We start from the raw sequence: 144,179 nt of genomic DNA on the forward strand, positions 1-144,179 counted from the left end.
AATTGGACGACACACAACTTGTACACGATTATCAGGTTCTTCACAACAATAGTGGAGATTTCAATTGCACAAGCACGACTCCAGCTCAAAAACATTTCAAGGTCGTTATCTGTATCCAATTCCTTATGCCTATATGCTTGCTTGGCGCAACACATAAATGCTATGAGGTAGGGAACAACTTTCGTTTCTTATAACTTTTGGAGAGACCACAGTGCCAACTCTCTGTCATACTTTTGTAGGCACTTTTGCATGATGCGCACTGTATATTTAGCGTTTTCACTTTGTGCCTAACTGCAAAAAAAAAATTCTAACTATTCACATTGCTTTTATGTATCTTGATTCATACATTGTCCTCTGGCTTGCACAATTCCGCGAAACCCATACACAATTACCAAATCAGTAGTGGATTTCAATTTCTAGTCTTTTGATGCTTTCTATAATTTTGAGTTTATCAATGCTTTCTTAAGTTTAGTTTAGCCACATGTTTACTTGGTGAAAAGCAATGCAATACACAACTATAAAAAAATAATTCAGAGGTATGATTTTATGTATGTATGGTATAAATTCAAGGGCAAGGGTGTCTTGTGGTGATGAAGAGGATGATCAGGGATAGAAAATCATGTAGGGGTAGTGACATTTACCTGGGCAGTAGGACTTAAATCTCTACATCAATCTCATGATTGAAGAGGGGGTGTAGGCCATCTCAATGCGAGTGTTGCTTTCGAGAGCGATCGATGCAAGTCATCCTAGCAGCATTTAGACTAGTGGTGGAGAAGGGCATGGAGCCATGACATTTAAATGTGGAAGTAGTATAGGATCAAGTGGTATTGGAGGCCACCCAAGCTCTAATCATATGTCATCTTGTACTAGCGAAGGCGGTCATCCAGGTCCATCCACTCGTACTGGTGTTGGAGATCAGTGCCATAATTTTCTGGCACTATGGATGGTGTCCCTTACTATACCGACAGTAATGGACACATTATTTTTGGGGGCAATACTGACGGCCATGAACACGATCCATCATCATCAAGTTCATCACCCACACCAACTCAGCCCCATACTAGTCCTACTCATAGTCATCTTGCTGGAGGATTTCACAAGACGTAAATGTAAAGAGCTTTTCAAGATAAGCACACAAATCTCTCTCTCTCTCTCTCTCTCTCTCTCTCTCTCTCTCTCTCTCTCTCTCTCTCTCATGTCACACTAGGACTATATTTTAGCCCAATTGAACTTTGGGTGCTCCCGTCTTCTCCAATTGAGCATGACCACCATGTGGCCGTTTGTGTGCTCAAGAAGCCAAAAAAAGGATATTGGGCTCAAGAAAAAAACAGCATCGAGCACAAGTCAAAATCACAGGGCGTATTAATAGTGTGAAACGACGCTATGAAAAAAATATTCTACAGCTTGATCCTTCACAAGTTGAGCAGAGTAGAGCCCAAAGGAAGGCAGACCTAGCTTTGGCACCCATGTGCACAAGAACAAGATTTCCACCACCTTGTGGGAACCGGGCCTTATACACAATCTCCATCAACCAATCTTTTAATTTTTCTGTTTTAAAATTTAAAAAGTCTGTGTGGCTCACAAGTCTCCTTTCAACCAATCAAAAATTGTGAGTATCTTCTATCTCTTCCCACCAATAAAAAGTTGTGTATTTTAAAAAAAAGTTCCCTTTTTCTTTAACAAAAAGGGGAGGCATCAGTAAGGCCTTTCTAAGCCAAAAAATAGATAGTAATATGGTAGGAGGAGTTTGGGAAGATTATGCATCTTTGTAGTGAATTTCTTCTATCTCTTCCAACAATAAAAAATTGTGTATTTTAAAAAAAAAATCATTAACAAAATGGGGAGGCATTAGTAAGGCCTCGCCAAGCCAAAAAACAGATAGTAATATGGTAGGAGGAGTCAGAGAGAGAGAGAGAGAGAGAGAGAGAGAGAGAGAGAGAGAGAGAGAGTTATTGATTAACTCTTAGTAGGCCTACATGGTAAATTATTTCTTGCTAGCCTAGCCTTACCTATATCCACACGAGCATGGGAGGAGATGGGATATATGGGGGGATGTTTGAGTAACGTAGATCTTGGGTAAACTAGGGAAAAGTAAACTCGAGAAAAATGTAAATTGGGGTACCCAAGTTTTCTTCCACACCCCTAACCCCCTGCCCCTCCCACCTCAGAGGATTGGACCCACAATCCGAGGGATGAGAGCCATGCATCTTAACCACATCATCCATGCACACACTAGTGGAATGTAAATGTCTTCCTTAAGTTTTGACATGCAAATGTATGGGGGTGGGGAAAAGTAAACTCGGGTACCCAAGTTTGTACCTTAATTTACTTTTGCGGCAAGATCTACAATGCTTGATTTATATCGGGTCCTTAAATTGAGTGGGTCCTTTGATCCGATCTCCCTTGCCCGTCCTCATCTCTATATGACACTCCACTAATATTGAGTGGATCAAGGGTGGGGGTGCATTTGACGGGCGTGGCAAAATTGAACCCATGGATCTTGAGACCCGTATTTACAAATGTTGTGCATGAGCCCCCGAGTTTACCAAATTTCTTGATTTTTTTTTTTGAGATAAACTCGAATGAATTAAAAAGAAGAAAGATACAAGGCCTCAAAGGTGGGGAAAGAGGCATCCCTTAAATTACAAAATTTAAGGGCAAAACACTCAAAAGACATGGCTAGTCTTTCTTTAGAGTAGAATTGCAGCATGAAAGACCTCCACTTCCGCCATCTATTCTCTCTTTGAATCTTGTACAAAGGGGCAACAGGGGTGTCCTTCATAAGCTAAAGGGAGCAAGTAGTAGCCTTCTTGAGATCAAAGAGCATTTGAAAACCTTGTTTATCATCTTTGCCCGAGAAGATAGCCCCATTTCTTTGATTTCAACAATGCCACAAAAAAATAGCCCTTCAAGTATTCCATAATGGGATATCCATATGCTTGTATTCTCCCAACAACACTTCCTTGAATGTAAGTTCTTGAGGGTGACAAGAGAAGATACATCTATGAAGTATGTTCACCTATGCTTGCAAAAAGGACATCTCAAAAAGAATGTGATAAATATCTTTAGAATGTTTACATCTGCTGACAAAAAGTCCATCCCCTATTTTTGCCTTGACAGCTTTAGTAGCGGTCGATATACCTGATGTAAGATCAAACACATCAAGAAGCTATGTTTTATTGGGATTGTAAAGCTCTAGATGCACTTAAATGTGTGAATTCATTGATTGTAGCTCCACTGAAGTTTCCACGTGAGGTTGAGCTTGTTTATCAGCTCCTCCTTGAATGGTCTTATCCTGGAGAAGGAAGAGTAGAGTGCCTTAGCAACAATACATAAGGTGATTTCCTTACTGTGAGTCATGAAGGCTTGTCCAAGATTATCCTGTATGAACAAAATCCTATCTTTTATTTCCTACAAAGCAACCAACAAATAGGTTAAAATTAATGGCTATGTCATGCAAACTAAGCCAATGTCCATTGTTGGTAAAGTCATCCCATCTCTTGAGCCACCTTTTAAACATTTATGTCCCTTGATTGATGGTTTTCTCCTTTGGAGCATAACCATATACCTAGTCCAAATAGAGTCTTGAAGCATAAATTGAAAATTAGTGTGGAGAGTGATGGTGGGGATTCCCCATGTACCCTTCACTTTTTCCCAAGAGGTCCAAACTTGCTTAGTCAATGTTGAACCAGTTGCTTTGATTTCAAGTGGAGAGATTACAATGTGATTTCAAGTGGAGAGGTTACAATGTCCCATAATGACAAGTCCTTCCAGCACTTATAATCTTGCAAGACAAAAAAAGTGATAGTATCTTTTGAGCAGGTAAGACCATTAATGATCACTGGTTAGAGACCTACAAACCCATTTTGTTGACATCTTGACAGCCAAGTAGGAAAATTCTAGAATGCCCAATCCACCTCTGCTTTTATGTTGGCAACATATGCCCCATGCCACTTTAGGCATTTTTTTATTTCATCATAACCTCCCCACAGAAATCTTCTTGCGAGTGCTATGATCCGGTTCATTTGCATAATGTTAGGTCTCCAACAAGAGAAAAAGTATATGAGAGATGGATGAAGATAATGGTCAAGTTCAAAAACCCTAGAAGACAAGGTAGACTGATAGGATTTCCACATAAAAGACTTTTTTCTAAACTTGTCCAGAACCCACTGCCATCTTTAAGCCATTGTAACTTTAAAACCCACTGGTATACCAAGCAATCTAAATATTTTTCCATCTTCTATTACTTGACACCTTGCTGCCTCAATGGTTGAAGGAATAGAATTAGAAGAAGACTTGAACCCTGTTTTTGAGTGATTTATCTATGAGCCACAAGCCAAGCAAACCAAGTTAAGGCACTCCATAAAACTGTTGACTCACTTTGTCCCCCCTCCCAAAAGTGCATTTGTATCATCAACAAACATCTGAAGACAAAGCTCTTGTACCTTACCAATCACCTTGATCCCTTGCAATTTTTCCTTGCTGCATTTCATCTTGTATTAGCCAGCCATGAGCATCTGAAGCAATATCATAAAGTAAAGGGGCCAAAGGACAACCCTGTCTGATGGATCTCATAAGAGCTTTAGACATCTCCCCATTTATAGCTACTTTTTCAAAAACATTACAAAAAATAACATGAACATATTTAGTGAATCTTTGACAATGCCCATATCTTGCAAAGATTGAAGAATAAACTCCCACTCTATCCTATCATAGGCCTTGTCAAAATCTATTTTGAAGAAGAAGAATTCTTGCCCTATTTCAATTGCATGCTCTATCCCTTCCCACAGAGATATGATGGCATCAAGTATGAATCTTACTTTAATAAAACCCTTCTGCTGTGGCAGAATGAAAATGTGCATATGAGGACTGAGTCTCCTAGCCAGAGAAAGAGCAAACACTTTGTATACAAAATTCAAGACATGTTATAGATCTCCACTTGCTTAGATCCTCTTTTGTGCCTCTTTTGTGAATCAATTTGATTACACATGTGGTTATACTAGCAGGAAGAGCCCCTCTACTAATAGCTTCTGTCGAGACCCTAAGGAGATAAGGAGCTAAAAATTCTTTGTATAAGATAAAATATTCATTAGGGATTCCATCAATCCTTAGATTTACCTGGCTTCAGTTTACTCATGGTTTCTTTGAGCTCTCCCACAAAGAAAGGTTGATCCAAAAGGTGGGCTATATGAGGAGCAACTATCTTCCTTTTGATCTGAGAAATTTTCTCTCTTGCTTGCATAATTTTTTTGTCTCTTTTGGGGGGCTAGAGAAAACATCAATAAAGAAGTCATATGCAACACACATTTTTTTTTGTGTGAGAGGCAACCAAGTTTCCATTATTTTTCTTAAGCAAGAGGATAAAGTCCTTTGCTTTTTATTTTTGAGAAGATCAAACATCTATTTGGTAGGTCTATCTATCTTACCAGCCCAAAACTTCCTGGTGTAAACAAGGGAATTATTAGCTAAAAGGAGCTCTTCTTGCCTAAGAAATTCGCTCAGCTCTAAAAGCTGAGCGAATGAGCTTGTTAAGGGGGGGAAAAGGGTTTAGCGCTTGAGAGTAGGAGAGAGGAGTCACCCTTGCAAGCCACTTGCCACATGTCTTGCAACAGATCTATTGATAGTAAACTCTGTCTAATCTTATAGCCCTGTAGTTCTCTCTTAGTTGTCTATTACTCCATGTATTACCTACATCTTTAAAAACATCCAGTAGATTAAGATCATCTATGAGAGAGTCCCAATGCCTTCTTTCTGTAGCTGTTATAACCTGTCCTTTACAATTGAGTCTATCAAATAATCTGTCTACCATGTTGAAGTCACCAACTAGTAGAATAGAACTTGCAATGTTATATATTTCTTGCTAGCTCTAAGTTCTATTTGAGATAGAAGTAGAAGCATACACATTTATCGCTGAGTAGTTGAATGGACTGCTATCCAAGGTGAAAGAAATCCAGCCGCCTCTATCAAATTTTTGCACATTTGTAACCAAATTACTCCAGCAGTTCTTGATACCCCTGACACATCCCCCCTTTCCAACATGATGATCATTACAATACCAAGTGTAATTACTACCAATGCTCCTAAGATTATTCAACAGAGTTGAACTTGCAATTTTGAGTTCATGCAAACAGATAAAATATGGTTGCTAACTCAGATTAATTAACCATTTTTTGATTACCTAGCAAGGTTTGTCAAACCTCTATAGTTCAAAGTAAAATACATGTATGTCTGGTCCTTTCATTTCTTACTATTTTTAAGGGGTTTGGCTAAAGAAACTAAGGCTCTTGTTAGGAAATGTAGATTTCTCTTGGTTTTGGGTATTGATTGATTAGGTAGACTCTCCTCTTCTGCTTAGGTCATGTTAGGAAATAAGACGTAGCTAAATAGATAATTGAGTAGATTACTTAATGGAGAGAGACAGATTTATATACACGAGATTATAGAGTAGAGAGAGAGAGAGAGAGAGAGTACACACGATATACGTGGTTCACCCAATGTGGGCTACGTCCACGGGAAAGCAGCCACTCAATGGCTTTAGTACTTCAAAACAAGAAGTAGTTTACAAAGGGATTATACCCTTAATGGAGCTCCCGCCTTGCTTCACTCTCACCACCTCACACTCACCTTGTTGCATCAACTTCACACTATGAAATGTGTGTAGAAATGGCCTCCTTTTATAGGCCAAAAGGGCTGCCCTCTCTTATGAGAGACAGCCATGTGTAGCCACCCTTGTGCGAATAAGTCCAAATCGGACCCTCCAATCCGCCCATGTGTGGCCGCCCTTGAGAAGACAAGTCCGCTTTTGAATTCGGCCACCGGCCACTGGCCATTGACTTCCGACCACCGGCCACTGGCCATTGACTTCCGACCACCGGCCATCGGCCATTGACTACCCGCCAACCGACCGGTTGTTTTCCGACCACTTTTCGGCCGCCGTCCGGCCATAATATTCCGACGAAAAAAAATTTCTCGGGGGCCTCCGCCCCCAAGGCCTTTAAAGTTGCCCCTGATTCTTGTCCGTGAAAATTTTGGTTTCCGGTGAGTGATTTTCCTTCACGCACAATGGCTTCTCCTCATAATGGGGGCCTTACAAATGTGCGCTTTTACCACAGAAAATTACAAGGGTAAATCAGGCTCCATACTTAACAATCTCCCACTTGGAGACTGATCTCCAAACCAAACCTGTGACTGCTTTCCATTCTGGCTTCTTATCCTTGAATGCCGATTGAAGATGAGCAAAAGCTCAACTTCTCCTTGTTGACCACCTTTGTAAACATGTCTGCAGGATTTTCACTTGTATGCACCTTTCCTAGCTTTAGTTGTCCCTCTTCCAAAAGAGTGCGTATGAAGTGATATCTCACCTCAATGTGCTTTGTCCTTGAATGAAAGGCTGAGTTCTTCGCAAGATGGATAGAGCTTTGGCTATCACTGTACAAGACACAATTGTCTTGTTTGAATCCAAGCTCTTCTAAGAATCTGTGAAGCCACAAAATTTCTTTGCTTGCCTCCGTCATTGCTACATACTCTGCTTCCGTGGTAGAAAGTGAAACCACTTTCTGCAGCTTTGAAGCCCAGCTTACTGCTGTGCCTCCAACCGTGAACACATAGCCTTCGAGTATCTTTGTCACCTGCCATATCTGCATCAGCATACCCTTCTAGAAAAATATAAGTTCCTCCAAAATACAAAGCATTTGTTGTTGTCCCTTTTAGATACCTAAGTATCCACTTCACAGCTTGCCAATGCTCTTTACCTGGGTTGTCCATGAACCTACTCACAACTCCCACTGCATGTGCAATGTCTGGCCTTGTCTAGACCATAGCATACATTAGAGAACCTACCGCTGCAGCATATGGAACTTTAGACATATAGGCTATCTCCTCTTGTGTCTTTGGACACATATCCTTCATTAGTTTAAAATGACCAGCCAAAGGTGTAGAAACTGGTTTTGCATTTTGCATTGCAAACCTTTCTAGTACCTTCTTGATGTAATCTTCTTGAGATAGCTTTATTGTCTTCTTCGTCCTGTCCCTTGATATTTTCATACCAAGTATCCTCTTTGCAGCACCTAAATCTTTCATTGAAAAAGATTTGGACAGCTCCTCTTTTAGGTCTTTGATGTCCTGCATGTTAGCACTTGCAATCAACATGTCATCAACATACAACATTAGGATGATGAATTTCCCATCTCCCAAATTCTCCGTGTAGAGGCAGTGATCCGAGTTGCATCTTGTGAATCCATGATCCAACATCCATCGATCAAACTTCAAGTACCATTGTCTTGATGCTTGCTTTAAACCATACAAGCTCTTCTTTAATCTGCAAACCATTTTCTCCTTACCTTTTACTTCATACCCCTTTGGTTGAAGCATGTAGATTTCCTCCTCTAAGTCACCGTGAGGGAATGCCGTATTTACATCCATTTGCTCGAGATTTAGATCATGAGCAGCCACAAGGCTTAAGACAAGCCTAATTGAGTTCATTTTTACAACAGGAGAAAATATTTCATTGAAATCAATACCTTTCTTTTGAGAAAAACCTTTTACCACAAGCCTAGACTTGTACCTTTTCTTCCCACCTTCTTCTTCCTTTAGCTTGTACACCCATTTGTTTTGAAGTGCCTGCTTACCTTTAGGCAACTCAACCAACTCCCATGTTTGGTTGCGATGTAGTGAGTCCATCTCCACTTGCATGCTCTTCGTCCATTCTTCTTTGGATTCTTGTTGCATAGCTTCTTCATATGATTCCGGCTCTCCAGAATCTGAGATCAAGAGATGGTTGAAGGAAGGAACAAACCTTTCTGGAGGTCTACTTGCTCTTGTAGATCTTCGGGGAATAGGTTGAGGCTCCTCATTTGGTTGACGTTGTTGCACATTGTCACCGTTTGCAGTCCTTGAGTCTTCACCGTCCTCAAGCTCCATGTACTCATCACCTGTTTCTTTTGTTTGTTTTCTTTCCAAGTAATCTTTGTACATATTTTGTTCGTTAAAAATTACATCCCTACTCCTTAAGATTTTACCATCTTCAGGATTCCATAGGCGATACCCAAAGTCTCCTTCTCCATAGCCAATGAAGAAACACTTTTTGGACTTTGCATCTAACTTTGATCTTAGGCTTCTATCTATGTGCATGAAAGCCTCACACCCAAACACTTTGAGAAATGCATAATTCACCGGTTTACCTGTCCATGCCTCTTCTGGAACTCCCCCATCCAATGCTGTTGAGGGTGACCGATTGATTAAGTACACAGACGTACTTACAACTTCCGCCCAAAGCTCAAGCGGTAGGCCTGCATGTAGCCGCATGCTTCGTGCTCGTTCCATGATTGTCCTGTTCATCCTTTCCGAAATCCCATTTTGTTGAGGTGTCCTTGGGGTTGTCCTTTGCCTCCGAATGCCATTGCTAGCACAAAAGCTTTCAAAAGCTTGGCTGCAATATTCGCCTCCATTGTCGGATCTGAGGCATTTAACCTTGGTACCTGTTTCATTCTCCACAAAGGCTTTCCACCTTTGAAATATGGAAAATACATCGGATTTATTCTTCATGACATAAACCCATGTTTTTCTAGTCGCATCGTCTATGAATGTTACATAGTACAATGAGCCACCAAGTGATGGTGTACTTGCAGGACCCCAAACATCAGAATGAACCAACTCAAGTTTTTTATTTTTTCTTTCATGTCCTGATTTTTGAAATTTTACCCTCTTTTGTTTACCATAAACACAATCTTCACAGAACTCTAAGTCCACTTCTTTCAAACCTGGTAGAAGCTTCTTTGTTTGAAGGATTTGCATTCCTTTGGCACTCATATGCCCAAGTCGGTAGTGCCACACCGCACTGTCAACTTCTGTAGTTGCTGCACAAGCTGAAGGTTGCGTGCTAACAGTACACAAGTAAAGTGTACCGACTTTTTCACCCTTGGCAACCACCAAAGATCCCTTTGAGATCTTCCACCGTTTGTTTCTGAATGCAATGTTGTGACCTTCATCGTCCAATTGTCCTGTAGAGATCAAATTTTTGCGAAGAGAAGGAACATGCCTAACATCTTTAAGCTTCCATTCATTTCCATTAGCAGTTTTGACAGAAACTGTACCTTTGCCGACAATCTCACAAGCTTCATCATCTCCCAAGTATACATACCCAAAATTACCTTTGGTGTAGTCTTGGAAATGTTGCTTGTGTGGTGTCGCATGGAATGAAGCCCCGGAATCTACTATCCGGGAATTAGACACATTGTCTAATGAGAGAATTAGAGCATCTTGCTCTACTTTACCTGCCACATTGGCCTCCGATGTTGGCTTGTTGTCTTGAGACTCTGTCTCCTTCTTCTTCTTGGACCAGCAATCCTTCTTGACGTGGCCCTTCTTGCCGCAGTTCCAACATTCAAGAACTGACTTTGTGCGTGACTTGCTCCGCCTTGAGCGATCACGACCCTTTTGGTTTTTGAACCTCTCCTTAAGCCTTCCTCTTGTTTCCACTGATAGTGCAGCACTTGATGATTCTCCTGTGCTTCTCCTTCGTATTTCCTCGCTTAGGAGAACACCCACAACATCATCAAACTTAAGAGTACTTGTGCCAGAAATAGAATTACTTACAGCCATCACAAGGCTGTCCCAACTATCCGGTAGAGATGATAGTATAAGGAGAGCTCGCACTTCGTCATCGAACTTGATTTTCACCGATCGAAGTTGACTTATGTTTGTGTTAAAGTCATTTAGGTGTTCTGCAACTGAACCATTCTCTGCCATCTTTAGATTGAACAAGCGCTTCATAAGAAATACCTTATTGGATGCCGATGGTTTCTCGTAGAAGTCGTCAAGTGACTTCATTAAGTCCTCTGTGGTCTTCATCTCCGAAACATTGAAGGCCACCGTTGACGCTAAGCTTAACCGGATTGTTCCCAGTGCCTTTCAATCAAGGACAATCCATGCTTCATCTGCCATTGTTGCGGGCTTCTTCGCAAGACCGCCTAGTGGCAAATAGAGGTCCTTCTGGTAGATAGTCTTCAATCTGCATCTTCCAATGTTGGTAGTTTTTGCCGTTGAACTTCTCAATCTTGAGCTTCCCTTCCTCCGCCATAACTCCCACTCAATTCAAGGAATCCTTTCCTTGAGATAATTTAGCTACGAGCAAACCTTGCTCTGATACCAGTTGTTAGGAAATAAGACGTAGCTAAATAGATAATTTAGCAGATTACTTAATGGAGAGAGATAGATTTCACACACAAGAGAGTATAGAGTAGAGAGAGAGAGAGAGTACACATGATATACGTGGTTCACCCAATGTGGGCTACGTCCACAGGAAAGCAGCCACTCAACGGCTTTAGCACTTCAAAAGAAGAAGTAGTTTACAAAGGGATTAAACCCTTAATAGAGCTCCCGCCTTGCTTCACTCTCACTACCTCACACTCACCTTGTTGCATCAACTTCACACTATGAAATGTGTGTAGAAATGGCCTCCTTTTATAGGCCAAAAGGGCTGCCCTCTCTTATGAGAGACAGCCATGTGTAGCCGCCCTTGTGCGAATAAGTCCAAATCGGACCCTCCAATCCGCCCATGTGTGGCCACCCTCGAAAAGACAAGTCCGCTTTTGAATTTGGCCACCGGCCATTGACTTCCGACCACCGGCCATCGGCCATTGACTACCGGCCACCGGCCAACTGACCGGTTGTTTTCCGACCAGTTTTCGGTCGCCGTCCGGCCATAATATTCCGGCGAAAAAGAATATTCCGGCGAAAAAAAGTCTCGGGGGCCTACGCCCCCGAGGCCTTTAAAGTTGCCCTTGATTCTTGTCCGTGAAAATTTTGGTTTCCGGTGAGTGATTTTCCTTCACGCACGATGGCTTCTCCTCATAATGGGGGCCTTACAAATGTGCGCTTTTACCACAGAAAATTACAAGGGTAAATCAGGCTCCATACTTAACAAGTCATTAGCATGTCAACTAACGGTTTAGGGGATTAAGCTAACTTAAATAAGGTGACATGGTCTTGCGGGCCTAGTTCTAAAGCAAAGACCTATACTTCCTCACTTGCCCCTAAGCTAAGTACTTTGAATACATTCTTCATCACTTTCAGATTCTAACATCCCCCTAGCTTTGTCATTAGAACTGACTGGTGGTTTTCTAGGTGGCTTCTTTTTTTTGAGGAGGTGCACTTGAGGGAGTAGGGGAAGAAGGTCCTTCAGGTTGTGACTGAGTTGGTCCTGCAATGGAATTGATATTTTAATTTTTATTGCAGCTGACAGGTGGAAAAAGAATTAGTAGCTAATGGACTATGTGAAAGGATATGACATTTTATTATTCAAGTGCTCTTTATGAGCTTTGGCCATTTATTACCGACCGGCCAGTTTGTACTCATTTTGAGCATTCAAGAAATCTATAAGTAAATACGTGCAAGAGGGAAATGCTCACTCTCTTGCACGGGGGGAGATTGCATCCAGTTCTTGTGTCTTTCTTCTCTCCTCTCCTCTCTTGTCTCTCGCCGTGCCGGCGTAGCACTCCGCTCTAGGAGGTGCGCCTGCACGTGCTCTCTCACTCTATTTTTCTCTCTGTCTCTCTTTGTTCGTTTTGAGCTTAATTATGGATTTGTGTGAGTTGTCAAGTATGCAGATTTGTTCATTTATGGCTTGAAATGTGCTATTTTGGGTATTTTGTTGGGCTCTCCGTGCCTCCGTTTGTAGCAGTGGTATCAAAGCTATGACTACGCTCCTCGACGTAGAACAATCATAGCTATAAAAACTTTTATGTATAGCGGTGGGAGATACGAAGAAGAAGAGACAAATCATTTTGCAACATAAATGCAACTTAGGGTAGCTATCTAGGTAAGTTAAGTACTTTATTTTATTTCTTTTGCATTTTTTAATTGAATAAAATATGTTTGCAAAATTGCTTTCAAGAAGAGAGATAATCATGATTTGATAGCACGACTAGGGACGATGTAGTAATTAAATACAAGTTGATGATGGAGAAGGGATAGGATATATTTCCCTTTTTTCTTTCAACCCTATTAGGAAGGGAAGAAGAATAATAAATACAGTAGTCAATTAAATAATTAGAGAAATTTTTAATGTCATAGAAGGTGAGTTTGAAAGGACTTAGAAGCTGCTAGAAAGATGTAGACTTCATATATACATTCATTGAGTCTTAAATGCAAAAAAAAAAACCCTTATTCAAAGGGGATTCCGAGATTGCTTTAATGCCTTGTGTGAAACAACCCTGAGAGGTTTAAAAGAAAAAAGGAAAAGAAAAAAAACAATGCAAAACTTGAGGCATCTCCAAGCAAAACATCACGTTGTAAAGTGCATGCATTGTGAAGGACCGCTTGAGGACATCAAGGAGCTGCAACAACTGAAAGATCACAAGGCATAGAGAGGGCGGCAAGCTCTGCTGATTGCAGCCGTTGTCCACAACGGCTCATTCTGCACCAAGGAGTAAATCCATAACCACGCAAGGTCAAACGTCCTCTGCAGTGTTATAACACTAGCGTCAGTGGATGATGACAACTAATTATGACGATCGTTAAAACTAATGACGGCAGCCCTGCATGGAGAGAACTCGGTGAACACGACTCAAAGGACTTCCTAACAGTCTGCACCTAGTTCAGTCGCCATGCATCCAACTAGGCATACACAAAAATTTTCTCGTAAATTTTAATTTATTTTTTTAATTCCTGCCAGTATGCACCATTCATCACGTCGTTAATCTTAGAGGAGGTTGATCACTGGTTGGGTGATGACTAACCAGCTCTTGGTGGCACACAACGCAATCGCCCAACCGTCCTCAAAACTCTCTCTCTCTCCCTCTCTCTCTCTCTCTCATGAAGCCATCCATCTCTCTCCCTCTCGTCTTCAACCACCCCACCCCACTTCTCACCCGGTGGACAACCCCCCATATCATTCTCTCTCATCCAACAACTTATAGGACTCACTAGGACCCCAACCACTTCATGGCAACCTCACTTGACTGTTGGTTTGTTCCGGCTCCAACTACTGCAAGTCACCCAGCCATAATATACACACAACCCAACAAACTCACTCTCTCCCACTCTCCCCCTCGACTCTCACTTAACAAACGACCCCAGCTCATGTGGTCTGCCAACCCACCACATGCAGGCCAAGCAACTCCAATTCCCTCACAATCGTCCTTTCACTAGGGTAGAGCCTTCCATTCTTTTTCTCTCCCTCTCATCCACCGACTATCACACATGCAGTCTCTCTCTCTCTCTCTCTATTCTCTATGACGAACCACAACAACCTTTCTTTCTATCTCTTAGAGCTGCTATCCGCCGAAACTCTCTCTCTCCGCTTACTACACTCACACACTTAGTCTCTCTCTCAATTCTCTATCACCAACCAAAAAAGCTTATCACTCTCTCTCTCCCTCTCTTCCATGGAAGTGCGCAGTACCATGCAGCAAAACCTACACTGCAGACCCTGCTCTTCAACGTCTCTCTCTCTCTCTCTCTCTCTCTCTCTCTCTCTCTCTCTCTCTCTCTCTCTCTCTCTCTCTCTCTCTCTCTCTCTCTCTCTCTCTCTCTCTCTTTCTCTGTCTCTCTCCCCCATTACGAGTGCGTACAGAAGTGGCAGCTGATGAACCTCTTCAACGGCAACCATTGACAAAGCTCTGCAGTTGCACCGACTGCTGCAATACTTTCTCACACGACGCCTTGACGATGAGGATGATGATTTCACTTTACCTCGTTTTATTTTGTATCCAGACATTGTATTATATCCACCAAGATCGTACTATTTTGGTCTCATAGGTAATTTTGGCTTTTGAAGACTGTACCATTTCATTTTATTTCTCTCTCTCTCCTCGTTGGCGGATAAATCTTTAAGGTCTCTTGGGATAGTCTCCTACGGTGTTAAAATACTCTTCTTCTTCTTCTTCTATACCAAACACTGGCGTGCCCACCATGCAACCCACATCGCTTTTTTTTTGGAGATAAGCAGTTGAACCTTCTGGGAGTCGAATCCACAGCTAGTTCCACATCATTCGGATGTTGGGTTTTTGCAACGGGCTATCTCACGTAAGCTGTCATACTCTTTCGGACTTCAACACCCTGCTTCTTTCTTTTTTTTTAAAACCAATGAGCATTACAATCACATGATATTGTTGCCTTGTAGCCCAATTGGCCAGAGCCCTTTATGTGTCTTTTTATTTAGGAGCCTTCAATAGCTTTGCAATATATATATCGACCATACCACCGCCAAGCATGTAGCTAAACATTGTGTGGACACAAAACTTGTGTGTCGAGTGTCACATGCATATTGATAGTGGCATTGTCCAAAACATACTATGAGGGACAGATAGAGAGCTAAATTCCTTAAGTTTCTATCTTATTTTATGTTTTTTTTAAAAAAAAACCCGTAGTGGCTACATACTGGTACTAGTTCGCTATTTGTGGCTTACGACTTTTGAATCACAATTGATATTATTGGTCGATAATCCCTTCATGATTTTTTTAAATAAAAAAAAGGGTCCTTACTAAGTGCCAGCCTCGTAGTTTTATAACCCAATGAACAACACATTTTAGACTTGAAGGTTTGTCTATTCAATTATTGAGGCCTCTTTAGATTGTTAAGGCGTGTACGCGTCCATCCAAACCAAATAGAGTGATCATGGTGACTTGCATAGTTAATCATTGAGCGTAGCCAAAACATCCCCAAAAAGGTGCTTCTGCTTCAGTCTACATTGAAAGCAGAGAAATAATACCACATATACACTAGTGATGGTAGACACGATAAAACAAGTGTGTGTGACAATCATCACGATGCCAGAAACTGCACAAGAGATGATAACAAAGATCTAGGTAGTCACAATCCACATCAGATAACTTATAAAATAGATAGTAAAAACTAAATTTGGTGGCATCTTGAGCCAAAACTCAAGGCATATTCAAGTCCCCCTCCTATCCCTTGTGAATCAACATAGCCAAGCTCTCGATCCTCTCTATTTAGAATGGAGAGTTTTCTTAGCATCCTTGCAATTATGGATGCTGCTGACTACACCCTTCGAATGGGTTCTTTTGCTTTATTATATCATTCACAACTCAATCTTCTACACAATTTTGTTAACCACTAAACTCACCAAAGAATGATAATCTACTTCTATCTCTACCAAAATTATGTGAACTTGCATCTTCCACTAGTAGATTTTCGCTCAAAGAATTAAGGCATGCTACCTGAATAGTGTGCCAAGCTAGAAATTTTTCTAATAATCATGGAAAACTCAAATGCTTCTTGTCTTAGAAGCATAAACTAGGTCAAGTTTGTATTTGTATAGAAAGAACAAAGACTCATGGACTTAGGAGGTACTATCTGACACTAATTATAATATAATTTACAGTAGCCACCTTGTATAACTTAGAAGGACCTTCTAGCAAGCATCTTACCTTCATTAACTCCAATCAATCTTTAACTGAGTTTTTTCTATGTACAATTATACCTTTCTAGACGTTAAGTCACATTGCTATTCTTTTCTTTTTAACATAGTTTAATTGTGATGTATTGTTTTACCTTAAACAGGATGGCACATTGTTTTATTTCAAGGTCAATTGTTGATACAAAATCAACACTTTTTGAAATTGTTACCTATACTTTAGTACAAGTTTGACATGGTACATGCTTTTTAAATGCACTATAACCTTCAATCATCTCTTGCATTGTGTCTTACACTTGTACTACATGGACTTTTTATTGACATCATTGATATTGAGCTATAGCATGAGTTCATTTGATTTGGGACGATCGTCAACATTTGGTATACACTTCATTATTCCAACCTATTATAATTTTTTTGTAATTTTTATGCCTTGTCTAATCCATTGGTCACGTACACACAAATTCGCCGATTTAGGCAATGTGTAAATATTTATTTGGTGTAGATTCGTTGATTTAGGCAATACCAATTGTACGTGCAGATCCTTGATTTAGGCAACACACTGATAAATAAGACATTTACTGTTTCCAACAATATTAAGTGCAGATCCGTCAGTTTAAGCAGCACAAGTGAAGATTCGCCGATTTAGGCAACACCGATCACAAAATCATACTGCAGTGGTTGACCACCACTGTCCTTAATATGATTTTGTTACACGGGTATATATGTTGATAGATATTTGGATTTGGAATTGGTATACGATGACTTCCTGTTGTGACAATATTTATGGAATTGAACTTGAGATGATTTCCTGTTGCAACAGTATTTATGGAATTAAACTTGAGATTGATGAGAATTGATTTATTGAATGATGAGTGTGATCGATGATATCCTGAATCATGAGGGTATGACATAAACTGCTTATTCTAGTGGTATGGGACACTAGAATAGGTAGTATATGGATGACGGCAGGCATAAGCAATGTTTTTTACTTTCATAAAATTTCTTTTACTACGTGATATTTTTGACACAGAATACTCATTACTATTTTTGACAAGTATGCTTTGCAGATTCTTATCTTTGCAACTGAGGACAATTGCTTTCTAATAGAGAGGTATGTAATGGACTATTTATTGCAGCTGACAGGTGGAAAAAGAATTAGCAGCTAATGGACTATGTGAAAAGATACGACTTTTTATGCTTATTTTATTATTCAAGTGCTCTTTATAAGCTTTAGCCAGTTTGTACTCACTTTGAGCATTCAAGAAATCTATAAGTAAATACGTGCAAGAGGGAAATGTTCACTCTCTTGCACAGGGGGGAGATGGCACCCAATGCTTGTGTCTTTCTTCTCTTCTCTCCTCTCTTCTCTCTCACAGTGCCCGCATCACTCCACTCTAGGAGCTGCACCTGCACGTGCTCTCTCACTTTATTTCGCTCTTTGTCTCTCTCTGTTCGTGTTGAGTTGGTTTTGGATTTGTGTGAGCCGTCAAGTATATAGATTTGTTCATTTATGGCTTGCAGTGTGCTATTTTGGGTATTTTTTAGGGCTCTTCGTGCCTCCGTTTGTAGCAGGTCCTGCTTGCTCAATCACAAAGGGATCAAAAAGATCCTCCAAAAGAACTTCAAATAGGTTTTTTTGCTTAGCAAGCTCTTTGACGGGTTGCTGCTTTTTTTTTTGTTGAAACTTGACATCAATTTTTTGTTTTGAACTTGTTGAAATTGGGCTTGAGGAACATTGCTTGATTCTTTAGATTTACTGGCTTTAATGGTAGGACAATCTTTGATCAAATGTCCTTGCTGATAGCAATGAAAACATGAGTTGCGTAAGTTCTTATAAAGCACTTTATGGTCATGAAGCAGTAGTCCATGGTTGTCCTTAATGGGGATTGACTGTTTGAGTGGAAGAGTCAAATCTACTTCAATCAGCAATTGAGGATCCCATTTGGGTCGTATTCTCCTCTTACTTTTTCCCCTTATACCTTATCAACAACAGCTCCTATATCCCTTGACCAAGGGAAGTAGTCTACTTGGAGGTCAAGAAAATACACCTAGATGGGGATTTTATGTTACCATATACATGTGGTAGTGATGTGTGTGAACACACTAGGATCGCCATGGCATTTTTTCCCTCTTTAGGAGGGTTTTTCCCCCGAGCATTGTATATACGCCCATCACTCTAGGGCTATCCATCTTTCCATTGCACACTAAGTTATACACTCTCTATTGTGTGCCTTGAGCTTCCTTCGTCTTCTCCAAGCTGTGTGTGTTTCTCTGCAACCCTAATTCCAACAATTGGTATCAGAGCAGGTTGCGTCCTCCTGGGCTTAGTCGCCAGCTGCTCCAGTACACACCTGCTCACTTTCTCTGATTTTAGTGAGCTTTGGCAAGCGTTCGCAGGTTGACAAATACTTTGGGTAAGCTCGTAGAGCTTGGTCTGCTCAGATTTTTGATTTCGGCTCATTTCGGGCTCCGTTTCCACTACAGGCAGGTTTGCACAGGCAATTTCGTCATTTTGTGCAAAATTTCTGTTAGTGCCGTTTTCTGCATAATAGGTGCCTTATAGTCTTCTACGGTTTGTGCTATATAGCACGTGTTGTTCCTGCTTCGTTTCTCCTATTTTCGGGCAGTTTTCACATCAGGTGCATCATTTACCATGGCTGACAACAACAACACAGATGTGTTCAAGATGTTTGCTGCTGAGGACAGGTTGGATGGGGACAACTACCCTATGTGGGCTTATACGGTGCAACATGTTCTTGTGTCAAAGGGCGTTTGGAACATTGTGCAGGGCATTGATGTACGTCCTAGTTCTGAGGATGTAGGCGATGTTGAGGATGTTGCAGGTCTTGTTGCAAGGATTGCTGCTGTTAGAGTTGTTTTGCCTACGGCATAACAAGTTCGTTGGGATGTAAAGGATGCGCAGGCTCATGCATTGATTGCGTAGTCTGTGAAGCGCACCATTGTTCCTCACATACGTTCAACAAAATCTACAAAACAGGCTTGAGATATATTGGCTGGTCTTTATGCAAGTCGCAATGAGGCTAAAATTGCTTTGCTGTGTAAAGAGCTGGAGTCGAAGATTATGCATGAGGAAGATGATATGGACACTTTCCTTGCTAGTGTCAAGGATATCAATGAGCAACTCATTTCTGCAGGTGAAGTCATTTCAGATAGTTCCCTAGTGCAGACTGTTCTTGATGCCTTACCAGATTCCTACCAGACTTTTGCTAGTACTTGGAGACTGATGACCCAAGGAAATCCTGAAGTTGTCAAGTTTGATGCATTATGCACATTGATGTTGCAAGAGTCACTTTCTAGAAAAAACAGTACTAGGCAGCGTGCAATTGAACAGGCTTTTATTGCTTCTCAAAGAAAGGGTGGTAACAGTAATGCAGCCACTTCTTATGGTTCTGCTCCGAGTGGCAAAAATTCTGTTCCTAATGCTTCTGTTGGCAGCAATTCGTCTTGAAATTCTGGTGATAAGGGCAAAAAGAAGATGCGTTGCCATTATTGTAAAGCTAATGATCACTTGATCAAGTCGTGTCCTAAGTTGAAGGCCAAAGAGGCTAAGAAGAAAGAGGGTGGTTCCACTGCAAATGCTGGTTCCACTACAAATGCAGCCATTGTCGAGTCTTCTGTGAAAGGAGATTGTGATGCTGATGTTGATGCAGAATGGGCTTTTAGCGCAGAGTGCACTTACAATCCTGTTGTCCATGATGCATGCTTGTCAATTGCTGCAGATTCACATGTGTGGTATTTTGACAGTGGTGCTGAATTATTTACCTCTCTCAAGTCTGTCCCTCATGGGAATTCAGTCACTTGTGCCAACAATGCCTCTTATCCAGTTCAGAGAGTTGGAAAGATTGTACTTACTGCTGCAAATGGCAGTTCCTTCACACTTGTTGATGCACTTTATGTACATGGGATCAAGAAGAATCTCTTGTCTGTATCCGCACTTGCTAGACTTGGACTTGTAGTCAAATTTGTGGATGACAGATGTACAATTCATGATCTTAGTTTTGGTTGCTTTGGTGCCACAACTGTAGCGCAGAAAATTGGATGATAAGGCTGTCAAATGTATTTTTTTTGGTTATAGTGCTGAAAGCAAAGGTTACAGATTGTATCATCCGCAAACAAAACGTATTCTGGTTTCTCGGGATGTAGTGTTTGTGAAAGATTCTGTTCAGCCCTTGCTATCATGTACTAGAGACATTAATGTAAGCTCACATGACATTTATGACACTTTGTTGCCTCTTTTCAGTGGTGGAAATACGAATGTAAGTTCCAATGAGGCAAATGTACAGCCTATGGGGGTTTTTGAAAATGTTCTAGATCAGCCTATTACTGATGCAGATGTACATGATGTACTTGATGAGGAAAGGGCTGATGAGCAGGCTAGAGGTATGCCAATATGGCTGGTGCACACTTTGCGTGACAGTAAATTGGATGCACCTTTGTCTAGTCGTACTTGTTCAGGATCTCGCCATGCATCTTATGCATCAGATTGTTATGCTTTGGCTGTGTCTAGCTTACATGATGTTGAGGAGCCTCTGTCTTTTGATGAAGCACAAAATTCAAAAAATTGGATGGCTGCCATGCAATCAGAATATGATGCACTTATAGAAAATGACACATGGACTTTATGTGATTTGCCTCCTGGCAAAAAGGCCATTGGTACGAAGTGGGTTTACAAGTTGAAACGCAAGCCGGATGGTGAGATCGACCGCCATAAGGCTCGACTTGTTGCAAAGGGTTATGCACAATAAAAAGGCATAGATTATGAAGAAACCTTTGCTCCCACTTGTTGTATGACTACTGTGCGTTTTCTATGTGCATTGGCAGCTCATTTTGGTTGGGATGTACATCAATCAGACATTGTTATTGCTTTCTTGAATGGTGACATATTTGAGGAAGTTTATGTAACGCAGCCTTGCGGTTTTGTCATAAAAGGACAAGAGGACAAAGTGTGCAAATGTAAGAAGGCTTTGTATGGGTTGAAGCAATCTCCTCGTGCTTGGTATGAGAAAGCTGACACTCATTTGGTCAAACAAGGCTTTCGTAACAGTCCAACAGAAAGCACATTGTATGTAAAGCGTGAGGGTGATGTACTTCTCATTGTGGTTCTTTATGTTGATGATTTGCTAATCACTGAACCAAATGAGAGACATTGCTGAATTTAAGGCTGATTTGAATGCTACTTTCAAGATGAAAGATTTGGGGTTGTTGCATCATTACTTGGGTATACAGTTTAAGCAGTGTGATGGTGGTATTGCCTTGTGTCAGAAAAGTTCCATAGAGACATTGCTATGTAAGTTTGGACTTGAGGATTGCAAAGCTATTGCCACTCCCATGGAAACAGGTTTGAAATTGAGTCTACATGATGTTGGCGATTCTGCTGATGTCACTCTTTACCAAACTGCTGTTGGCTACCTCATTTATGTATGCAACATGAGGCCAGATATTCAGTTTGCAGTCTCCCAGGTCAGCAGATTCATGCATAGAAGCATTGGCAGGCTGTCAAGAGGATTTTTCGCTACCTTAGTGGCACTTTACATCTTGGCTTGTTTTATCCCAAGGGGGGATCATTGCCGCCAGACTTACATGCTTTTTCGGACTCAGATTGGGCTGGTTGTTTTGACACGTGAGTGTCCACAAGTGGTTTTTGTTTCATGCTTGGCAGTTCATGTATATCATGGTTGAGCAAGAAGCAACCTACTGTGGCCACTTTGAGTTGTGAGGCTGAGTACAGGGCAGTCTTCACAACTATGGTTGAGTGTGTATGGCTCAGACGCCTTATGGCTGATTTGGGTGTTGGACAGGACACTGCCAACACTATCTACACTGACAGTCAGAGCGCATTGGAAACCCAGTTTTTCATGCTCGCACAAAGCACATTGAGGTGCATTAACACTATGTCAGGGAGAGGCTCTCAGCAAGAGAGATCAGCTTGGCTTATGTGCCAACACAGGACAACCTTGCAGATCTTTTCACAAAGGCATTGTCTCGTGAGAAGCTTGAAGCTTTCCGCAAAGCTTTGGGCTTACTCCCCTTTGTGGACTGATCATGTCCTTAGGGCATGGCACTTCCCTTTACTCATGTGCCAGCTCTCGTTCACCGCATCACTCCAGGGGGGATTTGTTACCATATACATGCGGTAGTGATGTGTGTGAACACACTAGGACCGTCGGGGCATTTTTTTCCTTTTTAGGAGGTTTTTCCCCCCGAGCATTGTATATACGCCCATCACTCTAGGGCTATCCATCTTTCCATTGCACACTAAGTTATACACTCTCTATTGTGTGCCTTGAGCTTCCTTCATCTTCTCCAAGCTGTGTGTGTTTCTCTGCAACCCTAATTCCAACATTTTAGTGGGTTTATCCCCTCTTGGGTTAAAACCCTTATACCACTTGAAAAGTGAGATGGGAGTGTTTTTTATCGGCCACTGACCCTCATAACCATAAGAAGAAAAAGTTATTTGATAAAAATTGCACATGCCAGGGGAAAATGTTCCTGCTTTCCCAGTTTTGTGCAAACCACATTTTCAGAGCTTCAAGGGATGGTCGCGGTCCATGACATAACACAATAACAACTCTGTTTTGTTATTGAGTAAACCAAGAATCTAATTCAGTGCAATTTATGATCAAACACTCAGTCTCATTAGCCTCGGCTTGATCATCATGTTTAAGTTGACTACCCTCAGGTCCTTCAACGTCATGAGCTGCTTGGCTAGTGCTAGGTCTTTCATCCTCTTGTAAAACAAGAGTTTTATCCTTAACATTGTCATAGCTCTCTACATGACCTTACCGATGAGAATGAACATGCAGCATTTGTGAATTGACAATGTTCTGCTCTTGATCAGACCAATTGGATGAGGGAGTTGAATAGGCATACCTGGCTGTATATGTGTAGATTAAAAAAGAGGATTAAAAAACCTGTTCATGAGGGGCAGTTGTTGCCTCTGCGTAGGTGAAGGAACCATGCATGTGCATCATGAGAGGTAAAGACACCTGTTGAAAACTTGAAGGCACACTGTGTGGCTCAAAAAGACATCTGCTGTGTGAAGGCTGGTCGAACCTGTTCATCCATTATTGGTCGAGCTAGGAGAGGAGTACGACATGCAGGTTTGACGAAGACATTTGGGCCTTGGGGGAATCACGAATTTACATTTTGCCTTCATTTACAAAACCGTGTGGACTTCCATTATTTTCAAGAAGCACAAATGGGTGGGGTGGTTAGGGCATTGGGTTGCTGAGCGAGGTGGGAGGCTTGGGCCCGGATTTTCATTTTGCTTGCCCTTGACAAATTCCCGAATTTATATTTTGCCTGCCTTCGAATTCACATTTTGCCTGCTTTGAATTTACCAAATTTACATTGTCAGCATTTGGTCTTAGTCCTACACTGTTGAACTGCACAGCCTTCTCTCTCTCTTTCTCTCTCACACACACACACACACACACTCGCACGCGCGAGCGCGCGCACCCATACACACATAACGAGCGAGCGCTGTCATGTAGTTTCTCTTGATTGATCTAGCGAGCTGCAACGCGTGTGCATGCAGATGGAGACGGTTGATTTTCACGACTTTCTGGATCGCATGCGAAATCCAGCTGCAGCAGACCTTGTGCGCTCTATTAAAAGGTGCGTCGTCGTGCTTCAATAGGTTCAGCTGTTAGTTCTTATGCGCTAATCTCGGGGGCAGGCAGAGAGAGAGAGAGAGAGAGAGAGAGAGAGAGAGAGAGAGAGAGAGAGAGAGAGAGAGAGAGAGAGAGAATTGCTTGTAGCTGCTTGCCAAAACTTGGGGCTTTAAAGACAAGGAATTTCTGATTAAATTTGAGTAGTTTAGTATTCTAGCTGACCTTCAACCTAATTCAAATTTCTGAAATGTACTTCTACATTGATACCGGTTCTCCCAAGGCTGTGTGTGGGGGACTACCTCGAGTTCAAGGGTTTGGTCAAAATGCCTTGTGGTGTAGATGTAGTTATTAAGGGCAGCTCTTAATCTTTCTTTGCATAACTTGTTGCTCTAGAATAATATTTATTATATTCAAGTAGGTTTAAATCTCTTGGGTTCATGTCTTACAATGAGCAATAGCATGGTGAAAACCTTTCTGCTTTGCATCCTCTAACACACAGATTTGAGTCACACACGTCTCTGCATCCATTAGCATACCCCCATTCTCAAGCATCGTCCAAATGTTTTGTGGCTTAGACGCTTTTGTAGGCACCTGGGGAGAGAAGGTGCGAGTTCAGTAGGTTGCATGGTTTCATGGTAAGATGTCCAAGTCGGAGGAGAGATTCTTTCACATCTCTTGTATCCATGCCATAAAGACGTAAGGGAACAAAATAAAAATACAATGCTGTGTTTTTAAAAACCTCTTAGGAATCCTAGGAGGTATGGCTACAATGGGGTTTCAATACAAAAGACGAGAAGTAGCTAATCTAGATAGGAAATGTGTTCACTCCTTGGGGTGTGGGGTACAAAATTCTTCAATAATTGCTTTGCCTCCTCTGCGCTTGCCATTCTTCCTTGTCTCTTTTACTTTAGCCAATTCTGAAGCTATAGTGGCGTCAGCTCATCTGCTATCTATACCTTTGTTCCTTGGAGTGATTTTGTTTGCATTATTATTGCTACTTTGTAAAATCTATCCATGTATGAGACCTTTGTGTGTGTATCGTTTACTATGATGGAGAAGGGGTCTCCTAGGTCTACAAACGGGACTGCGTTGCTGAGTTGTGCTTTGAGAACATCTATGTCCAATAGATAGCCATTTTGATTCCTTTATTTTCTCTACAATACGTTCTCTATCCCAGCCCAAAGGGAGCCTTCCAATCCTTTCTTCAGTCTCGATACCCTCCTTTCTTTCCTTCTCTTTAACCACTAGTATGACTTCATTCCCAAAATGCTATGAGCTAGATGAATTTACCTCTTAACACTTGGTGAGTCAATGCTTGTTGTAAATTTGTCTTCTCTAGCAATTTGCTGTTTGGTGTTGATAAGTTGCTCCTGTGCTTGTTAATTGTAGCATCAACTCGTCTCTCTTGATGTAAGGTGCAGCGGAATGAATGTTTGAACTTTGCTCAAGATGAGTGCTCCGAACTGTGCTCAAGGTTCCTTTTACTTACGGAAGGGAGAGCCTTCCGTTCCTTTAGTGAGAGAGTGCAATGGACACAAACAGAGTGAATGGACACTGTGAATGGAAGTGCATGAGACTGAGAGATAGAGAAGAGAATACGACACCAGAGACATTGTAAAACCCTCCTCCGAAGGCCCCACTCTCTATGGCGAGAGCGGTCTACTTATGATTGCACAAATCTCTACAATGCTTGGACTTGCCGACGATGAGGAGGACGACGAGACTGGCCGAAATTTGAAAATGCTAATGGTTGAAATCTGCAAATCTTTATCTGCTGAATTCTGACTCTATGTCGGTGACGATGTCAATGGCGACGATGCGACGACGACGCGTTGAAAACGCAAGTGCTGAAATTTGCATTTTCCGGGCTGAAACTGTAAACCTTGCGAAATTTGACCGTGCGGCGAGGATCTGTTGCGGGAAGGTGAGATCTGCGAGGTTTGGGGGTTCTTCCGCGAGTGCTAAAGGCTGAAACTAAAAACGCTGGTCTTATGGCTGATTCTGTCGCGATGATCTGCAAAAACGTTGAGGTTGTTCTACAAACCAAAAATGCTAGGGCTGAAAATTGTCCGGCTGCTGAAATTTGCTAACGCTAGGGCTGATCTGCTTCTTGCTATCGTCAGGAATCTGCAAGATCCAAAAACACTGGTTGATCTGGTCCAAAATGCTAGGTTGATGTTGTGGAGCAAAAACACTAGGGCTCTTGGGGTTTCTGCTGAGAAGTTGCCTGTTGAGCATGTGCTCCTGCTGCCTCTTCTGCCAGAAAGTGCTAACTCTGGTTTGCTTATATATTAACTTAGCAAAATTGCCCTACCTACTTTCCAACAAAAGTCACATAAAAATAATAATTGAAAAATGTCAAAAAGAGGAAAAATAGGCTAAATGCACTGGAAAATTCCCTTGAAGGATTCTGATGGGAATGCTTATGATCACGTTGTGTGCAACCAGAGGATATGCATCTACACTAAGTGTCTGGTCATGCACGGTCTGCGAATAGACTCACAAAAGTGCCAGATCACTTTCTATTCTAGACTGACTAGACTGAACTGAACCCTGATCATGCTGTAGCTTGTCCACGGACACATAAGGTTGGATGTGTCACGTGACATCCCCTCCTTTTCAAAGTGAGGTACTGGTACCGAACTGTATGGCGTCGAGGGAGATCGCCAATAGCATCCGGAATCCTGTGAAGGACTCTTCGCCGGCCCACTCTGATGCGTGGGTCATGCGATACTTCAACTTTATAAAGGTCTACAACGCTTGCTTCTTTGGGCCGCACCGAAAGCGACAGTCTACTGTGGCTCCTTCAATGCTTCGACTTCGTTTAGAGTCATGCACCTTTCTTCTTCAAGAATCTCCATGGCTGAAAATTCCTGAAACCATTTCCAACACAAAACCATGAACATACCTATTCCATGTAAAGTGAGTGGCAAAAATCTTGTCTTCCTAAAAGACTGTGCATGCAATGTAGATGAACAAAGAGACGGAGTGCGAACCCGTTCACCACACACTCGCAAACAATGAGATCGAATCTTGTCATTCTGATCCAAATCAATCAACGCTGGCAATTCACAACGGAAATGCCCATGCTTGGTGCTCATACTTTCTTGTGCTCGTTCTACGAATGTGTCATGCCAAGGAAGAGACATGGAATGTGACTTCCTTACATACTTACTTTTTAGCTTTTCATGAACAATCCGCATACATTCGTGCTCATTCATGAATGAAACGTGCTCAACGTACAATATGTCATGCCAAGCAAAAGGGATCACATAAGGACGCTGACTAAAATACAGGAAACGATCACGAATGAAACACTCGTGCAATGCGTGCGTACTAATCATGGGAACACATAATACTTCTTGTGAGGGTTCTTGAGACCTAGGCTCGAGAGCCAAGATCGGTTCTTCCTGAGGGGGTTATGTGGACCTAGGCTTGAGAGCCAAGATCGGTTCTTCGTGACTGATTGAATATGCAATGAGGTTAGCTTCACTAGAGAAAGTATCAACTAACACATCATCCTTGTGAACAATCACATTATCTTCATGCAAATCATCATGCTCGTGAGAAATCACATCTTGATCATCATGAAAATCATCATGCTTGTGAGAGATCACATCTTGATTATGCAAATCATCATGCTTATCATTGTCATTCAAATCATCATCATGCAAATCATGTGTGTCATGCTTGGGAGAAGAAGAGACTGAGAGAGTCTCTTTTTCCCAAATCTCTTGCATCTGTGCCTGAACTTGAGAAAAGAGTCGCAACATCTCTTTCATGTGTCGGTCGTTCATTGCTTGTCTTGCTTTGTTCTCGTTTGGAAGCTACAAACAATTTTGATGAAGCTACGGTGCTTGGACTCGGAGGGTTTGGCAAGGTTTACAAAGGCTTTCTGGCTTTTGACTTGGAGCATTGGAAGACTTAGGAATCCAAACCTCTTGATGACCTTTGTAACTCCTTTGTGGAATTTGTTGAGCTTTAGGTCCTACTGAGATGTTGAGATCTTCATGCAGGTCTGGTGTAGTTGTAGTTGGCTTGTGGTTGACTGGTAGCCAAATCTTTGTATACCTTGTGATCTGCGGGTGAATCTACCGTTCACATTGGCCATACAATGTCCGACCGTTTGCTACTTCAAGAAGAGGGTCTTAAACAAATAAAATAAACCCCATTGGAAAGAAACCAACAACCAAGGTTAGCAGTTGCCACATCTCTGTGACATGGTTAATAATTGCCATGTCCTCGTGACATACCCCCCTCTTGAAATCGCAAACGTCCTCGATTGCATACCATAAATACACGCCACTGATGATCTTGTGCTATTAACACTCTTTTATCATCGCATGTATCCGCAAGAAAGGTCGTAACATACATAGATACAAATGACTTAATGAGGCCTTCATACTTTTGCCATTTCCATCTATGGCACTGAATTCATATGTACATTTGATGTACTAGCTCTATCATTACCCCTCCTTTGCACACGTTGGGTTGGGGCATAAGTAGGCTGTAACCCAAAGGCTTCAAGGTAAAGCTGTAATACATTTGGTGACTCTGACAGTTCATGCTCTTCCATCCACTTTGCATCCATAGGCGGATAGTTCTTGAACTTCACCAAATAGCGTCTTGCAACTTGTCCTTTAACTTTTCTGTCCTTATGTGCCAAAACTTGCTTAGATACCAGGATCTCATCAAGTTCCTCAACTTCTGGCTGATCCTCAACTGGCATATCTTTTGGCACATCACCCACGAAGGGTCTTAGAAGACTCACGTGAAACGCATTATGAATCTTCCACGCATCAGGCAATTTCAGCCTGTAAGCCACATCGCTGATCTTGTCAAGCACTTGAAAAGGCCCATAGTAACGCATGCTGAGCTTAGGAAACAGCCGTTCCTTACCCTTCATCTTCTTTAACCTTACCTTTTCGAACCTTAAAAGAACCCAATCACCAGGTGATAGTAGCAATTCACGACGGTGACGATCAGCAGCCTTTTTCTGTTTTGCCTGAGTCTTCTCCAAGGCAACTTTAATCTTCTTATACATCTCATCCAAGTTCTCAACATATCGATCTGCCTCAAAGATCTTGTCCTTTGTATGCAAAATGGGAGGAACCTTTTTGCCGCCTTCAACAATTTCAAAAGGTGCTTTGCCAGTAGACGAATGCACTGTATTATTGTACGCATACTCAAGCGTAGGCAAATACTGTTCCCGCTTGCCCTTATTATCTGACACACAGCATTTCAGCAGATCTAAGACAGTAGAATTGGCCTCTTCTGACTGTCCATCAGTTTGTGGATGAAACGAAGACGAGAACTTGAGCGTAGTACCCATGTTCTCAAACAATCCTCTCCAGAACAAACTGGTCATGCGAGGATCACGATCACTGATAATCGATTGTGGCATACCATGGTACTTAAACACATTGTACATGAACAAGCGTGCCATCTGATCAGATTTTATCTTCTTCCTGACAGGGATAAAATGGGCCTGCTTGCTGAACCTGCAGATAATGGTCCATATACCATCATTCCCTGTTGGTGTCCTTGGAAGATCAAAGATAAAGTCCATAGCAATGCTTTCCCATGGCTTATCCGGAATCGGCAGTGGTTGTAACAACCCTGGTGCCTTTTGCCTGTCAAACTTGACCTTTTGGCAAACTATGCATGCTCGCACAAAGGCATCCACATCTCTCCTCAAGGTAGGCCAATAGAAGAACGTCTCTACCGCTTTAACTGTTGCATCAATGCCACGATGCCCTGCATACGGTGGGACATGACTCTCTTCCATGACCTTATGTCGCAGTGGCCTAGTGACACAAAGTCTGCCATGCATCATCATAAAACCATCTCTGAGGAGGTAGTGCTCGTGATGTTGCCCCTCTTGTAACTGTTCAAAGATCCTTGCAAAATCTTCATCAGCAATATACTGTTCCTTCATGTCATCTAACTCATGATGATAAGGAATTGACACAGCTGAAATTTGTGGCTTTCTTGATAACGTATCAGCCACAACATTCTTCTTGCCTTCCACATGCATAATCTGGAAGTGGAACATGGAAAGAATGTTTGCCCATCGCATATGCTTTTCGGATAACTTTGACTGTGTCAAGAAGTATCGCAAGGTCTGATGATCTGTTTGGACAACAAAATCAGCACCTAAGAGGTAGTGCTTCCAGCTAGAAAGCGCATGAATCACGGCCAAGAGCTCTTTCTCATAGACTTGCATAGTCCTCTCTGGCCCTTGCAAAATTCGGCTTTCATAGGCTACTACCCGTCCATCTTGCATTAGCACTGCTCCGATGCTACTGCCACACGCGTCACATTGGACCACAAATGACTTTCTGAGATCTGGCAAAACAATAACTGGATCTGAAGTCAACTTTTCCTTTAAGAGACTAAAAGCTGAAATCTCCTTTTGGGTCCATCTGAAAGTGACCTCTTTCTTTTGCAATGCGTGAAGAGGCGATGCTATCTTTGCAAAATTTCTGATAAACCTTCTATAGTAGGAACACAATCCCAAGAAGCTTCTAACATCGTGCACAGTCTTCAAGTCTGGCCATGTCTTGATAGCTTCGACCTTTGCGGGATCCATTCTTACACCATCCTTTGAGACTATGTGGCCCAGAAAGTGGATCTCTTCGAGGAAGAATTCACTTTTCTTAGGATTGACAAGTAACCTGTGACTGCGCAGCTCTTCGAACACAATGGTCAAGTGACGCCTATGCTCCTCTTCATTCTTCGAATACACTATCATGTCATCGAAGAACGTTCCAACAAACTGTTGATGCGAGCGGAAAATCCGGTCCATCATTCTGTTGAACGTGGCAGGAGCATTTGTTAGCCCAAACGGCATCACTAGAAACTCATAAAGACCAAATGTCGTTCTAAACGCAGTCTTGTGCACATCCTCTGGGCTTATACGAATCTGATGGTACCCACTCTTAAGGTCTATCCTGCTGAAAATTGCAGCACCCTCTAAACGATCGAGAATATCATCAATGCGAGGAATAGGAAATCTATTCTTGATGGTATTCTTATTCAACGCACGGTAATCAATTCACATGCGCCATGAGCCATCCTTCTTCTGCACTAGGAGCACTGGGGAGCAAAAAGGTGAAGAACTAGGCTGGATAAGCCCCTTCTCTAATAACTCCTCAATTTGGCCCATAATCTCTTTCTGCTGCGCCGCACTAACCCTGTAGGGAGGTTTATTTGGTGGGCTACACCCTGGCACCAAATCTATCCGATGGTCCTCAGGTCTCTCTGGCGGCAATTGCGACGGTAATGAATCAGAAAAACAGTCACTAAACTTTTGCAAAAATGCTGACCTTTCTTTATCTAACACAGATAAATTTGACTGATCCCTATCTGAGACATCACGTGCAAAAATCAAGTACACAGAAAGATGATTCTTTATTACAGAAGTGATAGCAGAAGCAGATACAATAGGGACTGTCTCTCCTTTAAGCTTTACATCCAAGATGTGAGTTTTGCCCCTATGCTGTACAGTGATCTTTTTGTTGTAGGCATCCAAGACTCCATGCACTCGGAACATCCACGGGATCCCCAACAAGGCGTCACAACCTTCCAGCGGCATGATGTAAAACTCTTTAGTGTCCACATACGACTGAATATGCAGACGCAGTTTTCCAATGATGGGAGTAACACACTCTGAGTGGCCAGGACATGCCAACCCTGCCTCTGCTGTGTACCCCATCTCTTCAGCTTTGATGCCGAGCTTCATAGCTAACTCTGGTGAGATAAAGTTGGCTTTGGCACCTGGATCAAAGAAGATGAGTGCCGTCTGATCCCTAACTTTACCCCATGCCCTGCATAACTCACTGGCATCTGTGCTGGGTCTGTCACCCACCATGTCTGGCACTAAACCTGCCGTGGGTTTTGGCTTCTTGCCTTTCTGGTCTTCTTTATCCTCTGAGTCAGCTGGCCTTTTCCTTTGTGGACAATTGATAGAAATATGACCAGGCTGCTCGCATATAAAGCATTTGTTCTCAGCCATTAGGACCTTCTTTTCCTCGAGCGACTTGCGCACAAAAGGCTTCCTTTTCTGTTTCTTTGCCTGCGCTCCAGAAGTCCCAGCTGAATCCTTGTCCTTGGTGGCCTTTTCTGACCCCTGTGACGCATCAGGAGCCGTCTTCACAAAGGGCTTCTTCGCTGAATTTTTCTTTTGCTGCCCTCCTTTATCACTGCTCGGAAATCCACTGTCCTCTCCTTTCAACAGGGCAAGACCAGTGTTCGCAACTTCCATAAGCTGAGTAAGGGTAGCCACTCTGTTCTTTGTACAGTAATCGCGAAGCCCTTTAGGCAGCCCACAACAATACTTCTCTATCTGCTCTGTCAATGGCACAAATCTGTAGGAGGTCACTGAGAGTAATACTTTACAAAACCTCCTATTGTACTCCAGCAAGCTCTTGCACGAAGCTGCCGTAAGCTGGTGCCAATCTGTCAAGACATCGGCTTCAAATTCATTTGATAGCCAAGCAGATGCAAACATTTGCTTGAAGGAAACCCAAGTGGCGGGTGCCTGTCCTTGCATTAACAATGTCGTCCACCATGTAAGCGCATTGTCCTTTAAGAAAGTGGCAGCTTTCCTGACCTTCGAGGCCTCTGTAAAATTCCCTCCCGCATAAGCTGTATCAAACTGCTGGAGGAAAGTGAGTGCCTTTGTCTTATCCTCGAAACCACTGAAGGTACTGAACTTTACCGCTGCACCACCTTCTTTGTAAGCCTTCGGCTTCTCTAGTGCCCCCAAGTTGTCATACGGGATGGTCTGCAACATGGGCACTGTAGTAGGCATGATCGGCACGTGTTGGCCATTCACATTTTGCGTCAGAGGTGCGATATCTGGCTGCTGTCCAGAAAAACCAGCCATGCCAAAATGACCCTGTGGCACCCCAAACTGGCCCTGGTTGCCGTGGAAACCTTGCTGTATGCCGATAGTACCATACATGGGGTTTGGCATGATGCCTTGCATACCCCCGAACACTGTTCCTGGCAGGTACGGCTGACTTCCAGACGCATAACCAGCCATACTTTGGAACACTGATCCACCCCCGAAATACCCAGGATGTACCGTGGGTGGTGGAAAAACTGAGTGCATAGCCTGGTATCCAGCTCCCTGTCCATTCAAGACAGCATGCTGGCTCTGAAAGGTGGCGGGCTGAACTGGCATAACCTGTGGAATAGGCGTTCTAGCCACCTGTTCAAGCACGGGAGGAACCTGCTTTGGAGCCCCCGACTCCGCAACATGCGAGTGTTCCCTTTCCTCCTGCGCCTCATGAAGTACCTGGGCTTGAGCTTCAACAAGCTCCGTACGCGGCGTAGGTTGCCTATTTTGATGTTGCACTGGTGGCGCTTGCAAGAATTCCATAAACCTCGGATTCTGCACCAGCTGCGAAAAGACATTCACTGCGGCAACTAACTGAGTTTTAAACGCATCATCCTCGAGTTGCCCTGTCATAAAGCCCTGTACTACTGGAGGGACATTCACGTTGACAGGAGGTACAGACTGACGTGGCTGTGAGCTCTCGCCAATCTCAAAAACCATAGGAATCTCCTGCCTGTCCTTTGGAGAGGAACCCTCTTCCATAATTCCCTTCCCCTTGTCGGCCATAGTGTAATCCCCGCGTTCTTGCAATGTGTGTCTTTACCCTGAACAATCCAGGCTCACTCTTTGAGGAAAAAGTGATTGATATCCCGGCAATGGAACCATGTAACCGGCCCGTAGGGCGGTAGGTGTTGGCTTTCACCCGAAATTCTTTACTTTATACACACACACAGAGCACTTTGCAAAGAGAACCTGCGACGGGAGTTAACACTTGAATACACACACGGCTCGGAAGCTAGAATGCTCCGAGCAGACGCCGACAACCTGTAGGCCCCAAAATTGGCGCCCCTTTCGGTATTTCTTTATTCTTTAGGAGGGTAAATTACAAGGTAAGGTCCTGGGAATCCTTCACGTGTATCCACCTAGATACCATTTGATTTGGCCAAATTTCGGCAGCATAACAGCCCCAAAACTTGCGCGAAACCGATTCCCCTGCTGGAACTCGCTTGCACTGTCGTATACCCTCTGATTCCTGTCCAAAAACAGTAAATTCAGCACGCTGTATTTACTGGTTTTTGCCCTGTTTTCAGCCCCAAACAGTCCCCTAACTGTCCTTTGCCAGTGGGGCACGATTCCCAATGATCCTGGTGTCCGTATGGCTGAAAAACAGTCAAATTACAGCGCATACACAGCGCTGATTTTGCACCTGTACGGTGAGGTTATGACCCTCACCAGTGCCTGCTTTGGAGCAGCAGTTAGCTACCCCTGTTCCTGCTCAAGGAGGCTCTTGCCTCAGCACAAAAGCATGAACCCACACAACTGTACATCAGTCAAATGAGTAGCCCTCTTGTGGGGCATCACATAACTGCACGTAGGGGAGAAAGAGAGCAGTATGTAGCGTGCGGGGCATCACTCCCGTCACCATACTGTGCATAGAGGGCAAGGTAAGCATTCCATAGCTTCTGTACCTGTTACAATCCGCCTGTGGCTGAAAATGGCGCCCCCTTTGATGATATGCAGCTCGTTTTTGCCTCCCAGAGTGGCAGAATCGCTCACAAGCTGACACGTCGCCCAGTTTCCGAGTTTGGGCTTTCCCTGCTAAAAATATCTCAACTGGTGCGTCAGTTGACTTCGCGGCAGAGTTGTAAAGTGTTCCCCTAGTCATACCGAAGGTAATGACGCGAACACATTTCGTGGCCCAAAATAGAAGTTCCCTAAATTTTAGGAGATGCTTCCGTTGGGCTTCCACTGGTCTTCTGACCATCTATCCTCATTGGGACCGTATCCAAAAATGCAATGTGGCCCAACTGTCGGATACTTTTTGTTGGAAGTCCCACCTTGACTTTACGCCTTAATTGAGTTCACTTCCTAGTATCCACCAACTTGCTAAGTGCGACGGGGGGACCTATATGATCTTGCTTTGAGCCTAGACATCTTCTTACCATACGAATTCCAGTGCCGACCACTTCCCGTCTGCGGGTGAATCTACCGTTCACATTGGCCATACAATGTCCGACCGTTTGCTACTTCAAGAAGAGGGTCTTAAACAAATAAAATAAACCCCATTGGAAAGAAACCAACAACCAAGGTTAGCAGTTGCCACATCTCTGTGACATGGTTAATAACTGCCACGTCCTCGTGACACCTTCACTCTCTGTAGCGCCTCGTCGCCACCGGAATGCGAATGTTACTCAGAAAGGGAGCAAGGTCAACCTCTGTAGGGACGGCAACTCTCCATTACGAGTTTAACATACCACCCGTACCTGCCTTTTGTGGAGGACAACGAGCAAGGGCTTTTGACAAGTACCGCTCGGTTTCATCTTGGTAAACAAGAAGCCTAAGAACCAACCGTTCAAGAAGTGGACTTGGACGATAAGAACCCAGAACTGGATGAATAAGTATATCCCAATGGCTGACTTTAGCTTCGCTACCACGCATGGGACAAGTGGGACGAGAGGCATTCGTGCCTGGCGTGGAGTCCTATAAGGAGGTCGGCTTTGAACAAACACGTGGATACCTGCTGCAGCTCAATAGGAGCACTATAGTGAATAGGAAGGAGGAGAGAATGCTGGCTCTCGCGAGAGTAGGTGGGCTCAAACTGGCTGATAGTTACATGCGTGGACACAGCATTTGCACGCTGTGCTCCGCTCCCAGTTAGAGGGTCGTTCGCTTTCGCATTTGCTGATGAACTGTTCGACGGTTGATGAAGCCAGGGGACGTTGGCTAAACCGATTCAGCTCCACCTTCAACGTAATCGACCCTTCGTTGGACCCTGAAGAAAGGACCGTTATCCTCCTTGGTGGGGAGGCTCGCGGGAAGCGGATGCCCTTCTAGGTACGCCGTGATCCGCACTCGAGGGACGGAACCGCAGGGCACGTGCCTGTGGCGAAGTTCCTCGGTGAAGTTGTACCCCGGTATTTGGGTGCTCTGCATAGGTGGATGGGGAGATAATGCTCCCCTTCCTACGCTGTTACTTTGAATCCGATCCCTTTCAGGGGAAATGACGTAATTCTCCCCGAGCGAAGCCAGATGAGCTACAAGAGCGCCCAAGTGCCATTCCCCCCCGGGGGGGTCAACTTCACCTAAAAGGGGTTGGGAGGTGCAAACGGGAGACACCACCAACCTTAGCGGACGCCACCAATGAGCCGACGCCCTTCTAAGTGGGTATGGCATTTCCTAGGGGAAAACCGTCGGGTTTCAAAGGCAGTTTAGTGAGGTGAGTGATAAGTTACCTGGAGGAGGCAACTCCAAAGGGAAGACCGAAGCAAGTCCCGCAGTACCTGGGCCTCTGAACAGAGGTACTTGGTCGCTGTCACGCCCAAATCAAGTTGGCGAAATGGGTCTCTCAAGGGATTAGTCATGGCCCTAAGAGTGTAGATAATTCTGGACTCTCGTAGTCCAGAGGAAACTAGTGACAAAAGCGTCTGCCTTCGGTTTGTGGGTGCATAGTCCTGGTCGTTCTTCTTGTATACTTTTTTGGTGTATGAGGGGAGCGGCCGGGCGTGCCCTACCCGACTCCGAAAACAAAACAAAAACACAAAAGTGCCAGATCACTTCCTATTCTAGATTGACTAGACTGAACTGAACCCTGATCATGCTGTAGTTTGTCCACGGACACATAAGGCTGGATGTGTCACGTGACACTTGACCATTTCTTGCTTTATTTTTTTCATTTATGCTTTAAGTTTCTTCATGTGTGCGCGTGTGGTGTGTGTGGGAGCATACGTTAATACCTAGTTCTACACCCACTATTGGGCACTCACGAGGTTAGTAGGGATGTCGTGGTATTTAGTCAATACCATGCATGATGGAGCTATGTAACAAACTTGGACACCCCAAGTTAAGATTCTACCGCGACACAGCAGAGATTCACTTTAAAACAGTTCACAAAAGACGACACGGCCCGACTTAGTTCCGTGCCAAGAGGTATTAGCCCCAAAGATTGGTGCCTCTTTCGGAATTTGTTTTTATACTAATCTGTGTGCAAAGTACAAGAGCCCGCGGGAACTCACACTCAAACTCTGCGTCCAGATGCCCCGAGTAATGAGGCCCTTGGACTTATTTATTCTTATTAGGGATGCCCCAAAAGCAAAGCCCCGAAAGCTTTTAAAAATTAAAAGCAATCTGTCCCAAAAGCTTTCAATGCTAATTCAGCCAGCCCAAAAGCAGCAGCGTAATTTCCGAAAATCCGTACACTGCCACGTAAGCATATCAACGGAAATTGCGGAGGTCCGTACGGCCTGCTACGTCAGCTTGTCGGTGCGTTTTTCGGGGACTTGTTGCCACGTCAGCTTGTTGCCGCATTTCCCGTTGGCTTGCCACGTCAGTAGTGTGTGTTCGGGGGCCTGCCACGTCACCAGTTTGTAACATACCCTGCTCTTGAAAGAATTGTAATCGCCCTCGATTACGCTTGCAAAATAGATAGAGGCCATAAACTGTCTTAGTAGACACTGACTGTTAGTACCGACGCACTAGACACAACACATCTAGCACTTGTACAAAACGACAGTCATATCACCGGACATCACAGGATATCACTTGACATCACAGGACATCACATGACAAATCACATTCACATTCATTCCAAATCTCAAACCATGATTAATCGGCAACGTATTTAGTAATCGCATCTAGATTCATTCCGGACCTCACAGATGCCCGATTAACTAATCCTTATTGCAATCATGTCTATAGAGATTTATGAGACCGAAATGCTGTAGTCATTTCGTCTTGCGATACTCTGGTTCCAGTGGGAGCAGTTGTTTGTGCGTACATGCATATGTTGACACTTTTGATAGTGTTTGAGCTCTTTTGAGAGCGGTTTGACTCCCCGCACGGATTTTTCTTTGCATGCACATGCTTTTGACCCCTATTTGAGCGTCGTGACAGACTTATATGTTTTTGTGGATACTGCTATTGCACGCTTTTGTGGAGCCTTCTTTTGGCTAGTACGGCAGTCCCGACCATTTTTTGAGACTTTGTCCGGAAGATAGCCATTCTGAGACTTTGGCTATGCGTTTTGTTGCATAACCTACATTGTTGAGGGTTGATAGCGTGAGGTTTTCATTGAGCTGGGGTATTCTCAAATGTGGAGATATCTTCGGTGATACAGGTAGTTGGAGCATCCCTTACGAGGCCTCGCCATAGGACATGTATAGAGTGGTATAAGTGCTTTTGATGTCGAGTTGGCGGTCTATGGTCAGTTTGACAGTTTATGTACCTCAGTTAGTCTTTATACAGTGTGCTTTGGAGAGGCATTGCCCTCTTTTATGCTTTGTGAGTGACATACTTGGTCATTTTGTCTCGTATTTTGGTTGACATAGTCCCAAATACAAAGGAGACTTTGTCGAAATTTTTTCACAATCTTTTGGTAGTTTTGTCACCATGTCTACTAGCAAAGACCGTGACATTTATGACATAAAGAAGTTTGATGGCACTAATTTTCAGCTTTGGAAGAACCAAATGCATGATGTGCTTGTCCAAAAGAAGCAAAAGTTGCCTATTGCCTATGCGGCTAGAACTGAAGAAATGCACATGACTGAGGTTCAGTGGGAGGAGCTTGATGATGCAGGTCTACGATAAGACTGCACTTTGGTGAGTTGGTGTACTTTTCAGTGTTAGAATGCGAGACTGCTCATGCTTTATGATAGAAATTATGCGACACTTACGAAAAGGTTATGACTAGCAATAAGGTTTTCTTGATGCAAAAACTTTTCAACCTTCGTATGAAGGAGTCAGCTAGCGTTGTCAGTCATATCAATGATTTTGATTCTCTTTTTACCTAGATTCGTACACAGCGCATGGCCATTGATGATGAGATGAAAGCAATCTTTTTGCTTTGTTCGTTACTTCTCTCTTGGGATATCTTTTGCATAGCTGTTAGTAACTTTGCTCCTAATGGTACGCTAAAATATTGCGAATACACTTTTTCAGAGAAGATGCGTCGGAAGACCATGACTAGATCGCATTATGGCGAAGCTCATTATGTGCAAAGGGATGATAAGCAACGTAAGGGCCGTTCTTCGCAACGTGAGTCCAAGAAAGAGGGCAATAGAGATGCATCAAAGGGTAGATCAAAGTCTCGTGGTCGGCGCAATGTTCAATGCCATTATTGTGATAAGTTTGGTCACATAAAAAAAGATTGTTATGCTTGGAAGTGTAACAAAGAGAAGGGCAAAGGTAAAGGCAAAGATTATGGAGAAACCAAAGAGTTCGGTTAAGATTAAAGAACTGAACTTAGTTCAGGATGACAATGATGCGCAAGACATTCATATGTTGACTGAAAATAATGATGTCTTTTATGATGCACAGGAAACTCTATCTTTGCAGAGTTCTATGCGAACTGAACTCCTTGTTAGTGGTGAAGTATCCCATACATGGATTCTTGATTTGGGTGCTTCGTTGCATGTCACACCTCATAGGCATTGGTTTACTACATACGAGGAAACCATTGGCTCTGTTACACTTGGTGACAATTACTCTTGTGACATTGTTGGTGTAAGTGATATTGCCATAGTTATGGCAAATGGGGTGAAGTTTATCATCCATAATGTGCGTCATGTTCTAGCCTTGACACGCAATCTGATTTCGATTGGACGTCTTGATGACTTGGGTTACAAAGTCACTTTTCATCAGCAGTCTTGGCGTGTTGCAAAGGGTCATCTTATTATAGCCCATGGTTCTAAAGTTGGTTCACTTTATCCTCTTTATGTATCTGATAACGTTCTTTCTGTAACCAAGCTGCCAACCGTTGCTTTGTGGCATAGCCGGTTAGGACATATGTCAAAGAAGGGAATGGAGACACTCTCTCGTTTGGGTTACTTACCGTCTTTGTGAGCACTGTCAATATGGAAAGCAAACACGGACACATTGTACATATTCTTTTGACAAAGAAAGAAAACCCTTAGAGCTTGTGCATAGTTATTTATGTGGGCCTATGCCCTCTAAATCCCATGGTGATACGTCCTATTATGTTGCATTTATTGACGATGCAACACGGCATGTTTGGGTGTACGCCATGAAGTCTAAAGATGAGACTTTTTCTTGCTTCAAGAAGTTCTTATCTAGTGCTGAAACTCAGTCTGAACATAAGTTGAAAGCTTTGCGCTCAGACAATGGTGGAGAATATGTCTCCAAAGAGTTTATAGACTTCTGTTCAAGTAGGGGAATTAAGCGTGAGTTTACATCTCCTTATACCCCTGCACAAAATGGTGTTGCGGAATGAATGAATAGGACTATCCAAGAGCGGATTATAACTATGCTATCACATGCTACTTTATCGCAAGCGTTTTGGGCTGAAGCATTATACACAGCCGTGTACTTGATCAATAGATCACCACATGCTTCATTACAGTTTCGTATACCTTTGGAGTCATGGTCAGGACATAAATTGTCTTATGAAAAACTCCGCACATTTGGCTATGAAGCTTATGCACATGTACCCAAGGAGTTGCGTGCTAAGCTAGATCTTAAGTCCAGGAAATGCATCTTCATTGGCTATGGTATAGATGGTCGATTTGGCTATCGTTTATGGGACCCGGAAAGTCGATCAATAATCTGTAGCAATGATGTTGTCTTTAATGAAACTAAGATGCATAGACAGCCAGTGAAAGAGGTTGAATTCCGGAAAGTGATGTTTTCCGATGTATCACCTCCTGTCCAGACAACTCCCAAGCCACATACTACACAGGCTAGTACGAGTTTTGATCAATCGCGGAGATCTCAAAGAGTTTCACATCCGCCAGAACGTTTTGTTCCAGGTGTGGATTTTGTTTTGCTGACAGATAGTGGTGAGTCTTCTTCTTACAAAGAGGCTATGCTAGCCAATGATAAGGCTCAATGGAAACATGCTATGAAGAGGGCTTGTTTAGTGGCCAAAGGTTTCAAGCAAGAATATGGTGTCGATTTTCAGGAAATCTTTTCTCCAGTGGTCAAGATGACCATATAGAGAATGTTGCTTGCTTTGGTTGCCATTGAAGATATGGAGCTTGATTAAATGGATGTCATTATAGCTTTCTTACACGGTGATCTCGAGGAAGAGATTTATATGCAGCAACCTGAAGGGTTTGTGCTAAAGGGCAAGGAACATTTGGTCTGTAAGCTTCTGAAAAGTCTTTATGGCTTGAAGCAATCATCTAGACAATGATATCAAAAGTTTGATGCATTTATGCATTCTCTAGGTTATAAGCGCAATAATGAGGATCCATGTCTTTACGTGAAAAGATAACCCAATGGACAGCTTATTATGCTTATCCTTTATGTAGATGATATGCTTATTGTTGGTCATTCCAAGAAGGACATTGCTGACTTGAAAACCAAGCTGAAAAGTCAGTTTGACATGAAAGATTGGGGTGAAGCCAATCACATTTTGGGTATGCGCATTACTCGTGACCGTATGAAGAGGTTGTTGTACCTTTCTTCTTGATCGTTTCAACATGCAGAAGAAAGGCTTGAGTACTCCATTGCGTGCATATTTGAAACTTAGCAAGAAAGACTGTCCCAAATTTGCTGAGGAAAAAGCTGCGATGGCTAAGGTTCCTCATGCTTCAGCTTGTGGTAGTCTCATGTATGCCATGGTGGCTACAAGACCTGACATTGCACATGCAGTGGGAGTTGTCAGCAGATTTATGTCTAACCTTGGTAAAAAGCATTGGGATGTTGTCAAGTCGATTCTCACATACTTGAGTGGCATTGCAGATAGACAATTATGCTATGGTTGTGGAGAGTCATCCATTTAGGGATTTGTAGACAGTGATTATGCAGGTTGTGTTGACAGTTGTAAATCAACAACAGGTTGGTTTTACACATTTGCTAGTTCTGCTATTTCTTAAAGATCCGTTCTTCAAGACTGTACATCCATTTCTACCACAAAGGCAGAGTATGTTGCATTGAGTGAGGATGCAAAGAAGTTATTTGGCTTGCTCATCTAGTGAAAGATCTTGGATTGGAGCAGTGTACACCAGATCTTCATTGTGACAGTCAGAATGCTATTGCCTTGGCTAACAATCCAGTGTTTCATTCCAGAACGAAACACATTGATGTGGGTTATCACTTCAGTCGAGAATGCGCGGCAAACAAGAGCCTTGATTTAGTGAAGATTCCTACGTCAGAGAACATAGCGGATGCACTCACTAAAAGTCTCTCCAGTCATCAGTTTCAGCACTGTCGTGAGTCGATGGGCATTGGGTAAAGAGTGGTTCTCTTCCATTCTTGTGGTCTCCCACATTGGCCATCAAGTGGGAGAATGTTAGGTTTAATGGCCATGTGGCCGACCGCCCATCACTAACTGCTACTAACCCTAAGTGTACAGCTATACACTTGTGTGAGCCACTAACACTAAGTACAATGTGTATTGTGCCTTAGTGTATAAGATAGAGAAGATAAATAGGGAGCACACTACGTGTTGGCTCTCCCTCTTCAACTTGTGTGTGTGTGGCTATGGTGGTGTGTGTGTGTGTGAGTGTGAGCGTATTTCTCTCTCTCTTCCGATGTGCTCCCAGCTCCTCTCCTTCAAAACCGAATGCTTCAAGGTAAAGTTCCAAAATTTGAGTAGTATCTGCTAGGTCCTCCTCCTCCATCCACTTTGCATCCAATTGTCACGTGACATATCCAACCCTATGTGTCCGTGGACAAGCTACAGCATGATCAGGGTTTAGTCAGTCCAGTAAGTCTAGATTAGAAGTGATCTGACACTTTTGTGAGTCTATTCGTAGACCGTGCATGCCCAGTCACTCAGTGTAGATGCATATCCTTTGGTTGCACACAGCATGATCATCAGTATTCCCATCAGAATCCATTAGAATCAATTAGGGGATTTTTCCAGTGCATTTAGCCTATTTTTCCTATTTTTGACATTTTTCACTTATTATTTTTAAGTGAATTTCCAACAAAAGTAGGTAGGGAAATTTTGCTAAGTTTGTAAATAAGCAAACCCAAGTTAGCACTAAATGTCAGAAGAGGCAGCAGGAGCTCCCCGCTCAGCAGGCACCTTCTCAGTAAGAACCTCTCAAGCACCATCAACCTTGGCGTTTTCCCTCTCTCATCAGCCTAGCGTTTTTGGTCTTCATCAGCATGTCACAAAGTGATGACGTGGCGGACAACAGAAACCCTAATTTCTGTCAGAAACCCTAATTTCTGTCAGAAACCCTAATTTCTGTCAGAAACCCTAAAATTCATGCAAACCCTAATTTTTGCTAGAAACCCTAATTTCCGGAAATCGTGGAGGCGGAATATTATTATTATTATTTTTTTTTTTTGGGGAAATTTTGAGCGACGCAAATCTCAGCTGTTCGCTTTGATTTGGGAGAAAGAAAGAGAAAAAGAGAACTTGCTTTTTACTGACTCTCATTGAGAGAGAGAGAGAATCTGCTTTTGCTTTCAAGCTTTTGGGGCTCTGCTTTTGGGCATCCCTTGTAACCTTTAAATTAGTGGTGAGGGTCTCACTTCTCAGAGCATCTTGACGCAGAGTCTGAGAGTGAAACCCTAACCGCTCTCTTGTACTTTGATGATTGATTAATACAAAAAGAAATACCGAAAGGGGCGCCAGTCTTTGGGGCCAATATCTCTAGGCACGGAACTCCGCCGGGCCAGTGTACATCTATTGTGATCTGTGACTTGTTTTGAAGTGGTTATTTGGTGCTGTCGCGGTTGATTCTTGACTTGGAGTGTCCAAGTCTGTTACAGTGGTATCAGAGCACGGCCGTTTTCTCTTCTATGGGAAATCCGATCCCCGATTTTTTTTTTCCGCGGCACCTATGGCTTCAGGCAATGATCAGTCGACTCCCTCTGCATCTGGAGATGCGGGTTGGGATCACAACGAAGATTAAGACAGAGAGTATGGCCCGCCTAGGCCTACTCAGGCGGAGCAGCAAGAGATGGAGCGTCGTCAATTGATAGGCGATGCAACAAAGATGATGCTCAATTTTGCCAAGGACCCGAAGATGGCAAAATATATGAACCAGACCTCTTTGGAAGAGGTACAGATGGAGTGGCAGAGAACCACAACACCACTCCCGAAACCCGCTCTCAAGAAACCTTCTGCCTCCAAGAAAATATACGGAGAAGGAACTGGAGAACGTGGTTGATGCATGGATTGCTCAGCTTTTCGACGTGCAAAAGAAAGGCAAAAAGCACGGCAAAAAGTAGAAGAAAGGCACTGACTTCCCGGGATATTTGGGTCGTCGGTCGACATTTGACAAGGCAAAGAAATAGAAGAAGCGTGTTCGATTTGAAGGAGTACCCAGTTTTTCTTCTTCTTCTTCTTCTGACAGTTCTTCTAGCTCTTCAGATTCGAGCGAAGAAGACAGAAAAGGTAAAAAGCGAAGCAAGAAACAAAGCTTCGGAAAGGGCAAGAAGAAGGCTACATCTCGCCCAGAGACTGACAGTTCTACTGAGGACTCGTCTACAGACAGCTCAGATTCCGATCACGGACAGTGTTATGCGAACAAGAAGAATTTTTACAAAGCTAACCAGTATGACTTTCTCGAAGATAAAAGCAAGAAAGTCCGAGAGTTTAAGGAAGGTGGCCACTCGATCAAGTTTGATACTTTTTCAGGATACTCAGATGCTACGAAGGCTTTGTCTTTTATACAGCAGTTTGACATCGCTTCGCGAGAGGACGCTATTCAGAGCACTCCAAGATTCGGAGAGCTACCTCTTACCTTAAGGGGAATGCTCGTACTTGGTGGTCCACGCTTCTTTTAAACAAGAGTGCGCCAGATAAATGGCTGAAATTTGAAAAGCTTTTTATTTCTTCTTGGTTGACGCAAGAATATGAACGAGATATACGAGCTGCTTGGAACCATCTGCGGATGACCAAGAAAGATACAATCAATGCTTATTGTGAAAGATTCTGGAGCTCTTTTCTACCCGTCTCTTCATTCAAGAAGATCTCGTTCAGAGAACGGATTGAGCGGTTTACCTTGGGTCTACCTACAGAGATCCGAGATCACTGCTTGGAACAGATGTCAGCTTCTATTCAGGAGTTGATGAGTCATGCGAAGCGGGGCTTTGCCATTCACTCTTGCAGTCTGACCTACCCCACAGATGAGGCCATGACACACCGAGCCGAACAGACTTCTGGGAATGAAAGTAGATAGAAAAAGAGCAACCTGGAGAAAAATGATGCACGACCCAACCTTACTCCTGAGGAGAGAGCTCGCTTCATCAGAGAGGGGAAGTGCTTTGGATGCGGGGAACATGGACATATCTCCGCGAAGTGCCCTAATAAGGCACAGAAAGAACAGAATGATAAAGACGACGACAGGCCTGAGAGTTCGAGAGCAGCTGAGGAATGTGGTAGAAAAGGCAGATAGAAAAGCAGAACTGGTACCACAAGGCGTGGGACCTGTACCAACTCTAATGAATGAAAGTACAAACTTTGCTGCTTTTGGGGCAAAGTGAAGGATCAAGAAGCTCTTTTGAAGGAGCAAAGGTCAACTTCTTTTCAATTGGAATTGGCGGCTCGATTTGGAATTACGCCCGACAGACTGATGCCACAGGCGGAGGTAGTTCGACTGGCACCCGGATGGGATGTTGCCATTACACCGAGCATTGGCAAACTTCACTTGCAATGACAAGGGTGTTCAGGGCACGCGAGTGACGTTCAACTTGGAATCCCTTGGCACCACCAGAACTACGCCGTGGTTGACTACCGGGCCGAGAAAGCGACTTTGACAAATGAAGGGCTCAGAGATTGTACTTGATGAACTTCAGTTTCTTTACTCATTCTTTTGGGAGAGAACTGAACGATGGATAAAGGTTGAATATGTTTTGACCTGATCAAAAGAACGCCAAGATTTTTCTCCACACTCGGGCCGATTGCTTTTCAGAGGGCCTGAAGATCAAACCATTGATCTGATACCTGGAAGCACGCCACCGAATCGGCCACCTTACCGTGTGAGCCGAGTACAGAATGAAAAGATTATGAACCTAGTGAAAGACCTCTTGGAAAAGGGTCTTGTCCAGCCTAGTACTTCACCGTATTGCTCTCCAGTGTTGTTGGTTTTGAAGAAAGATGGATCTTGGAGAATGTGCATCGATTATAGCACTCTCAACGAAATCACCATCAAGAACAGATTTCCGACTCCTAGGATCGATGATATACTCGACAGGTTACAGGGATCCTCGTGCTTTAGCAGGATTGACTTGAAGAGTGGATATCATCAGATCAGGATAATGCTAGGAGATGTCTACAAGACAGCTTTTCGGACGACTTTTGGGTTATTTGAGTTTCTGGTGATGCCTTTTGGCTTAACCAATGCTTCTACGACATTTAACCGGATGATGGACAGGATTTTTGAGAGTACAGGCTATTTGTTGGCACTTTCTTTGACGACATCATTGTTTTCTCCAAGAATGAGGCAGAACACAGCGATCATCTGCTTCAAGTCTTTCAGGCATTACGAGATCACACGTTAGTGATTAATGCAAAGAAAAGTGAATTTTTTCTATCAGAGATACACTTTTTAGGACACATTGTGTCAGCAGCAGCAGGAGTGCAAATGCACCCGGCCAAGATAGAGACTATCCGTGATTGGCCCGATTTGCGGAATGTCCATGAAGTTAGAAGCTTCTTGGGACTGTGTTCGTACTTCAGGCGGTTCATACGAAAGTTTGCAGAGGTTGCTTTCCCTTTGCATACCTTGACATAGAAAGGAGTACCTTTTTCGTTGGGATCCACAGAGGTGACTGCCTTTCGGACATTGAAAGAGAAAGACTTTGCCGGACTTGCAGAAGTCATTTGAAGTATTTTGTGATGCTTGTGGTCGTAGTCTGGGTGCGGTCTTGATGCAAGAAGGCCATGTGATAGCTTACGAGAGCCGTTTGTTCTCTAGGCCGGAGATGGCAGCACAGATCTATGAGAAAGAGCTTTTGGCGGTTATCCATGCTCTTACTCAGTGGCGGCATTACTTACTCGGAGCGGATTTTACTGTCTTTACAGACCATCAGAGTTTGCGCTACTTCTTGTCACAGAAGCAGCTTTCGGAAAAGCAGATGCGGTGGACGAACATCTTGTCACAGTTCCACTTCCAGATTGTCCATGCAGGGACAGAAGAATCTGGTGGTAGATGCTTTGTCTCGGAAACCGTTGGTTCTGGCTATTTCCGCGATACATCATAGGAGCTTCGAGGATATGGTCGATCAATATGCCACAGATATAGATTTTGCAGATATTTTCACATGGATACGGGATGGGGAGACAATAGGTGGATACTCCCTTCGGGAAGGCTACTTGATGAAAAAGACTATGTTGTGCGTTACACAGCCGTTGAGGGATAAGGTTACGATTGAATGCCACTGTCCACCTTTTACGGGTCACCGCGGCAATGCTACCACCATGAAAGGGGTAGAGAGATATTTCTTTTGGCGGAGACTCATGAAGGATGTGGAAGAGTTTGTGCAAACCTTCCAAGGGCATTATGTAAAAGTCCTCGTGCCCTAAATATCGCTGACAATGCAACCGAAGTTTGCCAATGACAGGTGTAATGGCTATGTCCCGTCCGGGTGCCGCTAGAACTGCCTCTGCTGGTGGTCCCATCCTGTCAGGTGCAATCTCGAGCCGCGCCGCCAATTCAGGTGAAATGAAGTTGGCCTTGGCTCCTCCATCGAAGAAAATTAGGGATTCTTGATCTTTCACTTCGCCCAAGCTTTTGTACTTTCATCAATCAGGCTTGGGTCAGTACCCATGCAATCTGGTACCTGTCCTGCTTTCATCTTGCCTTTTCTGCCACGTTCCTTTGTTGCTCTTGAACTCTTTGGCCTGTCTTTAGTTTGTTCTTGCTGTGCCTTTTTGGGGCACTTTGCGGAGATGTGCCCATGTTCCATGCAACCAAAACACTTCCCTTCTTTGATGTAATTGGCCCTCTCTCGAAGAGTGAGCCGGGTCGTGTATCCTTATCGTTCTTTTTTTGGGAACTCTTTTTCTTTCTACTCTCATTGTTAGAGGTCTGTCGGGTTCTCTGAGTCAAGATCTCATCAATGGGGTAAGTCAAATTTTTCGAATGTATCGAGAAACCCTGTTTCGCATGACCCATTAATTCTTGAATAGAATTTGACTTTTGTTCAAGGCAGTAATCTCGGATCTCTGTAGGGAGTCCGTGGCAAAACCGCTCAATCTGTTCTTCAAAAGAGACCTTCTTAAATGAAGGTTGGTAGAAAAGAGTCCCAAAATCTCTCGCAACAAGCGTCCAAAGTATCTGACTTGGTCATCCTAAGATGGTGTCAAGCGGTTCGTATATCCCGTTCGTACTCCCGAGTCAGCCAAGAAGATATAAAGAGCCTTTTGAATTTCAACCACTTGACTCAAGCTTCCTTCTTCAGAAGAAGAGTGGAACACCATGTTCCAGCATTGCCTTTAAGAAAAGATGCAACTCTCCGAATCTTGGAGTGCTCTGAGTAGTGCCCTCCAGAGAAGGCTATGTCAAATTGCTGAATGAAGGCCAAAGCCCTCGGAGCATGATGCATCTCGGAACTCAGAAAAGGATTCAAATTTTATCGACTGTCCACCTTCTTTGAATTCTTTTGCTTTCTTGCTTTTGTCTTCGAGGAAGTCATATTGGTTGGCTTTGTAAAAATGCTTCTTCTGTGCATAAAACATATGGTCATTGGAGTCCGAACTGTTAGAGGATGACTCCTTTGTAGCATTGTCGGAAACTGTGCGAAATCTTGGTTTCTTTGCTTTTTCTTGCGCTTTCCGAAGCTTTGATTTTTGCTTCGCTTTTTTCTTTTTTTGTCCTCCTCGCTCGAGTTAGAAGAGCTAGAAGAACTGTCAAAACAAGAGGAAGAAGAAGGACTGGGTAGTCCTTCAAAAGTACTCGCTTCTTCTGCTTTCTTGCAGATGCAAAAGAAGATTAACGTTCCAAATGACTAGGGTAGTCAGCCCCCTTCTTGTGCTTTTTCACTTGCTTTTTGGATTTCTTGTTCGTGTCCAAAAGCTGACTGATCTGCGTGTGAACCACCTCCTGTAATTCTTGTTCTGTAAACATCCTCGAAGAAGGAGGTTTCTTGATTGCCATTTGATGGGTGGTTCTGTGGCTTTTTGCCACTTGGTGTGCACTTCTGGATAGATTGCTGAGACGAAAATTTTGCAAACTGAGGATCCTTCGCAAATTTAATCGTCTGCTTTGTGCACTCGTCAACTTGCTGTGGGTGTTCCATCTCTTGAAGTTCGTATTGAGTAGGCCGAGGTGGCCTGTACTCTTTTTTTGTTAATTTGGTTGAATCTTGTGCTTGATCTCCTTCCGCATCAGCAGATGCAAAAGAAGTCGACTAATTCTTCTTGGAATCCGTAAGTGTCGCGAGAAAAATATCGGATTTCCCGGTAGAAGAGAAATCGGCCGTGCTCTGATACCATTGTAACAAACTTGGACACCCCAAGTCAAGCTTCTATCACGACACAACAGAGATTCACTCTAAAACAGTTCACAAAAGACGACACGGCCCTGCATTGGCCCCAAAGACTGGCGCCCCTTTCGGTATTTCTTTTTATATTAATCTGTGTGCAAAGTACAAGAGCCCACGAGAACTCACACTCAGACTGTGCGTCCAGATGCCCTGAGTAATGAGGCCCTTGGACTCATTTATTCCTACAAGGGTTGCCCCAAAAGCAGAGCCCCAAAAGCTTTTAAAAATTAAAATCGATCTGTCCCAAAAGCTTTCAGCGCTAATTCAGCCAGCCCAAAAGCAGCATCGTAATTTTCGGAAATCCGTACAATGTCACGTCAGCATGTCAACGGAAATTGCAGAGGTCTGTACAGCCTGTCACGTCAGCCTGTCGCCGCGTTTTTCGGGACTTGTTGCCACGTCAGCCTGTCGGCGCATTTCTGGCTGGCCTGCTACGTCATCAGTTTTTGACAAGCTGATGGTTATATTGTCTTGTGGGTGACTACCATGGGTCTATACCTTACACTTTCCTTTAAGGGTGAATTTGGGCTTAACCTGGATTCATCTAGGTATATTTTTTAGTTGTATAGCGGACATGTAGACTTCCATTGTAAAGTTTTTGTCCGAGTTATGACTAGTTGATATTGTGCTAATTCTTTCTATCTTTTGTGGTGCGTATGCCCTATCAACTACCTCATTTTTGTGCTAATTGTTTTGATTTATTGCTTCTTGTAGTGCTAGGCTTCATTATGGCCGAGTCTGTCCTTGATCTCCGGAGTCATGACAGAAACTCAGTACGCTGAACTTTGTGTTGATGTATGCTCATGTGTGTGTGTTGTGTGTGGGAGCATATGTTAGTACCTATTTTTACACCCACTATTGGGCACTGACGACATTAGTGGGGATGTAGTGGTACTTTGTCAATACTATGCATGATGGAGCTGATGGTTATATTGTCTTGTGGGTGACTACCATGGGTCTATACCCTACACTTTCCTTTAAGGGCGAATCTGGGCTCATCTTGAATTCATCTAGGTATATATAAGACTCCCATGGAGATTGCTTTTTGATGGGAGAGGGGACCGGTGGAGTATGGGAGGTGAGTGGATGAAATAGTCTTTCTGCTCTCCATGCTATTGCTAGAAGATGGAGTCTCCAAGGGAGGTCCCCTTCTCCTTCCTTAGGTTAAGCATACCCAATGTCCACAAAATGGAGAGAAAGGAAGCAAAACTCTCAGCAAAACTCCTCTTGCTATGAAGATTACAGAGAATGCAAAACGTGTGTAGTGCCTATGCTTGTGGTAATAAGCTCTCTCTTGCTTGTTAGTAGGCTGCCCCTGCTTGTTGGTAAGCTGCCTCCCCCACTTGTAAAAAAGTAGGCACCTTGCTTAAGCAAGGGGTTTGCTTCAGAGTTATCCGGAACGGGAACGGGGGCCTCTGGAAGGTTTTCGGAACGGGTCCCCCCCAGAAAAGAGGAATGGGAACGGGGCCCCGAATGGTAAGCTTAAAATATGCTTATATTAGGTTGGATTTAACCTATATGTTAGTAGAGATGCATACACATCCATTAGTGCAAGTAGAATCCTATTTAGGCCAAAGTCACTTGGAATGGGAACGAGGGGCTTCGGAACAGTACCGGAACAGGGAGGGGAGACCGGAACAGGTACGTCGGAACGATCCACTAAAAAACGTTGAAATCATCCTATAATTTAGTAAACAACTATAAGCCATGCTTCTAATATCTAGTTGCACAATTAGAATCATGTTTAGGCATGTTTCAACATGTCGCTTGTGCGCGTTAGTGGTTGCGGATGTAAATTGTAATGAGATACCTCATAACATACTAAACGCATCACAAATGGCTCTATCTGAGAAGTGCAAATATTGAAGAGTTCAATAGACAAAAAGATGGAGCAAAAAGACCATGACTATACATTCAGGGGTGGCTTATAAGGCCAGCCAAGGCGCTACAAAAATGTGAGCACTGAGAACTCAAAGAAAAGATAAGAGTCGAGGCTCAAGAGTCAAGACTAGCCACTAGGGATTCATAGATGCCAAAATGCCAAAATGGAAACATGTCAAGGCTCAAGGACCACAAGGACCACAAGAGCCACAAGCCCGCCAGTCTGTAGTGCTGGCGTGGAGATGATGGATGTCATCCCAATCCTCATCCGCAACAGGCTCGTTCGCATCATCCACCTCATGCACAACTCTTGTAGATCCACTTGCCTCCCCAAGTACCTTAACCTCGGCCTCCTCTCCCATTGTAGAAAGGGATTTGATACTTTGGATGCCAACTTGCAAAGCATACGCAAGTTTGCACTCACAAATACAAGATCATTTTCTTTTAGTGCTAGGCTTCATTATGGCTGAGTCTGCCTTGATCTCCGGAGTCATGACAGAAACTCAGTACGCTGAACTTTGTGTTGATGTATGCTCATGTGTGTGTGCGTGTGGTGTGTGTTGTGTTTGGGAGCATATGTTAGTACCTAGTTCTACACCCACTATTGGGCACTGACGACGTTAGTGGGGATGTCGTGGTATTTAGTCAATACTATGCATGATGGAGCTGATGGTTATATTGTCTTGTGGGTGACTACCATGGGTCTATACCTTGCACTTCCCTTTAAGGGTGAATCTGGGCTTACCCTGGATTCATCTAGGTATATGCTTTCTCCACGGCAAGTCGGTTTCTCTTCTTGGATGCAATGTGGCTGTAAACAATCCACAATTGCTCCAAGCAAGAGGAGCTAACCGCTTGGCTGAGGATGCGGATAGGGAGTCGCTGAAGCTCTTGGCCATCTGAGCCATAGTCCTGCCACCACAAAAGTGAGGAGATCTTGGTGCGATCAACTTTGGCATCGGCTAGCCCAAATGATCCTCGCATATCCCTATACATAGCAAGCTGATCCTTTATTATGCGGCGTTCTTCTCGGTCAGAGTGAAACATGCTCAAGATTTCGTTCCATTGCTTGTTCTCCTCCCCATCATGCTCCTGTCTTGCACCTTGAAACTCTGGATCCAGCACAAAAGCCGCACCATGGAGAGGGGAAGCATAGGAGTCCCATTTGCTCCGACAAAGCTGGCTAATCTCCTCAAACCTGTCTGCATTTGGCTCAAGTGTTTGGAGAGCCTCCATCATGCGATCCATGGCCTCATAAACCTTGCCAAGGCAAAGTTGCATGCCATCAACTACTTGAAGCAAGTGGAGTACAGGCTGCACCATTTTGCCTATAGTCTTCAATTACTCCCAAAACCATGCAATCCATGGCCTCATAAACCTTGCCAATGCAAAGCTGCATGCCATCAACTACTCGAAGCAAGTGGAGTACAAGCTGCACCATTTTGTCTATAGTCTTCAATGACTCCCAAAACCGGAGATCCTCTGAATTGCCTGCACATAAGAATCCTGCGACTGAATCTGCGCAGGATGAGGAAGTGTACTCCTCTATACTGACGAGGGTCTACCGCACTTCACTTTGACATTTGCATAGGCGATGAACCATAAGGTAGTTGTAGGCAAAGCGGGTCTCACAATACTTCAAGAATCTGGGGGGCTCTCTCGGCCAAGGAAAATGTGACGTGTACCTAATAGCTGCAGGAAAAGAATGTCGACACACAGTGAACAACTAGATCTCCACAGACCAACTGCAAAGAACTGAGGTGGCAAGATCTCAGAGAGCAGGACATCTGCTGGAGATGCGAAGCTTGCCAAATAGTCAAAATCCTGTGCAAACTGTGAAGATTCACTCTTCTGCTCCCCCTGAACAAAGCCTACTATGAGAGGCACCGTGACTGCATCTCCAAGAGATCCAAAGCTTGTTGAACAGGTCTATCTTGGGGAAGCTCATGCTACTCCTAAACTGCCGTTGACCACACTAAGAGGAGGTCCATTCATGGCTTGTGGCTAATTGCAAGGGAGAGATGTACTTTGCCCACTCACATGATGCCACAGAAACAGGGAAATCCGCCGAAGCGCTTGCAAGAGCGTGGGCGTCCTCCGTAGAGATCATTGGCCTAGAGGTGGTGTTGCAGCTTGTCACGGATGGGGAACCATCAAACAGGGCAGCCAGGCCATTTTGGAGGGCATGTATCCCCGCATCGAAGTGTCATTTTGTATGGCACATTGTCTTAACAACCTTTTGAAGGACATAGGGCGCCTACCTTTAATTGAGTCACTCATTACACATGCGTTCAAGCTAGTGTCCTTCATCAACAATCACAATCTCCTTCGTGCCGCGTTCTTGAAGCCGTCAGGGGACAAGGTTCCAAATTTAGAGTACCGGTTTTACATGTTGACTCCTTGTGGACGAGGGAGGCTGTCTATGATATCTTACAGGAGTAGACAATGGTTGAGGCCAATTACTTAATGGATATCAAGCTGTTTGCAGATTTGTTTGAGAGCTAGTTCGGATAGGCCTTAGGGAAGTTGGTTTGGTCAGAGAGATGTGCATCTTGGTACCTTACCTTGGCTTTTGAGGTGGACAGCAAGTCGGACCCCCTTGCCTCTCTTACAGTTTGGCTGTGCCGCAGATCTGCATCCTTTTTTGGAATTCATCATCAAGAAATGTTAGAATGGATGCGGATGATTTTGGAGGCACGGCCTAGGGGTTTCATAATCCCTTGGCTTTTGTGAACTGCTACAGGCAGTTCTTTACATTGGATGCTTTATATCGATCAGATAAACAACACTAGACTTGGTGGTTTTCGCTACATTGCCCGAGGTGGACAAAGCTTTGGGGAGATTTGTGTAGACTTGATCACCATCGAGATAGCTACACTATACTACCTGGTTAAACTATTTTTATCCATAGATGTTTCTTGTAGTTTGTTATGGGATTTTTCCCCATGATCTCATTGTACATCCATCAGGGTTTTTCCCATATTTCTTGTATATGGACCAATGGTTGATTTTATGTAATGCGAAGGGTCAAGCCCCACTTTTTGAGAGAGAGAGAGAGAGAGAGAGAGAGAGAGAGAGAGAGAGAGAGAGAGAGAGAGAGTAGTAACGTCCTTTGGAGGCCAAAGTCGACCTATAGGACAAATCATGTACATCTGATTTTACATTCCACTCCGAGTAACAATCTAGGAGCCTTTATTGTACGATACTATGATTCAATAAATATGGAAAACAAATTTTTAATCAAACTATTAATGGAGAGGCGTTTTCTTTTTGGCACTTTGGTAGAGAAGGAATATGATCCCAGTGGCAAATTTAAAAGTTTGTTGTTATGCTTTAATTCCTTAAGATGATTCAATGCTTTCGTTTCTTGAGTTTTTATGTTCTCAACTTAATCAAGGTTTAAGTCAACAAGTTGGTTTCTTATGCAGTTTCATAATCGAGTTATCTAGCAGACCTCCTAATCCTGAGATTGATAGCAAGAGCGTGCAAGAGTTCATGGCTACCATGGAAGGGACTTTCAAAGGACATCCTTTATGGGCAGGGGCGACTCAGGAAGAGCTTGAGAATGCTGGGGAGGTGTGGGATTTTAGAATTCAAGTCTTACATCAGTTGTTCTTTGTTCCAAACTCCATTGTTCTCTCTCTCTCTCTCTCTCTCTCTCTCTCTGTGGACCTCTCTCTCTTGTGTATGTGATATGTACAGTGTGTGTGTGTGTGTGTGTGGTGTGTGTGTGTGTGTGTGTGTGTGTGTGAGAGAGAGAGAGAGAGAGAGAGAGAGAGAGAGAGAGAGAGAGAGAGAGAGAGAAGCTTGGACCTTCGAGTGAGAACATGCGCATTGCTAACTCTTGTGTTGCACATCAGCCCGCCTTGCATCCCATAGCCTCCAGTGCAGCCCCACTTGCAACCCCTCGCTTTTGTAGTTGCCTTCATCAGCTCATCACCTCAACAGCTTCTATCGGTAGCTTGCCGTCACTTGTTTTACATTTGATTCGTTGATTGCAGCTAGTTCGTCAACTGCACAATTTCCCCCCCACACCCCACCCCCCCCCCCCCCCCCCCCCCCCCCCCCCCCCCCCCCCCCCCCCCCCCCCCCCCGCGGCGGCCCCGTGCGTGCACACACACACACACACACACACACACACACTTTTTTTGTAATCAATTTGATTTATCTATTTGTGGGAAACCTCAAAGAGAGGAAAACCCACCAAAAAGATGTACAAGGAAAGAAACACAACAGTGTTCGGCTGCACAAAATAGCTAAAAACATTCATAAGAAAGTTGATGTATCTCTGCCGTGATATCACTAACTTCCAAGGCGAACCGCAAAGACTGCCGAAGGGAAATCTTGAAGAAAGGTAGGGGATATGTATGAATGCGATGGAACATATAGCCATTACGCTGTCGCCAGAGGCTTCAGTACGCCCAAAACCTGACCCACATGAAGAAGGCTGCAAAGCATTGCAACGCCGGCGAGAAGATACCAAAAACCCAAAACCGCTTATGGAATACCGTCGTGGGAAAACGTAGCCGCATTCACGCAGATACCAGACGAAGGAAGTCTTGAGTAACACAGCAATCCCACAAGAGGTGACAAACATCCTCCTCGGCAGATAAGCAACGGACACATGATGAAGGGCGGATACGGCGCATCCTAAGCAAGGTACCTACTGGGAGCACACCAAGTAAACACCGCCAAAGAAACAAACGCTCCTTCAACGGCAAATGGCTTTCCCATATTGCAGATATAATCCTTCGCCACCAAATATCTGATTTATGTATGTGCCAAATAGCGTTGCAATGATCAACAATCCATGGATGAGGCAGAAGAAGAGCATATGCTCGGCCCACAGAAATATCTTGAAAAGGCATTTTCCCAAGCTTCCAGTCAGACATGCGATCACCATCAGCCAAAGGTGAAACGGGCAAGAAACCTATCAACATTTGCTGTAATTCTCTCCAAAACTGGCGATAGTGCATGCCCAATCCAAAGCGGCGAGCAGCCAATGGAAACTCGAAAGTGAAACCAGTTGCATCCACCACATCCTCAACCACTCGAATGCCAGGGCAGGAGAGGAAATACGCCTGGCGAGGCGAGCGGTCGACCAAAGTAAAAAGCCCGGCTCCAATGAAGGCTCTCCACGCGAAGTGAATTTCCTTCCCTCCGAGCATTCCACCATAGATGAATCGTAACCTGTTTCCATGCAGAAAGCAAGGTGGAAGAAAGTGGGCATCCAGGAATATGACCATCCATCTTACCAAATACTGCCTCCCACATGGATGATTGCCAGTGACCAAATGATGATGTAACCACATGCTGACTCAAGTGTGCAAACATAAGAGTCCAAGGCTGAGATTGTTGCGTAAGTGTAGGCAAAAGCATAGCCTTCCTAGCAAGGACATGCCTACGCAGGTCCAAAACATTCAAACCACCAAAGCGCTTTGGTGTACAAAGTTTTGGACATCAGACGCAAACCTTTTTTGTGAGCACGCGTTCGCCACAGATGAGACAAAATGGCCGACATGAGAGAGTCAAGACAATGGCGGGGCCAATGCAACAATGGCAAAAAGAACTGAACATATGCCATGAGGATACTCTGAACAATTCGCAGGCGAACATGTAGTGGCCAAGTAGAAAGCTTCCAGTAATGCAATTTAACATTCAAGCGATTCATAACCCAATCCACTTTCTGCGTGTGAGTAACATTCCATCCAATTGGATAACCCAAATGCCTAGTGATTACATTCGGAAGAACAATCTCTCCTGGCCATGGCCCACAACAGAGCATGCCAATCACAAGAACGAAGCGGTAGAAGCTTTGATTTACGGAAATTGACTTTAAGACCAGCCGCAATCGCAAACAATTCCAAAGCGTTCATAATCACTTGAACATCGTTTTGCTGATTGCGGGGCATAAACAACGAGTGATCTGCATAAGCCTGCCCAATAAAGTTATGACTCGATGGTAGCTGCAAACCATGAAGACGCTGCACAGAGGTCAAGTAATCAAGATACATCAACAAAGGATGAGAGGCAATTGCATACAGCAAAGCACTAATAGGGCAACCTTGCCTAACCGAACAACCAAGCGGCCACGATTCTGTCAATTCCCCGTCCAGGATTCTTGAAGACGTACCACAATCATACAAGAAATAAAGCACATTGGCCAACTTAGGACCAAATCCTAGACATCTCATTGTGGCAGCAATGAAGTCCCATTGCACAATGTCAAGGGCCTTTTCAATATCAACTTGCATGACTAGCACATCTTGTTGCGTATACTTAGCATACTCCATGCCAATCATAATATTGGCCAAATTGTCCATGATTTGACAACGAGGAATGAAACCATACTGAGCCTGATGAAGTCCTGTAAACAAATAAATCTTGTATATCACCGACATCAAAGTTATGGGCTGCCAATGAGAGAACTGCTCGCAAAGCGCTTGCTTGGGCAACAACTTAAGTAACCCCTCTTTCCATGAAATTGGTAGATCCTGTTTTTCCCATGCCACATTTAACATGAAAATCAGGGGTTGTTTAAGAGCATCCCAAAAGGAGAGGAAAAATTCCACAGTAAGTCCGTCCCAACCGGGAGATCTCCACCGGCCCAATGCAAGCAAGGCACCATGCAATTCGGAAACAGAGAAAGGATCCTCAAGGCATTGTGTCTCCTGCGAAGACAGGATCGGACGAACATAAGAAAGTAACAATTCACGCGCTCGACAAGCTGCCGAAGAAGGCTGAGATGGAGCAGCAAACACCTTACGATAATGTGAAACCATAACCTCAGCAAGTTCCCGCTTCGAAGAAGTCCAAGCACCCGAAGGAAGCATAACCCGCTTAATTGATTGTGAGACTCTTGAATGATGCAGATGCTTAATTTTTTTTTTTCCCGAAGCACAACCTTTATCCATAAAAGCCTGTTGACGTGCACGCGTTTTTGCCACTTAGCAATCTTCCTCTTATCATTTTGCTGAATACACACTTTAGCTTCACATAACTCCGTCATTTCAGAGTCAGACAGGGGGCGGAAATCAGCCAACTGTTGTAATCGTTGACTAACTTGTTTCGCATCAACGACATTCTCCCGAATAAATTGCACATACTGCATACCATAGTCAGAAATCACACTTTATACTCTCATGACAAAACGATACCAGGCAGTGTCCAAATCAATATGCATTTGAGCCAGCAGCGGGGGAATAATATCAACAATCATGTGACGAAAAACTTCATGAGTAAGATAGGCATTATTAACATGCAACAAACGTTTCCCGTGAAAAGGCCGATCACAAAGAGATTGTCCAAAATACAAAGACAGCAAAAGAGGATAATGATCCGATAGCTGCAGAGCATAATCTATCCTCATGTCACATACAAATTCTTTATACTGTTGCCCATTAAGCAAATACCAACGATTCAATCGTGCTCTATAAGAAGAATGAGCAGCATGCTGAAAGATAAAACCAGAGGCATCAGGATGCAAACGCCATATATCAATCATTTGAGCAGAGGCAACAAGAAGATCCCATTTGTGTTTCTCCGCAAGCAACATATGCGAATTTCTTGTGGTGCTGTCAAGCAAATTAGGGGTATTATTGAAATCTCCACAAAGAAATGCATTCGAGGTCCATGGGTGAGACGAGATTTCGTGCCATAAAGCAACTCTTTGCCCAGAGGCCATATATGCATAAGTACCTCCAAATTCATGAACTCGACCATTCAACAAACACTGTACAACCATCCACTGACCATGCGAATCATTGTATAGCAGAAGGCTGAAGCTCATGTCGAACCAACATCAATAAACCTGAGAAATCTTGCGAGCCAGCGTACGCAATCCAATATCCGGCAAAATAGGAACATTGACCAGCAAACTCGTGCTGATTATGCTCTTGCAATACAACTATGTCTGCCCTACATGTATGTACATAGTGCCATGTCAGCCGCCATTTGTCAAGGTTGCATAACCCACGCACATTGTATGAGATGCATTTAATATGAATTTGCATTGGAAACATATGTACAAAAAGCAACAAGTATAATAATCAAGTGGAGGTGCCCATAGACATGTCTCCATCCACTACATCCGTACGAGGACCCAACCTCTGAGTCAGGGCAAGAAACGTGTCCACAGTGTTCACAGGCGATGTGGAAGTCTCACCAAGGAGTACATCTTTGTAAGAGTGCATCGCTTTGTCCCATGCATCAATCAACGTGCGATTGTCATTACATGGAAGTTGCTTAAACGATGCATTCTTGTTGGCATTAACAGAAGGAACATAATTACGAGAAGAAATTGGCGTATGATTCTTCAATGCTTTTTTCGGCACCACCTGTGTATTGATATTAGCAGGTCCAACATTTTTGCTTTTAGCAGCCGTCCCATTCCCAAGATCAGTGAATTGCTGTACTTTGCCTTTCCCTTTTTCCACATTCGAAGCCACTTTAGCAGTAGAGACTCCACTCTGCTTAACTTCACTTGTGGGTTTTACAGTAGGGATAGAGGTGGACAAAGGAACAACAAAGGGAGGGAGTTGCAAGACCGGCTCTGGACATTCAGATTGCATATGACCAAATTTGCCGCATCGAAAGCATGAACTCGCAAATTTTCCCCATTTAAGTTTAAAGGGGCGCTTGCCCACCCATGGATCACTTGAGTCAACCATAACACCATCGGGGGTAATCTTGTCCGTGTCCCAGAGAATGCAAAACTTGTCGGTATTCGCATCCAATTTTGGGGGACAGATAACCTTTCCAAGCTGCGCGGCCAACAACGGCAGGAAATGTCTCCACGTGCAGGGGAAATCAACAATTTCCACCCACACCGGGCATTGTGACGAATAAGACTCTGGTAGTCTTTAGTGAGTGCCCACGGGAGAACATGTGTCATCTGCGTATTAAAAAAGAGGGGAGACATCTCCAACAAAAGATTTCGAGCTTCCATATCTGCGAGCAAAACTTCATAAAATCCACGCGCCCCAAAGTAGACACCATGGACAACTTGTCGCTCAAGGAGAAAATCTACCCATTGGCCGACATCTTGCGTAGTAGGCATTTTCCCCGGGAAAAACAGGATAACTGCATTCATAGCGTACTGCGCAACTGGGTCCATGAGGTCCTGTACCGGAATGCGCACCTCAAGAGCAGGCGCCTGACCATTCCATGCCTGTCGAGCCTCCTTAAAGTCCTCATACAAGCATGCCTTGATCTCAGAAGCTGCCTCGGACGTGGGCTCCACGCTTTCCAACGCTTAAAGACGCACAGTGAGTCAAACAGAAATTAGAAAACCCCTTCTTCAAACAAAACCAACTGGCGAGAAAATTTTGCAAACTACTGTGGAGAAAACTTTGCAAATAACAGAGGAACCAAAGCTCTGTACATACTTCACAGAAAGAAGCATCTAAAACCCACAACAAGATACATTAGCTGAACTCTGCCTAGACAATTTGGAGCTTTACGCAGTACCAAACCTGTGATCCCTACCAACTGAAAACAGTACAATCTGCCCTGCCAGTCCTGCACAGCGAGACAAAACGGAACAGCGCTGGCCACAGCTTGGCGTGCAAAACCTGCTGCACTCCCACTGACAGACGTGCTGGGCGAAACGGCGCTCCTCAGCAGCGTCGAGCAGGTGGGCGCGCTGGGTAACAGGTCGCGCAGGAGCAATCGCGCAGGGACAGAACAACACCCGCTCACACACAGTCACACACACCCGAAGGCGCTGGCACAGTAATCTGCAGTAGCGCACATGAGAATAGCACTCTCTCTCTCACACACACACACACACACACACACACACACACACACACACACACACACACACACACACACACACACACACAAAACAAACAGAAAACCGCACACTAACCTTTCCTCATCCACAGAACCTTCGTAGGGATACCCCTCAACAAGGATTTGTAGTGGCAAACAAGCTGCAATAATGTTTATGTATAGGGAGAAGCTGCCTTTGTGGTTGAAGTGAGGAGTGGCAGAAAACAATGGGCGTGAATTGCTTGGATCACATAGGTACTCGAATAAGAAAAACACTAGACTTATTATGAAAACATATTCACACATTGTAGAGAAAGCTGAAAATAAAATATGCACCATGATATCCAAGGAGAATACAGTCTTGTACAAGCTTTGGGGTTTTTCAAATGAGAACACGGGAATTGGGATTATCCATACATGACCATAGGATAGCTCTTTCATAAACCTGCACCTCATCCATCCATATACCGACAAACCTTCTTTGTAACCATTGGGCCCATCCATAGCAAAAGAAACCATGAACTTGTATGGCATGACAAATGCCTTTTCCATGAGTATATAATTGTGAATAGCTACATGTATAGCTCGTTCATGAGCACCGAAATTGTAAAATCAGCAAATATGGCATGACAAATACCTCTTCCATGAGTCCATAATTGTGAATAGCAACCTGTATAGCTCATTCATGAGCACCAAAATTGTAAAATCAGTAAATATGCCTTTTTTGGGACCACATACAACTATATGGTGGTAGCAAATCAACCTTATGAAGTATTGATCATTGCCAAAAGCTGTAAATCTCCCATATGGTGCTTAATTCGATTGAATTTCAGCCCATACATTGCATCTACAAGCATCAGGTGCAGTTGCGGATCTTGGATGCCAACAGGATCACGATGAGGGACCATATCTACAAGATGCAAGAGCTCGATTAGGAGATACTTCATATGGGCAAGGAGATCATTTCGGAGGACATGGCCATTCAGCTTTTGGCTTAGTTGCCTCCCGGCTATACTAACTTCTATTCTTTGCCGTTACGAGTGGATAGTTGAACACTTTTACTTGAGCCTTGACAGGTTCCTTTTCCAACAAAAAGAAAAGGAATTTGGAGGAGTAGGTCAATGTGGGGAGGAAGTTCGTCTCGGAAGCCTTGACAAGTTCCTCTTCAACTTCTATTCTTTGATGTTGCGAGTGGACAATTAAACACTGTTGCTTGGGAGGAGATACTTCCAACAAGAAGAAGAAAAGACACAACTACAACAAGACGAAGACGGATGCTAAGAAGGAAGCTTTGAAAGTCAAGCGACATTGCAATAACAGCGGCGAGAAAGGCCATTATTGGTGGAAATGTCCAAAACGACTCGGAGGGTCCTCTTCTTCTTTGGCTTCCGTAAGGGCCTCGGCCTTTGTACATTTGGAGATGATTCCCTCAAAGACTTCTCCTATGACATTGGAGGTTGAGACAGTTCTTGCGGTTAAAGACTCGAGATTGGATTCTTGATAATGGTGCTTCATAGTACACGACGTCTTTGAAGGATCTTGTCCGACATGTGGTGACACTGTGGTTGTCTATAGATTGGATCCTTGATAATGGTGCTTCACATTACATTATTCCTTCGAAGGATCTTGTCCAACATGTGCTGACACTGTTGTGGCTGCGTCTCTATTTGTGGCAAATCAATGATTTCTATTCATAGCGTAGTTATGGGAAATGGGAAACGGCAACAAGATCAGAAACGGCAAAAGTTTAGAGTTTCGAGGAGTTTCCAGCAACTATAAGGAGGTAAGGAGAGTGGAAATGGAAACGAAAACGGAAAGGGGAACAGAAAGCATAGAAACATGGTACGGGGAACAGGAACGGGTCGGGGTTGGGACGGCAAAGGTTACGGAACGGGGTCAGGGCCTGGAACGGGCAATTTTTTTTTTCATGTTTTCTCAATTTTTTTGAGCTAACGTATGTAATATAGTGCTAAGAACACTTTGAGCATTGGATTACACCAAAAAAGACAAGAAACATGACTCATAATAGCAAAATACACCAAGAAAACATCGATGGCGTCTTGAAGACTACAAGTAGATAAGTACATGCGTCAAGAGCTGAAAATGGCAAGTGATAAAGAGGCAAAAAAAGGCTAAAGCCTAACTAGGGAGGGGGTGAGGCTGTGAACCCACAGTGGCACATCAAACCTCGGAAGTGCTTGCCTCATGAGAAGGCAGAATATGAATCTCCACATCCTAAAAGTTGAAGTCATCGAGGGTGAGATCATGAGAGTCGAAGTACATCTTCCCTTGAGAATAGGCCACTATTCCATGGACGGACCTCTTTCGGGTGTCGCTTCATCCATTGACAAGTAGGTAAGTATATGCGTCAAGAGCTGAAAATGGCAAGTGATAAAGAGGCAAAAAAAGACTGAAGCCTAACTAGGGAGGGGGTGAGGCTGTGAACCCACAGTGGCACATCAAACCCCGGAAGTGCTTGCCTCACGAGAAGGTAGGATATGAATTTCCACATCTTGAAAGTCGAAGTCATCAAGGGTGAGATCATGAGAGTCGATGAAGTACATCTCCCCTTGAGAATAGGCCACCATTCCATGGATGGACCTCTTTCGGGTGTCGCTTCATCCATTGACAATGAGGGAGACCCCATTGGTAGCTGAATTTTCTTTCATTGTTTGTGCGGCTTGCTCTACACTCCGCTTCTCCCTATCAAGCAAAGTCATGTGGAGTGTCTCTGATGATGGGGGCACATAAGAGGGCCCATACTCCCATATTTTTGTAACCATAGCCTTGAAATATGGAGACGTATTACAATTTACAAATAGAGAATCCGATTAGTATGCAATCAAAGAGGCCTTGCAAATTGCAATGTTGCATAGAACTAAATTTTTTTCTCACTTTGCCGCATGAAAGGCAGTGGGAGCTTGCGAATATTGGATCGCCCTCACAGAATGGACTAATGGAGTGGAAAAATAGGACTAAAGTAGAGATGGCACGAACTATTGTAAGCGCCTCGTACTACTATAGAGTGCTTATTTTCTTATGCGTTCACTTCGTAAAACTTGGAGGATACACCAAAGAGAGAGTAGAGAGGCAATGAGGGTTGAAGATGGGTAACCCCTTTGAAGGAAAATGTATTTCTGCTTGGTCCAAGTTCTTTAGGATTTGAGCTGAGTTACAATTAACCCGAGAGTGAGTTCAGGTAGACTCAAATTCGGAGATCAAGATGTACACGAGTGCACATGCATAAAATCAAATTACAACATACACTTTCCAACATGAATATGAGAGATATTTAACCCATCCTTCTAAGAGAGTAGTAGTCCATCTTTTTGGTTGCATTCACGGTTGTAACTCTCAACTCATCCTTAACATAGAGTAGTGGTTCATCTTCGTGGTTGTGTCCATGACGAGACGGAGAGCTTGTGGCTTCAAGAGAAGGTTAAATTCTTCAGATTTTTAGGTTCGCTGCTGTAAAAACAGCAAGGCATATAGAGAGAGATATGGACCATGGTTCCTTGAAGGAGAGAACGTAGATGTAGAGGGAAAAGATAGTGGAGGCGCAGAGGCTTCTTGGGATGGGATTAAATCATTAGAGAATAATTTCAGCAATGAAATGATGATTAAAATGAGGGAATAGGGGCTAAAAATGAAGTTGCCTCTTGAATAAGGAGGTTATGTGGTAGCATTAAAACAAGTGTATTGCCACTTGTCTAAAAAGTTGAATTGTCTTTGACAAGTGTCCTTATTGTTAAAGTTATGGCATCTCAAGTGACCTGCCCTATGCTCTCTCTCTCTCTCTCTCTCTCTCTCTCTCTCTCTCTCTCTCTCTCTCTCTCCCCCATGGTCTCTACGCTACCACATCGCGACTTTGACATGGTATCAGAGCTGTGTGCTCTTTGATTGTGGGAGAGAAGTGGCGCGAAGAAGAGGAATTAGAGAGAGGAGCATTATCGACGCTTTCCCTCTATTGCGTTTTTTGCTGCATCCTGAAACGCAAGCAAGATCTGCATTCATTGGTCTCCCTGGGCACGTTCTGAAACGCAGTCGGGTTGGGCCATCTTGGTCACTTAGTGTAGGGGCGTTTTGAAACGCAGGGGCACAAGAGCCTGCAGTGGGTAGCATTCTGGCAAGGATTTGCAGGGGGATCGACTCACTTATTCTCTTGGAAACGACATCTTGAGACGCCCCATTGCGACAATGACTTTCTCACCATTTTCTTGCAGCGTTTTAAAATGCTGTTGTGTCTTTGCTAGTGAGGTAGCAAGCTTATTGAGAGGAACCTATGAAATGACCTTGGGCACTATAATTCCTCTTTTGGGAAGGCTAAGGAGACTTGTTTGGTGCGGTTTGGGGACTATCGTTGAAGCTGAAAGGAGTGCAAAAAGGCCCTGTAGAGACTTGTAACCTTGTGACGGAACCCCCCCTTGCTTGACCACCACCAACAAATTGAACGAAGAAGTAAAGGGCATGGAAATCAAATCGACCAGCTCCCAATTAGCGGCCTATGCTCAACCGAAGTTCTCAAGGAAGCCATGGATTGTTTGGCTCGGGATTGTGAAGCCAAAAGCTAATGGACGAGTTCGCTAGAGGACAGAGGCAAAGGCAATCTTAACAAGGATGGCAGCACCAGTACTTAGTTAGCTACCTCGGTACCCACAAGGTCCGACAACCGCTGTTATAAATATGACCTGACGCTTTGTTTGGCTCGGGAGTTTGAATCCAAATACAAAAGCAAGGAACTCACAGGAAGACAAAGGCAAAGGAAAGCTAGATAGATAACGGTGATAAAGATTTGACAGAGGAGATCGGCATGGCACACGTGGTGGCGACCACAGTGGCCATGACATCAGATTTATGGTCAGAGGGTAGTTGTTGCCAATGCTTCAGCCAAAGAGAGGCTTGTGAGTGGTAGAGAGGGGCAAGCAGTGCTCCCTATAATTAATTTGGACTATGTGTTGGAGTTCAAGTTACTGGTGTTTCAACTTCTGGGTCGGAGTTCAAGGCACACGCATGTGGCAAGGAGCCAATCAGACGTATCTAAAACACTATGGATGAGTGCACCAATCTATTGTTGTTGGCTAAATTATGGACATGATGTGTTTCAAAGTTCATCATTTAGGAGTATTATGGACGTGATGTGTTCACAGTTCACGAATGGGGATTCTTGGACGTAGTGTGGTCTATAGTTCAATTTTCTACAAGGCAACCGATGCTCAAGATGGCATTCTTGTAAGTTAAAAAGTTGAGGGTAGCAAAACCGAGGTGTACCCAGTTGGTGGCAACCTCTAGGGTGTCCATGATAGCTTCTTCGTCGACTTGGTCTCACCATTTATGTCCACTATGAGCTTCAGAGAGGGTGTTAAAGTTAGGGCATCTCAAGTGAACTGCCCAATGTGATCCCATTATTTATTTTGGCTTTTAAGTATTTATATTACTTATTTGTCAAAGTCTAGGTAGGGCTATTTACTTAGATGGGTATACATGCAACCCAGTGCCCCCATTGTATTCATCATCGGGTTATCAAGCCAGACAACCTTAGTATGCACTAGTATAGGGTACAAATATAGTGGTAGGAATAAATACCAAGCAACAAAATCGGAGGACCAATATAAATGAGCTAGCATTTTGTTGTGGCGTAGGGGGAGCAAGAGAGAGAAAGGAGACGATACATGCATGATCAGAGAAGGTGGTGCTTGCCAGAATGCATACTGCTCCTCCCTTGTTACAAAAGTGGTCACTAGCTTAGAACCGGTCTATCCTCGACAGATTTACCCCTCCTACTCTCCTGCTAGACCGAGAGAAAGAGAGGCAGCTGACCAAAAAGTCTCAGAGTGGCCGTGCAAAATCTGACCACATCACCGAATATGGCTATCACATAGATGATACTCCTGTAGCATGAGAATATCAATCCTGCCTCCCACAACACCTCTGTAACTCATGTGCAGCCAATCCAAAACTGAATGCAGCGTCCACTCAGTGTGATCTCGGCCACAAATTGGAAAGGAAAAGCCAACAACTGTATCTAGCGCCTCTGTGCCCATGGCTGCCAACAAGACCACATGTGCTTGGAAGCAAGCTGCCTCGAAGTCAGAAGAAGAGTCACCGAGGAAACGGGTAAAGCTGTAGTCGAAGGAATCCCAGCGTCGACTAATGTCAAAACTGGGACGTCGTAGAGGGACTGCTGCAAAAGGGAATGCCTGAACCAAAAGTGGCGTCCTCAAGTAGGGTTGTCCCTCCTGAGCCGCACGGCTCGTAGCGAAAGCACTACCAAGAGAACAACGGGTTGCCGAAGACTATCCAGTCCCTTGTGCAGGAGGGGCGTGAGCCGGGTCAGGAGAAGCGACTGAAGCCCCAATGGGGAGCGCAGGGAGGCGGGGGGAGGAGGAGGGGTGGGGGAGATGGAGTAGAGGTGTGCCTGGGCACCGGGCTCTGCAGAAGTGCCAGCCTGAGTGCCTTGTGTACCTGTCTGCTGTGCCCGCTCCGCCCTCGGGGGCTAGGTATGCGCTGTTGGTCGAGGTCTCCGACGAAGACATGCCCTCGCTAGATGGCCCATTTGTCGGCAGATGAAGCACTGATTCGGGAGACCCGAATACTCTACCTTCTGTCGGAACCAGCCACCACACACCCTCGGTAGGAGGACTACTTGCGGGAGTGAGTGAGTCCCGAACCAGAACACGAACTGTGGGAATGCCCGCTGCGTGGGCGGCAACTGACGTTGCCGTGTGCGGAGTCTCCAAGACTGTTCCAATCGCGAAACCAATCCTGGAAAGGAGCGGGAGGTACTCTCTCCTCAGTCCAGGGAAGTAGACTGAGATGGGCAAAGCTGCTTCCTCGGCAAGAACATCGGTAGCTTGGTCGAACCCATGGCGCCACTGTCTGAAGTGAGCCCTGACCGCACGAAGGGCCAATGGCTCATCAAAATGACCTTGGAAGCCATCTCGGGGGTCTCGAACTTGATCTGGTAGTATGCTCGCCCGAGAAGGTGAATGTCGACGATCTTTCCCACCTCAGCAAGGAGATGGGCCTGAAGGAGGCCTCGCACTTCCCCTCTACTGGGACGACTGCCAATGATCTTGCAGAGGACGGAGGTGGCTTGGAGGCGCTCCACCTCTGCTGCAAGGCTCGCTTGCTCTGTTGACGATAGAGCAAGTCGGATGGTAGGCTTGGCGGGGTCAGTCGAGGAGGCTCCATCCGAGTCCCTCTTGGGTGGAGCATGAGCATCCATCTGTGTCTGCTACTGCAAGCGAAGGCGAAGGAGAAGCTCGACTGCCAATCGAACCGTCAAAAGCCGATGAAGCTGTTGAAGGTCCAAGACGCACTCGAGCAGGGGATGAAGGGGCGGGGGGGGGCGCGGTGGGGGCAGCGGGCAGAAGGGAGGGGCTGAGGGCAGCGGGCAGCGATAGGCTGGTGTGGGAGGGCTGCAGCACAGGCTGCTGCAGGGCAGCGCGAGAGGGGGGAAGGGTGAGCAGCAGGCGCAGGGAAGGGGGAGTGATGGCGAGCGAGCGAGGGGTGCAGCAGCAACTAGCGAGAGATCTGATTCCTCAGTGCCGTTACTCTAGGACACCGACTCTTATGGTAACACTGACTCTCTCTTTCACTTGTTCCCTTGTGTAGAAATTTCTGTTTTGCTGTCATTCACCCACCTTGGCAGTAGCATCAGCTGGTTAGACGAAAGGAGCCTTTGAATGGTTGTGAGAAAGCGTTAAGGTTCTTCTTGCCCATGTCCGCTTGCAACGATGTCCTGAAGCTTGCAGGCTTATTGAACAGCATGAAGCATGCGTGAAACACTATCCATGGCACTGGCATGGGATATAACCAAGCCCATGATTCAAGCACGTGTCCCCCCATCTTGGTATGTGTATTTGCGTGCATGGGGGAAGCGAGTGTAAATTGCATGCGTCACAATTCCGACAGGAGCGTCTGCATCGTGTGCAACTATGCCATAAACATAGCTACAAGTGCAAAGGCTTTTCTGGGAGGCAAGGGTGAAGAACAGAATTAACGTTGCCCGTGCATGTGTGGAGTCTGGCGACCACTAGGGGGTTGATGTTTGCAAGCAGTGCCATCTTGGTGTGAAGAGCATCCATGACAAAGGAGGATTTATGGAGAAAGAGCGTTGTTGCTTTCGCTCCCCTTGCGTCATTAGCATAATTGCAGATGTTATTGCAACAGAAACGGAATTGGCTCAACTCCCTTAGTGTGCAAACCCCAAACTTTAGTGATAATTAAACCCCAAACTTTAGCAGAAAGGGCAATTGCAGTTGAACACCCCCAAGTGGCGAGACCACTGCTTTGATAGAGTGGATTGGCCCCGAAACTGGCATGCCTTGTGCCATATCTTCAATGCTTCAATTAGCGCGCTTGCCCTCACTACTGCTCCTTGACGTGTGTGCTTTTGCTTGTACACATACACAAGGATTTTGATCTGAGTTACAAAAGCCCCCTTGGACATGCTTAAATAGCTCCAAAAGCTGCTTTATGATTAGCTGGGCACCCAAAAGCAAACTCACTCAAAACCACCTGCTTGCCTTGTAGCCAGAGGAGCACTGAACGAAAGGGATTCTGCTGAATAGCAACAATAGAGGAATTGTAGCTGGTGAAAGGGGGTGTTTCTGAAGGAGGAAGACTTTGAGAGGCTGCTAGCTGATGTGAAGGTTGATTACTAGGGCAGAGGTATCAGTAGCGGTGTCAGGGTGGGGCCACTACTGGAGGCAGGGAGGGAAAGAGCAGTGACAAGTGGGGTGAGAATGATGAGTTTGCTATTAATTAAGGGGTTCAAGACTGGCTTTGCTAAGGGGGGCAGGATGATGGTGTTCGGAAAGTACGGAGCCATGGTGCAAAGCTGTGTCTTGTTTTCCTTTTTTTTGTTAAAGAAGCTGTTATGAGTTACTGTTGCTTCTAATTGTCCTGATCATGAAGGCTTCTTGTGCTTGGGTGCTGCAGGGTTTGGAAAAATATTTGATGACAAAACTGTACTCTAGGACATTTGCTTCAGTTCCTGAAGAAGTGGAGCATGATCAGAGAGTTTACGAGAAAATGCATTTATTGCAGCAGTTCATACGGCCAGAGCACCTCGATATACCTCCCAAGTTCCAGAATGAAACTTCCTGGCTTGTGAGACCTTTGGGTTTTTCTGTGGTTCTTTTAATGCCCTTTATTTCATCTGTTGACTTTGTAACATTCAAGAATCGTAGTTGTTTCAGTCTTGCAAAAGTTTCTTTAAATGTAAACCGCTTGTTGAGTCCTCAAATTTAATCAGTCTCTGTCAGCTCTTACTGAGTTCGTGACTTATGATGTTCTGGTCCTTGTTTGCCACATCAATGCAATAGGTTTCGAGAATGGCATGGAGCTCGACAACCTTCACATAGCTTATCCCTACAAGTGAAGCTTTAACACTTAATTGAAGCCTCCCCTTCCAAATTAGAGCCAGTGAACATGATTTCATTAAGATGCATACACTATCCTTATGAAGCATATGGGGGTGAAATAGAGGCTTAACCCAACTAAAGAAACTGTATGCTTTAGCGATTACACAGCCATGGGCATAAAATCTGTCTAGTACAAAATACGTCCTCATTTTCATGTTCACATACCTGTGTTTGTAGGTGCTTTTTAGATGGCTTCTTCAGCCAATAGATATTATATGCCTACATCATGTCATATCACAAGAGGTGAGAAATCAGAGCCTGCAAGTGACTATGGTTGTCTTATCCTGGGTGACTATTAGATAAGGAGAGGATGTCACAGCCCTCAAGAGAATGTGGGGCCTTGGTTACAAAGCATCATACGTACATGAGAGGGAGATTCAGGAGATTGGGACACGTCGTCAGCAAGGCATTTAGGCCATAGGATGACCAAGACCTACCAATATTGACGGTATCTTCCGAGATTAAGGTCAAACTGAGCACTTTATCTCACACATAGATTTGCATTGAGCCTCATGGTGCTAGATAGCACCATCCCCCTACTATATCCATTATATTCACCTTATTGAGGTTGTTATCATTGTTGTGCTGTCATGATGTGAGAGGCCTTACACAATTGTACCTGAATTTGTCCTCTTCTTGGCGCTTGTGCGTTCGCATCCACTTGCTCCTCACTCTTATCCGTTGTTCCTTGTATCGTGCATTTAGTAGACACGGATGGAGGCCACTGTATCGCCTTCACAGAAGGACTCTCAAGGAGCCACCCTGACCAACTCTTTATAGCTCCCTCTTTTGCTAGGGGAGAGTGTGAGCTTGGCCGCTGAGGTTGGCTGCCTCCAAGCACCCTCAGTCATCTGCAAGATTTTTTGTAACAAACTTGGACACCCTAAGTCGAGATTCTACCGTGACACAGCAGAGATTCACTTTAAACAGTTCACAAAAGACGACACGGCCCGGCGTAATTCCGTGCCAAGAGGTATTGGCCCCAAAGGCTTGCGCCCCTTTCGGTATTTCTTTTTATATTAATCTGTGTGCAAAGTAAAAGAGTGTTCGCGACTCACACTCAGACTCTGCGTCCAGATGCCCTGAGTAATGAGGCCCTTGGACTTATTTATTCTTCCAAGGGATGCCCAAAAGCAGAGCCCCAAAATCTCAAACTCAAAAGCTTCTCAAACTCAAAAGAAACTGTAACCCAAAAGCTGCCAAAATCAGCCAGCGTAATTTCCGGAAATCCGTATGCACTGCCACGTCAGCAAGTCAGCTGAATTTGCGGAGAATCTGCCACGTCAACAGTCAGCGGAATTTGGGGGCGTCTGTACAATTCGCCACGTCAGCCTGTCGGCGCATTTCACGGGCTGCTGCCACGTCAGTAGGGTGTGTGTATGTGTGTGTGTGTCCGGACTCCGAGGGCTTGCCACGTCACCAGTTTGTGACATACCCCCCTCTTGAAAGAATTGTAATCGCCCTCGATTACGTCTGCAAAATAGACAGAGGCCATAAACTGTCTTAGTAGACAGTGATTGTTAGTACCGACGCACTAGACACAACACATCTAGCACTTGTTCAAGACGACAGTCACATCACAGGACATCACTTGACATCACAAGACATCACATGACAAATGACATACAAATTCATTCCAAATCTCAGACCATGATTAATCGGCAACGTATTTAGTAATCGCATCTAGATCCATTCGGGACCTCAAGGCTCACGGATGCCCGATTAACTAATCCTTATTGCAATCATGTCTGTAGAGATTTATGAGACTGAAATGTTGCAGTCATCTCGTCTTTCAGCTCTTGCACTCAAACAAGTCAAGTACAAATCAATCATTTTCATTTTCGGGAATTCCGGTTATAAAGTCATATAGCAGAATACTACTCAACCCTTTAGTATCCCTGAAACCCAAAGGGGACATCAATGACTTTATTCAAAATCGAAGTAATCCGTTGACAAAGGAGCGGAGTCACGAGTGACTCCCCTCTTGTGCAAACCTGTTGCGCTAGATTCACCCTCGCTGAAGTCGGGATTCTATCGGAGTAGACTATGCTAAACCGAATGCTTCAAGGTAAAGTTCCAAAATCTAAGGAGTATCCGCTAGGTCCTCCTCCTCCATCCACTACGCATCCAATGCAGGATAGTTCTTCAACTTAACCAAGAACCGCCTAATCACTTTACCTTTTATCTTTCTGTCTTTTTGTGCCAATATTTGTTATGGAACAAGTATCTCCTCGCTTTCCTCCACTTTAGGTTGCTTATCAGGCTCCCCATCATCGGGCACATCGCCTTTAAAAGGCTTCAATAGACTCACATGAAAAGCATTGTGAATCTTCCAAGTATCGGGCAGCTTCATTCTAAAGGAGACATCATTTATCTTTTCTTTTATCTGGAAAGGGCCATAGTACCTCATGCTAAGCTTTGGAAAAAGCCGCTCCTTTCCCTTTTTCTTTCTTAGACGTGCCTTCTCAAAACGTAAGAGCACTCAATCGTCTTCCTTTAATTTCAAATCGCGACTGTGTCGATCTGTTGGCTTCTTGTGTCGTTCTTGAGGTTTTGCTAAAGCCTCCCGGACCTTGGCAAATGTAGTGTCCAAGTCGTGTATTGGTCTGCTTCAAAAATTTTATCTTTCGTGCTAAGGAAGGGTGGAACCTTTGGAGCACCTTCAATGATCTCAAATGGCGCCTTCCCCGTCGAAGAGTGGATCGTGTTATTGTAGGCAAATTCCACCAAGGTTAAATTTTTTTCCCCATTGAGTCTTCTGATCAGAAATGTAAGACTTTAATAAATCAGTACGACTGAATTTACAATCTCAGATTGCCCATCTGTCTCTGGGTAGAAAGATGATGAGAACTGCAACCGTGTGCCAATGTTCTCCCAAATAGCCACCCTCCAAAACAATCTCGTGAATCGGGGATCTCTGTCGGAGACTATTGTGTCAGGAATGCCACGTAGTGTGAAAATTTGTGCAATGAACAGTCTCGCTAAATGATCCTGTTTGATTGTTTTCTTTACTGGAATGAAGTGAGCTTGCTTGCTAGATCTGTCGATGATAGTCCAAATGCCATCATGCCCACTTTGTGTCTTCGGGAGATCAAAAATGAAATCCATAGCAATACTTTTCCAGGGTTGGGTGGGAATGGGTAAAGGCTGTAACAATCCCTGTGCCTTATGCTTGTCAAACTTGACCTTCCTCTTGGAAGAATTGTAATCGCTCTCGATTACTCTTGCAAACAGATAGAGGCCATAAACTGTCTTAGTAGACACTGGCTGTTAGTAGTAGACACAACACATCTAGCACTTGTACAAAACGACAGTCACATCATTGGACATCACAGGTGTAACAAACTACTGACGTGTCAAAGCCCTGAAGAATGGAGTCAACTTGCAGATGTCGGCCGAGGGGCCTAAATCCTAAGAAGAACAAGTAACAGAAGAAGAAGTTGTAACAACCTGCTTACGCTGGTGCAGCCAAAGTGTGTCGACTCTAGAAGGTGGCATGGATAGGTGTGTACAGGCAAGCAAAAGCATGGCAAAGGACTGAAGCAGCTAGGAAGGTCATGGGATGGCAGGCAGCAGCGGAAGTGTATGCATGATGCGGCTTATAGGCCAGGGAATGCTCCATAATGGGCTAATTGGGGTAGCAGGTGAAGGAGATGCAAAGTGCAGCCTTTGGGTCCAAAAATGAAGAGCTTGAAGTGCTGAAGGAATAGGTCCAGACGGCTCATCAAACCGAGCTACGGAGCCCAAGTTATTGAAGGTTGAAGCTTTGGTGGTTTGCAGATTTTTGCCGGACAGGGCAGCTGGGGATAGGGGATCCAAGTGGAACTTGAGGTATAAATGTGTAGAGCTCAATTCATGGAGCCTACCCGTCTTTTCGGATTGCGGATCGGAGCCATGGTTTGCAAGATATGATCAGTTGAAGTTTTCCCGGGGGTCGGGTCTAAGCCCACTTGGCCGCATTGGAAGATGTGCTATCTGGCATCTTTTGAGTACCGACGAAGTTCTAGAGCAGGGTGTACATCATACGGAGCTAGCAGGAAGTGACTGCATGCCAAACGGAGTCCGGAGCGGAAAGATATGGCAGTCGAAAGTTGGAGTGCCTTTGTCCGAAGCAGGTTGCAGATGATTTTTCCCATTTTTGGAAGCCTTGGTTCGAGGATGACGGAGGGGTCGAAGTGCAGATATAGAGAGGGTGATTGTAGCCGGGAAAGTGGAGTTTCAGCAGGGCTTTACAGCTTGGCAATAGGAGATTGGAGCAGAAAGTGGGAGCCAGGCAAAGGCTGGCCAAAAAGTTTTTGTTGAAAAATAGTAAAGGAGTTTTTTGAAATTCAAAAGCCTTGGGGCTCTGCGGAGCTGCCACGTGGCGTGGTGTATAACCCACATGCGCAGGGAGAAGTGCCGGTGGCGCGGTATATAGCCCAGGTCGTGACCAATCTATAGTATCCAAGAGGAGTGAGGGGAGCTCCCCTCCCCCTAGCTATGGCGTCCGTGAGTCGGCGCTGCGCGCGGCGCGGTTTGGCTGCCGGTGGCGATTTTGGGCGGCAGTGGCCAGTGGTGCAAGGTGATGGCGCGCCCGTGGGCGGCTGCATGGCGGTTATTTCTATGATGACGTGGCAGTGGATAGGGGGCGGTGCCCGCGTCCGTAAGCGGCAAAGTTTTTTGAGGGGAAGGCCCCCCCCCCCCCCCCCCCCCCCCAAATAGCGACATCGCTATTGCCTCGACGAGGGGGAGGGGTCCCGTAGCTGAGAGGTATCGACAAGTGCAATTGAAGAGCAAGCTAAGGGCACTCCAAGGCCAAGAGAAGAGGAAGTCCAGCCGGCCAAAGGGAGAGGACCAAAGCCCAATGTGCACACCAAGTAAATATTTCCAAAAGTGAACTATGCCATGTGTTGGCAATGCAATCCAATTCTAAAAGAAGCTCTAAGTGAAGGCTACGGGAGGTGAAACTCACCCTTTTTCTTTTTTTGGGCCTCCTAGAAGTACCCCTATAAAAGGTTGTAAATGCGAAAATTTTAGGGCTTTTTTGCCTGTGTGAGTAAGTGAAAGCTTGAAGTTGGTGTGTTGCTAAGCTTGCCATTGAAGCTGCATACATTGGTTGTACTACTCTCTATGCAATAATACCACTCACTTGCCCCAATCTCGTGTGTTGCTTCTCCCCATCCCCCTCCTCTTCTCTCGCTCTTCGTGTATTGGTCATTGCTTGCAGAGGGTTTGCCTGCAGCTCGAAAGGTGCTACCAAGAGGGCAGATTATGAGTGTTTTGTGATTCGGAAAGGGTGAGTTGAGCAGTGTGGGTGCTTTTGTGTTGTGGGTGTGTTTTTGCAAGGTGTGAGGTAGTTGTTTTGTATGCTAAAGCGGAGTTGTTAGTACAAATAAGCCAATTTGAAGGTGTGTTTAGAGAGGTTAGGGGTGTTGTGGAATCCCTGGGCTATAGAGAGGCAAGTATTTTGTGTGCTGGGTGTGTTCCCTATTCCCCCTCTCCAACGTGTCAAAGCCTAAAGAATGGAGCCAACTTACAGATGTGGCCGAGGGGCCTAAACCCTAAGAAGAAGAAGTGTCACAAAGTGATGACATGGTTGCCCAAGAGCAAAAACCCTAACCCTAATTTTTGCCAGAAACCCTAACTGTTGAAACTCTGATTTTGAAAACCCTAACCCTAAAACTTGCAAACCCTAATTCTCAAAACCCTAAAACTTGCAAACCCTAATTCTGGAAACCCGAACCCTAAAACTACAGAAACTCTAACCCTAACCCTAAGGGCAGCAATAAGATTTTCAAAAATTGCGCTGGTTGATGACGTGGCAGGTTGTACGAATTTCCGTGATTTACGATGGCAGCTTTTTGGCTTTGCTTTTGGACCAGATGCTTTTAAGTTTGAAGGCCTTTTACTGTAAACTGCGTTTGGGGCCTAGGGCCTTTAAATATGAGGTTAGGGCTCATTCTCTGGCATGCTTCCTGGAGAAGGTGCAGAGTCTGGAGTATCGGCTTGTACTGTGTTGATGCAATGTAAAGAAATACCGAAAGGGGTGCCAAGGTTGGGGGCCAATACTCTCTGGGGTGGAATTCCGCCACTCCGTGTCGCATGTCATCTCTCTCTTTCAGTTCAGTTGTTATTGAAGTGCTAAAAGTCTGTTCAGTTTGTTCTTTTCTATTGGCACGTGGTGCTCGTCTTGTGACAGTGGTATCAGAGCATCAGGCGTGTGCTTTTCTGAAAGCATACCGGTCCTACAAAAGAGCAGATAGAGCTATTGATGGAAATTTATTGGAGGTATCCTCGCCCTCCAACCCGGACTTACTAGCCACTCCCACCCTTACTTCATCGCGTATCGGGCGCGCTCCCGTCTTCACCGCTCATGTCTTACAGGGCATAAGCCATTAAGATCACTTGCAAAAGAAGGATCCCAGATTTGTTTCGAGTCACTGTTTTTCTCAGAAGCAGTGCCATACAGATGTTGATGTCTATAGCTACCAAGCCGCACACTTCCAAGGACTTGGCAAGCTTTCAAGAAAATTTTTGCCCGAAGTTATATGGTTTCTGACATCTTCCTTCGGAGTGCAACTTCTAGCAGAGTGGGGTATCCTGAAATGCTTGCCATGGAAACCCTAGTAGATTATAACTTGAAATTTCTTGACATCTCCTAGTAGATGTCTCTTCTCAAGCAGATGACCTTGGAGGTTCGGTGTGATTGCTATCTCTTGGGACTACCATCGCCGCCAAAGAAAGTTGAAACACTGTCTGTCCAAGAGCTGATGGACCATGCTGTGCTCGGCTACGACCTCATGGAAGGAACCTAACCCTAATTTTTGATGCAGGTTTCGAGCTCAATTGATGTCGAGATTGCTTTTTAAGTTTGAGTTTTGTTTGATCTTGTTTGGTGATCCTGTTTGGAATTTGTTTGAAATGGATGGTATCTGTTTTGAACTTGTTTTGTTGCCGATTTGAATTGTTTGACTCTGATTTGATACTGGTTTCAATGATTGGTGATTTTACTCCCGTGTGGAGAAGTGAGAAATACTGTTTTGGTATTGTTTGAACCTCGGAACGACGCAGGCCGATGCCTGGGGAGCGTTTGGTTGTATGCTTGTAAAATAATTGTTGTTGTGACTCCCGGCCCGGACCTCGATGGTTTTGTGGGAGGAGTATTAAGAAGTCTGAGCAGTGGTTACTTTCAGTACCTCCAAACGACGTAGGCTGCGGTCTGGGGGGCGTTTGGTTGTAAAGGGCCTCTATATCTCCCAGCCCGGACCTTTTTAGGTTATGCGGGAGGAGTGATGAGGGAGTCGTTGAATATCTCCCGGCCCGGACCTTGTTAGGTTATGCGGGAGGAATGTTTATCGGCGGCTTTATGTTTCTATGTCTCGTAACATGCATATGTGAGCATTTGTGTTGCATTGTGATGTGCCAACTACTGAAAATTCCTATTTGGATGAGATTGCCCAGGTATGTAATTTTAGTGTATCAAGACACCCGTGGAAGATCAATACGGTCTGGGTGTGATGGCTAATTTTACTACGCCGGAATATCAAGAGTTCCGATCTGGAGAAAGGAGAAGCTAACTCCTTGATCAAAACAGCCGAAAGGAGAAGCTAACTCCTTAATAAAAAGAGCAAACTGATTGTCCCTCGGAAATTTTTGAGCTAACTTTGCAAATATGCTGTCATCGAGGACGATTACTCTCTTTCAAGAAGGGGAGATGTAACAAACTGCTGACGTGTCAAAGCCTAAAGAATGGAGCCAACTTATAGATGTGGCCGAGGGGCCTAAACCCTAAGAAGAACAAGTAACAGAAGAAGTGTCACAAAGTGATGACGTGGTTGCCCGAGAGCACAAGCCCTAACCTTAATTTATGCTAGAAACCCTAATTGTTGAAACCCTAATTTTGGAAACCCTAACCCTAAAACTTGCAAACCGTAATTTTGAAAACCCTAACCCTAAAACCGGCAAACCCTAATTTTGGAAACCCTAACCCTAAAACTACAGAAACCCTAACCCTAACCCTTAGGGCAGCAGGAAGATTTTCGAAAATTGGGCCGACTGATGACATGGCAAGCTGTACGGATTTTCGTGATTTACGCTGACGGCTTTTTGGCTTTGCTTTTGGACCAGATGCTTTTATGTTTGAAGGCTTTTTACTGTAAACTACTTTTGGGGCCTAGGGCCTTTAAATATGAGGTTAGGGCTCATTCTCTGGCATGCTTTCTGGAGAAGGTACAGAGTCTGGAGTACCGGCTTGTACTGTGTTGATGCAATATAAAGAAATACCGAAAGGGGCGCCAAGGTTTGGGGCCAATACTCTTTGGGGTGGAATTCCGCCACTCCGTGTCGCGTGTTGTCTCTCTCTTTCAGTTCAGTTGTTATTGAAGTGCTAAAAGTCTGTTCAATCTGTTCTTTTCTATTGGCACGTGGTGCCCGTCTTGTGACAGTCCTACCAACTTATGGGGACCCCGTTCGATGGGCCCCCAGTGACAAAAGGATTAAAATAAAGCAAGACCTGCGCACACACACAGAAACTGACGACGTGGCAGAATTCCGAAAATTGCGCTGACATGGTAACGTGGCATGCTGTACGGATTTCGCGTTTTGCGCTGGCTGATGATGTGGCAGGCTGTACTGATTTCCGTGATTTATGCTGGCAGCTTTTTGGCTTTGCTTTTGGACCAGATGCTTTTAAGTTTGAAGGCTTTTTACTATAAATTGCTTTTTAGGCCAAGGGTCTTTAAATATGAGGTTAGGGCTCATTCTCTGGTATGCTTCCTGGAGAAGGTGCAGAGTCTCGAGTACTGGCTTGTACTGTGTTGATGCAATATAAAGAAATACCGAAAGGGGCGCCAAGGTTTGGGGCCAATACTCTCTGGGGTGGAATTCCGCCACTCCGTGTCGCGTGTCGTCTCTCTCTCTCTCTCTCTCTCTCTCTCTCTCTCAGTTTAGTTGTTATTGAAGTGCTAAAAGTCTGCTCAATCTGTTCTTTTCTATTGGCACGTGGTGCCCGTCTTGTGACAGTGGTATCAGAGCATCCGGCGTGTGCTTTTCTAAAAGCATACCGGTCCTACAAAAGAGCAGAGAGAGCTATTGGAATTTGATTCGAGGTATCTTCGGCCTCCACCCCGGACCTACTACCCACTGCCACCTTACTTCATCGCGCATCGGGCGCGCTCCCGTCTTCCTCGCTGTGTCTTACAGGGCATAAGCCATAAAGTACCCAAGCCATAAGTTTGAAGGCTTTTTACTATAAACTGCTTTTTAGGCCAAGGGCCTTTAAAAATGAGGTTAGGACTCATTCTCTGGCATGCTTCCTGGAGAAGGTGCAGAGTCTCGAGTACTGGCTTGTACTGTGTTGATGCAATATAAAGAAATACCCGCAAGAAAGCATTGCAGTTTCTACAGCAATTCGACAACATCTATGCTTTGGGAAACTATACAGAAGAATCCAAGATTTCTCGAGCAGCGGGATTTCGTAAAGATAATGCTATGCAATGGTAAAGTTCGATCGCGACACAACCGCATGCTCCAAGGACTTGGCAAGCTTTCAAGACAGTTTTTGTACGTAGTTACATGACTTCTATGGTTGAAGTACGGATTTTGGCAGAGTGGAGCAACTTGAAAATGCTTGCCACCGAAACCATGGACAAATATAACCAAAGGTTTCTCGAGGTGTACCTTCGATGTCTTTCTTTAGATCTGTTCCCTTGGAGGTCCAATGCGAGCGATACACCACCATCACCATTGCAGGAATATTGTCTATCCAAGCAAGTCTCCACCATGCAAGAACTTATGGACCATGCCGCAGTCGGCTACAAACTGATGAAGGGAAAGCTAGAGTTTACCACAGAAGAATCTCCGGCCACTAACCACAACTCTCAGCAGCAACAAACAAATTCTCGAGACTCGTGAGAGTCAACCACAAAGGCCTCGTTTGACACCTCAACAACGAGACACCTTACTACAAGAAGGCCGATGTTTTGGATGCTTTCAAACAGAACATAACTATTTTGGTTGTCCCCAACGCACTGACAGACCTGCGGAGCCGACTCCCGCGTCGACGGTCGACAGAAACCCAGGACCATCTCTAGCCAAACGAGCTAAACCGGCCATTGGATTAGTACCTAACATCTTGGCATACGCCTTGAAAGTACAAATGATTTGTGTCGAGCATATGGCAAAGTCAACGGTTTGAAAGCCCTAATTTTCTTTGACCCAGGAGCTACAAAGAACATCATCCATCCACAATTCTTGAAGCAGATGGACTTTGATTATGATGCAGAGGGTGGAGAAATTAAAGCTGAGCTAGCCATAGGGCAAACTCAGAAAGTGGTACCACTCATTGGTGCTCTTCCAGTGACTATCCAAGATTATCATGGAAAAGCGGATTTCCACATTATGAAGTTGGGCAATTGTGACATTCTATTAGGCATGCCTTGGCATGACAAGAATGATGCGACTCTCCAAGTTCGGAACCGAACCATCACCGTGATGCAGAAGGGCAAGCCAGTCGTCCTCAAAGTTCGGTTGCACGAACAAAACCCTGAATGAACTCTCTAGTTGTTCTATAGTTAGATACTTTTGAACTTTGTTTGAGAAAGTATTGTTTGAAGCTTTATTTGAAATTTGTTTGAAATGGATGGTATCTGTTTTGAACCTGTCTTGGTGCCGATTTGAATTGTTTGACTCTGGTTTTAATATTGGTTTCAATGATTGGTGATTTTACTCCCGGGCGGAGTAGTGAGAAAAGATGTTTGAGAATGCTTGTTCATACTCATGGCCTGGACCCTTGTGGTTTTTTGCGGGGGAAGTATTGAATGAATGAAAAGTGATGTTTTTACTCATGGCCCGGACCCTTGTGGTTATTTACGGGGGGAGTATTGTTGTTGTTACTCATGGCCCGGACTTGCATGGTTATTTACAGGGGGAGTATTAAGAAGTCTGGGCAGTGGTTACTCTCAGCACCTCCAAACGACGCAGGCTGTGGTCTGGGGGGCATTTGGTTGTAAAAGGCCTCTATATCTCATGGCCCGGATCTTTTTAGGTTATTTGCGGGAGGAGTGATGAGGGAGTTTTTGAACAGCTCATGGCCCGGACCTGGCATTTGGTTGTAAAAGGCCTCTATATCTCATGGCCCGGACCTTTTTAGGTTATTTGCGGGAGGAGTGATGAGGGAGTTTTTGAACAGCTCATGGCCCGGACCTGGATGGTTATTTGCGGAGGGAGTGTTCATTGGCGGCTTTATGTTTCTATGTCTTGTAACATGCATATGTGAGCATTTGTGTTGCATTGTGATGTGCCAATTACTGAATATTCCAGTTCTTCTAGCTCATCTGACTCGAGCAAAGAAGACAGAAAAGGCAAAAAGCGAAGCAAAAAGCAACGCTTTGGAAAGGGCAAGAAAAAGGCAAAGAAGTCTAAATCTCGCCTCGTGGTTGACAATTCTATTGAGGACTCGTCTACAGATAGTTCAGACTCTGATGAAAGCAGCTTTTACGCAAAGAAGAAGAATTTTTACAAAGCCAACCAGTATGACTTTCTGGAAGACAAAAGCAAGAAAGTTCGAGAAATTAAGGAAGGTGGTCAGTCAATTAAATTTGACACGTTTTCTGGTTATAGAGATGCTTCGAAGGCTTTGTCTTTTGTACAGTAGTTTGAGATCGCTTTCGCGGGAGGGCGTTACTCAGAGCACTTTAAGATTCGGAGAGCTGCCTCTTACTTTAAGGGGACTGCTCGAACTTGGTGGTTCACGCTTCTATTAAACAAGACTGTGCCAGTTAAATGGCTGAAATTCAAGAGGCTTTATATTTCTTCTTGGCTGACTCGAGAGTATGAACGCGATATACGAACTGCTTGGAACCATCTTCGGATGACCAAGAAGGATAAGCTCACTCCTTAGGAGAGAGCTCGCTACATCAGGGAAGGGAAGTGCTTTGGATGTGGGGAAACTGGACATATCTCCGCGAAGTGCTCTAAAAAGGCACAGAAAGGAGAGAATGACAAGGACGACGAGAGGCCTGAAAGTTCGAGAGCAGCTGAGGAACGTGGAAGAAAAGGCAAGATGAAAACAAGACTGGTTCCAGATTGCGTGGGTAACGATCCCAGCACGTTGGACGAGAGTACAGAACTTTGCCGAGCTTGGGACAAAGTGAAAGACCAAGAAGCCCTCCTCTTCTTCGATGGAGGAGCCAAGGCAAACTTCATTTCACCGGAATTGGCGGCGCGGCTCGAGATCACTCCCGATCGGATGGGACCACTTGCGGAGGCAGTTCTAGCGGCACCCGGTAGGGACGTAGCCATTACACCTGTCGTTGGCAAACTTCGGTTGCATTGTCAGGGGTATTTGGGGCATGAGGACTTTTACATAATGCCTTTGGAAGGTTGTGATGTCCTCTTGGGAATTCCTTGATACCACAAGAACAACGCCGTGGTCAACTTTCGGGCGAGGAAAGCGACATTGACCACAGAGAAGGGCAGAACCATTGTACTCGATATAAAACTTAAGGGTGAGTCTGTCCCTATTGTATCGGCTTCGGCCATTTCTAAATTAATGAAATCCAATCTCTTTGTTTACTAGATCTTTTTGAAAGAGTTGAGTGATGAGGATAGGACAAATATGTCTGAACTTGATAAAGAATGCCAAGATTTTCTCCACTCTCATGCTGTTGCTTCTCAGAGGGCCTGCCAAGTGAGTTACCACTTGCTCGTCCTGAAGATCATACCATTGATCTAATACCTGGAAGCACACCTTATTGTGTGAGTCGAGCCCAGAACGAAGAGATTATGAACCAAGTGAAAGACATGTTGAAAAAGGGTCTTGTCCAGCCTAGTACTTCACCGTATTGCTCTCCAGTGTTGTTGGTTTTGAAGAAAGACGGATCTTGGAGAATGTGTATCGATTATAGAGCTCTCAATAAAATCACCCCATCAAGAACAGATTTTCGATTCCTAGAATTGCTGATATACTTGACCGACTTCAAGGATCCTCGTCTTTAGCAGGATCGATTGGAAAAGTGGATATCATCAGATTCGAATCGCGTCGGGAGATGTCTATAAGACAGCCTTTCGGACGACTTTTGGGTTATTTGAGTTTTTTGTGATGCCTTTTGGCCTAACCAATGCTCCTGCGACATTTAACCGGATGATGGACAGGATTTTTCGAGAGTACAGGCTATTTGTTGGCACTTTCTTTGACGGCATCATTGTTTTCTCCAAGATGAGGCAAAACATAGAGATCATCTGCTTCAAGTCTTTCAGGCATTACGAGATCACAAGTTAGTGATTAATGCGAAGAAAACTGAACTTTTCCTACCAGAGATACACTTTTTGGGACACATTGTGTCAGCAGTAAGAGTGCAGATGGATCCCGCCAAGATAGAGACTATCTGTGATTTGCCCGATTTGAAGAATGTCCATGAAGTTAGAAGCTTCTTGGGATTGTGTTCGTACTACAGGTGGTTCATTCGAAAGTTTGCAAAGGTTGCTTCCCCTTTGCATATCGTGACATAGAAAGGAGTCCCTTTCTCGTGGGGACCCAGAGAGGTGACTGTCTTTCATACTTTGAAAGAGAAATTGACTACGGAACCAGTTTTGACTTTGCCGGGCTTGCAGAAGTCATTTGAAGTATATTGTGATGATTGTGGTTGTAGTCTGGGTGCGCTCTTAATGCAAGAAGGCCATGTCATTGTTAGGTGCAGTGGAATGAATGTTTGCGCTTTGCTCAAGATGAGTGCTCCGAACTGTGCACAAGGTTCCTTTTGTTCTTATGGAAGGTAGAGCCTTCCGTTCTTAATGAGAGAATGCTATGATCACAAACAAAGTGAATGGACACTGTGCGTGCAAGTGAATGAGACTGAGAGATAGAGAGAGAAAAGAGATACGACACCAGTGACGTTGTAAAACCCTCCTCCGAAGGCCCCACTCTCGTCGGCGAGAGTGGTCTACTTATGATTGCACAATCTGGTACAAATGGTATGCATGAGACTGATGCAAGTCTAGGCTATGTCGATGATGACGACGGTGATGGCGAAGTCGACCTAAGGCTGAAATCTGCAATCTTTCTACTGCTGTCCAAAAACGCTATGGGCTGAAATCTGCGAATGTTCTATCTGCTGAATTCTGACTCTATGTCTGTGACGATGTCGATGACGACGACGCGCTGAAGACGCAGATGCTGAAATCTACGTTTTCCGGGCTGAAACTGTAAACCTTGCGGAAACTGACCGTGCGGCGAGGAACTGCTGCGGGAAGGTGAGATCTGCGAGGTTCGGGACTTTATCTGTGGGTGCTAACTGCTGAAAACTGAAAACGCTGATGGTTCTTGAGTTTCCGTCGCGGAGAACCTGCAAAACGCTAGGGTTGGCTGCACATGTAAAAACGTTGGGGCTGAAAATCTGCAATTCTGACGTCGGTTGTCTTGCAAATGCAAAACGCTAGGCTGCTCTGATGTCTTGCTGTCGCCGAAGTGCAAATCGCTAGCTGATATGGTCCAAAAACGCTAGGCTGTTGCTGTGGAGAAAAAACGCTAGGTCTCTTGGAGGGGTTCTGCTGAGAAGGTGCCTGTTGAGCATGTGCTCCTGTTGCCTCTTCTGCCAAATAGTGCTAGCTCTAGTTTGCTTATATATTTTCTTACCCAAATTGCCCTACCTACTTTTGTTGCAAAGTCACTTAAATTAATAAGTAAAAAATGCCAAAAATAGGTAAAATAGGCTACATGCATTGGAAAATTCCCTTGATGGAATCTGATGGATTCTGATGGGAATACTGATGATCATGTTGTGTGCAACCAGAGGATATGCATCCATACTAAGTGACTGGGCATGCACGGTCTACAAATAGACTCATAAAAGTGCCAGATCACTTCTAAATCTAGACTGACTGGACTGACTGTGATCATGCTGTAGCTTGTCCACGGACACATAGGGCTGGATGTGTCACGTGACAGTCATTGCTTACGAGAGCCGATTGTTCTCAAGGCCGGAATTGACAGCACATATTTATGAGAAAGAGCTTTTGGCGGTTATCCATGCTCTTACTCAGTGGCGGCACTACCTACTCGGAGCGGATTTTATTGCCTTTACAGACCATCAGAGTTTACTCTACTTCTTGTCACATAAGCAGCTATCCGAAAAGGAGATGCAGTGGGCGAACATCTTGTCACAGTTTCACTTCCAGATTGTCCATGTGCAGGGACAAAAGAATTTGGTGGCAGATGCTTTGTCTCGGAAGCCGTTGGTTCTGGCTATTTTCGCGATACATCATAGGGGCTTCGAGGATATGGTCGACGAGTATGCCACAGATCCGGATTTTGCAGGCGTTTCACACGGATACGGGATGGGGAGACAGTAGCGGGATATTCCATTTGGGATGGCTACTTGATGAGGAAAACCATGTTGTGCGTTACATAGCCGTTGTGGGAAAAGGTTATGACCGAATGCCACTGTCCGCCTTTTACGGTCACCGCAACATTGATACCACCATGAAAGGGGTGGAGAGATACTTTTGGCGGAGGCTCAAGAAGGATGTGGACGAGTTTGTGCGCAGGTGCTTGGTATGCCATAAGGTCATATTCGACTGGCATAAAGCACAGGGATTGTTACAGCCTTTGCCCATACCCACCCGCCCCTGAGAAAGTATTGCAATGGATTTCATTTTTGATCTCCCGAGAACACAGAGTGATCACAATGGTATTTGGACTGTTATTGACAGATTTAGTAAGCAGGCTCATTTCATTCCAGTGAAGAAAAGAGTCAAGCCGGATCACTTAGCGAGACTGTTTGTGGCCCAGATCTTTAGATTACATGGCATGCCTGAGACAATTGTCTCCGATAGGGACTCCAAATTTACGAGTTTATTTTGGAAGGCAATTTGGGAGAACATTGGCACGCGGTTGCAGTTTTCGTCATCTTTCCACCCACAGACTGACGGGCAATTTGAGATTGCCAATTCAGTGGTTTTAGATTTATTGGTCTTATATCTTGGATCAGAAGGCTCAATGGGAAAAGTATCTAGCTTTGGTAGAACTTGCCTACAACAACACGATACACTCTTCGATGGGGAAGGCGCCATTTGAGATTATTGAAGGTGCTGTGAAGGTTCCACCTTTCTTAAGCACGAAAGATAGATTTTTGAAGCTGATGAGTACACGCGCGACTTAGACACGGCTTTTGCCAAGGTCCGCGAGGCCTCGCAGAAATCTCAGGAAAGACACAAAAAGACAACGGATCGCCATCGTCGCGATTGGAAATAAAGGAGGATGATTGGGTGCTCTTACATTTTGAGAAGGCACGCCTGAGAAAGAAGAAGGGAAAGGAGAGGCTTTTTCCAAAGCTTAGTATGAGATGCTACGGACCTTTCCAGATCTCCGAAAAGATCAATGATGTCTCCTTCCGACTGAAACCGCCTGACACTTGGAGGATTCACAATGCATTTCATGTGAGTCTCTTGAAACCTTTTAAAGGTGATGTGCCCGAAGATGGGGAGCCAATGGGATGCTTTAGCCGACTCGTCCAGGGCAGCGGAGCAACGTCGATGTACCTTTCTTCGCACATGGGCACATTTGTGGGTTCTTTTCCGTCAGGATCAGGGTCACGTCACATGGCATTATGCACCCCCAGAGTGGTTCATTCTACATTCATCGTACAAACCACCTTGATGCTTACATAGCCTACACATTGTCGCTCCTCTAGGTGATGGGCTGTTGAGCATCTCCCGAGGTCTCTTATGTACACAGAATAGAAACCCTTTTCTACCACCCACACACACACACACAGAGCCGCAGGTGCTCTATGTGGCCGCCTTCATGAGAGTTCCCCTCTTATGTCATGTGTGTTGCTTGCGACAGTTTCTTTCCTTTCGTTTTGTTTGTTGTTCTTATGCATGTATTTTTCTTTGTTTCTCATGGTTTCTATTTGTTTAGCTCGCTTGCTTGTATTTGCCTTATTTCTTTTGTGTGATGCTTGTGCTTGTGGATCTGCATGTGCCTGGGATGAGTGCGTTTTGCATGACTGCTTTTGGTTGAGGAGTGTGTGCGTGTATGCTTGCCTGTTCTACATGTTTACTTCTTGTTCTTTTTTGTTTTTTCTCATGTTTGATGGGTGATTTAGGTTTGGAATTGGTTTGATGGGTGGGGGTTGGTGGATGTGCTGAGCGTTTCGTGCCTCGCCTTCAAATTTGCACCATATACTGCTTCTGCTTGCAGGTTGAAGAATGTCATAGCCCTGTTGATCATTGCCAGGGATTTCTAGAGGCTATCTCTCTGCCAGTTGTTTGGTGTGGAGTTTTCTTGTAGCGGTGATGTCTCTTCTACTGGGATGCGCCATTGTATACGGCCTTGGAGATTTGGAATTGGCTATTAGAGATTCTTTGTTGGAGTTTTCGGCCTCCTCTCAATGTTACGGTGGCTTGTTTCTGCTTCAGCTCTCTGCTACTTTCTCCCCTCACTCCCCTGCTTCTAGTTTTGTTGTACCACCCATCTTTTGTAACTTTGCATTGCTGGTAGTTTTTCCCCTATGGTTTGTAATCATTGAATATCTCCGGGGTTTTTTCACTATCAGATCCGTCAGGTGTGTATGCCTACGGGTTGATGTAATGCCTTTGGGCTTGTAATTTTGATTTCGTAATTCAAAAGGGTACCATGCCCCCACTTAAAATAATAATAATAATAAAAAATCATGATTTAATTTACAAGTGGGAAACCTCAAAACAAGGAAAACCCACAGGAAAATAGTACAGTGATCGGAGCTTTATGATGCTCCGAAAGCTAGAAAAATAAAATAAAAAATATTGTAAGCTTCAAGATAGATGTCTCCCACATCATAAGCATAATGTAGGGCTTGTCCAAGGGAAAACTTGAAGTAAGGGAAAGGGTCAATTTCTAATGCTTGAAACATGCAAGAGTTGCGCTGATGCCAAATGGTCCACATAACCCAAAATCTGACCCAGCTGAAGAAGATCTCTTATTGCTACACACACAGACACACAGACACACAGAGATAGGTGGATAGATAGATAGATAGATTGAATTATGGTTCACGGAGGTCATATATGACCTATCGGACCAAAAGACAAAACAGTACAACGGTGCTTTCAAATGAAGGCGTTGGGTACATATCAGTTAAGGATTGAGGGTCCATTGGCCAAAAGGACGGAAAAGAAGAAAAACTAAGAGGGGTTGGATGAGGGGGAGGGGGAAGCCGGTTTGGGAGCTCGAAACTCTTGATGACGGCTTTGCCACCTCGATCGACTGCCCATTTGCCTTGTTTGCGGGCTTCGTGCATCTTCTTGAGCTCGCCTGCTTTTGTCTTTAGTTGATTCGTAGTTAATTCTTCGGCGATCCAAAGGTTGTCCCTTGAGGAGGCGAGATTGGCGTAGCAATCGCAATCGCTCTTCTTTGTCATTGAAGGTGAGGATACATTGCGTAGGTGGTACTTCCCTATGTATATCATTGATCCAAGAGATGGCTTCGGTCTTTATGTGAACTGGTTGAAGGATATCATTGAGCTTCGTGATGGCTTCTCCTAGAGTGTCCTCGTCAGTGCACCATGAGGAGGGAAGTCCCCCAATCCGGACCTTGTGGCAAAGGGATTCTTGCAGCCGACGCTCTTGCAAGACTGTTTGTATCTTAATGTCAATCTTCTTGGTGATGTCGTGTGTTGCCGAGTGAGCTTTGATGATCTTTTCTTCAACTTGCTTCACCTTGTCGGTAGTGAGATCTACCATAGAATCAAATCGTGCCTCGAGTTTCGTAAGGCGAGCCTTGAGGTCATGATTTTCTTCAATAACTCTGTCTAGGGCTGCTTTTAGTTGTTCGATGTGGTCTGCTTTGCTCGGTGCCACTACAACAGTAGCAAAACTTGGCTGTGTTCCTGTGGGCGTCTTTGGGAGTGGTGTCCTTGCCTTGGTAGCCATATCCTATTTGGAGTCGAAAAATCCACAATCTCTGGCGGGTGTTGTTGGCGTTAGTTGACAATGGGCTTGAGAGGGCGCGACATCACAAGCTTACAATGCAGCTTGAGCGGGCCATGGGCTTGAGAGGGCGCAGGAACACAGGCTTGTGATGAAACCGAGCCAGTGTGAGACCACGGGCTAGATTGAGAGAGAGAGAGAGAGAGAGAGAGAGAGAGAGAGAGAGAGAGAGAGAGAGAGAGAGAGAGAGAGAGAGAGAGAGAGAGAGAGAGAGAGAGAGAGAGAGAGAGAGAGAGAGAAATGAAATGAAATGAAATGTTATATTAACGTCTTCAAAAGGCCAAAATGACCTATGAGACCAATCAGTTACAAAATAGTGAATCTAATACCATGTCTGGGTACAAAAGAACTAGAAAAGAACTAGAAGTGGAACAAAATACTACTACTACTACTACAATCTAAAACTACGTGGGTGTAGCAGCTGATACAATAGGTACCCGGTACAATATATATATATATATATATAGAGAGAGAGAGAGAGAGAGAGAGAGAGAGAGAGAGAGAGAGAGAGAGAGAGAGAGAGAGAGAGAGAGAGACGCGCAGGTCCTCGTAGCTTTAGACGAAGCAGGGTGGGAGAGCGGGAGAGCTCCACGTCCAGGAGCTACAGGTCGGAAGAGCAGGAGAGCAGGTCGAAACTCCGAGCTCCGAGCATGTCGTAGCTGCTCTAGGTCGAAAGAGGGAGGGCGCTGCAGTTCTGAGACTCTGAGAAGGCTTTGATTCTGTTGCAGCCGAGCTTGGAGGCTTAACGCCCCTCCACAGGCTGCCCTTGATCCTGGGAGGGACACAGGGTGTGCGGGTCTTAGGGTTTCGCTGAAGGAGAGAGAGAGAGAGAGAGAGAGAGAGAGAGAGAGAGAGAGAGAGAGAGAGAGAGAGAGAGAGAGAGAGAGAGAGAGAGGGAGAGAGAGAGAGAGAGAGAGAGAGAAATGAAATGAAATGAAATGTTATATTAACGTCTTCAAAAGGCCAAAATGACCTATGAGACCAAACTGATACAAAGTGGTGAATCTGTTACAATGTATGGGTACCTTAGTACTAAAGTACTAGGTGTGAAAAGTGTGAAAGTGAATGTGAAAAACTAAATACAAAGTATTAAATAAACTTCTTAGGAGCATTCTGGGTGTCTAGCTAGAATGCTTTTAATCCTTTGTTGTAGTCTCCTCCGGTGAAGTGTGCTTCTGCCTCTTGGTCTTGGTCGTCTCGATTTCCTAAGCTCAATCGCTCTGTCAATTAGGGTGCCTTTGGTATGAATGTGGGTACTCCTTTGTGTTGGCTGCTGGCCTCCTGCTTCCCCTTCCACTCCTGCTTCACTCGATCCGAAGAAATCTGTGATCTGCCTATGAGGCTGTAGTGCTCTTTGTCTTCTCATTAGATTATCCCTGTGCCGATGTAGTTCTAGTAGGTACAAGCCTAAGCATCTTTGATCTTGGTATTGCATGATTCTATCTAGAGGTCCAAAGCCTTCTTTAAAGAGGCAGTGAAAACGCCCACGTATCTCGTAGTATACTGTGCAGTGGCATATGTAGTGTAATTCTGTCTCCAGCTCCATTCCGCATAACTTGCAAATTCTGCTTTCAGGTGGGATTCCCCTAAATCTGCCAAATTCAATTTCCAATTGGTGTGAGGATGTACGAATCTGACCAATAGCACATCTCAAACCATGAGACAGGTGGGTATCCATGTAACTCGGGCGAATCACAAATCCATCTTCAGATAGTTGTAGGAAGTTTTCTTTGTAGTCGGCCATCTTCGTGCCCAGTTCTTGTGTAGGGTCTACCCATGTCCTCTTAGTATCCAACTGTATAAGATCCTGTCGGATGATTTTATTAATCTCCGTTCGTGTAATTGCCAGTGATGGAGCCTCAAGTGAGTATTGGAAGGGGGGTAATCTTTCCATACTGAACCCGTGTCTCTGAAACCACGATGACAGTTGCGCATACTAGCATGATGTATCCCCTTTCATTGCCAATTGTCGAGAGGATTCAAGGGCCAATCTAGTATATCGGCAGTTATTTGTATCCCACAAACCATGCATAAAGGACACTGATCTGGTAAGAGCTTCAATTTCTATCGGAGGGGCCGCTAGTTCCGCTCGGGTAATCGCGTGTGGTAGGGAGGCCTTGGCTCTAATCAATCGGGAAATCATAGATACCAAAGGTCTCTCCATTGACTTCCAATTATCCTGATCCACAGATGGTCCCCAATCTGGACCCCATGAAGCATAGCCGAGGCCACCATAGTATCAAAGAGCCACAGTTTTGTTCGTGGTTCCTGAAACTGCACTTGTGAACACATCCTCTCCAACCCTCCCAAGGCCGCAGAGGCTCTAGATAATCTAGCATCCGCTGCTTTCTTAAGAGTAAACTTCGGTCCTGCAAATACCACCCCAAGGTATGTGTATGCATCTGTGTACTCTATTGTATCCTGGCCATATGCAAATGTAGGTGCCGATCTCCTAACCCACTGGGGTGTGGTGTTAAACACCATAACTTTGGTTTTACCCAAGTTTACCGACAGTCCACTGTCCTCCGCGAATTTATGTAAAGCATCTAGCTGCCTCTGCATTCCATTTGGTGATTCTGCTATCAACACAATATCATCTGCATACAACAGCAAAGGGATCCATGACCCTGCAAGTTGAGCACCTCTGTCACCTTCTCTCTCAATGTAATCTGATACCTCATCGATGTACATACCAAATAAAGTAGGGGACAGTGGGCATCCCTGCTTTACTCCAGCGGTGGAATGAACAACGTCGGAATCCCCTTCTGGAGTACGTACATAACCAGTTACTGATCCGTATAAGGCCATGATCCCCCAAATAATCTCTTTGGGGACCCCTAACTCTTGCATCCTACGCATCAGTCTGGCCCTTGGTACTGCATCAAAAGCTTTCCGAAAATCCACAAAGCAACAATACATCCTTCTCCCGTTTGCTCTTCCTTCCTCAATAATGGCTCTGAGCGTAAGAATATGATCTAAAGTCGAATAACCCCTTCTGAATCCAGCTTGTCCTGTTGCCCTTATGCCCTCATTCTCTGCCCATCTACTCAATTTTTGTTCAAGAATGGATGCGTACAGTCGGGTCAAAGTGTGACCTACCATAATGGTATGGTAGTTCCCGGGTATCATAGGATCCCCTGACTTGAAAATAGGTACGATTGTAGATAATTTCCAAGATTCAGGGAATCCTTCACACATGACCCGATTAAACAGACGAGCAAGGACTTTTGAAAGTAGATCCCTGGCATGGATCAGATGTTCTACTACTAAACCCTCATGATCATATGCTCTTCTTGTCTTCATCTTATCAATGGCTTTTTCCACCATTTCCGTAGTAAAGAAAGTACTCGTAGCAGGGCATGGCTCTAGCGGATCTGGTAATGGAGGCTGTCCAGATACCATATATAATGATGTTACATATTGACCCCAGATCTCAGGAGAAGTGATCGTCGGATGCGGTGAGTGCTCGCGAAATAAGCGCCAGGCCTCATGTGAGTCCTGATTCAAGAAGAGCTGATATAAATCCTTCTCCAATTTGGCTAAAAATGCCCTTTTCTTGCGACGTACTATACGCCGAAGAGCAATCCGAGACTGCTTATATGTGATGATCCCAAGTGTAAGCTCTTTCTGGACTTGGGTTCTCGTCTCTCTGCATTCCTCATCATACCAATTGTTTTGAGGCGTGTTCCCAGATCCTCTCTTCTGATCAGGTTGAGTATGTGGGTATGCCTCTTGTGCTGCTCCATGTAGTATCTCTGTTAATTGAGAAGTAATCTCCTCTACAGTATATACTGGCTCGGCTGCCCACATCCTATTATAGATCTTTTCCACATAGACTGAATCAGTTTCAGGCGTGAAAGTATATCTTGTGTGTGTCTTCTTCCTTTGTACTTGAGAGGCATTGTATTGGAAGGAGATTGATAAGGTCAATAGAGCATGATCCACTGCAATCCCAACCGGCCTGGGTCCCACCATAAAGTTCTTGATACTAGAAATAAAGCTTGGTGAAGTCATGACATAATCCACTGTACTGGCCCCATGCCTGTGCGGGAAGCATGTGAATCCCCTAGATAAGGGGAAATTCTCTAGACCATTAAGTATGGCTTAACCATGTATAGTTGCCATCTCCATGAGATGTCTCCCATATTCAGTGTGTTCTTTATCTTGTGAGTTTCTAGTAAGCCCTCTCTGTGATAAATCCACTTCTCGGAGCATTTCCTCAGAAGTATCATAGAATACTGCTTGAGAGTTGGCCGTTCTGGCATTAAAGTCTCCTAAGAGAACGATGTCTCCATCTCTAGAGAACTCCCATATGTCATTATTCAATATGGAGAAAGGGGATTGTCCTTTAGGTGAGGAGTAGACTGAGGTACTCGGAGGGAAGTAGCATATAGCGATATATAGAAATCTACCTGTCTCGGCTCTCATTCTCACCCACATATACCTTGCTTGCTCATCTTTCCTGATAATTTGTAGTAGTGGTTTCAACTCCTCTTCAAATAAGACTGCTACTCCTCCTGAACCCCGGCTACCCTGTAGAGATCTCTTGTCTGGTCGACCAACTGTTTCCCATAAATAACCCTTCACATGTGGCATACGCTGTCCCGGTATCTGGTGTGTCTCTGAGTAGAAAACTATGTCTCTGTCCCTAAAGCTGTCTTCAAAGGCACCTACATCAAGCCTATATGATCCATTACAATTCCACGCCGCTATCTGGAGCGTCGCCCCATACATCTCGCACCGTCATGATGAGCGCTTGTCTAGAACCACTACCTTCCCTCCTCTATAAAAGGCGATTTTCCCCTTTTCTCTTGCTGCCCTGATCTCTGGCATCAACTCTTGCATGTGTGCCACTTGTGCCAATGTAAGGTCATCTCCTAGGAAAATACCGGTTTTCTTGAGAGTTGGCCTCTTCTTTAGAAATTCTTTCCTTATTTCTATATTCGGGAAGCGGAGAATAAGTGCCCTATCCTTTACGTTTCCCTTCTCATCGGTTCCTTTCTTGCCCACTCTCCATGCACTTGTGTGAGTGGGTTCTGTGATGCCCATGCGTTGTATCAGTTCCTTCACTTCTTCATCTACATTCTCTTTGTCTTTGACTCCTGTGACCCGCACATGCAGAGCCCGAGTCTTCCTTTTCTTCTCTTCCTCAATGGTCATATTAATGATGGTGGAGGTAGGTGTGGTCTCGGGCATCTGGGCCTTCCCTTTCTTCGCATCCTCAATCCATTTCTCTGCTTCATCAACCTTTTCTTGTGTCTTAAAAAGACGTTCCGCCCATGAGGATGCCGTTTTCGATTTTTGTTCATCTCCTTCCCGTAGAGCTTTCATCTGATCCTTCATGTCCTCGAGCTCCTTCAGCACCGAAGGTTGGTCATCTCCCTTCTCCTTAGTTGCAGATTTGCAAGCGGCCAGTTCTCCTTTTAGCTCCTCGATTATTGCATCTTTTTCCCCCATTTGCTTTTCCATATTTGTTCTCCATGCTTCAAAACTTGCTGATGCCTCATCGATTTTCTTTTGCATAACGCATTCTGTTACATTTACTTCGGCCTTGATTAGGTTTCATCATTCCGTTTTCAAGATCCGACTCTCCTCATTCTGTATCCCCCGGATCTCTCTCCTTAGTTCTCTCATCATGTCTCCATACATGGAGTTCCTGTAGCTCTCAGCGCTCGCGTGCATTTCCTTCCTGATGTCATCTCTCATGTAGTTTAGCTCTGATTTGAGCATCACCTGGACCTTTTCCATCATTAGTTCTCCATGTATCTTGGACGTTTTCCCCACTCGTAATGATCCTGGTGATAGTACAGTATCTCTGTTTCTCTGCTTGAAAGTAGCCGTTGTTTTTTTTTCGGGTGGTGTAGCTATCTACACCCGGCCCTTCCTCTTCGGTAGGCGGATCCATCGAACCCGGGCCCCAAATGTGGGGTAAGGTACTAGGGTGGGGGACTGAGAATAGGGCCTGCTCGCTCGACGCGTAGGAGGACCAGCTCGCGTATGGGGGGGAGAGAGAGAGAGAGAGAGAGAGAGAGAGAGAGAGAGAGAGAGAGAGAGAGAGAGAGAGAGAGAGAGAGAGAGAGAGATTTTTGTTTTGTTTTGTTTCAGCTGGCTCAGAAGGATATACAGAAAATTAACACCTACAAGAATCCACGAGATAAAATTCAGTGTATTCTGAGTTGCAGTACAGTCATTTTGAACGTTTCTATGGCTGCGGATGAAAATCCTCCAGGAGCTGATGAATTTCTTCCTGTTCTAATTTATGTCATCATAAAGGTGAGTATGCTGTGACTCTATTTCTTCTCTTGGTTCTTATTTGCTTGACCATAGTATAAGCTGAAGTAATATCTTGTTTGCTGTCTGCACTCCTTGTACATCAGGAGTGGTAAAATTTTGAATGGTTGATGTAAAGAGAGGTTGAGGGATGAAAAGCGGGAATAGGGAGCTGGTCATTTTTTGTCTTGCTAAGCACTATATGTGTTAGAAGATTATGCTCGACATGTGCATGAAGTGAAGCCACAACAAATTGTAGGATGGGGTGCCCCATTAGATGCGTAAACTTCACACAAGAGCAGTTATCATGCTATCACAACATCACTTCTTGCGTAATTGCAATTGAGACCTCTTAGAGCACCGTCTGGCTTCTCCTTTGGTGAATCTAAGTGGCTGACCACTGAACACGGGTTCCAAAATGCAGGAGCTTCGGCTTCCATAGGACTCTTTGGCCTGAGATCTGAATGGCCACAACCGACGCTACGGATGGCTGATAGCTCCTGTATCCCAAACACTGATAAGGACCTTTGCTGCAGATCAGGGATGAATATCCCCAGCGCAACATGCACATGAGGAGACCTTTTTGGCTGCTAGTATGGTGCCGGGAGAGGTCTGGCTGCTTCAAAATGCTTGGATAGGAGTCTCCTAGCGCTGCCTTTTTGTGACCAACAGGCTGGAGAGGAGAGCCCTGCTAGATAATCAAGGGCAGAGCTGACTTTTGACATTCCAGAGTGGGAGAAGGATTAGTGGTGCCAAGGTTGGGTGTCCCCCCTTGCTGGATCTGGATCTACCAGAATTGGTAATGTCAAGTCACTTTTGATGTTGTTATCTCCAGCTAAAAGGTGGCTACAAAATAAACACGATAATGAGGCCCACATGATTGCACTACTCATGCTCCGTGAACTCAATTGATATGAGACTGGAGACACGCATGCTGCTGGTCCTAGGCTACAATTCCAAGGCCGCCCAGGTAACAATGACCACGCCTCGTGCAATCATTTATACAAAGAGGGCTATTCAAGGGTATAACCACTTTAATGAATCCATTTGGGCTCGTAGGTCTTGTGAACGAGCTGACAAAAGTTCCAAGGAAAAAATCCCGTGCCTTTCCTAGTCGATAAGATGGCTTTGGGTTGCAGTAGCTTGTCCACATGGGACACGGCAGGTGAGCATGCAATGGCCTCTTAGTCATTTCCTTTTCGCATCTCAAAGGTGGGTTGGCAGGCACGGCAGGTGAGCATGCAATGGCCTCTTAGTCATTTCCTTTCCGCATCTCAAAGGTGGGTTGGCAGGCTTGCTTTGATGAGAAGGGCATTCCCATCTTAGTTAAGTTACAAGTACCTCCAACTACTTTTTATTGTGGCTCCCTGACAGGACGTCTACATCCTTACCACATTCTCCTTGGCAGCCAGTCAGAGTATTTGGTGCCAAGGGGAAGAGACATTGTGTGGGCCCTTATTTTCCGGTAGAGGAGGCTACATCTTGGCAGTTATGGATATGGGAGGGGAGACAGATCTCTCAACTTTATTGGGATCCAGGGGAGTGGCAGTGGCCTTCAACCGAGCATGGTTGGGCTCCATTGTCTTTTTTTTGAGCGTACAGTCAGGATTGGGCGCATTGCTCTGGTCAGGCATGAGAGAGAACGGCCTACTCGGTTGCAGACTTGGTTACAATAGGGTCTTTCACATGCATATCTGAGACAACAATGGTCAGCACTCTGGGATCTACATACAGCTAGAGGGATCTCTTGTTTCCTATGGTTGCTAGTCCATGGTGGATTACCTATTGGGACATTTGTTACTTCCATGGGACATGATTCCACATTTATACTTCAGACTTTTGAGTCCCGCAGTCACTAGCATTTGTCTTGACATTATCAACTCTCTTTGGAGTTTGTGGAAAACAGTAGTTGATTCCTCTAGGACAACGGGGGAGTGGTGACATGCTTTTTTTCAACGCTGGTGCATATCAAATCTGTTTTTACTTTTAGCAGAGGTTAGATACAGTGGTAGTATGATCCACCTTATTGGTTCCTTCTCCATTCATCACATGTGCCACCTTGATGTGTGGCCTTGGACTTATATTTTTCTACGGCCATGTATACAGTTTTGTACACCTCAGGAGAGAGGTTAGTTTTAGCATATCTGGGGGTTTCTATACACAGTAATACATACATGCAGAGAGAGATTTTATTATCGTCCTCGGAGGTCAAATATGAACTATGGGACCAAAGATATATGTGTGGGGCTGATAAGTGATTCTTGATGCTCAAGGACAATGATGGTGGGAATGGCAATGGAGAGCCATCACTGTGGCTTGGAGAGGAAAGTATGCAGGTCTAAGTCATGGCTGAAAATGTGAGGGAAGCAAGTTCAGATGTGAGCAAAAGCTGAGCACATCGAAGGTAGTGGGAGCTAGGCCAAATGGCTGCAATAGTGCAAATTGTCAACGAGGGAATAGGCTCAAGCATATAAGGATGCGTACAATTTCCTCTATTGGCGAAGAACATGGTTTTGTGGTTGGAGGCAATGTAACAGACTTTGACACTGCAAGTCAAGAATCAACCGCGACAGCACCAAATAACCACTTCAAAACAGTTCACAGTTCACAATTGACTGACACTTGGCCCGGCGGAGTTCCGTGCCTAGAGATATTGGCCCCAAAGATTGGCGCCCCTTTCGGTATTTATTTTTGTATTAATCTGAGTTCAAAGTACAAGAGTGATTGGGTCTCACTCTTAGACTCTGCGTCTAGATGCTCTGCAGAGTGGGAGCCCAAACCACTTATTTATTTGTTTACAGGGGATGCCAAAAGCAGAGCCCCAAAAGCTGCCATCTTTTTAAAAATAAAGCAGTTTGTCTCATAAGCCTTGCTTCAAAAATTAAAGGAAAGTTCAAAAACTGCCCAACAATTTGCGTAGAGCTTCTTGCTGCTTTTCCCAACGCAATAAGCGGAAAAATCTGCCATACAGTCCAGCGTGAAACGCGCCGCATTTTCCGGAATCTGCCGTACGGTACCACGTCATCATGTCTGTGGGAATTCCGGCTGTTTTCCCTGCTGCCTGCCACGTCAGCAATGCAGCCTGCAGCCCTTTAGGGTTAGGGTTAGGGTTTCAGATTTTTAGGGTTAGGGTTTCAGCTCTCCGGCAGCCACGTCATCACTTTGTGACATACCCCCCTCTTGAAAGCATTGTAATTGCCCTCAATTATGCCTGCAAAACAGGCAGCCGCCTTAGTAGACACTGACTGTTAGTACCTACGCACTAGGAACACACATCTAGCACATGTACCAATTGACAGTCACATCACTCGACATCACATGACATCACATGACATTCAATATTCATTCGGATCTTAGACCATGATTTATTGGCAATGTAGCTAGCAATCGCATCTAGATCCAGTCGAGGCCTCATCGATGTCCGATTGACTAACCCCTATTGCAACCATGTCTATTCGAGATCAATTAGACCAAAATGCTGCAGTCATTTCGTCTATCAGTTCCTGCACTTACAAACAAGTCAAGAACAAATGAGTTTCATATTCAGGAATTCCATTTCATAAAGTCATACAGTAGAATACTGTCAGCTCTCAGTATCCCTGAAGCTCATAGAGACATCAGTGACTCTAGGATAAAAATTGAGGCATCTGTTGACAAAGGAGCGGAGTAACTCCCCTCTTGTGCATCCTACTGCACCTGATCTCCGGCCAAGCTGAATTCTGGGTTCCATTTGGAGTAGACTATGCTAAAACAAAAGCTTCGAGGTAAAGTTTCACGATCTGAGGAGTATCTGCTAGGTCCTCCTCCATCCACTTCGCATCCAAGGCAAGATAGTTCTTGAACTTAACCAAGAACTGCCTTCGGACTTCACCTTTATCCTTCGTATCCTTATGTGTCAAAATCTGTTAAGGAATAAGGATCTCCTCGTTTTCTTCCACTTCGGTTGCTCATCAGGCTCCCCATCATCAGGCACATCACCTTTAAAAGGTTTCAAGAGACTCACATGGAATGCATTGTGAATCCTCCAAGTGTCAGACAGTTTCAGTCGGAAGGAGACATCATTAATCTTTTCAAAGATCTAGAAAGGTCCGTAGTATCGCATACTAAGCTTTGGAAAACGCCTCTCCTTTTTCCCTTCTTCTTTCTCAGGGTGCCTTCTCAAAACATAAGAGCACCCAATCATCCTCCTTCAATTTCAAATCGCGACGATGGCGATCCGCTGCCTTTTTCTGTCCTTCTTGAGATTTCTGCAAAGCCTCGCAGACGTTGGCAAAAGCCGTGTCTGAGTCGCGCGTATACTCATCCGCTTTAAAAATCTTATCTTTCGTGCTTAGGAAGGGTGGAACCTTCGTAGCACGAAATGCCTGAAAGACCTGAAGCAGATGATCTCTGCGTTCTGCCTCATTCTTGGAGAAAACAATGATGTCGTCAAAGAAAGTGCCAACAAATAGCCTGTACTCTCAAAAAATCCTGTCCATCATGCGGTTAAATGTCGCAGGAGCATTGGTTAAGCCAAAAGGCATCACCAAAAACTCAAATAACCCAAAAGTCGTCCGAAAAGCTGTCTTGTAGACGTCTCCCGGCACGATTCTGATCTTATGATATCCACTCGTCAGATCAATCTTGCTAAAGCACGAGGATCCGTGTAATCTGTCGAGTATATCATCAATCCTAGGAATTGGAAATCTGTTCTTGATGGTGATTTTGTTGAGAGCTCTATATCGATGCACATTCTCCAAGATCCGTCTTTCTTCAAAACCAACAACACTGGAGAGCAATACGGTGAAGTACTAGGCTGGACAAGACCTTTTTCCAAGAGGTCTTTCACTTGGTTCATAATCCTTCATTCTGTGCTCGGCTCACACGGTAAGGTGACCGGTTCAGTGGTGTGCTTCCAGGTATCAGATCAATGACCATGTGGTAACTCGCCTAGTAGGCCCTTTGAGAAGCAATCGGCGTGAGAGTGGAGAAAATCTTGGTGTTCTTTATCAAGTTTAGACATATTTATCCTATCCTCATCACTCAATTCTTTCATAAAGATCGAGTAAACAAAAAGATTGGATTTCATTAATTTAGAAATGGCCGAAGCCGATACAATAGGGACAGACTCGCCCTTCAGTTTAATGTCAAGTACAATGGTTCTGCGCTTCTCTGTAGTCAATGTCGCTTTCCTCACCTTATAATCGACCACGGTGTTGTTCTTGTGGTACCAGGGAATTCCCAAGAGAACATCACAACCTTCCAAAGGCATTATGAAAAAGTCCTCATACCCCAAATACCCCGACAATGCAATCGAAGTTTGCCAATGACAGGTGTAATGGCTACGTTCGTGCCGGGTGCTGCTAGAACTGCCTCCGCAAGTGGTCCCATCCGATCGGGAGTGATCTCGAGCGGCGCCGCCAATTCCGGTGAAATGAAGTTGGCCTTGGCTCCTCCATCAAAGAAGGCCAGGGCCTCTTGGTCTTTCACTTTTCCCCAAGCTCGGCAAAGTTCTGTACTCTCGTCCATGATGTTGGGATCGATACCCACACAATCTGGAACCAGTCCTGTTTTCATCTTGCCTTTTCTTCCACGTTCCTCAGCTGCTCTCGAACTCTCAGGCCTTTTGTCGTCCTTGTCATTCTGTCCTTTCTGTGCCTTTTTAGGGCACTTCGCGGAGATATGTCCATGTTCCCTGCATCCAAAGCACTTCCCCTCCCTGATGAAGCGAGCTCGCTCTTGAGGAGTAAGCTTGGGTCGTGCATCCTTCTTTTCTGGGTTGCTCTTTCTCTTTCTCTTTTCTGGGTTTCTCTTTCTCTTTCTACTTTCATTCGTTGAAGTTTGTTCGGCTTGTTGTGTCATGACCTCATCGGTGGGGTAGGTCAGACTGCCAGAGTGAATGGCAAAACCCCGTTTCGCATGACTCATCAACTCCTGAATAGAAGTTGACTTCTGTTTCAAGCAGTGATCTCGGATCTCTGTAGGTAGACCCAAGGTGAACCGCTCAATCTATTCTCTAAACGAGATCTTCTTGAATGAAGAAGCGGGTAGAAAAGAGCTCCAGAATCTCTTGCAATAAGCGCCCACTGTATCCTTCTTGGTCATCCGAAGATGGTTCCAAGCAGCTCGTATATCGCCTTCATACTCTTGAGTCAGCCAAGAAGAAATAAAAAGCTTCTTAAATTTCAGCCATTTAACTGGCGCAGTCTTGTTTAAAAGAAGCGTGGACCACAAAGTTCGAGCATTCCCCTTAAAGTAAGAGGCGGCTCTCCGAATCTTAGAGTGTTCTGAGTAGCGTCCTCCCGCGAAAGCGATGTCAAACTGCTGTATAAAAGACAGCCTTCGAAGCATCTCTATGTCCTGAAAACATGTCAAATTTAATTGACTGTCCACCTTCCTTAAACTCTCGGACCTTCTTGCTTTTATCTTCCAGAAAGTCATATTGGTTGGCTTTATAAAAATTCTTCTTCTTTGCATAAAAGGTGCCGTCGTTAGAGTCTGAACTATCTGTAGACGAGTCCTCTGTAGAACTGTCACTCACTGGGCGAGATTTAGACGTCTTTGCCTTTTTTTGCCCTTTCCGAAGCGTTGATTCTTGCTTCGCTTTTTGCCTTTTCAGTCTTCTTCGCTCTAGTCAGAAGAGCTAGAAGAATTGTCAGAAGAAGAAGAAGAAGAAGAACTGGGTACTTCTTCAAATCGAACACGCTTCTTCTGTTTGTTTGCCTTATCAAATATCGACTGACGACCCAAATAACTCGGGAAGTCAGTGCCTTTCTTCTGCTTTTTGCCGCGCTTTTTAGTTTTGTTTTGCGCGTCAAAAAGCTGAGCAATCCGTGCATCAACCACCTCTTCTAATTCGTTCTCTGAATATTTCTTGTGAGCAGAAGTTTTCTTGAGAGCGGGTTTCGAGGGTGGTATTGTGGTTTTTCTGCCACTGCTCGTGCACTTCTGAAAAGAAGTCTTGCTCATATATTTTGCAAATTTTGGGTTCTTTGCAAAATTGAGCATCATCTTTGTTGCATCGCCGATCAATTGACGACGCTCCATCTCTCGTCGCTCCGCCTGAGTAGGCGGAGACGGGCCATACTCCTTGTTGGAATCTTCGTTGTGATCCCTTCTCGCATCTCCGGATGCAGAGGGAGTCGACTGATCCTTACGTAAAGCCATAGGTGGCACGGAAAATTTTTTTGGGATCGAATTTCCCGTAAAAGAGAAATCGGTCGTGCTTTGATACCACTGTAACAGACTTGGACACTCCAAGTCAAGAATCGACCCCGACAGCACCAAATAACCACTTCAAAACAGTTCACAGTTCACAATTGACTTACACTGGGCCTGCAGAGTTACGTGCCTAGAGATATTGGCCCCAAAGACTGGCGCCCCTTTCAGTATTTCTTTTTGTATTAATCTGAGTTCAAAGTACAAGAGTGGTTGGGTCTCACTCTCAGACTCTGCGTCCAGATGCTCTGCAGAGTGGGAGCCCAAACCACTTATTTATTTGTTTACAAGGGATGCCAAAAGCTGAGCCCCAAAAGCTGCCAGCTTTTTAAAAATAAAGCAGTTTGTCTCATAAGCCTTGCTTCAAAAACTAAAGCAAAGTTCAAAAACTGCCCAACAATTTGTGTAGAGCTTCCTGTTGCTTTTTCCAGTGCAAAAAGCGGAAAAATCTGTCGTATAGTCCAGCGTGAAATGCGCCGCATTTTTCGGAATCTGCCGTACGGTGCCACGCCATCATGTCTGCGGGAATTTCGGTTGTTTCCTTGCTGCCTGCCACGTCAGCAATGCAGTCTGCAGCCCTTTAGGGTTAGGGTTAGGGTTTCTGCAGATTAGGGTTAGGGTTGCAAATTTTTAGGGTTAGGGTTTCTGCTCTCGTGCAGCCACATTATCACTTTGTGACATGCAATATGGGTTGTGTAATGTATGAAGCGTGACCCATGGGATTCCTTCCAAGCTATAATACATTGGCATTGTAGAGAGCTTCATTCACTTGGGATTTTATTGAGGAATCATCTAGCGAGTGTAATGCATCCCATCTCCCAAACCACTTCTTTATGTCTTGCATCCATCCTGTGCTTAAGATCTTGCTCTCATGTGTCTTTTGAACTTTTTTGCTTGCTTCCCATGCAATTGTAGGAAGTCGATGAGAGGGGTTTTGATGCATCTTTTATCCTGTACTCCACAACCCTTTCCATGCCCATAACCTCAATTAGAAGAGATCTCGACTTTAAGGAGTAGGAGCATATATGGTGTTTGTGTCTTAACTTGGAGAAAGTTTGCAAGAAATTTCTTTTGGACATTCTCAAACTCTTTTTCAGTTTGAGATGCTCCCACCCTACACTTCAACTCCATAAAGAAGAATCAGTGTCACCAATGCGCATAAAAAAGGTACTTGAGAACTCAACATTTGAGCTCTCTCACATTACACATGTTCTCAAATGCATAGTACGCTCTCTTCCTAGCTTTCAAATGAGACATAGTGATTTGGCCAGAGCCTCAAGGCCAAGTTACTTAAAGCTCTAGACCACTTCAAGTGTCTCATTGTTGTATACAACGGATGACTTGTCCTTATGGTTGGTTTTCGCAAGCATAATCTTTGTTTTGGATTCATTGACAATCAGTCCACTATGCAAGAACAAGTTTTGGAGGACAACCATAAGCTGTTGTGCATCCTCTAAAGTATGTGATAGAAGCACTACATTAGCTACATACAACAAAAGCATGATTATTGCATTGCAAATAGTAACCTCTTCCATGCCTTCTTGTTGCATAAAGTACCCTTTATTCCAATTAACCAATGCATAAACCTAAGAGAGTTGGTGACAACGGACATCCTTGTATGATCCCAACAGTGCTTGCAAAAAATTCTGAAATTCCTCTTTCCATGCGCAATCGACATATCACCTTCTCATAGGTTCGAGAAACTGCAAGCATAAACTCACTCGGTACATTGAGTTCCTCCATCCTTCTCCACAAATTGTTACGTGGAATCACTTACATTTCAACTCGCTTTCCTCCATGAGAACACGAAGAGTGACAAGATGATCAATGGGGCTATGACGTTGATGGAAACTTGCTTGTCCTTTTGCATGCTCGCCATTCTTTTCGGCCCATACACTCAATTTTATCTCCATTACACATCCAAATAACTTTTCTATAATAGACCCAATCATTATTGTGCGATAGTTATTTACATTCTTTACATCCCCTCCATTATGCAAAGGCTTGACCAAATTAGTACTCCAATCACAAGGCATACCATGTTGAGGTGCAAGGTCCATAGAAACGGGATCGGGGAACAGGAACGGGAACGGGAGGGTCCGGAACGGGAAGGGAACGGGGAGGAGGAGGGGGACCCGGAACGGGAAGGGGGCCGGAATGGTCGACTAAAGTAAGTCTTGAATTGCCTCCATTCAGCTTAGTCCCAAATCAACTCCTAAACAACCCTAAAACTGCCCCCAAACATACTCTCAAATTGCACCAAATCTGTCCCCAAATGCCTACTTTTTTGCCCCCAAATGTCTACTTTTGCCCGTTTTGCCCCGTTCTGGAACACGGTTCCTATTACACCTTGTTCCGGAACGATGTTCTGTTCTCGACTCCGTTTCGGGGATGGGACTCGTCTGGAACGCTGTTTCAGATCGTTTGGGCTGCGTTCCACCCGTTCCTTGTTACACTGGCAAGGTCGAACATATCATACATCCAATGATGTGATGCCTGTTCCATCTATTTAATCATTTTCGGTATGATGCCTTGAAGATCTCCCACTTTGGAAGTGGACAACTTTTTAAGGCCGCACATATGTCTCCAATAGTAAAAAAAGAGGGCATTCATGGGAGTGAACCATAACATGGCATCCTTCTGGCTTTCGGTTGCTCATATGCCTACAATTTGTGTATATATCCATAAGAAGCAAGTGATCACAACTCTAAACTTGCTTGCCCTTTAAGTTTCTCCAAAATCTCTCTCTCACACACACATGCACACTGTAACAGACTTGGACACTCCAAGTCAAGAATCAATCATGACAGCACCAAATAACCACTTCAAAACAATTCACAGATCACAATAGATTTGCACTGGCCTGGCAGAGTTCCGTGCCTAGAGATATTGGCCCCAAAGACTGGCGCCCCTTTCGGTATTTCTTCATGTATTAATCAATGTTCAAAGTAGAAGAGAGCGGTTAGGGTTTCGCTCTCAGACTCTACGTCCAGATGCTCTGCAGAGTGAGCCCAAAACCGCTTATTTAAAGTTTTACAAGGGATGCCAAAAGCAGAGCCCCAAAAGCTTTAGTTCCAAAAGCAGAATCTCTCTCTCAAGCTCTCTTGAGCACTTTACAAAATAAAGCAAAAATCTCTCTCTCTCTCTCTCTCTCTCTCTCTCTCTCTCTCTCTCTCTCTCTCTCTCTCTCTCTCTCTCTCTCTCTCTCTCTCTCTCTCTCGCTCTCGATCGACTCTCAAGTGAATGAAGCTTTTCTACAACGCCAATGTATTACGGCTTGGGAGAAATCCGGTGGGTCACGCTTCATACATTACACCACCTATATTGCCCCCAACTACAAAACCATGTTCTTCGCTGAGAGAGGAAACCGTACTCACACTTACATGCTTGAGCCTATTCCCTTGTCCGCGATACGCACTATCGCAGCAATTCGGCTTAGCTCCCATTTCCTTCGATGCGAGATAGGGCGTTGGGGCAATGGAGAAGAGTCAAATCGATTGTGCACATTATGCTCACTGCAAGTTCGAGAGTTTGAGTACCACACACTACTAGAGTGCTCAGCTTTTGATCACATCCGAACTTGCTTCTCTCACATTTTCAGCCATAACTTAGACCTACACACTTTCCTCTCCCAGCCAAAGTGTGGGCTCTCCATTGCGACTCTCATCACTACAATTTTGGAGCATCGAGAGTCACTCATCAGCCATACACATACTACATCACATGTAACTTTGGTCCCATAGGTCATATTTGACCTCCGAGGACGATAATAAAATCTATCTATCTCTCTCTCTCTCTCACACACACACACACACACACAATTTGCGTGGAGGAATAAAGCAAAAACTGTCGTCGCTCAGCAGCTGAAAATCCGTCGCAAAATCTGGAAATTCTGCCACGTCATCATCCAGCTCATTTTACGGAATCAATTCCTACTGCCAGGCTTAGGGTTATGGTTTAGGATAGGTTTTAGGGTTAGGGTTAGGGTTAGGTTTCTGGCAGATTTTAGGGTTTGCAGGTTTTAGGATTAGGGTTTTTAGCAGCAGTCAGGGCTAGGGTTTTTTGCATGCTCTCGGGCAGACACGTCATCACTTTGTGACATACCCCCCTCTTGAAAGCATTGTAATCGCCCTCGATTACGCCTGCAAAACCGACAGAAGCCATAAACCGTCTTAGCAGACACTGATTGTTACTACCTACGTACTAGGAACACACATCTAGCACATGTACCAATCGACAGTCACATCACAGGACATCACTCGACATCACATGACATTCAACATTCATTCGGATCTTAGACCATGATTTATTGGCAATGTAGCTAGCAATCACATCTAGATCCAATCGGGTCCTCATCGATGTCCGATTGACTAACCCCTATTACAACCATGTCTATTCGAGATCAATCAGACCAAAATGCTGCAGTCATTTCATCTATCAGTTCCTGCACTTAAAAGAAGTCAAGAACAAATCAGTATCATAATCAGGAATTCCATTTCATAAAGCCATACAGCAGAATATTGAAGCTCAAAGAGACATCAATGGCTCTAGTATCAAAATCAAGGCATCTGTTGACAAAGGAGCGGAGTGACTCTCCTCTTGTGCATCCCACTGCACCAGATCTCCGGCCAAGCTGAATTCTGGGTTCCATTTGAAGTAGACTATGCTAAAGCAAAAGCATCGAGGTAAAGTTTCACGATTTGAGGAGTATCTGCTAGGTCCTCCTCCTCCATCCACTTCGCATCCAATGCAAGATAGTTCTTGAACTTAACCAAGAACCGCCTTTGGACTTTACCTTTATTCTTCGTATCCTTATGTGTCAAAATCTGTTCAGGAACAAGGATCTCGTTTTCTTCCACTTTGGGTTGCTCATCAGGCTCCCCATCATCAGGCACATCACCTTTAAAAGGTTTCAAGAGTCTCACATGAAATGCATTGTGAATCCTCCAAGTATCAGGCAATTTCAGTCGGAAGGAGACATCATTTATCTTTTCGGTGATCTGGAAAGGTCCGTAGTATCACATACTAAGCTTTGGAAAAAGCCTCTCCTTTCCCTTCTTCTTTCTCAGGGGTGCCTTCTCAAAACGTAAGAGCACCCAATCATCCTCCTTCAATTTCAAGTCGTGACGATGGCGATCCGCTGCCTTTTTCTGTCGTTGTTGAGACTTCTGCAAAGTCTCGCGAACCTTGGCAAAAGCCGTATCTAAGTCTCGCGTATATTCATCCGCTTCAAAGATCTTATCTTTCGTGCTTAGGAAGGGTGGAACCTTAGCAGCACCTTCAACAATCTCAAATGGTGCCTTCCCCATCGAAGAGTGTATTGTGTTATTGTAGGCAAATTTCACCAAAGGTAGGTACTTTTACCATTGAGTCTTCTGATCCGAGATATAAGACTTCAATAAATCTAGAACCACTGAATTTGCAATCTTAGATTGCCAATCAGTCTGCGGGTGGAGCGATGACGAGAACTGCAACTGCGTAGCAATGCTCTCCCAAATTGCCTTCCAAAAACAAACTCATAAATCTGGGGTCTCTGTCGCAGACAATCGTCTCAGGCATGCCATGTAATTTGAAAATCTGGGCCACAAACAGTCTCGCTAAATGATCCGGCTTGACTGTTTTCTTCACTGGAATGAAATGAGCCTGCTTGCTAAATCTGTCAATAACAGTCCAGATACCATCGTGACCACCCTAAGTTCTTGGGAGTTAAAAAATGAAATCCATTGCAATACTTTCCAAGGGGCGGGTGGGTATGGGTAAAGGCTGTAACAATCCCTGTGCTTTATGCCTGTCAAACTTGACCTTCTGGCATACTAAGGAACTACGCACAAACTCTTCCACATCCTTCTTGAGTCTCAGCCAAAAGAAGTATCTCTCTACCCCTTTCATGGTGGTAGCAATGCCGCGACGACCCGTAAAAGGTGGACAGTGGCATTCAGTCATAACCTTTTCCCTCAACGGCTGTGTAACGCACAACATGGTGTTTCTCATCAAGTAGCCATCCCGAATGGAATATCCTGCTATTGTCTTCTCATCCCGTATCCGTGTGAAAACGTCTGCAAAATCTGTATCTGTGGCATACTGGACGACCATATCCTCGAAGCTCCTATGATGTATCGCGGAAATACCCAGAACCAACGGCTTCCAAGACAAAGGATTTGCCACCACATTCTTCTGTCCCTGCACATTGACAATCTGGAATGTGACAAGATGTTCGCCCACCGCATCTGCTTTTCCGATAGTTGCTTCTGTGACAAGAAGTAGCGCAAACTTTGATGGTCTGTAAAGACAGTAAAATGCAAAAGGCATCACCGAAAACTCAAATAACCCAAAAGTCGTCTGAAAAGCTGTCTTGTAGACGTCTCTCGGCGCAATTCTGATCTGATGATATCCACTCTTTAGATCAATCCTGCTAAAGCACAAGGATCCCCGTAATCTGTCGAGTATATCGTTGATCCTAGAAATCGGAAATCTGTTCTTGATGGTGATTTTGTTGAGAGCTCTATAATCGATGCACATTCTCCAAGATCCGTCTTTCTTCAAAACCAACAACAGTGGAGAGTAATACGGTGGAGTACTAGGCTGGACAAGACCCTTTCCAAGAGGTCTTTCACTTGGTTCATAATCTCTTCATTCTGTGCTCAGCTCACACGGTGAGGTGACCGGTTCGGTGGTGTGCTTCCAGGTATCAGATCAATGGTATGATCTTCAGGACGAGCAGGTGGTAACTCGCCTGGTAGGCCCTCTGAGAAGCAATCGGCGTGAGCGTGGAGAAAATCTTGGCGTTCTTTATCAAGTTTAGACATATTTGTCCTATCCTTACCGCTCAATTCTTTCATAAAGATCGAGTAAACAAACAGACTGGATTTGATTAATTTAGAAATCGCCCTTCAGTTTAATATCAAGTACAATGGTTCTGCCCTTCTGTGTAGTCAATGTCGCTTTCCTCGCCCGATAATCGACCACGGCGTTGTTCTTGTGGTACCAGGGAATCCTTAAGAGAACATCACAACCTTCCAAAGGCATTATGAAAAAGTCCTCATACCCCCAAATACCCCTGACGATGCAATCGAAGTTTGCCAATGACAAGTGTAATGGCTATGTCCCTGCTAGGTGCCGCTATAACTGCCTCCGCAAGTGGTCCCATCCGATCGGGAGTGATCTCGAGCCGCGCCGTCAATTCCGGTGAAATGAAGTTGGCCTTGGCTCCTCCATCGAAGAAGATCAGGGCCTCTTGATCTTTCACTTTGCCCCAAGCTCGGCAAAGTTCTGTACTCTCGTCCATGGTGTTGGGATCCGTACCCACACAATCTGGCACCAACCCTGTTTTCATCTTGCCTTTTCTTCCATGTTCCTCAGCTGCTCTTGAACTCTCATGCATGTCATCCTCGGATCTCTGTAGGTAGACCCAAGGTGAACCGCTCAATCTGTTCTCTGAACGAGATCTTCTTGAATGAAGAGGCGGGTAGAAAAGAGCTCCAGAATCTCTCACAGTAAGCATTCACTGTATCTCTCTTGGTCATCCGAAGATGGTTCCAAGCAGCTCGTATATCTCATTCATATTCTTGCGTCAACCAAGAAGAAATAAAAAGCTTTTTAAATTTCAGCCATTTAACTGGCGTAGTCTTGTTTAAAAGAAGTGTGGACCACCAAGTGCGAGCATTCCCCTTAAAGTAAGAGGCAGCTCTCCGAATCTTGGAGTGCTCTGAGTAGTGTCCTCCCGTGAAAGCGATGTCAAAGTGATGTATAAAAGACAAAGCCTTCGAAGCATCTTGGTATCCTGAAAAAGTGTCAAATTTGATCGACTGTCCACCTTCCTTAAACTCTCGGACTTTCTTGCTTTTATCTTCCAAAAAGTCATACTGGTTGCACCAGGGGAGGAGGGTCGGTGGTGAAGTTGAGGTGTAGAGTAAACTGTGGCCTCGTCCTACTGTAAGGGGTCAAAACGGTGCCCTGTGGGGGAACCCACTGTTGCTGGCCAGGACCTTAGCGACGGCAACCACGAACCTGCTGCCATCCCTCCCTGCCTGGGCACCACGCTCGGAGGAGGATCCTGCCTGAGCTCCCTAAGACTCGGACTGCTGTGTCTGGCCAGTCTTAGGAGGCTGGGGCTGGGTCTCTGCCTCCTCCGTGGACAGGCCTTTGCTACATTCCCATTTATCGACAAATAAAGCACTAGTTCGGGAGGCCCGAGTACTCCATAGTCTGGCGAAGCCAACCACCACTCACCCAAGGTAGTAGAACGACCGTCGGGAGAGTGTGGGTGTCACTAACCAGAACGCGTATTGTAGGTATGCCAGCTGCCTTGGCAGCTACAGAAGCGGGATGGTCAGCATGCGGGTAGGGCGAGCAGGCAGCAAGGGGGCGAGCTGGAGCAGACGGGCGGCAGGCTGAGGCAGTGCGCAAGGCGTCCGGGGGGGGGGGGGGGGGTGGGCAGCGGGCGTTCCAGAACCTTCTAAGGTGCAACGATTTTATGTTCCTCGATAAGTGCACTTTCCTTTTAGATTTCCCCATTGCTGCCATTTTCTTATTGCCCACTCTCCAAGCTCTTGTATGCGTCGGCTCATTAACCCCCATCATAGTCATGAGTTCTTTTACCTCTTCATCCTTGTCTTTAAGGCCACAAATTCTCACTTGTAAGGCACGCACACATCTCCTTTGTTCCTCCTCTAGTGTCAAGTTACTAATGGTGGGTGTGGACGTTGTCTCCTTGCCTTTCCCTTTCTTGGCAACCTCGATCCATGTCTCGGCCTCATCTGCTTTCTGTTGAGTCTTTGTGATAACATCCACCCAGGAAGTCATCATTTCTTTGTGTTGCTCCTCCCCCTCTGTGATGGCCCACACTTGCTATTTGATCGTGTTGAGTTCTTCAATTACTGAGGGTTGAAGCTCTCCCTCTTCAAGTGTGTTTCGTGATTGCATCTCTGCAAGCTCCTTCTTGAGTAATGCAATCTCCGCATCTTGGGTAGTCACACGGCTTTCAGTGTGTGTTTATCTTGCTGTCCTGAGCCGATATGCGTTCTTCGAGCATCTTTGTTGTGCCTAGGAGGTTGCGGTTAATTTTGTTGATGGTCTCGCACATTTCTTCTTTGCATTTTTGAATGGCCTGTTTCGAAGGGTCGCCCTTGTCCACTTGCTTCTTCATGTTCAAGAAGCACAGTGGGAGAGGGAGAGGTAGAGAGAAAAAAGGGGTAGAGAAGACCACACTATGTAGATGCATGTTTCCTCATTATGTATACATGTGTATTGCGCTCCCACATCACACATACATACTTACGCCACACCCATCTACATTCTCTGCAATTCTGAAAGTACTGAAAATATGAGAATTTCTGCACTTCTGAATTTCTGAAAGGCTGAAAATCTGAAAATTTCCTGCCCCTCTGAAATTATTCAAACTTTGAAAATTTCTGCAGGTTCTGCACTGCTGAAATGTGCACTAGCAAGGCTGAGTGCGGGGTGGCGCGCGCGAGAGAGAGAGAGAGAGAGAGAGAGAGAGAGAGAGAGAGAGAGAGAGAGGCCAAGGGCTGATAACAGTGCAATCACTGGAAAGATTGCGCCTGCTTGCAAGAGAGCCCAACAGAATGACCTGAGGGTGGCGCGAGGGGGCTGGGCTGAGAGAGAGAGAGAGAGAGAGAGAGAGAGAGAGAGAGAGAGAGAGATGAAATGATATATTAACGTCTTCAAAAGGCCAAAATGACCTATGATACCAAAAGGTTGCTGTCATGTGTGACTCTAGACTCTAGTACAATGTCTGAGGAACATAAAAGTAAAAATAAATGAGGGGTACCTAGAGTGGAGAGAGAGAGAGAGAGAGAGAGAGAGAGAGAGAGAGAGAGAGAGAGAGAGAGAGAGAGAGAGAGAGATTCTTGCCTTGCTTGTTTGCAGGCAAACCCCCCGCAACTGTATTCAAACCTTTTGTTCATCCAACGGTACAGGCACCAGTCTAGGCTGGTTTCAGAGGCAGCTTACTTCTTTACTAACCTTGTGTCAGCCGAATCCTTCATTGGTAATCTGGATGCGGCGTCAATCTCCATGGATGAGAAGGAATTCCAGAGGAAAATGATGTTGGCAAAAGAATCATTTGATGCAATGACAAGTCTCCCTCGTGCTCTTGATGTGCTTCCTGAGCAGGTTCATTCTCAACCCACAGAAAACCTGGAAGTTCAGACCATGCTTGTAGGTGGTTCTGCGACGTCCCCAAAAGAAAATAAGATGTCTGTAGAGAACTTGCAGACCAGTGGATCATTAGCAGTGTTGCAAGCTGATAAGGCCGGCCTTCTTGCAAGGGAATATCCATTTTTGTATGCAACAGTTGGTGATCTTCGAGTTGAGGATGTGGAATCACTTTTGAATGACTATAAAGAGCTGGTTTTGAAATATTATGCCTTGCATAAGTCTGTGGAAAAATTGACTCTCGAACAATCCGCTGGTAGTGTAGGCAAGTCTAGGGGTGCTTCTGATGACACTGGGTGGGAAGAAAGACATGAAGTGGCAGCAGAGCATCCAGCAGCTGCCAAGGACATGGTCGATGATAAGAGGGTGCCAGAAACAGAGGACGCGAAAGAGCTACTGGAAAACTCTGCTAGACTCATTCAAGGCAATTCCGCTTCTTCTGGGGATGAAATGGCAGACAAAAATGTGATATTGGTGAATGAAAGCTGAATTACTGAAGATGGCCAGGACATAGGAGCAGATCACAAGCACAGGAGGTGTGACACTTTTCGGGAAGATCTAAGAAATTTCCACAAATGTGAACTGTCTGCAGCATTTACCTTAACTGCACCTCCCGATAATGACGTCACAAGAAGCCTGTAAATTATTTCTGAGCATAGTTTGCTCTTGACAAAGCTTACATGTAATGATTCGAAGTAATGCAGATTCGATTTTTTGTAGCCTGTTGCTTGGTGTCAGAAGCAAACAATCATTACTTTATGTGCATGTTGTGCATCATCTATGCATTATCACATGGATCGAGACTTGAACAAGAACTTGAAAGTGCCGTTTTCATAGATGCTGGTCTGGCTTCTGGATCATATTGACCACATAGAGTCTTCGAGAATTGAAAGGACAAAGCATACAATTGTATGCTTAATGGGCTACAATTGGCTTTGCCAGTACTGTTGCAATAATGTTGTTTTCCCAGCTCCACATTAGGTTTTCTCATCATATGTATATCAGACTGCGAGGGCCTTTGGTCATGTCACGAGTCTTTAAATTGAGCCAAAGTGTGAATTTCAAAAGGGAAAAGAAAACTTTTCAGTAATCAAAGCAGTGCTGGCATAGCCTGTTTTGTATGTGTGAAAATTCACGGTTTACGGTGTTAAATAGAAGGCAGTGGCTTAAAGCTTTTATCGGTTCAAGACACCTACCAAGATGATATCAAGAAGTCATGGACAGAAAGATCATAAGGTGGACCTTGAGGAATTTGTTTGTGTACTTTAAAAGCGGTGGGTGCAGGCGCTGGAAAGGATATAGAAATCCGACAAGAACACAAAACAAGCTAGCTGTACAAAGTGTCTTTGATGAATGCTATCCTAATAATGGGAGAGGGGGTCATGTGTTGTCAGCGGGTGACATCAATGCCCTAATTGAATGGCTCATCTCTAGAAACTAATGGTTATGCACCATTTGGGAACTAAAATGCATATAAGGGAAAATCTTCAAGAACTTCTCATTATACCTTCAAATGATAGCCTCAACACGGGGCCAATGGTAAAGGGGCCCTAATGAGAGATGGTCTATCAAAGAGCAAGGATAACAAATAGAGCATAATACCTTAGGGTTAGCTTCATTGAAGACCTCCAATAATGTGTGTAAAAGGCCTTTGACCTTAGGTAAGCTAGGGCTGAGCTTGAGGCGCGGGAACCCGTCCCAGCTCGAGGTGCTTGTCTTGCTTGCCATGCTTGATGACTAAGGTGCTTGAGATGCTCGAGGTGCTTAATTATTGAGATGCTTGAGGTGCTTGACATGCTTGAGATGCTAGGGTTGCACTTGAGGTGAGAACCCAGCCCAAGCTTAAAGTGCTTATGAGCCAAGCTTGTGGTGGGAACTGGGCCTATGCATGAGGGGCGTCGATGTGCCAGACAACATTGTTGTAGATAGTGGGAATAGACCCTAGTTGGTGACCAGAATAGTAGTAGGAAATGGCAATTACTAGATAGTGTAAACGTAGTAATTGTACGGGAGTCCACTCGGGTACATATAAATAGGATCCATTACTTCATTTTGTAGGCTACTCAATCGGAGTCGTGTTACTCTTTTGTACTCATCAAGCAATTACTTCGACCATCATTTAGCTCTCTCGTGGTTGTATCCGATGTCAATTGTACTTTTCAGTATATAAATATATCTCAGTTTCAATTCTAGTCTCTCATCTTTTGTTTTTAGTTGAGTCTTTGTCTGATCGCTTGCTATCTGAAGTCTTAATCTGAACTCTTTGTCTGTCTGATCTGATCTAACTAACTCTTATACCTCGAATAGCTCTCAGCAGTGACCAACTTATTCCATTTTGGCGATCACGGTAGTGAGCTGAATATCTCCTGACAAAGAATCTATCTCCCAATTGGGGTTTGGAGTTAGTTGCAGTTCAATTATGCCGCTCGGAAGAGTCGGACGTGGAAGAAGACCGATCCCGAGATTCATGGAAGAGCAAGACCATGTCAGTACCATATCAAAGGAGTCAGAGCGAGGCTTTGACACTGACATTGAATTTGGGAATGAGACGGATGCACACCTTGACCATAAGGAAGCTGAGGAACTTGGGGATTCCATCATTTGGCTCAATCCAGGCAAAGGCATTTAGAACGAGCGGAGAGATGTTCTCGCTCAAATGGATCTTAGAGGAAGGATAAGAGCAAGGGCAAGAATTAGATTGAGGATAGCGAAGGCAGTAGACGTAGCCGCAGATAAGCACCCCAGAAATCGGAAAAGAAGCATGAGTTTGATAATGATAAATGGGATGCAAACACTGACCATTATTGTACGTGTCGGACCAGAGAAAGAAAGTTAACATCGAAGAACAAAATTAAGACACCATGAGCACTCCATTGATTTGAAAATAGCTTTTCTAATATTCAAAGGTGGCAAAAAGGATGATCTGACGTTCATATCCAGGCGTTTGAGCAATATGCTAAGTTGACGGATATAGACGAAAACGAGTGGGGGGAATACTTCCCACAAACCCTAAAAGATGCAGCACAAAAATGGTATTACCATTATTCAACATGTCAGCTCAGAACCTACAACAAGTTTATCAAAGCCTTTTGATTGGAATGTTCTAATATTAGGGGTGATAAGGACATCCTTTGTGAGCTAGACAAAATGAAGCAGGAAAAGCTTTTAATTCGGAGTTATGTGGAGAAGATCAAAGAATTGATACGACAACCACATGAGACCCCATTAGAAAAGAGAATTCGGGTCTCGTTCCTCAGTGGGTTCAAAAATAAGACGCTTATAGAACAAAAGGTTCCAACATTGACTGAAAAGTTCAACGATATGGTCTACAGAGCATTGAAGCTTGAGCTTCAAGCAAACAAATAAAGGGGTCATAAGGGTAGACGGAATTCCAGTGACAATGAAACATCAATTGAGGAGTCGGGGTCGAGCTCCAACTCCAGTTCATCTGACAATGACTCAGATGACGAGGTTAAGGGAAAGAAGAAAGGGTCCTGGACAAGGAAGCTTGAGGAAATGTAAAGGCAAATAGCTGAAATATCCAAGTCCTGACCCTCAATTGGGAAACTAGAGACTGTGGGATCACAGGTCTGTTGAATGTTCATTCACAATTATGTTGGTCAGACACTAACGATTCAAGGGCCCAATCAGAGAACTCAAGTCAAGACAGATAATACTATGAGCTGGAAAAAGGCAATGAGACTAGAAGAACTCTGCAAAAAAATATGGCACAAAGAAGATGGAGCGTATGCTCGCATCTTTGAATATCTTTTACATTGCAGAGATCGATTTGAATGGAATATTAATGCACAAAGACTATCTTGAGAGGCAAAGATAACAATATCTTGAACATTTCACTGAGTGCAATCCAAGTACAAGGACAATAAAGTTGGATAGAACACCAGATCAGTTAGGCCAGCATAAGGAGGACTACATATCAAAAGCAAGTTATGGCCATAGTAATGCAGAGAATCTAGACTGGGAGTTGAGCATGTAGAAATGGAGCCAAGACTTGCTAAATTAGAGAACACATTCAATGAATACGCAGTCGGTATTCAGAGTGACGAGGAAGCTGAGTCGCAGGCCAAGAGAAAAGAAGGTGGACCGAACTAGCTACTTCTATACAAGTAAGAAATAGAGTATTGGAGTCTCGGCTCAAATGAGAACCCTGGGATGGTGAACATCTGAAGCCGCAGATCAAGGAAAAAGACAGACAAAGAGAGATGGAGATTGCTCACTTGTGCAGAGATGAGGATGTACACTGTAGCTTCTGCAGAGAGAGAGAGAGAGAGAGAGAGAGAGAGAGAGAGAGAGAGAGAGAGAGAGAGAGAGAGAGAGAGAGAGAGAGAGAGAGAGAGAGAGAGCCAAGCAATTATTTCAAATACAAAGATGTGTTTGCTTGGGAGCAAACTAACCTGAGGGTGTTGATTCGGGAGTGTACTAGCATAGGATACCATTTAAGCTAAATGAGTGACCAGCTAGGCTGCAATGATACAAATGAATCCCACCTATGCGAAGAAGGTAAAGGAGGTGATTGATAACCTACTGAACGCGTGATCTATAACAGAAGTAGCAAGCACTTATTGGCTATTTCCGAATGTAGTGGCACCCAAGAAGAATGGGAAGTTGAGACTGTGCGGAGATTATTGAAAGCTCAATGCTCAGACGATCAAGGACCCATTCCCACTTCCAATCACAAATATGATGTTAAACAAGGTATCAAGCCACAAAATGTATAGCTTCATGGATGGCTATTGTGGCTATAACCATTTGAGAATCATACCAGTGGATAGAGCGAAGATAACCTTCATCATTGAATGGGGAGCATTCATGCACCTAGTAATGCCATTTGGACTACACAATGCTCCAGATGCTTTTCAACGATGTATGATGGAGATTTTTAGTGAGTTTCTTCATAAGTTTTTTTGACTATTTTTGTGGATGACTTCATAGTCTTAAGACTCAACAGAAGAAATGCATCTTCTATTTCTAGAAATGGTCTTGGAGAGATGAAGAGAAAAGAGAATTTTCCTGAAGTCATTCAAGTTAGTCTTCATGGTCTGGGAGGGGCAACTTCTAGGACACATTGTCTCTAGAAATGATATTGAAATGGTAGAAGACAAAGTCAAGTGTGTTCAACAAGTTCGAGCACCCATAAATGTGTTGAACTCCGTTCATTTTGGGATATATCAACTTTTATCGCCGATTCATTCATATGTTTGGAACGAAGGCTCTTCCAGTGTATGAACTGGCTCGGAAGGGAGTTGTTCTTGAAGGCGATGATCAACAAGAAGCCAATCCTTTGTCAACGAGATTGGGAGGTGATCTTTCATGTGCATGTGGATGCATCTGGAATTGTGATGGGAGCCATATTGGCAGCATGATGGGAAGACAAACTACCAAGTCTACTTCTCTAGTCTCGCCGATTCAGTTCAGCTGAACAAGGATACTCCATGACCGAAAGGGAAGCACTTGGAATGGTTTTCAATGCAATAAAATTCAGACACTATTTGATGGGCATATTGTTTCACTTCCATGTTGATCATCAGACTCTCCTATTTTTTACTAACAAAGTGATTATTCAGGGTAGATTGATCATATCCGGCAGTTGCTGAGCTGTTTTAGACTATGGCAATGGATGGGCCATATCCAGAGTGGCAAGATGTGTATGATTTCCTTTAGTTTGGGGGATATCCACAACATTGGTCCCAAGAAAACAAAAAGGCAATGGTAATCAAGAGTCTAAAGTTCACCGTCATTGGAGGGGCATTATACAAATTAGGTATTGATGGGGTGCTTTGAAGGCAAGGAAGGATGCAAATCATCATAGAAGCTCATAGTGGGAGTTCACGAGGTCATTGATATCACTAACAAAAAAAATCAAGAAGGTTTATGGTGGCAGAGTATGATGGCTGATGTTAGGGCCTTTTGTAAGACTTATGATATTTGTCAAGGAATGGGCAAGCCAACATTAGCAGATATGACGCTTCAAACCCCATACAACCATTAGGGGCGTTTATGAAAAGGGGATTGAACTTCATGGGTCCATTCAAGAAGGTCACCCCTAGGAAGAACAAATACATCGTAATGAAAACATGTTAGGTCACTAATTGGGTTGAGGCTAAGGCATTACTTGACAACACTGCAAAAATGGTTTTCGTATGAGCACATTATTTGTAGATTTGGTTGTTCGATTGAGATTACTTTCGCTCAGCGGGGCTCATTTCATCCACAAACAAATTTTGATCCTGATTGCAATTTTCTCGATCAAGCATTGAAAATCGACACCGTACTATCCTAGATGCAATGGACATGATGAAAGCAACAATAAAACAATCAAGACCATCCTAACAAAGATTGTTTAGAAAGAACCTCATCATTGGCATGAAAAGCTTCAGATGACAGTGTGGGCATACAGAACTTCTCATAAGGTCACAATTGAAATGGCCCCATTCAGAATGGTCTACAGAATAGAAGCAGTTGTACCCATGGAATTTGCAATTTCTAGTCGGTGCATGGCCATTGAACATGACATGGATTTTTATTCAAATATAAAGAACATCCTGGATAAATTACCAAAGCTGGATGAAATTGGATAAAGAGCTATGCTAGAGCAAGAAATAGTCCAAGAGAGAAGGAACGTTGGCATGATAGCAAGATAAAGGTTTGTGAATTCAAGAAGGGGATCTGGTTTATTATATCAATCAAAGTTAGGCCCAAAGAATCCTAATCTAAAGATTGCATGGTTAGGTTGATTGGGCTTTCTCCAATGGCACAATCAGACTTAAGGATTTATTAGGTTTACAGCTGCCAGAGGTCTATAATGGAGCTAAGATCAAGATGTACTATTCCAAATCAGAAGAACCCTCAACACCAGCACCACACAATACGGATAATTCAAAATCAGATAGGAACCTTTACTCATGTTGAGCATCAGACTAAATAAATTGGGAGTATTGGAAGATCAAAACCAGGTAGCACTGTTAATGATTCTACGAGTTTAGGATCAGATACAAGAGGAACCGAAGGATATTAATTTTTGTAACGATAATTGGCGGGTCATCAATGAACAAATATTTTTAGGAATCTCATCGGTATTCATGACAACGACAGGCCAATGCATATGCAGCACAAAAAACGGTGGATAGAACCGAGACAGAACCACAAGGTATCAAACAAGTGGTGTATTTATGGCCAAAAATAGAGGAACTATGCAGCCTGTACGCAAGCCAGCTTTAGTTCCTTAGAGTCTCGTGTGACTTGCACCTTGGCCTCCTGCAAATCTTCTTGTGCCATCGTCCACATCACTCACTGTGCGCGCATCGCTATCTCCTTTACCTTCTACACCATTCACTACACAATCAGATACTCCTAAGTGTTCCTACTTTGTCTGTCCTTCATCATCTAGAGAGTTTTCCTTCTCGACATAGGGTCTTTTGGTTCAAATATGCGGAAGAAAAAGTAGCTTATGTTGCAGGCGATGCAAGAGGCAATAGATGTTAAAAATGCGGAGCTTGAAGAGCTCGTCGAACAAGAATGTTTAGTGCCATATCACAACATAGGAAAGTATGTATTTTAGGTTAATGAGAGGACATTGCTGAGGTTATGGGAAATGGAGGTGTTGCTTGAGGCCACTAGAATCTCCTTCGATGCGGGAATTATCTAGTAGGTAACTGATACATTCAACCTTAACACAAGTGTATTAGAGATTAATGGAGATCAGGACATGCAACAACAGTGGTCTTAGCTCATATATTGCATTCACCGTTTTCCACTAAGGCACAAGCGTGCTTAGCTGAGAAAGCCAGTGTATTTTTGAAGGACGACAACCAGACCAAGAAAAATTACAAAACTGGATGATAGGGTATCCCATTTCCAACACTAGAATATAGACCAACCTACAAGTTTGTGGAACATGCTACTAGTTTGAAAAACAATCCGATGTATGTTTTAGCAAAACTCTTCAGCATGCTACTAGCAAGGATCAAAAACCCTAAAGTTGAAATGAGCCTCAGTTCTTTCTTGCATAGCACCATCATGCAACAAACTTCAAGGTCAAGACTCCTAACCTATTCAAAGCATGGTATGTCTGGAAATTCTTGTATTGGAATATTTGTATCCCAGCACATGTGAATGCAACACTGCTTGGACTAAAGCCAGAGCAGATGGAGTCGTTGCCACTCAGGACACTGCAAAAGGAACCCAAGAAAGCCAAGCCGAGGAATTAGCCTTAGTGACATCTTGAACAAAAGGAGTGGCAAAGCAATTGAAGGTGGGAACATGAGAGCATTAGCGAAGAAACAGAAAACGACAAATTTGTTGGCATAGTTTAAGGCTAAGGAGAAGACAACAACAGAGTCGACTAATCATAAGAATGCACAAACTGGAGCTGATCATACCGAGTGAACTTTAGTGGATAGAGCTATTGAACTTCTCGGAACACCTCCAAAAACTATTGTGGATAAAGGGAAGAAACAAGCCCATGCCAGTACTCCTGAAAAGGCTTTGGTGGTAAGTACCTCTCTTCAGCATCCAATGTTGGACCGCCTACAACAAATTCAGAAGAAACCAATGGTGGGTAACTTTGCTATAAAAACTTCTGAGAAACTCTCGTTGCCATACCAAACTTTAGTGTTGGTGTATGAGATGGATTAGACAGATCAGGACAATATTAGTGATGGTTGTGTGTCCATCATCTAGGCAAGGTGGAACACCATTGTTAATGTTATTGGTGAAATGATGGAAGCTCAAGGCTCTATGTCAATTTTTGAGTTGACTTGTCTAAAGGAAGAATTGAAACAGTCTAGGAGCCAAGCTAAAGAATTCAAAAAGGAAACACTACGCTTGAAAGACCTCATTTTGCAACCTCGGATCGAGCAAGAAAAAGATGGACAAATCATGGAAATTCAACAAAAGAAGTCGGATCAGTTGAGTGCCCAAAAATCAGTATGGGAGGAAGATAAAGGAACTGCTAAAAGATCACAATTATCAAAAGCTAGTAATAAATTAGAAAATTGTTGCTTTCAGGAGTTTCAAGGATGTCCATAATACTCTTAAAAAATATGCCAAGGATTATTACTTTTGTCAATCCTTAGTAGACATCTTTGATCCATAAGGTAATTCGACATTGAATTTGGAGGACTTACAAAATTTAGTAGCTTCAATCAAATTTGACCTGGAGGAGACGTCTGACGAATACACGGCCCACACTAGTCAACCAAGCGCTGATGGAGCACCTAAAGAACTAAGACAATGATGAGGAAGATGAAGATGATGACAATGAGCAGGGAAAGGAGCACGGACTTGGCACAAGGAATCATAGGGATGATGATGATGGTCAAACCCCTCCTCCAACATCTAGTTCAGTGAACAACAAACCAAAAATATACAAGGAGCAAAGGAAACAGGTGAGCAAGCTGTAGATTAGACTCAACATAAGACAAATCAGACTCATTTTGATCAAACTTAGCAACAACAAGCTCAAGATGCTTAGATAATATGAAAGCGCAAGAGCATTCTCATAGTTCTGGATTCAAAGACTAATGTGGACTACTTTACTAAATATTTAAGTCTAAACAAGAACTTAAGGAAGCAGAAGGCCACGCAGATACAAGAATACTTGCATCCTGATGATGCTTATTCGGATTTAGAGAAATTTTGGATGCTTTATGTGGGAGGCAAATGATATAGCAATGGAAAATGATTAGTTATCATGAAAAAAACACATGCCAATAACTCCCTCATCCCAACGCTATTCAATTATTGGAACGTGTACTCGGATATATACTTATGTTGATGATGTGTTGGTCAACCCTCAGCTGCAACAACCATCCACTATGAATGTTCAAAGTTAAAGACTCCAGCTAGAAATGTTGTTGTGAAATTGGCCGCGACCTATCCTTGCATGAAGGATATTTGAATAGAAATCAAATTCCTATTGGTTAAAATGTAGACTGCCAGATGGGTTTTGGATCATAAGATAAAGATGAAGTTGGAGAACAACGCATCCAACATCAGAGGTACCAAGATCAGAATAAGCTTAAGGGAGCAAGAGATGGCTCTGAAAAATCTTTTTCATATGGTTCGGATTTTCAAAAAGATGTTGATGCAAGAGAACCAAGAAGTAATGAACTTCACCAAATTTGTTCCTTATTCTCCTGTTCTGATGTATTCACTACCCATGAAAGATGATGAATTGCCAAGGTTTTATGTTGCTTTGTATCTCAAGTATAATGAGCTAGCTGATCATAAGAGGTATCTCAAGATAGTTCATCAGTTGAGAGAGTGGTATGAGCACAACAAAGCAGAGTGAATAGCATGGAAAAATGTTCTGAATGACACTAAATAGAAGTCTATTGTAGCAAAATTGAAGGAGGATTTGCATAGCTCCAGAGGAATGATGAATCAGTGTTGGGATCAAATCTGTACATTGATTCGATGCACTAATGATCTCCTTCAATTGTCAGTTGAAGCCTCCAAGTTTTCCAGAAAAGGATCTAGCAAACAAAGCAACATGGAAGCCACAATTCATGGAGATGACTGAGGTATTGTTTGAAGCACGGATCAAAGTAAACTAGCAGTTACCAAAGGGTTGGATCCACACCACATAAGTCTGTGACAAGTTAGCTAGGGCCAAAAAACATACCAAGGGAAAGTGTACTTTGTATGATGTTCACCAAAACCTAGAATGCTCTAACGCATATGAAGTGGAATGATGACTGATCGCATGGAGTAGCTGGAGTAGGAATCCATTTATTGGATCATGCAAAAGGATAATGCTGCCACCAGTACTCAAGGAACGGGTCAACCTTTGGTAACTTAGGCTCCAAACGCATATGAAGTGGAAATGATGACTGATCATATGGAGAAACTAGAGTAAGAAGCCATTTATTGGATCGTTCAAAAGGATAATGCTGCCACCAGTTATCAAGTAACGGGTCAACCTTTGGTAACTTAGGCTCCACGTCAGGAGATTCTGAAGGCTACGAAGAGAAGACTCTATATAAGAGGAAACAATGACACTCCAGAGATTGTGTCTAGAAAGCCCAAGGACTAGGGTGTTACATAACTACAGTTTCAAAGAAGTCTGATATCTATTGTAGAGGAGCAATTTGGAAGAAAAGTGGTTGGATTCAAACCACTTCCTCGAGGTTATCCAATCATTTTTAGTAGCATGCTTGGAATTTTGGAATACTCAAAAATTCAAAGAAAGGGGAGGAGCAATATAGACAGTGGATTTAGACTACTTCCCTAAGGATATCAATCATTTTCAACAGCATGCCTCGAATTTTGGAATACTCCAAAATTCAAAGAAACGGGAGGAGGAATGTAGATAGTGGGAATAGAACCTAGTCGGGGAGCTGAATAGTAGTAGGAAATCATAGGAGGAACTCATAGTCGAGGAGCTGAATAGTAGTAGGAACTCATAGTTATCGGATAGAGTTACCATGAGAATTGTACGATGCACATTGAGCTAGAAGCCTAGTTGGGTACCTATAAATAGGAACCATTATTTCATTTTGTAGGCTATTCATTCCGGAGTCTAGTGTTACTCTTTTGTACTTATTAAGAAATTGCTCCGAGCATCATTTATCTCTCTCGTGACTGCATCCGCCCGATGCCAATTGTGCACTTTCAGTATCTGAACATATCTCAGTTTTGGTTCCAGTATCTCATCTTCTTTTTCTAGTTCAGTCTTTGTTTGATCGCATGCTATTTGAAGTTTTAATGAAGTTTGTCTGTCTGATTTGATTTGACTAACTCTAACTCTCCAATCTAGAATAGCTGTTAGAAGTGACTAGTTCATTCCAATTGCACCATGTGGAAAGGAATGGCGCCTTGGAATTGTTTTCCGCAATATATCAAGGTGAGTGCGTTGAAGCAATGATCCTCCATATCAAGCAAAACATTGCCATCATATAATACGACAATGATTTCCATATAGGTACAACATATTGTAGCATTGTGGTAATCCACTATTCTTGAGCCAATCCACTCCAACGATAAAACTCAATGATCTTAAAGAGAATCTAGTTGTCCCACAAAATGCATTTACACAAGTACATTAGTACATAAATTACAATCGACACTTCAATACTTAAATATGTCATTACTTATATTACAATCAATACTTCAATACTTATTGAAAGGAAGTGTGATAAATAGCTAGCATTTATAGATATAATACATACAAGTTTACCCCAAATAGTTTTCAAACACAACACAATAAAAAGAAAGCTAAAATACAAAGCTATGTATAAAAGTGGAAAAATATGAACAAATCAAATAATTCAAGCTCTAAAAGCTCTAGTGACAGCTCCTCTCTACATGAAATATGGAATCAAACTTGTAAGTCTTTTTTATCTAATAGTTTAGAACACTTTTTTATTAAAAAACAAAACATTCAAGTGTACAAGATGATCAAAGCACTACATAAGCAAATTAAGCGAACAAAAAAAAGAAGAAACATTAGACTTGCTGCATAATTTTATACTCTAATTATTTTTTAAAGGCAACATCAAAAATATTAAGAATAGTACTTGTGAACAACAGACCACTTTGTTCCATGGACAACGCCATACACCATTAAAAACTTATGGCTGCACATATCAAGAAGAATGTCAATGGGACAAATGCCAATCGTCAATTTGCCACTCATATTACAATTTTTTAAAAATAAAATAAAATTCATGATTCATAATATTTGGTTGTCGGCATGGATAGGACCTCAAAAAGAAACTTGAAACTTTTGTGCAAAAGGTACGAAACCCATTGAAATCATTAAAAGGATTTTGCAAATAAATATAAGCTTCAGAGATCTTGAACATCTTTGAAATTCACTCGACTGTTATGAATGTCTTTAAAAAAATACTTTTGCAATGATAAGACAACTTGTTCCACTAATGTTCTTTGTTACATTCAGAAGTGGAGAGGGAAAAAAAGAATCCATTATATAATTTTTTACAATGGTCATGGGGAAAAAAAGATCAATAAACAAAAAGCCTCCATGACTTGATTAGAGAAGATCTTGTCAAACATGCGAGTTATTCTAATCATTGAATTTGAGCTTTAAGAAAATTTCACAAACAAACCAAAAATATTTATGGTTTTGTAACAAACTAATTTTGAATCACTAGGAACTACACAGGATGGATAGAAAATGCTCCTTTTTACTATGTTACAAATGATAATGAAATAATATATCATAGACAATTGCATATCATGTGATACGACATCATACGAGAAGAAATATAAAAATTACAAGCTCATTTTTATACACACACATGTTAAAAGCACACAAATTAAAATGCTCATTTAAATATCCACAACCATCATTTCCCAAAATGACAATTTAAAATCGTTGAAAAAGTGCATTATACTGAAAACAAAAATTAATTAATTATTTTTTATTACGTAGACATTTATGAGAAAATTATGAACCTATTTTATTTTTCAGAGTTTCTCAATGAATTAAAAATAACTAAGAAGTTTTATAAACTCAATTATCAAAAGTTCAAAAAATTCTTTAAAATCGAAATTAGCAAATATACAAACTAATGCATTTGCTTTAGATATTATAAACTTATGGGAAGCAAATATTGACTCTCAATTTATTCTAGACCTCTATGCAGCCGCACGATATTGTACATCTTACTTAACAAAAACTGACAACACGATAACTAAATCATACTAATAAATACTAAAAAATCTTATCAAAAAGATAAAACAAAAATAGTTTCTCATATTAAACAACTTTGATCGGTACTATGAAACACCACAACAAATGTATGTACAATAAGCTATTTACTTATTAAATTCCTCTTTACAACGCATGTAGAACACCTCAATTCATTAATACGAGAATGCATTCATCTTGAGATGCTCACGTGAGTTACACGAATTACCTAGCAATTTCACAAACATCATGAAAGAATAAATTATAGAAAAATATAAACAACGGCCACCAAATGTAGAATCTTGTACATGCTGATATAGTTTTTAAAATATAACTACACTTACTAAATTTCATAGCAAAGAAAGCAATAAATAATGAGGATTTTTTATAGGGTATAATGAAAACAAGAGTAGCAAAAGGTCTTATAAAGAAATTCTTTTACCAAAAATGTAGAATCGTTTATAGAGAACTGGACAGAGAGAGAGAGAGAGAGAGAGAGAGAGAGAGAGAGAGAGAGAGAGAGAGAGAGAGAGAGAGAGTGAGATCCCCAAAATTTGGGTCTCTTTGAAAAATACAAAAAATAGTGTATTCTGTAAAATTCTGGTTTAAAATGATTATTTGACAGTGTTGCAAGGTTCTAAAGTGAAAAGCAAAGTCGTTTCCATGTTCCAGTGGATCAGACAGATGTTTGATTCAAGTTTTTAAAAATTCGCTTTTTTTTAACAGCCTTTTCATGTTTTTTATGCTTTTCGTCGGATCCTTAATCTACGAGTCCCAAAGAAGCTAAGATTCAATTTTGTAAAAATATGCTCTCCGAACGCTTTTTACGCTATTTTTAGTTTTTTATGATTTTAGTGCTTTTTAGTGAAAAGCAAGTCCGCTTTCTTATTCCAATGGACAAGGGGAACCCGTGGTTCAATTTTAGAAAATTTTGCTTTTTTTTTTTGCTTTTATGTTATTTTAGCTTTTTGACATTTTTAAAAAGCAACATGCTTTTTAAGATGACCTAAACGTAAAAATATTATTATTTGTCTCTGTCATATTTAAAAATGACCACCCGAAGAAAAAATAAGATTAAACAGTATTTTTATGGGAATTATTTTTAAAAAAACAGTGTTGTAAATACGCCGGGCAATATGGGAAAGTCATAATTATGTCGGGGCATCACGATGCAGCATAGTCTAGACATGATTTCATTAGTTGCAAGGATACTAGCCAGATAGTTAGTTTTTACTATGATAAGTGGGAGAGTTGACTGTCAAAAGATGTGCCATGTTTTTAACAAAGTCCTAAAAAGCTTGCAGCTAAGCATAGCTAAAGAGATAGCGCTATCTTTCTGCTTGGGACACATTCCAGCCTTCTGCAGAGCCTATAAATTCACTCACAGTGCTCAATTTTCAGTGCCATCAGTTGCGTCTACTATCGCACGGTAATACGTACGCATTATATGGAGAGGTGCAAGTTCTTCATCACCATCTCCATAAGCTCTTCTCTCTCGATCGGGGGAAGAAGAAGAAGAAGAATACTCTCTCTCTACTTGCTTACTATCTCCTCTCTCTTTTCACGGTGTACGTGCTCTATGACGGCTTTCGTGGGGTGAAAGCACATAGCTCTCATCACCGCTCTCTTGCGGCAAAGAAGAAGCCTTTTGACAGTCCCTAATCAATCCTAAAGCACGATGAGAAGCTCTAAACTCCATAGCCATCATCTCTCTCTCTCTCTCTCTCTCTCTCTCTCTCTCTGTAGTTTTTCTGAGTAGCTACCTCTCAGTGGTTGCTTTTTCGTATATGAGTGCATGCATGGACTTTTCGAGTGTGTATGAAGTTGCTCCATGCTTAGCATGCTGATTTATGCGCATGATGTGTTTATGATCACGTGTGTACATAAAAAGCACTTTTCGTTTGCACGTCACGTAGACAGTAGGAACACTGTTTTGGTCGTAACTCACAAACCGTTATGAATCAGGGCAAAATTTTTAAACCAGAGATAAAATGCATTATTTAGAACATTTTTTTCTCTTAGGTGTCATGTGAAAATCACGCACGAGCTAAGAGTTATGGTCACAAAACGGCTTGATGCCCATTGCACAAGTCAAATTTTTGGACCTCAGGCTTCTTGGAGGACCACTATATAGATTCATCGGATGAGCAAAACCACTTAGCCAACTAAAAATCTTGATTAAACTTGATGATAAATGTATTTTGATCTACGATATCACTTCATGAACGTGAGTTATTAATTATTCCATAACCAAGTTTACCTACGTGTATAGGGGTGCTATGGAGCGGGAGTACCATATGACGTCGTAAGTTGGCCGAGATGTTTATATATGATTTATGGTTTATTTTAGTGATTTGATTTCAAGTATTAGATATCCATAAACTTATATGAGGATATATGGTTAGTCAACCCGAACCGTATAACATATATAAATAAAGTGTCTTTCTTTTCGTGTTACCGTTTGTTGCATGAGTATTATATGGGCAAAGTGATGTTATAAGGTGTTAGTTTATATTATTGATCTAAGCTTGATGCATTGGTTTGAGGTCAAACACTTTCATTTGCGTGTTATGCATGTACCCAAAAATAGAAAAAAGTTGTTTTTCGTATATATGTGAAGTTATGGCTTATGGTCGATCTAAGTGTCGAAGATGTTGTGCATCATGTTTATGTTTATGGAATGATATCATATGATGTATGGAACCTCACGTATAGATGTAGATACCTCATGTGCATGTGTATGATTGCTTTCCACCTTTCTATGTCAAAACTAGCTCTATGTGCTAGAGGGATGAAGTGCATATATGATGCATCACTTATGCATGATTGGATATTGTCAAAATTGGATTTTGATATCATATTTAGTTTTTGGTTGAACTTATTTTATGCATAAAAGGTTCATGTGTTAAGGGCCATGTGTGTGGGCTTCGTTTGGTTGCAGTGGATTTGTCCAACTACGAGTGTGGGAGTTGGTTCAGTGTGAAATATGGTTTATGGTCAAGGGCTGATATCCCTTATGGACTATGGTTGTGATTTTGATTGTGAAAGCCGGTGTGGCTCTTGGATTTTTATTTTTGGATATGGTTATGCTACCAAATTTTTTTCCAACCAAGTTATGTTCTAAAGTGGTCTTGCAGGATTGGATGTGCATCACCCTGAGTTGGGTGGAGTGCTCACCCTTGTGATATGATTGGATTATGGTTTATCATTTTAGATTGGATCATGAAGTGATTTTGATGGTTTATGTGGTGGACGTGTAAGGGTAGAGATCCTGTACAATCTAACTGCTTGGAAAAGATTGTTTTTGCATATGGAAGATGCTTTTGTGATTGGACTCATGTGTTATGTTTCTCATGGTAGCATCGCTACAAGATTAGGATCACCTACATCGCTTAGGGTCATTGAACTATGGATTTTCTTGATTGGGGGTGTTGTCTAGGTCTTCTTTTTTGTTAGGCTCATCTACACGGTTAGTGCGTTGAGGGTTGAACGACGTACATGGCTAATGCATCAAGGATCTTTCCTTGGGTTTGCCTAAACACCCAATGTTGGGCATCGAAGAGGTGTGGCGCCTAAACTGTTATGCTTGGTAGGATCCTTTCAGATCTAAGGTTCATGGAGGGAGGCAAAGCGTCCTCAGCCTATGTCTAGCTCAGGTAGGTTGGAGGTGTTCTGGCTCCCTCTGGGTGAAGTGAAATTCTCTCTGTCCATAGTAGAGAGGAAGTGCATGGGTGGACCGGTCAATCCCCACACAGGGTCCAGTGCTCTGCTAGTCATTTTGTTATATTTTTTATGTTATGGTATACCCATATTTTGTTATTGCATTAATCCATGGTTGTCTGTTTCATTTAGGTGGGACATTTAAAGATTCTCTTTTGTCATCCTCTTGTGTCTCTGCGCACTCTATTTCACCCTCTCTCTCTCTCTCTCTCTCTCTCTATATATATATATATATCTATATATATATATATATATATATATATATATATATATATATATATATATATATATATATATATAGATATATATATATATATATATATATATATATATATATATATATATATATATATATATCCACAATACGATGTACACATATATTTACCCTCCATAATGTTTCTTTTGTTTGTACGCTTTCATTCATATCACCCATTTAAGGGTAACACTAGTTGCTAGTTACCTCTGGATGCAGCTCGGCTCATGGATTAAACTCCATGCTAGGTCGGACACTGAGAACTCCTCTACCAAGGAGCTTCACGCATCATCAAAGCAAAGGGAAATTTTCACGACTCTCTCTCTCTCTCTCTCTCTCTCTCTCTCTCTCTCTCTCTCTCTCTCTCTCTCATTAGAAACTTAAACATACAAGCACAATCTAGCCATGGACTTTATGTGATTTTTCTCTTTGGGGATGACTTTATGATGATTCTCATGTAAGGACATTGGGATTGTAGCCTTTGGCCTATACTGAAAACTTGTGTGTGAATCATCTCTTCTACAGTCACCGATTTAGTCATCATATGAGGATGTGAGTGCAGATGGCCTAGAACACTTGGAACGCTAAGTTGCACAAGAGTCCAAGATAGACCCTCACATTTCTAGGATCCATATGTGGCCACTTGGTTGAATCCTTGACTTTTTAACAAGAAGTTATGAGACCCTTGAAAGGTGCACCTAGCCACTTGCTACCACTACATATAGTAGCTACTTCTTGTACACTTCAAGCATGTTGTTAGTTCATTGTTAATCAACTCATCATTTGAATCTACACACACAAGCTCTCTCTCTCTCTCTCTCTCTCTCTCTCTCTCTCTCTCTAACTTTTAGTGCATTGAATAACTATGCTAATATGAATGCTACGGTTGCTAAGCCCCCCTAACCTTTATCAAATCCATACATGATTAGCATCTCCTAGTCACCCTATTGATCCTCTTAACTAAACACTTAATCTCTCTATTTTTATCAAGTGTTAGTAGCAATGAGGTACAAAATCATGTTTTGTTTCTCATAGATTTTGGGCATGCTCATTGCAAGCCACTACCCTCATCTATGAGAGGAGCACACAATTAGTGACAATTAGTGTATAGGCTAGTGCATTTGCATTTAGATTTAGTGGGCATTTTGGTATTGACTTTTGCATATTTTGCAACTTCAATTAAGTTGCTTGAAGCCTCAAATCATTGCATTGATTGTGTGTGGAGGTAGTGCTCCTTGATCTCTCTCCGACAAGCAGGAGGTCGGGAACTTCCCCAACTCCATCACCCGTATTTTACTAAAATAAGATGTGTGTGTGTAGCTGTTTAAATCTTAACTAATAAGACATAATTGAATTTTTACATTCAAAAGACAGCTGGCCAAGGAATAATGAACTGATATGTACAAAAATAACTCAGTATCAAAATTATTTAGGTACAATGATTGTAGGAAAGAGATCCTCTTTTAGTAAGATCAGTAGTAAAAGAACTTCCCCGTTCCTCATTGAGTATTTCATTAAAGTAGGGTTGCTTGCAAAAGAAAAGAAAACCCTCCAAGATAAGATAGAGTCCTTACCTGCATCCATCCAAACAAGACAACAATTCAGTTAGCCTTGGATGTGTTTTATAGGTATCAATGGACCATATCAGTCGTTATCCATGTCCATCTTATAGGTTTTAGTTACTTTAGACAAGCTAGGTTATTCATTAGAACCGGTATGTTTAGCAATCTTTTTTTTATTACTTCACGAATGAGTGTTACAGTCTACTTTCTTACATGGTGAAGTCCATTAAGAGTCAAACTATTTCGAGAGCCATAGCTCAGTAGCTATGTAACCATATATTTACCTTCAGAATTAGTAAACCCATGGTATCAAAGGTACCCCTTTAGATAGGGGGATGTGAAATCCGACTTACTTTTTGTCAACCAAAGGTATCAAATGGGGGTGATAACTTACCTCGTTTTTTTAAAATACCCAATAAGATACCAGTATAACCGGTTAGTAGAGTAGTAAGATTGCTTTTCCTTAATGTGGAACCTTATTTTTTCTGAACAAATAGCTTGCATGCTATGTCAAAGCCGGAAAAAACCAGCCATATACTTACCTTCATTATCCCAAGATATCCATAAATCATTAGCAACTTTGAACAGAAGTGTCCCAAGAGGTTTAAGCACAGTAGCTCGGTTATTATGCCAGGAGGCCAAAGCAGCAGTTTACATACTTACCTTCAAAAATTAATAGACCCGTGATTTCATTATACCAGATATTGTCATCCCTGTACACAAGGACAGGTAATGTCCAGCCATGATATCAATCATTTTTTCCATAAAATGTAAGGTACCACACGAATATTTCCTTTTCCCAATGTGTTGACCAGTAAATAAACTAAAAACCAATAAAGCCCTCAATTGCAGGGTTCTGCATCGGCTATAACAGAGTCAAAAAGGCCCTCGGTCAAACCCAAGTTATGCAAGTATTGCCTCCATTAATATAGTTGACGAACAAAAGCCATCTTTTATGCATAAGAAGTTACTGAACCAAACTTTATCAGTGCCCAGGTGTAGCAGCTGTTGAGAACAGCCAAGTTATCAAGCAAAACCAACACACATACATACAAATATACACATACACATTAACTCGGGCTGACTCAACACATACCCCTGTTTCCAAATTAAATGTTTAACCATATTTATGTCTGCAAAGGTCACGTCCTGCAACGGCTAAAAAACAAAGCCAGTATAACAGTCTGTAACGACAACTGTTCCTGTTGGCGGATATGCTGCGACGGACATCAGCATAGCGAGAACTCACCTAACAAGATTTTTCAGCTAAGGACGAAGCGCGACCCTCATGCGCGTGGAAGCAAGCATAGGATGTCAATCTACACTCGACCAACTCTCGACTAATTCCTACAAAGGTCTCTACCCAATGTCTAAGCTACAGCCTTCAGGAGTGCATAAGAGGAGATTTCCTACAACGCTTCCAAGAGCCGAATACCCATCAAACATTCTCGAAACGCCACAGAACTTGAAGGAGACCCTACTAACACCAATAGGTCGCTCTCCCTAAGGTCTATGAACCAAAATCCCAACCCTAAACACCTGATGCAAAATCGCGAAGGATGTCTGGCCGAAATCTGCAGGTCGTCGTTTTCGAAAACTAAAGTGCCTAATGTGTAGCTCTACTCAATGCTAATGCGTGGATATGCTGAAATGCGAAAACGGATAATGTATGCTCACTGAATCACCAAATGAAGCTCGTAGGTCGAGCTCGCAAAACCAGACCGTACACCCGCAATGTAGGTATCGGCGCGTAGCTCTCGTCGGGGGCAACACGCTACACTTCTTCGCACTCGATTTTGACCACCGGTGCGCGCGTAGCGTCAAGATGAAACTCTCACTCTCTCTCGTACACAGTACGCTCACTCACAGACAGAACTTTTTTAAAAATGACAAAGGTTTTTCATTAAGGTCAAAAAGTGGTATAAATACCTTACAATCTCAAACCTAATGTTCCAATTTAACCATCTACTCAATCTAAATGTCAAAAATGGGATACAATATGGAAACTTTTGTAAGCCCCAATATTTACAAAGGTGAAATGTGGGTTTTTCTCAATAAATAAATAATTACAAAAAAATAATATTCCGTCGAGCAGTCATTTTCCGTAGGGTGTGTCCAGCCGCTAACACTCCCCTCCTCCTTGTTCATGTCGTCCCCAACATGGCTGTTGAGCTGCTTCTTCAATGTAGGATTTCTCTCATCTTGAGAAGTGACTCATATCTCGCATGTTGAGCCAATAGCGTCGGGCCGAATATATCTGTGTTGATTGTGAAGAAGGCGGTGTAGAAGGCTTCTTCAAAGGCCTGGAGGTGATAAGATGGCAAAAACATAATCCTTTGATACAATGCATGTATCACCTCATGAGAAGGCTGACCAGACAGATCGTATGCACATATGTATGTATCTTGAAAGAAGAAGATACTGTCTATCGCCTAGCCTGGTTTGAAGGTCTCAAAGACTGCCAAAAGTGTTTTACAGATCTTTCTCATCATGATGCAAGATAGGTCAGGCGAGCCAGTGAACAATTTGATGGCGCCCGTTAGGGTTTTCACCATGTATTGCTCACTTATTCTGTCGCATGCCTTCAAGCCTGGCAGCTTCAGGTAATTGAGCCAAGTAGGTTGGCTTCTCTGCAGTAAATCCTAGGCTTTCCATGTCCTCATCCTTGGTAGAGGGAAGAAATTGAGGTTATCTCTGATCACTTTAGGTGCCTCTACCAAATGGATTAGATATTGAGGATACTTTGTCAGCCATGCCTTTCTCCACCTGGGCTGAGAGTCCACTATCAGCTTGACTCCTTCAGGTTTGGAGATATCTGCTTTGTACAATGGCACTGTTGGCTCCTCTTATATTCGTTTGTTGATTGTGGCAGCTTCATATTTTAGCAGAGGATATGGAAGAGAGGGATGTAGCCATTCACGTCAAAGGTTATTGGCGTCTATCTTCTGAATAGTCATCGACTTAAACACCCTCTGCTCCCACTCCAATGCTTCTCTCGCTGTGTCTTTGACTGCCGCTTCTATGGCCTTTTGCAACTTCTCTTCTTCTTCTTGTGTCAGATCTTGTGGCTCTTGTGAGGGCCCTACCAGGATGTCCTCTTGCAAATTGGTGTCCACGGGATCTGACACATTTTCTATGTCAATTCCCTCCATGGCTGCTGGCCCGGTGCTAAACTGTTGCTTTTTCGTTTGCTGCTGGCCTCTCAGCTCTTCCATCTGCTTTTGAAGTGTTTTCTTTTCCTCTTCCGCTTGCTCTCCCATGTTTACTAAGAGGTCATTTAGATCTGCATTTATCTTTTCTGCCTCCTCAAGCTTTCTCTCGATGGCTTCTAGCTCATTCTTCGTGGCCTAATTTTCTTCTTCTAGGCGGTTTTGCATGACCAATGACCCTCGGCCAGCATCAGCCTTTGCCTTTTCTCTAATGTTAACTCCTTTTGGAGCTCCTTCATTTGTTCTTCATATAGCTCAGTCTCTGAAGTGGTGTGAGTCGAGCTAGCAGCTCTGACTCTGGCCGGAGATGCTCGTAGCCGTTGGATGGTTTGATCTTTGACTTTAATCTGATATTTCAGCTCTATTACCTCATCCTGGCTTGCCTCATGCTCAATCGCTACCTTTTCCTTGGCATTCCTCAGGGCTTCCACTTCTTTGGATTCTTCAGCAAGTTGTAGAGTCAGGTTGTCCCTTTCTCTCTCTCCATCTGTCAATGACTTACTGATTTTCCTGTATTCTTCTTTAGCTCTTTGAAGTCTTTGATCTGCTGCTTGATTTTCTCGTTCCATCTCCTGGCATCTTTGTAATGTCGTGGCCAGACTGGCTTGCAGCTCTATTTGTTTCTCTATATGTTCTTGGATTTGTTTTTGTAGTGTGTCTACTTCAGCCTTGAACTGAACTTCAGTGGTTTTGAGATTAGCAATCTCACTCTCCGTGGCCAATGATTTTGCTATGAGCCCGGTTAGCTTGTGCATCACCACATCCCAATCATTGGTCGGTGGCTGTAGGTCCCCTGTATCAGTGGCCATCTCTTTCAGTTCCACTAACCGCAGGCTCTGCATCTGTTTCTTGGGCCTTGTGCTTGCCAACTCAAAGGCCACAGTGGCTGCCTCTTCTCGTGAATAACCCGCAGCTAGTAGATCAAGAAATATTTTGAAGTTCTTTTCTTCTAGATCTAACTTCTCCTCTTTCAGTTCAGCTTCTTCTTTTTGCTCTTTCTCTTGGCTCTTCTCTTGCTTTGAATCTTCTTGTTCATCCTCCTTTTGTTGGGTTTGTGGAGGGCTAAGAGGAGGTGGTGATGGTGGTGAGCTAGACTCCCTGCTTGACGGTGGAGTTGCTGGCTTTTTCTTGAAATCCCTATCCGCCATGGTTTTTCTCTCCCTTTCTTGGCCTTCCTGCTCTTCTAGCAGCTGCCGTCGTACTTCATCCACTTCTTCTTCTATAAAAGGGACATTAGGGATATTCTCTATCGTAGCATCTAGGATCTCAAAGTTTTTGATGTAGTCTTCAAATCGATCTCGGTGCACCCTTCGAGACGATCCTGACATGGCTTCAAGGGACTGCTTCCACAACTCATTCAAATCCCCCTTGAGTGCTCTCTCGGCTCTGAAGCTTTCCATTAGTCGCTCTAGTCGCGCCGCTTTTTGTGATTTGGTTTCTTTGATCGGCACTTGTGCACTTTCCTTCTTTCCTTTCTTCGACTCTTGCGGCTCTTCTAGCATGGTTTCTAACCGGCACTTTAAACGTGTGGAAACTCTGGGTGCTTTGGGCAGTTATTCCTCCTTATCTTCCTTTAGCTTTAGCCAATCATTCTGTGAGGTGGTTCAGGCTAGTTTCCCTTGGCATGCACTGCTCCATAAACCACTTTTGTTATTAGCTCACCAGGTACAATGTAGGTGGGATTTTTGTTGCCCATCTTCACCAGGTTGTCATGGATGTAAGCAGCATAATTGATCACCTTTGTCTTGCTCTTTTGCATTGCCCAGGTGAAGGTGGTAGCAATGGCTCTAGGCAGCATTCTGTACTTCTGTGGACGCTTTGTACACATGTGGAAGTACTGGTTGTAGAGTTGGCTCATGACAGCCACTTTAGGGTTTGCAATGTCTTCAAAAGTGTAGTTGTTCTTCTTTTTGGAGTACACCTTGACTTCATCTCGGCGTTTTGTCACACTATCTCCCTTGTTGGAGATGTCTAGTGCGGCTGCCACCACCCTTTCTGTGATGAAAATCATGGTATCCGGCTTGCCTTGCAGATCAGTGACTCGGGCCACTCCATCTTCTTTGATAGTGGTCACAAATTCCCACACTCTTTTGATGTCAATCCCCGCTGGCAAAGCTTCAAAGTAGTTATGGAGATCTATCTTCTCTAGGTAATCTCTCATCTTGCTTATGAAAAACTCATTGAACTCCCATGATATCATGGGTAGCTCAACTGCATTTCCTTCAGGATCTTTGAACACGCCTTGGTAGATCTTCAAATCATTGGACTCTAGCAAATCATCCTGAATCCATGTGCTGGTGGGCTTCAGGGTTCCTTCTGGGATCACAAATGGATCTACTTCTTCCAAGTAGTCTTTTATTGTCATCCTCTTCTTCTTTGTCGGTGATTTTGCGGCTTGGCATAGATCCTATTACACTCAGTAGTCCGAAGTTAGCGTTTTTTCCATATCAGCTGAGAAATTGAGTTTTAACTATTTAAATGACTTGAAAATTGAAAATAAAACTTAAAAGGAACTAGGGAAATTCTGCATGTGCTCACAGTATCATTCTGGCCAAAAATTATCATTTAGACATCCTACGCGTAGGATGTCTATCTTGCCTGTTTGTGGTGAAACTTGGTATGTTGGTGGTCCTTGACCTGTTGAACATGGCTATGTGATTGGAATTGGGTTTGGGCATCAAAAAAGTGCATTTTTGGGCAGATTCAGGCTTTAGGCTCACAAATTGGGTAGGATGTCCACAACAGGTGGCAAATGATATTCAAATGGGTTGAAAGTTGATATACAAGCTCCTTGCACCATGTTAATGGCCCCTATGAAGTCAGTTCTTGCACAGTAGGTCAAAATCATGCTGGAAATATCCTACGCGTAGGATGTCTTTTTCATCAAAATTACTTGAGTTTTGTTCTGTGGATAGCTCTTGGCATGTGGAACATCACGCTGCTCTTGGATTTTGATTTGGACAAGAATTGGTGTTGGTAAGAGCATGTGTAGTGTTTTTGGGCTCAAAAAGTGCATCTTGGAGGTGTTGGGGGTCAACTGTGATGGGAATGGCTTTAAACTTGATATATGGGCTTATGAAAGTGTCACACAGAGATCTAGAACTGATAAATACCATCTGGGGGCCAATTTGGCCATTTAGACATCCTACGCGTAGGATGTCTATTTAATCATTTTTCACTTGTGACCACACAGATAGCTTGGTAATGTGCTCATGAATGTATTGTGCAAGTTTCATTTGATTTGGACAAGTTTTGGTAGGTCTATGGCCCATTATTGCCTCTATGCTCTGACTTTGCATTTTTTGATGCATATGAGGTCAATTTTTGTCCAAATGTGATGAAACTTGGTGGCTAGCATGTACAGGCTATTCAGAAGCTGTGTGTGATGAGAAATGTTAGGTTTGGTGCCCAGATTTGGCCTTGAGACATCCTACGCGTAGGATGTCTCCTGATGAAAATTATATTGGAGGTGCTACTGGTACCTGCCTTGAGTCCCCCTGAGTCCCTTTTAAGCATTATTTCAACAAAAAAGTCGAATTGATAGAAAGAAACTCCTTGTGTGGATTTCAGAGCCTCCGAGCCGTTTTCTGACTCTTGGAGTGCTTTTCGGCGATGAAATTTCTTGATGTTGGTCTCCATAGCTTCACGGTCCCTTGGGGATCCTTGCCATATGGTTTTTGTCGACTTTGGCTTCACCGGAGCTCCGTTTGGCAATTTGTCGCTCTAGAAGCACCCGTGTTTGTGTTTACATGTCGTCGTGACTTGTGGTGGTCTACCACCATAGGACTTGGTTGTTGATGGTTTAGGAAAGCCGCTCGTGAAGTTTGGTGGCAAACAGACATGCGGCTTGGCCGCGAGAGCTATTTGACGCTTTGTGTGTCTGATGTCGTTTCTGAAGTTTAGTGCCACTTTGGGTCACCGTATGGCCATGTGGGCTATATAGACTTGTCGAGCATGTCGAGATGCTCCTACCCATGAGTTTTGGTAGCATTTGGGCGCCTTTCCGCCTATTTCCCATTTGGTGGCCTCTTGCGGGGCTCTAGGAATTAGGGTTTTTTCCGATGTTTTCTATTGCCTTTGGTCATCCAAAAGTGGTCTCCTATGCTAGGGTAAGCCGCCGATGAAGTCTCATTGCTTTTGGGTTAGCCGTTAGGTGGTCACTTCTACCTGTAGGTCTCTACTGCCCTCTTCCCGTGTGAACCCTACGCTAGTTTTCGCAACAAAACAACAAACATGCGCGAAAAGCTCAAGGTGGTGAGCCTACCTCTCATGTTTGGAGCCTGTCGGGTGGTCGTGCGCGTCGTAGAAGCTACTAGAAGTCCCGTTCGCTCTAGGTGGCACGAGCTCTCTCTCAAAAGTCAATAGTAGAAATGAGCTTAAAATGAAGTGAAAATTTCTTATAATGGGGGTCCCTGAACCACTTTCCATGAAATTTGACATGTGCTCCCAACTTCTTGCGAGATGTGGTTTAGGCTCAAAAATTTCTCGATTTGGACTCCATTTGCCCAGTTTACGATAAATTTGACGTTTCGATCAAAATCTGGCCAAAACACGCTTTCCACTCCATTCACATAATTGCACCCCCATTGTACCATAGGTTGTCCTATAGTCACTGATCATCCCCGTTTTTCACATGCTTTTTGTATTTTTGAAGTTTTTCTGCCGATAATTAGTAAAATTAAAAGGAAAATAACAAATTGAACCCAGAAAATCCCCAAAATTCATAATAAATCAAAAACATCACCGCAAAACACTGTATACACTCACATGCAATTTTTATGGCCGGATTTCTCCTTTTTTTAAATTTTTTTTCCGAAAAATGGCTATTTTTACTTATATACACACACCTAGGGGCTTGATTTAGAGTTTGGCCCCATATAATTGTCTATTCATGTTGTATAAAGGCATATGTACTTGGGTTAGTCCAAAAAATTTCGCAATCAAACAACAACCCTTAAAAATAGTCGAAAAACATGCCCTTTTTTGCTCTTTTTTCCATTGGGTCCGCATTTTAGAATGCCTCCCCCCTCCTAGCCAAAGTCCTCCCGGACGACAAGGTATCGCATCGGTGTATTGCCGTGCCTGGGTTAAAAAAAATCGTGCTAATGCTTGGCCGTGTAATGTGGCCCTATATGATGCATACTCGGTCAATGCATTGGAAAAATCAATGTTGTGCAAGAGGAGGTAATAAGCAAGATGCTTATTGGCATTCGCCATCGAGGTTTCCTATTTGTTGTTGATTTGGGTGGCAAATTTTCTTTGCAAGTAAAAGTTGTAACTCCACCGCTCTCTGTTTGATCGTCTTTCATGCAAAAGTCGCTTGGGTTTTCCGCTACAGTTGATATGGCCATGGTTGTCTCCTTGGAGAGAATTGTCTTGTTGGAATTGGCCATAGTCTTTGTCTCTTTGGCTTTCCATTTGTAGCTTTGTTTTGGAGGTTTTTGTAGGTTTATTGCTACTTCCGCGGTTGTCATTGTTTTGCTGGCTGATTGGCACCCACATAGATCGGTTTGCCGGTTTCATATGTAGTGCGTGTCTGCCTTCGATGGTGCTTATACTGAAGGGAGTTCCTGTTGCTTTGGTTTCGGGATCCAAATGCGAGTCGCATTTAAATTGTTATTGAGCATTCTCTTTGGGATCCATATTTGTTTTATTCCCTTGATTTTTGGTTGAACGGTATGCTTTTGTTGACTTCTTCTGTTGTATTGTGGTTTGTCTGCCATGTCATCTCTATCCTTCGCACCCATACTTGTTTTTCTCGTGTTGCTAATCTTCATCTTTGCACTTTGGTAGGTGTTGTTTTATGTTTGTAGTGAACATGGTTGGCAGTTCCCTGTTTGTTCGCCATGTTGTTCTTTAGTGGCACCCATCCTTTGGGTTCTTTATCCAGTGATTGTGTTGCTGCTGCCATCTGGTTCTTCCGGGGTTGCTAAGCAAAGGCTACCACCTATTGTTCTTGTGCATGCTGAATTTTGACCGCATCCACATTCCAATCTATGTGCACATTATACTCTTTTTGCCAAGGTTGTCCCGACAACATGGGGTGTTGTGTGCTTTCATCCTCGACCACATAAAACTTGTGTGGGTAAATATATTGATGTACTTGTACATGCAATATAATCCAGCCCAATGTTTTCAGCGAATGTGATGTACTACTTTCCAGCACTTCTAGAGTAGGATGTAGTTGACCTATGGACTTGAGCTGTTTGAATAATCTGTAAGAGTAGATTTGCTTGAGCTCCAGAATCAAGCAATGCCGTCGATTCAACTTGATTGCTACCCACTTTGACTGCAATTATTGGCTCCACTGTGTCTTCATCAAAATTCGTTAGTCGAATGGCATTCATTCGCAACGGTGATCCACATTGTTGTTGTTGTCGTAGAAGCCGTCTTTTTGCAATGCGTTCTTTTGCTTCTGCTTGAGCTTCTTCTCGTACCCTCTGTTTCTTCTTCATCTGTTGTTTTTCTTGATGGATTTGTTGAAGCATATCCTGTGTTAGTAGTAAATGATATATTTTTAATCAACACCCAATAATCCAATTTTGCATTTCTTCACCTGCTAATGTAGCAAGCTTGACAGCTCCACTTTGTGATAAGTCACTAATCACAAAGGGTCCCATCCCTCGCTTTTTAAGTTTCTTGGCATGTTGCTTCAAGGTATAAAAAAGTACATAATCACCTATTTTGAACTCTCTCATGCGCACATGCTTGTCAAAAAATTCTTTTTGTCTTCTCTTTTTAGCATAGATCGAAGCTACAGCTCGCAAGCGAAGTTCATCTAGCTTTTCAAGATCATCTATTCTTAAAGAGAGCTCATGCCCTGTCCTGTTTCGCGACTCGAAATTAAAAACTCTATGGGTAATATAGCATTTAGGCCAAAAACCATGTTGTACGGTGTCGTTTCTATTGATGTTTTGTATGCTACCCTGTATGCCCATAGTGTTGAGTGTAACTGCTGATCTCAGTCTGTCCTTGAATTTGATACAATTTTAGTGAGAATCGTGCATAGTGTTTTATTTGTGGCTCAGCTTGTCCATTTGCCTGTGGATGATATGGAGCAGATTTTCTATGTATGACCATGAATTCCTCTAGCAGATATTCAATGGCTTCATTAAGGAAATGTGTTCCTCGATCACTGACAATTTCTATTGGTAATCCGTATCGTACAAAGACATTCTCATACAAAAATTGTGCAGTGGTTCATGCGTCTGCTTTTTGTGTTGCCTTGGCTTCCGCCCATTTTGTGAGATAGTCCGTAGCCACAATGATATATTGGGTATGGGTGCGATATGCAGGGGGTGAAATAGGCCCCACAAAATCAATGCCCCATTTTGCAAATGCCCTTGCTCCCATCATTGGCCGTAGTGGCATCTCATCTCTCTTTATCGGCACCTTGGTGCACTGACATGCGTCACAACGCTTTACAAACTCCTCAGCATCCATATGCAATGTAGGCCACCATATTCCTGCAGTTAAGACAATTTTTGTCGTCTCATCACCTGAAAATGGCCTCCACTTATGCCTCCATGTGCGTGTTCTAGAATCAGTAGGTAACACTTGCAAAGATTCTAAGTTGATTGTCCTTTCCTCGCTTATAGAGTTGGTTTCCAATTAAATTATAGTCGCGAGCCTCCAGCTCTATAGCCCTTTTCCGTGCTCTTGTTATGTTTTTAGGAAACGTCCTTGTGGTTAAGAAATCAATGATATATTGACTCCATGCAGGTGCAATGTTTACCTGAAATAATGTCACGTGATCCACTGGTCGTTTGGCACTACATATAGTACAGTTCTTAACATAAGCATGTGCGTCAGCATACATAGTTGGCCAATAAACCCCTAATTGCTTCAGTCTTTGGTGTGTTTTCATTGCTGAACAATGAAATGCACAATCCTGGACATGTGCTTCTTCAAGATAACACTCGAATTCCTCCGGATTTATACATAATCGTCGTCCTACAATCAACTGGAAGTTTTTGTTTGTCGAATTGTTTGCTATTTGGATTTGTCTTCCTTGTTATCAAACCTACCTCCAAAGGAAAGAATGCTAACAATTTCCTGAGACCATTTTTGTATCATTTCAATATTAAAAAGATAAGCATCAGCTATGTCATCATCTACTCCTTCAGGAGCTTCCCCATTTTGTAGCCTTGAAAGATGATCCGCCCGTAGATGTGTTTTACCCTTTTTGACCACCACTGTGAAATCAAACTCTATCAATATAATAAACCAGCGTACAATTCTCCCGGTATTGCATAGTTTACTTACCAGATACAAAAGAGCTTGATGATCTGTGAAGAACACAAATTTGTTTGCTAGCAAATAATGCCAAAATTTCTTTCAACATAAATCATCCCTAACCCCTCTCTTTCAGTGGTTGTGTAGTTCTTTTCTGCACTGTTTAATTGTCGACTTGCATAACAAACTGGGAAATCCATTGTTCCGTCTCCAGGTTGAGCCAGAATACTCCCGATTGCATATGCAGATGCATCAATTTGAACATGGAATATATTTTCCCAATCTGGTGCCTTAAGTACAAGTGCTGATACAAGGTTTTCCTTAAGCTTTTGGAATGAAGTTTCACATTCCTCAGTCCAGTCGAAACTAACTA

General features: G+C 43.6%; 1 protein-coding gene across 1 annotated transcript; it reads left to right on the top strand.

Annotated features, from left to right (window-relative positions):
- The first annotated feature begins 23,785 nt into the window (after positions 1 to 23,785).
- On the top strand, positions 23,786 to 113,874 carry LOC147444994 (vacuolar protein sorting-associated protein 9A-like). Its single transcript, XM_086527486.1, has 5 exons — positions 23,786 to 24,017; positions 54,791 to 54,938; positions 70,080 to 70,250; positions 95,615 to 95,782; positions 112,865 to 113,874. The coding sequence occupies exons 1-5, from the start codon at positions 23,932 to 23,934 to the stop codon at positions 113,639 to 113,641; spliced, it is 1,350 nt and encodes a 449-aa protein (XP_086383612.1). The 5' UTR covers positions 23,786 to 23,931; the 3' UTR covers positions 113,642 to 113,874.
- Positions 113,875 to 144,179: the final 30,305 nt, after the last annotated feature.

This window comes from Adiantum capillus-veneris, chromosome 13 (assembly GCF_014529385.1).
Source record: "Adiantum capillus-veneris isolate H3 chromosome 13, ASM1452938v2, whole genome shotgun sequence".
Taxonomy (NCBI): domain Eukaryota; kingdom Viridiplantae; phylum Streptophyta; class Polypodiopsida; order Polypodiales; family Pteridaceae; genus Adiantum; species Adiantum capillus-veneris.

Bases quoted from the DNA above. Each gene is read 5' to 3' on its own strand.
- LOC147444994 (XM_086527486.1), top strand. From the start codon at position 23,932: ATGCAGATGGAGACGGTTGATTTTCACGACTTTCTGGATCGCATGCGA. The intron at 54,939-70,079 runs GTGTGGGATTTT...TGGGTGCTGCAG, and splicing joins AGCTTGAGAATGCTGGGGAG to GGTTTGGAAAAATATTTGAT. The intron at 70,251-95,614 runs GTGAGACCTTTG...GTTTTGTTTCAG, and splicing joins AGAATGAAACTTCCTGGCTT to CTGGCTCAGAAGGATATACA.